Here is a 141,839-nt window from a genome sequence, read left to right as displayed (position 1 = left end):
TTCCACCTTAGCAGCACTCAAAGCGCTTTACAATGGCCTCTCATTCATCCATTCACACACACATTCACACACCTATGGCGGTAGCTGCCATGCAAGGTGCTAACCTGCTCATTGGGAGCAATTTGGGGTTAGGTGTCTTGCTCAAGGACACTTCGACATGTGGACAGTCAGAGCTGGGATTCGAACCACTGACCCTTCGATCATTGAACGACCCACTCTACCAACTGAGCTACAGTCGCCCCACTGCATCAACACATGGAACTATAAAAACATATGTCCTACTGTAAGGCAAGGGAAGGCAAGTTTATTTGTATAGCACATTTCAGCAACAAGCCAATTCAAAGTGCTTTACATGAGACATTAAAAGCACCAAGACAAACTGCAAGAAAGACATAAAAGGTCATATAAAACGAAATGCAAAAAAAAGGAAATTTAAAACAAAATGCAGGAAAAATAAAATACAGGAATAAAAGTTATAGTGCAGTGTATGAATTAATAATTATTTGATTTCATAAAAAGCAGCAGCAAGAAGAAAATTATACGGCGAGAGTGAAAGATCTTTGTCGACATACATGTTGCATTCATTCCGGGGACAGGTTGAGTGTTAAGCTAATGGTAATGGCTTAAACTGCACTTATATAGCGCTTCTCTCACCCCTAAGGGACAAAGTGCTTTACAATGGCCTCTCATTCACCCATTCACACACACACACACACACACACACACACACACACACACGCGCGCACACACACACACACACACACACACACACACACACACACACACACACACACACACACACACACACACACACACGGCGCCAGCAGGCCATACAAGGTGCTAGTCTGCACACTGGGAGCTAATAGACAGGTGCCCCGTGAATAAAAGACAAACAGCTTGAGATGGTATCTCCTCCAGCACCTCCAGAGAGAAAACCTCACCTGGGAGGAGTATCCGCTGAAGAAGGAGTACCAGAAGTGGACCAGGGTGAAGGCGAAGTTCTTGTAGAAGAAGTAGCGGAGGAACTTGCACATGCGGATGTAGGACCAGCGTCCGTGGACCAGCAGGAGGCGCTCCAGGTAGGCGAACTGGGCGAAGGCGTAGTCGCTGGACATCACCGCCTGCATCCCCTCCTGACCGCTGATGCCCACACCGATGTCCGCAGCTGCAGGAGACAGCAGTTACATTACATTACATAACATTATATTACATAACATTATATTACATTAGTCATTTAGCTGACGCTTTTATCCAAAGCGGCTAACAATAATTGCATTTAATGTAGGAAAAGCCAATGTTCTACTACTTGCCAGAACTCACAAGTGCATCTCCTTTCTAAAACAAATGACTAAGAGCATAATCTAGTGAAGGCAAAGTGCAAGAATAGCAATCTAAAATACAATAGGTAGGTACAATAGGGGGGTTAAGTGTTATTCTTTGTAGTTACAGTAGTTACCTCCATGTGTCAATCACTCCAATTACTACGGTACATATAAACCATAAAGTATATATAATGTTGTATTTTTATTTTTACTCTTGATCATGTTGACGTCGTTGGCTCCGTCCCCGATGGACAGGGTGACCGCCTTCTTGTACTTCTTCACCAGGCTGACCACGTTGGCCTTCTGCTTGGGCGTGACGCGGCAGCAGATGACCGCCTCGCACTCGCACGCCATGTCCACGAAGTCCACCTGGCGCATCTCCTTCTCCCAGTCGTCGATGGGCTGGCCGTCCTGGGGGTTGGAGGACGGCGGCCTCTTGCCCAGCCGGCGCAGCCGCAGGCGACGGCGTTTCTTCTTCTTCTCGTACAGGATCTCGTTCTGGGAGGGAACAGGCAGGCCTCAGACATCTCAGTGAAGAGCTAGTCAGTACGTGTAATGAAGCCTCTGTTTGTTTGTGTGTGTGTATTTGTCTGTTGTTTGTCTATGTTTTTGTTGTCTGTCTGTTTTTGTTGTCCGTCTGTCTGTTTTTGTTGTCCGTCTGTCTGTTTTTGTTGTCCGTCTGTCTGTTTTTGTTGTCCGTCTGTCTGTTTTTGTTGTCCGTCTGTCTGTTTTTGTTGTCCGTCTGTCTGTTTTTGTTGTCTGTCTGTCTGTTTTTGTTGTCTGTCTGTCTGTTTTTGTTGTCTGTCTGTCTGTTTTTGTTGTCTGTCTGTTTCTGTTGTCTGTTTTTGTTGTCTGTCTGTCTGCTTGCTTGCTTGCTTGTTTGTCTGTTTGTTTGTCTGTTTTCGTCCGTCCGTCCGTCCGTCCGTGTTTGTGTTTGCTTGCTTGCTTGCTTGCATGCGGAACACTCACCAGCCAGCCTCCAGTGATGATCAGCGCGTTCTTGCCGGGTTCGGGGAAGAAAGGCTCCTGGACCGTCTTCCGGTTGCGGCCGAAACCGGATGTTACGATCCTGCGGTTGGCCTGGCGCGTTCCCAGCTTCACACTGTCACACAGAACAACCATCAGAACCACCAACAGAACCACCATCAGAACCACCAACAGAACCGCCATCAGAACCGCCATCAGAACCGCCATCAGAACCTCCATCAGAACCGCCATCAGAACCGCCAACAGAACCACCAACAGATCCGCCAACAGAACCACCAACAGAACCGCCATCAGAACTGACATCAGAACCACCAACAGAACCCCCATCAGATTGGCCATGAGGGCCAGATGACCCAGGTACACTCATTCACAAACCCTACAAGCTCTGTGAAACTCAAACATGAGTCAAACCTACTTGACATCCTCTCCGTAGTGGATCTGCATGTCATCGGTGAGCAGCTCACAGGAATAGCCGATGTTCTCAGCAGTTTCTACGTGAAGAAAATTATTGGTTTATTATTGAGGACACTATTTTTTTCACCAGTCCAGACGTCATTAAAATCAGCAGTGACGTGGTTAGCAATTCAAGATAAGGTGTTCTCGATCTTTATCAACAGTAAACAAAGTCAAGAGAGCCGATTATAGTTCCCTATTCTATTCATGTATAGTAACAGAGATTATAATTCCAGACTTGTGGCCATGGAGACATACCTTTCTTATCACCCGTCAGGACCCAGATCTTGATGTCTGCCTTGGCCAGCTTGGCGATGGTCTCAGGAACTCCATCTTGCAGCTTGTCCTCAATGGCCGTGGCTCCGATCAGCTGCAGAAGGACACAGACAAACAAGGGCTGGATAATTTTCCGACCAGGAGGGGCGGCTGTAGCTCAGTTGGTAGAGCGAGTCGTTCAGTGATCGAAGGGTCAGTGGTTCGAATCCCAGCTCCGACTGTCCACATGTCGAAGTGTCCTTGAGCAAGACACCTAACCCCAAATTGCTCCCAATGAGCAGGTTAGCACCTTGCATGGCAGCTACCGCCATTGGTGTGTGAATGTGTGTGTGAATGGGTGAATGAGAGGCCATTGTAAAGCGCATTGAGTGCCGCTAAGGTGGAAAAGCGCTATATAAGTGCATTCCATTTATCATTTATTATTCAAGCAGAGTGGATGACGAAAAGGACGAAGGAGCGAAAGAAGGAACACGCTAATTACTGCTGAGTCATGTGATCCTGTCATCGGGAGAAAAGGGTCTCACCATCAGGTTGTTTTCTATCTGTTCATAAACTTGGTCCAGGGCTGCCTCTCGGTCGCCCATGGAGACGCTGGCCTCCTTGTGCTTTCTCTCCCACGACTTGAACTCGGCGTTGCTGATGTCCTTGTAGCACAGGCACAGAGTCCGCAAGGTCTCGTTCGCAAAGACCTACAGCGGAGGGGGGGTTAGGGTTTGGGTCACTACACAAGGAAATACGTACCGTGTGTGTCTGTTTGTAAACGCCAAATAGGGAAACTGTCCCTAGTCCTGTCCGTTCTCTCAGAGTGGACGTCGGTAGCTGACTTACGTCCAGAGAGGTCTGAGTGTCCTCCCTGTATCTGGAGCTGGGGTGAAGACGCTCATAGATGACCGTGTCGGCACCCTTGCAGTACAGACGGATGCGTCCGTCGGGGAACCTCACTGTGGGCGGGAGAGAAGGCGCGGGGTGTTACCCAAAAGCGTGAGCGCCGACGGCGCCAGAGAACAAGGCAGGCACTAGGACCTGACGACGAGAATTCAAGAAACGCCTGGGGGTGAAAAACGGTAGGTTAGAGAAGCACTCACAGATGATGGACATGCGCTTGCGGTCGCTGTTGAAGTCCAGCAGAGCCAGCATCTCGTAGGTGTTGGTCTCCTCCATCTCGCTGATGGTGATGGTGTCCTGGGTGCGGGACAGGAACACGAAGCCGAAGTTCCTGGCGGCGGTCACAAGGGCGCCCTCGTCTGGCGAGGCAGCCTGGTACACCAGCTCATCTGAGGATGTACAGGTGAACCAAATAAAATATGACCTGACATAACTACAACATCTGAGGGTACTTTATAAGTATAAATATATTTCAGTTTGAGAAAATGTATAATGAATAAGTAGACTTTATGAAGATGTCAGGTAATAGTTTTACCAACTTAATAGTGAATTATTAGGTAGACTATGGCTTTTGATTTTTTGTTTTGTTTGTTTAATTCTCATATGTTAATTAAATAATGGTTATTAAGTATCTGTAGTTGACAGACCATCTATTTCTATGGTTGATGTTTTGAGTAAGGGGCAGGCAAAATATGATTTTTGTTCTTCCTGCTCCTTTTCGATCATGAAATATGTAAACTGAGTTGAGTTTTCATCATGATCATCAATTTGTTTTTCTTGTCTGGAGTTTTGCATTAACATGAGTGAAACAAATAAAAATGAATGAATGAATAAATGAATGAATGAATGAATGAATGGAGGAGGAGTCAGGTGGGGGTTCTGGGCGGGGCCTTGCTCACCTTCTTTCTGCTCCACCATGACCGTGTGGCAGAGAGACAGCAGCTTGAAGAACTCCAGTGCCTCCTTGTCCTTCCTGGATTTGATGCAGGACACGAGTGAATGGTCGAAAAACTGGAATTTCCTGTCCGCATACTTGTTCCAGTTGAAGTCGACAGGCTACAAAACAACGATCGACAGAGGAAAACACCTGTCATGCTCGCGTCACGGACCCAAGATCTCGGCCAAGGGCTGATTTGATGTTAGACACGTAGGATTGACAATACAATACAAATTACTCCGAGGACGCTCCGATGAACAGCAAACTTACCCTTCCCCGGTCTAGAGAAACGCCCTCAGCAGTGGTTGGGTTACCTGTCAGACGACAAGGTATCATGTTGTCGTGTCATGAAGTCAGCCCATACACTCTTTAGGTTAAAAGTCTCATACTAGGGAGACACACAGGACTAAGGACATCATTTAGGACACATACTTTCAACAAAACAGCCTATGAGCATTTAAATGGTAAATGGACTGCACTTATATAGAGCTTTTCCACCTTAGCAGCACTCAAAGCGCTTTACAATGGCCTCTCATTCACCCATTCACACACACATTCACACACCAATGGCAGTAGCTGCCATGCAAGGTGCTAACCTGCTCATTGGGAGCAATTTGGGGTTAGGTGTCTTGCTCAAGGACACTTCGACATGTGGACAGTTGGAGCTGGGATTCGAACCACTGACCCTTCGATCACTGAATGACCCGCTCTACCAACTGAGCTACAGCCGCCCCATTTACAACCTAATTTTAAAACTCAGTCCTACCGTAGGTGCGGCCTGCGATGGTACACTTCTTGAAGGCCATGATGTTCTGCGTGAGGGTGCCGGTCTTGTCTGAGAAGATGTACTCGATCTGGCCCAGCTGCTCGTTGAGGGTGGTGGTGCGAGCCTTGGCTGGTGTGTCCTTCTCAGCGTAGTACATCTGCAGGTCCCAGTTGATGAATTTGCTCTGGCCGAGTCGAATCACCTCCACACTGGAACCCCGAGCACAGGCATTTTACTTTATTGAGTTTAATTGAGCAGGGACAGTGCATACCAATCCACAGTGATAGACATGAAGCATGAATAAAAACTGTAAATATGCCAGCATTAACAGGGTTGCTAATTATCAGCGGCAGTCCCTGGGCTAGATGTTAAAGCCTGGTAAAAGACATAATATAGAAAGACATTTTAGAACTAATATAATACAAGTCACAAGGCACAAGTCAACTGAACTGCGCTCTTAAAAATCCATTCAGCCTGGTATAGAATGATGGTGGCTCCCCACTTCACCTCACAAAAAAGTACGATTTCACAAATGTAGTTAATGCTAATGTAAGCTAATACTTTTAAGTACATTTAAGTGTCTTTTAGGTACTTTTAAGTGTCTATGGCTGCGTTGCGAGTTTGCGACAAGCGGCATTCAAAACAGGTCCTCCGTGACGGCGAGTGACAGAAAGGACAACGGTAGGGAGTCGGTCTTTTTCTCCTCACCTGACGTAGAGGGAGATGGGCACCATGGTGTTGAGGACGATGATGTACCCCCAGAAGCTGAGGAAGCCGCGGTACGAGGCGGACTGGGACTTCCCATTGAACAGGTACCAGGCTTTGCTGCCGATCTCCTCGTACCAGAAGGTGTGTCCGATGGCGAGACCGGCCGCTACCAGGATCAGGACCACAAAGATCTGGGGGGGGAGTAGGGTTGGGGTGGGGGGGTTGGGGACAAGGAGATGGAGAGCATAAGGGAGGGAAATCAGTGAGGGATGGTACATACTAGGGCCGTGTCCGAATGTCCATACTATATGCTACGTATTATAATAGTACATACTAGGACTATCATATCAACAGAAGTACAAGGGGACCTTACAGTGTACACCATGTAGTTCATCAGCTCGTCGATCTTCGTCCTTTTGAACCTGGTCTTCCCACCGTTCCTCATAATTTTGGTATCGGCACCTACAACACCAAGTGTTTGATTACTAAACAACAACAACAAACAAAAAACTGTGACTTCATCCCTGCTCCTGGGGAAGTGTATGAATCTCTCCAGAGATGCAAGCAGGGGTGTAGAGGATCATAAACCCAACTAAACTTAGCTTACCCGCCTCTTTAAAATGAGGCTGAGAGTTGACTCAGCTATTCTCTGATCAGCTGTGTTAATCAATGAGGGAAAACAAGGTGGCTAAACTGCACGGGACTTACCACTACACCCCTGGATGCAAGACAATGTTTATTTGAGCTTTCAGTGCAAAGGGGGTGGAATTGGGACAAAACTGACTGTACTGTATACGTATGTACAGTACATACCAGCAAAAGACACAGTACATACCAACAAAGAAACGGTACATACCAGCAAAGACACAGTTGATACCAGCAAAGACACAGTACATACCAGCAAAGACACAGTACTGTACATACCAGCAAAGATACAGAATATACCAGCAAAGGCACGGTACATACCAGCAAAGACACTGTACATACCAGCAAAGACACGGTACATACCAGCAAAGACACGGTACATACCAGCAAAGACACAGTACATACCAGCTAAGACACAGCACATACCAGCAAAGACAGTACATACCAGCAAAGATGACCAGGCCGTGAGACTCATTGGTGTTGCGGATCTTGCAGCCTCTGAGGAGCATGTTGTCCAGGTCCAGGGGGAAGCGGTCCTTCCGCCAGCGCATGGTGCCGGTGAACTTGTCCAGACGGTTGTTGGGTTCTTCACAGATGATGGTGGCTGTGTGCGAGGAAGACATGAAATAATATAACATGCCGTTGCGCTCAGACTGGTGTGTAGTCCCGAAAATTGCAATCAGAATAAGGATGGACAGGGACCGCACTCAAAGAAATGTCGTGTATTTTTATTGACACAAAACGTTTTCGGCCATCCGGCCATCTTCCTATGCACACTGAAGAAGGCAGCACTCAAGACATTTCTTTGAGTGTGGTCCGCGTCTATCTTTATTCTGTGTGTGAGGAAGGGTACGGCGACAGCGGTCAGGTCAGTCTGGACATGCATGTGCCCCAATAACGACCAGGGACTGCTCCCTAACGCTGACATAATGGTTGATTTGTATCTCCAGACGTCATGAAGATGGAACTTATTCTAGTGACTTCCTCAAATCTAAGAGTTATCTAAGGTAGTTATCTAAGAGAGGGCAGCAGAGAACGGTTCCACCCAATCCTCTTCTTCCCTTTTGCTCACAGCGCTCGTCACACACAGTCAGACACGCGTTATTGAAAAGCATATCTGTTCCTCGAGATGTTACATTCGCACGTTTACCGTCAAAACGTGCCAGCTGGCTCTCTTCCTGCAGCCTCTCATCAGTCACTTTCAGGCCGAATTTGAACTTCAGATTGGTTTCCCTGTGAAGCGATAACGGAACATCCGTCAGTTGGGACATGTCAGTTCACACATACACTCGGGCCTAAGGGTAAAACAGACCATGTCGGTTCAGGTCGCTTTTGAAAAAGAGATTCTTTATCTCAATAAGCTTACCTCAGGTCACTTTTGAAAAAGAGATTCTTTATCTCAATAAGCTTACCTGGTTAAATAAAGGTCTAATAAATAATAAATAACATGTAGGGCCTACGTGTACAAGAAAACATGCTTAGAGGAAAGAGCGCAATGACAGTGTTTGATTAAGAAGTGTTTCTTATCTAATCTGAGTCTAAAAGCTGGACTAGATTGATTGTAACAGCACCAGCAACAACCACAGCACCCCCCCCCCTCCCCCTAATGTCCTTTCTCATCTTATCATGGAGCAATTATTAGCACACACATGAAACATGACAGCTCAAACAGAACGGTCGAGGGCAAACAAATTACCATTTAAAATATCTTACCCATCAAGCTCAGCAGTTTCTACATAACAAAGGCTGTTGGGGTTGGAACTTGACAACAACAGAATGTCGGCCTAAATGAAAGTGAACGCAAATAAAACGTTACAATGATGAACTGCATTCGAATGAGTGTTCTGGAGGAGTTGCAGTAATGAGAAGTATGTAAGGATGTACATTGCGCCTGCAAACTGATAAATAGTCTTACCGGGATGAAATCGTTTGTTTTCAGACGAACTACGTCCCCCACGTGAACTTCGCTCCACTTTGACTCTTGAAACCTGGTTTGGAAAACAGACGATATAAGCTTGTGTTGCACTTTGTGACGGACAGGAACCGAGCCTGTGGCGGAGCCCAAATGAGCAACCTTGAACACTTCTTAGTACGGATGTGAACACTTCTTAGTACGGATGTGAACACTTCTTAGTACGGATGTGAACACTTCTTAGTACGGATGTGAACACTTCTTAGTACGGATGTGAACACTTCTTAGTACGGATGTGAACACTTAGTACGGATGTGAACACTTAGTACGGATGTGAACACTTAGTACGGATGTGAACACTTAGTACGGATGTGAACACTTTAGTACAGATGTGAACACTTCTTAGTATGGATGTGAACACTTCTTAGTATGGATGTGTGCGAGGGGAAATTGTTGTGTTACAGCAGACAGGACAACAAAAAGGCACAACCACGGACTAATTTACAGAAGGTAATTAATTTACACTGGCTACTAATTTACATTAGGATGACCCATTATGATAATGACCTGCCATCCTGGAGAACCTCACACTTCCTGTTGTTGATCTCCTTGTCCATCCGATGGCGAGCCTGTGAGAAGGGGAGGGTCAGGAGGAGCGTGAGCACAACATCAGGAAGTTTCACCACTATTAGTAAGTAAGTAAGTAAATAAGTAAATAAGTAAGTAAGTAAGTAAGTAAGTAAGTAAGTAAGTAAGTAAGTAAGTAAGTAAGTAAGTAACTAACTAACTAACTAACTAACTAACTAACTAAATAAATAAATAAGTAAAAGTTTATTTGCATAGCACCCCCCTCAGCACGAATGCACAGAGTGCTTCACATCAGGTGCAGGTAAAAAAAAAAAAGTGCATAGTAAAATAAATAACACAACACAGTAAAATGAGAAAGTATACAACAAGTGGCCAATTTCAAAGGCCCCTATTAATACAATAAAACAAAGAAAGACCCAGCAGGACCTACAAGTATGACATCAGCAGCACGGATCAAACTATTTCGTTATACAGGGCTCATCACCAAACAACCCCAGTGCATCGGAGTTGTTTCATGTGGATCCTACGAGAGAGCACCGTCTGTGGATCGGGTAACGACGCTATGCGAGTGTAAAGTTGCGTTCACGTGGCGTCAGAATAATCTGAAAAATGGGTCGCCGACTGGGAAAAATCCTGTGAATGCCCCCTTAAGTCGGAACAATAACTCAAAGTCATAGAAAATATTTTGCCTACCTGTGACGTCATACACACATGGCGGATGAAAGTGAATGTTTGGTGTGACATAACTGTGTTTGAGAGTGCCGTCTAGTACATTACATTTGGTTGATGGTAAGAGACGTTTTATCGGTTTATTTATGCTTGTATTTACAACTGTTTGTTTTTAAATTGATTTGTACTAGATGTATTTTATTGTATGTATTGTATTTTATTGTATGTATTGTATTTTATTTTACTGTATGTTTGGGGACTGTGGATGCAAATGAGCTAATAGCCAAATCCGGCATATTTACATGTTTGTTCATATATAGAGCTCTCTGTGCATGTAAACTAGTCCATTAATGTGCATTGTCCCAAAGAAATAAACAAATAAACAATAAACAATCAATTCACATATTGCACATCAATCTTTTGCTCACATGTAATTTGTATGGCAAGCCATAGGCTATGGTGTTATGATGTGACATCAGAGCAGCGGGATGCTGCGATTGGCCAGAGCGAACGTGACTCACCAGGTCGTCCACCAGGTCTTTGATGGCGGTGATTCCCAGAACCAGGACCAGCGGCACCAATGTGGTGTACCAAGGCAGCGTGGTGATTTCTGGAATGATCTGATGATTAAAGAGATTTATTTTTTTTAAGATAAGAATGTTCATACAGAAACCATACAACCTATACTTTTATTACAGACCATATCATGTGATGTAACAGTGTGCTGTCTATTTGGATCAGTCAGGGTCTGCTGATCTCTCTTGCAGTGCAGTGTGCAGTGGCCCTGTTGTGTCGTGGCTTTAGACCACTACTTAAATACTATGAAAATATTTTAAACCTGCCGTGTCACATCAGTGGGGTTGAGTCTGACTTCATTTAGACTTGGTTTTATAATCCGTTTTGAACGATCAGATTCAAAGTGGACAGCGCTAAATGCAACGTTTTGTGAAACGTTTCCTCAAACCACATGCCAAGGTGGTCTGGGACGCATTTGACCACATATCTTTAGTAGTCTAAACGCTAATGTGTCCTGATGCGTCCCCGACAAAGACGTAACAGGAAAACTCGTCATCAATAATTTATCTCCTTTTTCATCTTAGCCTGCACTCATTTGCAAGTCGCAAATGACCAATCAAAACATTTGGAATAGTCCTAATATGTAAATTAGTTCTTCAAACATCTGCGGTGAACCGACTGATTTGTTTACATGGAACAGCTGTGCGACACGCACGCAGGCAAAAGTGAGTTACTATGGTTACTATACACAAACACAAGTGGTCAGCTGGACACATTTGGAGACACACGGTAGACACAGGTGTAAACGATGATGTGTCTCGCTGTCCACTCGTGATCTGATCGTCCAAAACGCATTTAAAAACCCTGTCTAAACAGGGTCTTTGAGGCACAGTGGTCATCGTTTAAAAGCATTGTGTGGAGAATCAGTGAGAGATTGAAGCCTGGTTCTGGTGAGCGGTAATAAGTAATAAGAGACTATTGTGTGAAGGCATGGACTTACCTGTAAGATGAGCAAGACCAGGAAGTATAGGTTGGCTACTCTTTTGAACTGCTCAAACAGATTCAGGGGTATGAATGTGAGAGCATTGTACTTGTACGTCTTGATCGCGTTCCCCTAGGGACAAAAACAAGAACGCTGGGGTGAGAACAGCGCGACTCGCAGCTCGAGTTCACTCAAATAGGACGGACATTTCTTGTAATGAGTTTCGTTCTGAGATGCGGGGATGCAGAGGAGTGTGCTGGAATGAATGGTAAATGGACTGCACTTATATAGCGCTTTTCCACCTTAGCGGCACTAAAAGCGCTTTACAATGGCCTCTCATTCACCCATTCACACACACTCAAACACCAATGGCGGTAGCTGCCATGCAAGGTGCTAACCTGCTCATTGGGAGCAATTTGGGGTTAGGTGTCTTGCTCAAGGACACTTCGACATGTGGATAGTCGGAGCTGGGATTCGAACTACTGACCCTTCGATCACTGAACGACCCACTCTTCCAACTGAGCTACAGCCGCCCCACAAACTCCCCACAGGGTGCCCCACACACTGTAGGACGGTACAGGGCAACGCCTGCCAGGCTAATGGAACATGTCAAATATGTGAAAAACAAATTAAATGCTTAAAAAGGACATAAAGCCCAAAATAAGGTTTGTCTGACCCTTAAAGAGTCCAATGCCAAATGGACAACCTGCCCCATGTTCCTTGCACCAAAGTAACTAATAACTAATAGTGCATTGTGTTGCCTCTGCGTATGAAATGCGCTATATAAATAAAGTTTGATTTGATTTGATAATAGTATTCTTATTTCAACCCAGGTCAGGCTTGTAGACAGGGTGGCCACCATCACAGCTTCAGAATGTTTGAGGCAGCTGTTCAGAAGTGATATGCAGTAGTTTCCTTGTCTCACTATTCTTGTCTTATTGCACTAGGTGTGGCTCAACACACTTTCCATGTAGCCTAAGATGTTGGTCAGAGCCTCTCTTCCTCAGTACCCTCTTCCTCCCTCGGTCTCTCTCTCTCTCTCCCTCTTTCTCTCCTCAATACCACCTCCCTCTCTCTCCCTCTCTCTCCTCAATACCCTCTCCCTCCCTCTCTCTCTCCTCAATATCCTCTCCCTCTCTCTCTCCCTCCCTCGGTCTCTCTCTCTCTCCTCAGTACCCTCTCCCTCCCTCCCTCCCTCCCTCTCTCCTCCGTACCCTCCCTCTCCCTCCCTCTCTCCCTCCCTCTCCCCCCCTCCCTTTCTCTCTCTCCCTCCCTCCAGAACTTTCCATGCTGCTGGCCGATGATTATTTGCATAAACCCCAAACACGGACACCCTTCTTCAAGGAGGGGGGGGGGGGGGGGGGGGGGGAGTTGCACGTGTTAACTCAATAGAGATCTTTATCCTGGCTTCGCCACACCCAATCTGCAAAGATGTGGAGGGTCTGGAAATGCAGAATTTGTTTTTTGGCTTTCCAGGGAAAACAAATTCTCGCAGAGAAAATGCCTCTGGACACAATCTGGACAGACCTACAACCAATCAGAGCAACGAGACGTGGGTCAGTCTTCCTATCGTCCTATCAAGCGGTTACAGTCGTTTTAACAAACCCGTCCCATCTTAAATAAACGGTTGTGATTGGCCCGACCAATATCGGGTCGAGTGGGACTCAGTGTGAACGGTCAAACTTCATCTAGACACCACGAGCATGTCAATATGACTTTATGACCGAGCACTAGGCCATAGCCAACATCACAACATCAAACTGCAACTGCCTGCTGGTGCTGGCTTCCTCGCCGATGGTGATCTTGCTAGTGCTAGTGCTAGCTCCGATAGCCTCTGGAGCACTTCTGCATTCGATTGCACCTGCTGGGGTGTCATTTCGAGTGGTAGCTTCTTCATTAGCATTGCCAGTTTTATTTTTTTTTATGAAGTGGTTAATTGTTTTTATAGCTCTTTTCGCTATTGTGAAGAAAAAAAAAAAGTATATATATATATATATTTTTTTTTAGCAGAGTTGGGCTGTCCAATCAGGGGGGGGCAAGTGCCCGCCCTATAAAATCGCCCATGACCTCACGTGATCAGACTGGCCACGCCAGGCTAACAAGTCACAGCAACAAACCCAATTATTTTCTCACCCTTAATGAAGAAGATGACTTATTGAAGCTACCATGGTACATAATGTTCAGTGGCCTTAGGTAGACAAACAGTCTTTGTCCACTTTAAATGTTACAGCAGAGGTTGTGTTAAGTGCATCTAACCAGAGCAGGAGAGGGTGGAGGGGTGTGGCTTCAGCAGGACAAATGGGTTTCAGGGGAGTGGCCAGCAAACAGGTCATCTCCTGTGTCACAGTCTCAACCCTAGCCAGTCAGGCACTCACCTACAACTACCCGGGAGACAGTTTAAAGGTAAATTTAAAGCCTCATTTAGATACTGAATAAGTGTAATTAACAAGATATATGGAAAATGTCATTTTGTCACCATGCTACATGAATTTAATTAAACAAATTAAACAAATTTAATTAATTGTAGCTGTAGAACTTTGAGTTTTGCCCAAGATTCCATGATGTCAATTCAGGTATTCTGAAAATTCCACTAGAATCTTAGTGATTTTGAGTTTACAAAATCAAATTAAAAACGTGACAAACTGTCAACTGGCATTTTATATTGAAAACTGTTGCCTACTGTCACTCATTATGAACATTAGAGTATCACATTACTGAATGTCAATAGCCGTGACCTAAAAGTCCAGTTTTTGTTGTCGTTTGTTTTTAATACCCTGCATTTAGGAAGCAGGGAAAGAGGTAGGAAGCAGAGAAGAAGTCATCGATAGCCATCTGAACTCTGTCCCACAATGCAACGCTCCAGTACAGGTCACCTCACCTGGGGTATCAAGTTACACCTCTCAGCAACTCAACACAGACCTGTCAGTCCCCAGTGCAACGCTGGCGTTGGGGTCACTGCGCTCATTTAACATGGCTGAGCTGTGTCACTGTCACCAGGTCCCATGAATGACTGAGCAGACTGTTAGTCTAGACTAGGCTAGTCTATAACCCCAATCTGTCTAGTCAGATTGGGAGTATAGGGGGAAAAACATCTACATAAACACAACTGATCTTCTTTAAATACTACATACTGTACAGTAGGTCTGTATATAGACAGCGACATTTCAATCTATTTTCCAGTTTCTAATGTGTCACCGTGAGAACTTTGAACCAGGACAGGACTGTTTAAGAATAAGACTGTTTAAGGCTAAACAATCGCATTGGAGGGTACGGTTTCCACCAGAGAACCTCCAGAATAATGTGACTCTTCTACTAGAACCTTTTAGTATAACACAGCTCTTTGTGACGCTGTCAGTAGATATCTGGTTTCGGTTTCTCTCCTGACAAAAGCTCCGCGCCGGCTCCACAGCCCCGCCGACCACAAGGGAGGACTGGACAGGACTGGACTGCTGCTACTTACTGAATACTTGCTCTTCTTAAAACACAGGAAGGCTTTCTTCTGAAACTCGGGCAGGTTGCAGAAGCCCCGGTCATTGGCTTTGACCAACCAGCCGGCCTCTGAAAGCAAGTAGGGAGAGCACGGTCAAACACCAGTACGCTTCACAGAAGTGTTCTGTCAGAATGACAAATCTGCTCTCCTCTTTATGCATTTATTTACTTAACTACTCAATATTCAAGACGTTTTTGTGCATGTGTAGAGAGAAGATAATGAGAGCTACAAGACAAAATGGCCACCTCCAGGAGGGCAACAGAGGAAAATACTGAAATACAACGATCTCAAACTCTGGTTCTGGAGATTAACCGGGTGTGTAGCCCCTCCGGCCAGAGATCCAGTCTAGTCCCGCTCGTTATCTGGGCCGTTTGGCCCCGGATCCGACTCACCGCTGGGCCTGGGCTCCGCCTCCTGATCGGCCCTCGGCGGCCCCTCGTCCGAGCCCGGCTCCAGCTCATCGTCCGTCTCGTCGTCGCTGTAGGGCATGACCTCGTCGTCCGGCCCCAGGGAACCCTGGGAGTCCGCTCGCCTGCGGCTCATGGCGACGCGTCGGGCGGTCACTGAAGGATGGGGGGACAAGGGGGGGGGGGGGGGGGGAAGGATGGAGGGTCGGGGGGGGTGGATGGACAGGAGGGGGAGAGAGGGGAGGATGGATGGATAGGGGGAGAGAGGGAAGGAAGGATGGAGCGGGGAGGAGAGAGGGGAAGATGGATGGACAGGGGGGAGGAGAGAGGGAAGGATGGAGCAGGGGAGGAGAGAGGGAAGGATGGATGGATGAGGAGGAGAGAGGGAAGGGTGGGTGGACAGGGGGGAGGAGAGAGAGAAGGATGGATGGTCAGGGGGAGAGAGGAGAGAGAGACGGAAGGAAGGATGGATGGGGAGAGAGGGAAGGATGGATGGTCAGGGGGAGAGAGGAGAGACGGAAGGAAGGATGGAGGGGGGGAGAGAGGGAAGGATGGATGGTCAGGGGGAGAGAGCAGAATTACGTCAGTTTCATGAGAGGAAGCCAGCTGAGCTGCTTGAGAAAAGATACCACTTTTTTAGCCCAGGTGTAGTAGGCTACAGGCAGCACACAAACAGGGTTTTTCCTGCATAGAGGATTTTTTGGCACCCCCCAAAGAGATTTTAGCCAGAGCCAATGGAAAATCACCAGGGCCAAAATGCTCAAAATTGAGAACAAAAATAGTAATTCAAATCCTCTCCAAATGTGTTTGATAGCTTGTTTCAAGTGCAGCCCATCCCTCTTTCTTGCATTGTCCATGGTTTGGACCACTAGTAATCGAGATCATTAATAGTCAGGTTATCAGTATCTTAAATGTTTTGTCTTCATATCCATTTTGTGTCATGTCGGGAGATTTACCGTGATTGTGAAAAGGGAGCTCAGTCAGAACGACAGTGAAGAATACAGGCCTATATATGCTGGTAGGCTACTCGGCATAAAACAGGTTTCCCCAAAAATTGTGTGCGCATCACTCCCAAAGACACATTCTGAGCCAGGAAAAACCCTGACAAATGAGCAAAAGGAATGAGAATTAATAGCAAGAAACCCAATTTCAAACCCTACTCTCCATTCTACATGACTGGCCTACATCCAGTGTGTAAATAGTTTAGACTACATTGGTTCCACCTGTTCAATAATGATCAGGCCCAACATAATTTAACTCCAGGTGGATTTCCTGTCTCCACACCCCTGCGCTTTCTGGATAAGAGGCAAATATGTGAAGAATGTAGCCACTGTCTTCCTGGTTAGCATCACTAGTACTATCATCATCATCTATTGTTTGGCTCTCTACAGTCACTGGACTACAAGACCACAGCTTCTGCGCGCACGTGCACACACACGCACACACACACGCACACACACACGCACGCACGCACACACACACACCAAACTACACACATCATCGGCATGAGAAATACAAGTCACATTTCTGCCATCATTCAGATTTAAGAAAAGTGATGAAATACTGCACCTGACCTATGAGCTACATCCTTATCAGAAGATCTCCAACTCCGTCACTATAGTCTACTGATAAACAGCAACAGTACTGTGATTGACTACAAAAGCTTAGAAAAATCAAACCAATGGTCAAGCAACAAACATAGTGAGCCTGTCCAGTAGGCCCCTCCCAGTAGGCCTCTTGGCACAACTCTGGCTAGGAGTTAACGCTTGAGGAAGCATGGGAAGCATTAGGCCATTTTATATGATACCATTTACCACAAAACAGGAACAGGAAGGAGTTCAAAAGCCCAAAACATAATGAGGTCATCACGTGGCCAGAATGTATAACATACCTATCTGACATATCTTTTAGAGCACAGCTTAAAACTCACCTCTTTGTCACAGACGATCTATAATTTATGTCCATGTCTTGTGTCTTAAATGTAGTTTCATTTTGTGTCTCTGCAGTCCTTTGTTTTTGTTTGTCTCTTTTTGTACCCGGGCTGCACCCCGGGCTGATGTAACAGTTGGTTGGGGGGCGCATTATAAATAAAAAATAACATAACATAACCTGCTTTAAATAAGCTGACAGATCTCAGCTATGTGAAAAAATAACCACTGGAAAATGGTTGATGACAGATTAAGAGCGGCTCTTGGGAGAGTTGAGCAGCCCCAACCCTAGCTGAAAACACTGTGAGGGGAGGACTCACACACCTCAAAATGTTTCAAAGAAAACTCCTTGGATAGAGACTTAGACATTTTTGTAGCCTAAATGTTTAATTTTCAATGCTCATGGTGAAATACAAGTGCTCAAGTGCTCAAAAAGAAAAAGTGCTGACAAACGTTTCAGTCGTGTGACCATCATCAAGTATTCTTTTTGAGCACTTGAGCACTTGTATTTCACCAAAAAATAATTTAAAATAAAATTAAATATTGAAAAATGTTTCTACATCTCTATCCAAGGAGTTTTCTTCGAAACATTTTGAGGTGTGAGAGTCCTCCCCTACTTTAATCTTTTGATCTTCATTAAGACTAGCGCACCCTCTACCAACGACTCAAAGAAAGACCAAGAAAGGCGCAACAGTCCACCCGTCTTTTTTGTTTATTCCACGTTCACACACACACACACCTACACGAGAGCTACTTGCCGGTGTCACACACCCTTGTTTACTTAAGACAGTCAGAGAGCACTGTAGCTTTACTGAATATAAAAAGCTCCCCCACTTTAATGTTGGACTGATGATAACATTGACTTAGGAATGCTGGAACAGGAACTGAACCAACAGAGGTCTGGCTCTCTCCAGCCTACCAGCACTCACACACCACTGATAAGATTTCACATGGGAATTATTCTTTGATTTTCAATTGGATTTACGGATACCCAGGGATTGGTGTGGAATAGGTTAAGTGGTCTTACAAAACCCCTGCTTGCACCAATTCACCTCTTTTTGAGTAGATGAGAGAACACATGGCCCCCTACAGGGGAGGCGGAAAACTATTCTCATTACATCACTCATGTTCAGAGACGATTGTGTTTAGAGGTGCTTTATCCAGGCATGTGTAGTCGGGAGATAACCCCATGAGGTGTGTGAGTGTGATACAGTAATTATGCTTGGAAAAGCCTAGGACTATTCCGTTTATATGTTTGACACGTGAATGTTGTGTTTTTGGCAGAGCTCTCTCAGTGAGGAATGTGATTCTCCCAGTGTAGATAAGGATGATTTCATCCTGCAGGCCTTCACAATAACAAAGCATCAGGGCGAAGAATCCACTGGGTAATTCAAAGACTGAATGTGAACAACAACTGAAATATCAACAGTGCCCCATTCCAGAGGCGGACTGGCCATCGGGAGCACTGGGAATTTTCCCGGTGGCCTGGCGCGCCAACTGGCCTGGCCCGCGGTGAATGGCCTGCCCCCCCCCGTCAACAAATCGCGCAGCAACCCCCCCCCCATCAGCAAGTCACGCAGCACCCGCCTCCCGTCAACAAGTCGCGCAGGTGTTCTATCTCACCGCGTCGGCTCGGCTCGTGGCCTGACTGGGGCTACATTTTCCGGCAGGAAATATTCACCCAGTCCGGCCCTGACCCATGCACTCTGGGAAAAATCACCTTGGAGGAGGGTGGAGCAAAGGACAATCGGGTACCGTAGCATCCAATAGGCTGACGGTGCCACGCCCGCTACAGAGTGGCTGTTTTGTGTTCAACAGGAACACACACCAAGGTGCTTTTCTAAACTGCTGCTAGGTCGAACGGTCTTTAGCAAACAGGTTTTCCGTGTCTGGCTCGAGGCACTGCCATAGCAACGCGGAAAATAAGTGTGTGTGTGGGGGGGTGGGGTGGGACAGCATTCAGATCACCTTCACGCATACCTGCCTGGCTTGTAACCCGAGCCGGAGGATTCGCAACGGCCTTTCAACGCCATCTCAATTTTTAATATCGCCCCGAACGCGCTCGGGAGGAACGCGACACACGTGTCATCATGGGTCTATTACATGCACATGCTTTTTAGACTGGACGGCATTCATTTCTGCGAACCATATTTCCAGAAAGTATACTTGAGATTTAGCACTGCTCCTTCAATCTTCAGGAAGTCCCCGCCCCATCATTGCCTGTTCCAGTAAACACAACATATTAGCCTTCTGTCACTCCAGTTCTGAGGTCCCTACACAGGCTTCCTGTCTGTCAAATAATTGACTTTAAAATACCGCTGTTGGTTTATAAAGCACTGAATGGTTTAGGGCCAAAATATATTTCTGATCTGCTGCTACGTTATGAACCATCCAGACCTCTCAGGTCGTCTGGCACAGGCCTGCTTTCTGTCCCCAGAGTTCAAACAAAACATGGAGAAGCAGCGTTCAGTTTTTATGCTCCACATATCTGGAACAAACTTCCAGAAAACTGCAGGTCTGCTGCAACTCTCAGTTCTTTGAAATCAAGACTGAAGACTTTTTTTTCTTTTTGCCGCTGCTTTATATTAATTCAAATAATTATTTATTCATACACTACACTGTAACTTTTATTCCTGTATTTTATTTTTCCTGCATTTTGTTTTAAATATCATTTTTTGCATTTCGTTTTATATGACCTTTTATGTGTTTCTTGCACTTTATCATGATGCTTTTAATGTCTCATAAGCACTTTGAATGGCCTTGTTGCTGAAATGTGCTCTACAAATAAACTAGCCTTGCTTCCCATCCAGCCGTCCCAGTAACACCTCCATCAGAGCTCTAGCGCTCACCACATCACAGCAGGACTGCGTGAACCAAGAGACCTGAGACTCTCACACAACCACTGGCTCCACAGGGACAATCAGAAGCCTATTCATTTAGGAAATGTACAGCATGCTTTGAGGAAACTATTAGTACATAATAATAATAATAATAATAATAATAGATTTTATTTATAAAGCACTTTTCATTGTCAGACAATCTCAAAAGTGCTGAACTATTATTTCCATGATATGAAAGAAGAGTACATGCAAATTGTAGTTAAGTTCTCCAGACAGCTAAATGCAAATTATATATTAAAACGGTAATATGGCAGCGGTGAATGATTAGGGCCATGTCTTGAGTAGAAAGTCACCCATGCTCAGTATTTAATATGTATTTCATATTCAACCACAATAAAACCATTACATCAATGAAAAACAACATAAATCCGCTGCTGTAAAGTTAGCTAAGAATCAACCAGACACTGAGATCACACTAATTCCCTTACAAGTCTCATTCAAAATCAAATGGGTTTCAAGGTCAGCCATTTCCATAAGGAAAAGCTATAGGCCTATTTTCCTGAACAGTCAGACTGGCTTCTTTTGCCTGTTTCCTGCGACCGTCAGTGTGTATTATTTGCCACCACGGTGAGCTTCTTCCTCACAAACCCTGTCCAAGTCCACCTCTTAGCCCCAGTCCCTATGTCCACCTGTAACTCTGGGTGAATTGAGGAGGTGGAGAAGTTCCACACAGCCGATTAGAGTGGGCTGTATAGAGCCCTCGTCACACTGGTGTCCTCAAATTACGGGGAAATCTCATAAAACCCATGCAGGTGAACAGAAAGTGGGGAGTTGGGATAAATGGGTTGATTTGGGTTCCCATCATGTAGGTTCACAACTCACAAGACTGTCAACACCGATACTTTTTGTTGCCCAATATTGTACGTTTCAGAGCCTGTGTGTGTGTGTGTGTGTGTGTGTGTGTGTGTGTGTGTGTGTGTGTGTGTGTGTGTGTGTGTGTGTGCGTGTGTGTGCGTGTGTGTGAGAGAGAGAGAGAGAGAGAGAGAGAGAGAGAGAGAGAGAGAGAAGCAGATCAATCACTCCCTCCACCCCAATTCCTCCCCTGGCATTTCTCGAAATCGTGAAGTTAATAAGAGGTGGCCTAAAACCCTAAAAAGTTTAGTAGACTATAAAGGTAAAACTTTGGTCTAAAATGTTGGAAAAAATATGCAGCTATGAACCCAATCAAATAAACACTGTCTAAAAACTATAAAATGAAAATATTGTACCAATCAATACAAAAAAAACATGTTTTTACCATGTGAATGCTTCTATGCCTATAACCTATCGCTTGACACAGAACCGTTGAAATGTAGATATACTTTAGTAGCGAAACGAGGTCGGCTCGCGGTTGTAACGTAGCTAACCACCTGAGTCGCACGGGGCTCGTTCGGTGCGCGAAACCATCAAAGCGTAAATACGAGATATCAAACTCACCAACACTCCAAAATGACAAATGTTCTTTTCTTTATGAAGTCAGCCTCTCTGTACCGATGTATAGGGTTATTGTACCATGATGGTCTTCTCTCTTCTCTTCCTTAGCCTAGCCTACAAACAATTGTATTTTTGTCCCCCTCCTTTACCTGCGTCGACTATAGCCTAATGGCTTCCTGCCTGGAAACTGGAGAAACTGGTTTGACGAGGACTTTTGAAAATAACTCTGAGCTGAAAAACTCAAACCTAGGTTAAAACGCTCAACATGGCAGACGTGTTCACCATCTTCAAAAGCCCCGTTGCTTGCAGAAGGAGAGGTGCTGACCATCACCGGCCAGGTAAAGGTAATAGGTAATTTGCATATTCGTTGAGAAAGACTACACCCGCCAAACTGACGTTGTGGTATGTGCTAAACAGACACCCAAATGCTAACATTGCATAATATGAACCTGTAACTTTGACATGATTATCAAGTCCTCAGATAATTCAACCAAATGGGATGTCTAAAATGTGAGCTAAGAAATAAGAATAGTAGACAGTGGTAAACAATGGACACTTGTATGCCTGCCTACTATTTTTTGTGCAAATGTGAGTGTGATACTCACATGTGATACAGTTCAATTCACATATTTAACTCCGATGTGATCTATTATAACCAAAGAGTATGAAATGCTAAGAGGGGACAGTCACATTGATTCTGCTATGGAACCAATAACCAATAGAACCTTGCGGAAGCAGGAAGAGAATACCAATGGGACCTTGATCCTGTTTGAATTGTACCGTGACCATCACATAATGGTGTTTGTCAATTAAAAACATTTACTCATCTCTGTTAACTCGCAACCTGTGCGCTTGTAGCTCAAGATTCAAGATTAAGCGCCATTTTATTGTCCATGTACAGTATATGGTTCACACATACTAGGAATTTGTCTTGGGTAATATGGCATACGCTGATGGAGACGACATAGGACAGGGTGCAGGACAGGACAGGGCAAAGACATGACAATGCAAATGCAATATATATATATTAAAAAAAACGTGCAAATACAAAATACAGTGAAAACAAAATATAGTGCAATATACAAAATACAATGCAGTGTTCAAAAGGCACATTTTACGTAATATATACAGAATGGAGTGTCCAGTGAGTGTGTGCAGAGTGTAGTGTGATGAGTGATGATTTATGTATACAGGGTGTGCAATGGGTGTGCCTTTGAGGTATGTGGAACAAAAGAGGGTGTGTTAGGGGTGTAGTCAGTGGGGGGAGGGGCGGGGTGGGGTCATGGGGGGACACAAGCCTTGTTAATGAGTGATGGCTGTGGAGAAAGAAGCTGAAACCCGGTGCTGATGGACCGCAGTCTCCTGACAGAGGGGAGTGGTTCAAAGAGACCGTGACCGGGATGGGAGGGGTTGGCCATGATCTTTCTGGCCCCTCAGTGGAGCGGATGATGCGCTGCAGTCGGCCCTCATCCTTGTCTGTTGTGGTGGAGAAGAGGATGGTGATGGAGGAGGTGAGGATGGACTCGATGATGGAGGTGTAGAAGAGAACTATCATTGCCTTTGGCATGTTGAATTTCTTCAGCTGCCTCAGGGAAGTACAACCTCTGCTGTGCTTTTTTGGTGAGGGAGCTGATGTTAGCACTCACTTTTTCATGTTGACACTTGCGTTTACTAAATAATAAATCAGAAATCTGGAATTCCCACTATTATGATCTCAGTCTTCATGAAAATATACAATTAAATCTGCACAAATACTATACAAGTTACTCATTCTAGACTGATACAGCTGCATCCACACAGGTTTACAAAAAGTAAAACTTGACACAAGGTTTTCCCTTTTTTCACTGAATTTAATTTCCACAGAAATTATTTTCATACTGAAATCTATGTTCATACAAATTGACATAGGCCTACCTACACTTCTATTTCATCTATGTTTATACCAGATGTACATCCCAGCTACACTTCTATTTCATCGATGTTCATGTCCATATTTACATACAAGCTACAGTACAACTTGGCTAGACTAGCCATCTTCAGTAATACCCAGGAGCTGTGTCTGGGAGGTAGGATGGGAGAAGCATAGGGCTTCAAGCCTGCTATCATGAAGGGGCAAGAAGTGGAACAGGCCACTCCTTACATACCTGGGAACAATCATTGACAGTAAAATCACCTTTCAGACCAACGCAGTTTACATCTATAAAAAGGCAAGGCAGCATGTCTCTCTTCCTCAGGAAACTGAGGCTCTTCAACCAGCAAACACACCCTGACCAGGGTCTACAGGTCTCTCACTGTGTTCTCACCTTCAACATCGTCTCCTGGTCTGGGAACCTCTCAGTTAGACACAGGGACATGCTGACTCAGGTGGTCAACCAGGCCAGCAAGATCACCAGAGACAATCAACTGCAACTCCAGAACCTGTACAATCGGCCCATAACAAAAAAATCAACCCTATCTACAATGACCCCACCCACCCCATCATTCCAGCTATTGTCATCTGGCAGGAGACTCAAGGTCCCACTAGCCAGGAAGAATGGATACAAGTAATAATTTGTGCCCTCTGCTGTGACCATTCTAAACAAGGACTTACTATAATACAATAAGTCCCCCCCCCCCCTCCCCCAAAGCCCCAGAACACAGAACACTGTATAAATTAATTTTACGTCTGTTTTTTATGCACTTTATATTTATAAGACAAATTTCCATTATATGTCAATTAATGGACAATAAAGTTTTATCTTGCCACAAAGCTACAACAAAGCTACACGAATACAAGTTTGTTATTAATGACTGAGTTTGAGGAATGTTCTGTTTGTCTTCTGGTTTGGCTGAGAGATACAGCAGTTTTCCTTCCGTGGGATGTGATGGATTCTGATGTGTAACAATACTGTAACTACCGTAACCATGTAGATGACTTATTCCTTTCACACACCACACTGTTGTACTCACTCAGAACCTTCATACTACTGGTAAATAACTTCTCCCCCAAGCCATCTGGGTTTATAACTGAGTGGCACTAGCTACTGTACTCTAATAGTTATGACAAATTATTTCAGAACAGTGTTTTTTTTTTTCCACAGCTGATTTGTAGTCTTCATGTTGACCTGACTGGATGAATTCGGCAGCAGATGACAGTCCATAATGGCGGCAAGCTACGCGAGCGCCCTCTTCAGGCGGGTGCCAGAAAGTGTCCCCTCTTAGCATTCCATACTCTTGTTATAATGATACTAGGCTACTACGTCCCCTGGTGGTCGAATGGGAGCACTTTCGTCACTTAGACCTATTAAATTTGAAATATTTAATCACAGCTCGACAAAGCTTCCCTCCAGTCTAACTGCCAAAGGCATCAATAAAGCACAATAATACAATTCAGGAAACGTTATTTCAGGTTTTCATTATTGGCCAATGGTGTCCATGACTGCACTTTGGATACACAACGCACGCGGCAGGGTCGCCATAGGAGAGACTGGTGACGCGAGGCTACGGCCACCACGTTTTGAATACCTGGGACAGCCGGTTGTAGATTCTGTGGGCGGAGATTATACGGGATTTCATATATTTTCCACCCCTTTAACTACGCCAAATTACCTTTTAAACGGCCGCTAAAATGTGTTATGGAGGCTGGAAATGAAAACGAAACACATAAATAGAAGATAACTGCACAGGGAGGGACAAAGAATAAAGTTGAGATAGATAGTTCCTCCTCGCCGTAAACGTATCTTGGGGAATCGCCGGCATACAAAACCAGTTTACCTACCTAGAGGAGAACACCACGTTTCGGTGCAGCTAGTCTAGCACGTGTGTTGTCAACAATGCTTGCTTTCGACTGATTTATATAAATTTCCGCGCGTAGAAGCATGATCACTTTTCGAAAATACATGTAAATTACAAAAACGTGGAGATCGGAGAAAATAAATAACATTTTTGCTTTATTTTTTCCGTCAATTGCCCGTACTTCAACCTGTTAAGTCAGCTGGACATGCAGAGGCGTGTCACTGCGGGCTGGTTTAGCTAAGTTTGAGACACTACCAACATGGATTATAAATTCCCATTGAAGCTTTTTCCACTTTATTTCAACTCAGGCCCACCTAAATCGACATTCCTTCATAATTGTGGAGGCTGGGGTTCGTATGGCCGAGTGATCGACGCAAGCGCCGGTAGTCAACATAAGGTGGGTAACTAGCTAATGCTACTAACGTGACGACAGCAACTTGAATGCCACGATGCCTGCTGCAGGAGCCGACATCGTATAAAAAATATACCGTTATATATTGTGGGTTTATGTGTGTGGATGTTACAAACACTAGTAAAACCCCAGTACCGCGCTCTCTAGATGTTATCTTGCTTCCCAAGAGGCTTATGTAGCTAGCTAAACCCATGTGTTTGTTAGCTAACGAGCTAGTTAGCCGGCACTAGCTAACCAGTTAATGTTAGCTCGCTGATAGCCTACAACATCGTAAGTAGCCTATTTTCTGATCTGTTTGTTTACCGTCATTGTTTGGAGTACCGTGGTGATACTCTTAACACTGTTCTGTAAATGTCAATATCATTCTAGGATGTTCCAAGTCAACCAGCGCACTTCAGCTTTTTAACACAGCATCAAGTGAAGGGAGAGTCATGGCTGCCAGTTGAACCCGTAACGCTGCCCCTGTTTCAACCAAAAAAAGGTAACGTTTGCTGGCTAGTGTTCCCTGTCTACATGTCCTGTCAATCAATCACATGTACAGGGGTCGGAAATAACTTTATTTTTTCTTTTTTTTATCCCAACAGCCAAATGTCTGGTAGATAGGAAATTCTACCTGCCGAACCGGTTTTTACCAGCCAAAAAATATAGCCTACCGCCTTTTTGTGTCGCGTAGACACACCGCACGTTTCATCTGCATAATAACACATTATGGTGATGAATAAAAACAGTGGTTAGAGCAGATTCCTGCTGCCGCAGCTCCATAGAGCAGGTGCAGCTGTAGTCCTGCCCCCCACCGGAAATATCGATGTACAGTAACAAGTACTCAACCCATATCTAAATAATACACTTATACGCTAGCTATGAATGAGCCCTAAACATGCCAGCTGAGCAAGTAGACTTTTATAGTGCTAGCTACCTAGCCCGAATTTTTCTCGATAATTTACTGTGAAACATCAACTGACCAGTTGTAAAAAACAAATTTCACAAAACTGATTATGCTAGCCAGCAATCTGAAATAAACTCTTTGCTGTCACAATACGGTTGATGTTGTGTCATCTCCACCCCAGGCTCGGGGCCGAGGGGCTATCCTTTTACCACCCCGAGCCTGGGTGAGGGGTCACCCGAGTTATATATCCGGGCACACCTCCAGGAGCCATGTCACCGTTTCGTCATCCGAAACCGTCAGGCCAAGCATTCCATTGGGTGTCCGATATATCGGACAGTCCTGGATGACGTGGTCTGAGGTTTGTTCCTTGGCGCCACACTCGCACGCTGCACAGGATACCAAGCCCCATCTGTGCATCGATGAGCGGAAGCGTCCGACACCAGACCAGAGGCGATTAAGCCTCACCCACGCTGGTCTGGGTAAGTCCATCCCAGGAGAGGAAGGACTGGCAGCCGGGATGAAATCACAGAGTCTGGAGGTGTTTGCCTCCCACTCCGCACGCCAGGTGTGGTCCACCCATCCTGCCTCGCTGATGTTAAGATCTCTGCAGGAGATCCCGTGCGGCAGAAACAAAAGGGTGTTTGGACTTGAGAAGTAACTGTACCTAGCAAGCGAGAGATAGTCCCCCAAATCGTTTTACAGCTCTTTTTGTTAATGGTGCACAGTATCATCCAGACCTACTGAGTGCTCCGTTTACAGGAGCTGCGCTCACCACCAAGCGCATCCACTTGTGCTCTCGCTGCGCTGAATGAGCCACCAAGGCTCATTCATTACTCGCGCTCTGTCAAAGCTGATATTTATTGCGAAAAAGTTGTCTAAGGCTAATGTTTTGTTAAGCGCTGAACCATCAATGCTGATATTTTGTCACCTGTCAAAGTGTAGGTGGCTTCCAAAATGTACACGTCACATGAAGAATATACCCGCATTTGGCACTTGGCGGGTGTTAATTTCGAACCCTGTACATGTGTTCACTGAATTGAATCATGTATTCATCCTGACCTTTAAATAGTACAAATAATTTATTTGCCATTTTGTTTTTCTGTCACTGACAACACAATTAAATCCCCTTTCTTATTTAGTTTGTAAATATCTCTCAACTGCGAACACGGATCCATTGGACTTTTCAGATCACGTAAGAACAATTGTCACAGTTCATTCATCACTCGCAACACATACCATGATGGTACAATGCTAACAGATGCTATTGACTTGTGCTTTGTAGATGTCGTACTTCTACCTTCATCACAACCGGGATGCTTTTGGTGCCATGAGCCAAATACTGGAGGAACATCTCCCCTGTGTAAAGGTGATCATTATGCTGTGATTGAGATTTCACTTATGCTGAAATGCTATTTCATTAGCCTTGGCGCATGCCATGTCAACTTTATTTTAATCATATCTTTACCATAGTTGATCCATTTTTATATGTTATTGTTTTAAACTTAGGACGGTGGGTATCACGTGCCTCTCACTAAGAAGTTCACAGAGTCATTGGCGTACCAACAGTAAGAAGTTCCTCTCTACTCTTTACGCTCTCTACTCTTTAAGCTACCCGTCATTTAGTCTGCAATGTTTCACTCTCCCTATGTGTCACACAAGCTCCTAGTGTTGTTTTTCCATTATATAGTCTATAATATTGTAGCTGCTGCTTTGTACTTTTCTTACCCCTGGGATGCTTGGACTGTAATCAGAAATAGGGCTGGGGGAAAAAAAGAAAAAAAAAGAAATAGGGCTGGGTATCGATTCGAATTTCAATTATCGATTCGGATTCACAAGGTTCAGAATCGATTATCTCGATTCGATTCAATATCGATTTGTTTAGTGTTGCTAAAATAGTTTTTTTTTTTTTTTAACCCAGCCCTAATCAGAAAACACCATTCTAACACATTCTCTGTGAATGTTCTAGGTGTGAATACACCCGCCTGTCAGCATCAAGAGAGATGGGATACTACAATCTCCTCTCCGACGTCATGTCTGACATACCTCCTGAACTTCTGGCCAGTCTTCTCCATGAGGAGCTTACTCAACAAGGGGAACTGGAGCAGTTCTCTGAGAAGGCCACAGGGGGCGCTCTATGCTATATTCCCCTCACCGAGTCCAGCACCATCCAGGAAGGCTATTTGTTGTACCCAGGGAAAGCTGGCCTTCTGTCCCTTAGTATCCTTCTTGTTGTGTTATTTGTCATAGCTTTGTACCGGCTTAATGTGAATGAAATTCAAGTCTCACCAAAGTGTTTTGTTTTCCTACTTGATGTCACACAGGAACAATTTGTAGTTTTAACAGACTGATCTATGAGAACGAACTACAAAGTTAGAACAACAGTCAAGTAGGAAAACAACACTTTGGTGAGACTTGAATTTCATTCACATTACCCCCTTGGACATGAGGCGTGCGAAATGTAATATCTACCCCGTTATGGGCGTGACAAGAGATAATAGTCTACTAGGCCAGGTGCACCGATAGACTGCGCTAGTTTAACCTGGTCCTTCTGCAGCCCGGTAGCCAATGGCTCGTTGCCTGGTAGCAGTGCGCTGTTCGGGACTGCTGACCCAGAGTCAGGAAACTTTGCACACACACATGCCTATCGTCACGAGGAACAAATTTACCTCAAAAACCCATAACATCTGGTTCATTAGATATTCCGCCATTTTGAATTTTTTTTGTAACACTTAAAATCCATCTAATTTTAGGAATTTTCACAAATCTGCATACAAATGGTCTAGGGACCAATATCTTAAGTTCTATTTCGGTCAAATAAAAAATAAAAAAAAAAGTAAAAAGGCAGAGCCTCTATGCGCCTATGAAAATTGCAGAGGGTGTGGCCTTTCATATAAAGGTGTATAAATTGGTTGTATAAAATTGTTGGATTGAATGGCATATAACTTTGTATGCATATAATATAACTACAAGTATCTGGAGGCGAACCAACCATTATTGGGCTGGTCAAACAAAATGGGGGCGAAACTTTGGCTGCGTTCCGAATTGCATACTTGCATACTATATAGTATGCTAAAAATTGATGTATGTCCCAATACATAGTGTGTGACATGCAGTATGTCAAAAAATACCAGGATGTTCTCCTACATCTAGTCATATTTTGCAGTATGCAAGCCAGCACACTTTTCTGGCTATTCTGACCCACAATCCTGTGCTCAGTGGAAATGACTTAATGTGTGTGAGTCACGCCGGAGGCGTTTTGATGAATCCCAGCCTTGGACGAATGTTGCTTCATGGACAGAGACAGATGTATGGCTATGCCTGATGGTAACTGGAGAGAGATGAAGCTGATTTGCCACAAGATGGCGCTATAACAAGCTTAAAGGTGACTTAAAATGTAATCGATTGCTGTAGTGCCCCCCATGGCCGAATTGGGTTCATATTGCTTGGATGAGTCAGCCATGGCATGTTCTACAACTTACTAGTTGGACACAATCTCCAGATACAATTTTAATGTCGATATAAGGGATTTTGTGTCAGGCCACCCCCATCGCGCTTTCAATGTATTTTCCGTGACCACGTAGCTCAGACGTGACTATGGCGTGTTTTGTTTGTTGCCTTTGATGCGCTCTTGTGCTTGGCCCCCGTTATTGCTGCTTGCAGCTATACTTTTACTTGTATTAAGAATTACATTTTGATTTTTGTCGGGTATTGAGAATGTTTGATTCTGTTGTTGATTTGGAAGTGCCCACACAGTGGTAACACTCCTTAATACAATTCCTCAGATTTCCATCGAGTAGAGCTTGAATACACGGCAGGATTTCCTCCCAGTATTGACTTAAGCTCCGCCCCCTACTCGTTCCAGTTGAATGACACTATAAGGCAGATCAGCATTGGCACACCACAAGATGAATGTAAGCATTGCTTTAACTTTTTTTTTATTTATTATTTTTTTGTTTATTTTGACGGGACGATGCATTTTGATGAACACAGACACATGCAATGGATGCATTAAAAACATCTATACACGACAGTGTAAAAAAAAAAAAGCCGGATTTAGCACAAGGCTATATTCCATCTGTAGGATGGCCCATTCCCACCACCAAGTTGATTTTAAGCAGTGCTCTACTTTTGCTAACCCTGTCTCTCACTGTCTTCACGGTTGTGTTTGCATCTCTTGACATGTGCTACGCTGTTCTCAAACTGGGATTCCTTCATGCACATTTCTTCCTGTTCACGGCGATTGTGACGCGGTGTTCCCATGTGCGCTGAGCAGCGAGAGAGTGAATCTCACGTCGTGGACATTTGACAAATCTGTAACGTCCGAATGCTGTTTGTTAGTGACGGAGCGGTGTGTTTGTTGTCTCAGCCTACGTCGGCGTGCGCTCAGACTACCAGTGTGGGGTGTGGAAGGTCGGCCAGAACGACCCCTGCACCCTGGAGGTCATCCAGACCACGGAGCCGGCTACCTGTCTGACTACCAGGTGGTCATGCTCTCTCTCTTCCTGCTGCTTGTGTGTTTGTCAAAACAGGATAGTGTTTGTTAAAATGGTATATTTTAACCTTTATAAATGACTAATGTATATATTTTTTTGCAGCCCCCATATCCAAGGAGAACTGCTTGTAGCCAGTGAAAGTGGAGCCGCTCACCTGTGGACAGTAGGAAGTGGGTGAGAGATTTTTAATCGTCCACTTAAAGGATGGATCTTTGTGTATTTGAGACATCATTCTTTGTCGCCTCTTCGCATTTCAACCGAGGAATCTCTGATACTCTTCTCGAAGCAAATCAAACTTTATTTGTATAACGCATTTCATACACAGAGGCAACACAATGCGCTTTACAGCGAGCAGTCCTGAAGGCTTGGAAGTTGAACCGGAGCAACTCATAGTGCATCGGTGCCGTTAGACGCTTAATCAAACGCTCTCTCATCATAGCCTACAGAAATTCAGAAAGGAGCACAGTAACCTCTACTTCAACACGAGGTCTTCGTGGCGCTGGTGTGACTTCTCGGCGCACCCCAGGGTGGTGGTCTACTCTGACCGGACGGGAGCAGAGCTCACAGACATCAGGGTAGGAGGGTCACTCTCACACCAGCTGGAATTGGATCGTTTTTTCATGTCTGATGGAAATGAAGCCTTGCCTTTTAATGCCTATGAAAAACATGCTGGCAACTTGTTTTTTTTCTGCACCCCTCCTCCCCTCTCTCTCTCTCTCTCTCTCTCTCTCCCTCCCCCCCTCTCTCTCTCCCTCCCTCTCTCTCTCCCCTCTCTCTCTCTCCCCCTCTCCCCCCCCTCTCTCTCTTTCTCTCTCCTCTCTCTCTCTCTCACTCTCTCTCTCCCCTCCCCCCTCTCTCTTTCTCTCTCTCTCCTCTCTCTCCCTCTCACTCTCTCTCTCCCCCCCCCCCTCTCTCTCTCTCTCTCTCTCCCCCCCTCTCTCTCTCTCTCTCTCTCTCTCTCTCTCTCTCAGACCCATGAGAGTTCAAGCTACACTCTGTTCCGTATCGGCTCCACCCCCGACTGTAAGAGCGGAGAGAGACTCATCCTGTCCAGATACCTGAGAGACGTCCACAGCTTCCATCACCTCATCACCACGCAGGTAGAGTCCCCTGAGCATCACCTCATCACCACGCAGGTAGAGTCCCCTGAGCATCACCTCATCACCACGCAGGTAGAGTCCCCTGAGCATCACCTCATCACCACGCAGGTAGAGTCCCCTGAGCATCACCTCATCACCACGCAGGTAGAGTCCCCTGAGCATCACCTCATCACCACGCAGGTAGAGTCACCTGAGCAGCCTCCCCCGTCCCTCTTCAGACCCTGTCTCGCGTCTCCAGATACCCGGCGGTGGGCGTTGTTGTGGTTGTTGTGGTTGTTGTTGTTGTTGTGGTTGTTGTGGTTGTTGGTTTTGGTGTGGTTGTTGTTGATGTTGTGGTTGTTGGTGTGGTTGTGGTGTGGTTGTTGTTGGTGTGGTTGTTGTTGTGGTGGTGGTGGGTGGTGGTGTTGTCGGTGGTGTTGACGGTCGTCCGCGCTCGGTTCCGTTTCAGTACTCGGCCTACATCATGGACGAGCGCTTCCCCTGCATTCCCATGATCAAGTGGGATCACATGATGGACGACCCGCCCATGTTTGCCCAGGCCCTGCCAGGCTCCGCCCCCGGGGGAGGGGCCACCAAGCTGGTCCTGGGCTCCCAGCGCTCCCAGCAGCTGACCCTCCTGCAGTATTCAGGTCAGTAATTAGCTTAACTCGTCCCAGGCGCCTCGGGCTACTCACAAACCTGCCAGTGAGAGCGACCGTTGTTTACAGAACCCCTCCGATGCGCACACACCTCGCATGAGCAGTTTAACCCTTTGAATACTGCCGTGTCACTGGAAAATTTGTAAAATAAATAAATAAATCTTTACAAAAAATAAAAAAAACTTTTAATAATCATTAAAAAATATATATTTTTTTTTAATCTTTAAAATTCCAACATTCCAACGCTTCCTGAAAGCTGAGAATATGCACTTTCTAGTAATTTGGGAAAATCCAATTAATATTTGGAATGTTGGCACTGTACTTTCTGTATTAAAGGGTAAAGCCTCTAACAGGATGGGTAGAGGGCCTGGTGTTCGACCATCCCTGGTGTTTCTGTAACCACGGGACGACAGTCTCCTGCTCGAACCCCTTTGCCTTGTCACAAAATCACGCCGTCTGCGGTGTCGCGCGAGTTCGGTGTGAGTGAATCCCCCCCGCTGCTTCTCAGGTGGCAGAGAGCAGGCCTGCTGCACCCGAGGCCCCCCTCTGGCCCTGCTGAGGCCCAAAGACAGCCTTCGCCACCTGCCTTCCCACCTCCCCCACCGCCAGCACGCGGCCAAGGAGAGACTGGCCCTGCCTGCTGCTGGTAAGACCAGTCCTTCACTAAACATACGTTTGTGTTTAACATACAGCTCGCACAACGCTGGGTTCCAGCTCCTATGAGTTAGCGCACCCGAAACGGTCTCAAGAGTAACGTTTCGAGCACCGTGCTCTTCGTCAACGTTACTCTGAGACACTTTCGGGTGAGATAAATGGTAGAAACTGGAACCTAGCGGTGTGCGAGCTGTTTCTTCACCTTCGACTGAGCACCTGCCCTGTCTGGTCGTGGATGTGCGCGTTTCTCTTTACTAGTATATAAAAAACAAAACAAACATTTTAAAAAATTCTCTCTTTCTCTCGTCAGGTCTGACCTGTGTCCCGCAGAGAGGAGATGAGGAGTGTATCTTTGTGTTACAGCTGACCGAAGCCGGGGACATCTTCTACCAGGTGCTGACGCCACAGACCGGAGAGGAGGGGACAATGGCGCCGGCCCAGAACTCCGAGGACACCGGTGAACCGACCCCGGTAGAACACAGGTCCTCGGCCGATACGCCACGGAGAACGTCCAAGGAAATATCAGAGAGCCGGAGCGGAGGAGGAGGAGGCAGCTTGCAGTCGTCCGCGTCTCCCTGTCCCACTGAGGACTCCGAATCTGAGGGGCAGGACACCTCTAGGCCCGAGTTAGAGGTGGTCGTCAACGATAGCCCCGACGAATTACAGTCGGAACTTTCGGACTCTGAGACAATTGTGACACAACAATTAGGAGATGGTGGCAGCAAGAAGACTCCTGTCATTCCAGCGCCTGAACTCCAGTCCGTCAGACGCCCGAGCCCGGCCAGCGTCAGCGATGAAGCTCTCTTCATGTGGAAAAAGTGGCTCCTCAAGCTCGTCCACAAGGGCTGCCACAAGCAGCGCCTCCCACACAGGAAGCGCAAAACAAGCCATGTCCTCACGCTGCCCGGCGAGGACCTTCACAGAGACCCGCTGGAGGAGGACCGGCGACGGGCCCTGAGGACAGAATTCAAGGAGGTGATGAGGAGGGGGGAGGTGCTGGTCCACGGCACCACCTACCAGCCGCCCCTGGAGGCGGTCCCCGTCCCGGAGCTCGTGGAGGCGGCGCGGTGGACGGACGAGCTGAGCCAGAGGCTGACTGCGTCCTGGGGGGGCGGCTGGAAGGGGTGGTGGGACGAGAAGCTGGGCGCCAACCGCGACGAGAAGCTGCGGGCGCTGCGCCGGAAACGCCGCCGCCAGAAGCTGTGGAGGGGGCGTGGCCGCGCCGAGCTCTCCGACAGCTTCACCTCCTCCGTCACCTACCAGTCCGACCTGGACTGCTCGTCGGGCTGGTCCTCCAACACCAGCGCGTTCTCCGACACGGACAGCCAGGGCACGGGCGTCTCCACGTTCAGGGACGACCTTTCGGAACTCGGGACGCCCGGCGCCTCCGCGACCTCCCAGAAGCGCCCGAGGCCGCAGCCAATCAGCAGCTCCGTGCCGTACAGAGACGAGGCCGACGCCACGATGGCGGACATTTGGAGTACGCCGTCTCAGAGGACTCCCAAACGACAGAGTGAGGACTACTTAGGCTCCCTGTTGGGGTCTCAGGAGCCCTCTCCGGGGGGCTTCGGTGAGGGCAGCAGTAGTGCCCCCCTAGTCACCCCCTCCCAGGTGTCCACTCTTCCTTCCTCCCAGAGAAGCCCCTGGGCCGGACCCTCATCCCAGCAGAAGAGGAAGAAGTCTCGTATCGGCTTCTAAGTGACCGATGGAACTAACGAGGTCAAGGGGTCGTCTTTGCCCACAGGTAGTTGGTTTGGTTGAGGAGAAGCGCAGTGACATGGTGTTGTCCTTCTGGTGAGTCAAACTTGGTTTAAAATGCTGTACAGTAAGATACTGATATTGGTACCCTTGTTATTGATTCTTGTCTTTGTTTTTCTTTTCAAATCTGAATGTGGACTTCAGGGCAGTGGATTTACACTAGTGACTAATAGACTGAGACAAAGATTTGAAGCGTGGGCCAAAATACATCATCCCTGGGTGGTGATAAACTCTAAATCCAGGGATGATGATAAACAGTTGAAATGAAGAGGCGTGAGACAGATGCAAAATAGTATTTTTTTTATGATTTTCTCATAGCTGGCAAAAAATAATAAATAAGTTAATATCTACAAAGTACTATTCACAGTTGTTTTTTTTTACATTACAAAATGTACATGTTTTTTACATTTTTTACATTTTATGGCATTTTTTTGGGTGACGCTGCACCATTACGTTATTTCTCACATACAGTCCAAATAGTTAAGTTACTCAACTACAACCTAAATTGGCAAAAGGTTTACAAGATCAAACGGACTCACACAAACACACTTCTCAGAACACCATGCAAACCGACTTTTACAAATCTTCACAGGCCACCAGGCACATACCCGCCCCCCCCCCCCCCCCCCCTGACTCTGTGAGAACACTCACTATACAAAACTGGGCAAAGCACACGCTCTAGGCTGACTCCCCAGAAAACAACAGCCATTGCTTCAGAACAGTCTGTTGTCAACCCTGCCTGTGTTCAACGTGGGGTTTGGAATGTGACAGATCCGAGCATGTACCACCAACTATCCAAAAGGCTACATCTACTATAGTCCAAGAAAAATCTGAGCCTCTTCAGCTGCCAGTGTTGTGCAAATTTGGTACATTTCTGTACGACGTTGACCTTAAAGATACAGTATATTGGCTGTTGGTAAAGTCACACTAGTGTCTCCGCTGTCGCTAAATACAAATTAAGGTAAATATTTTCAGCAGAACCCGACTTGGCATGGCAGCTTCCACAGGAAAGTGGGACGGTTTGGGTTCTAGAAGTTTGGTTGCTTGTGTTTTTGGCAGCGGTAGTGGAGGGGGAAGTACGGCCCCTCGGCGTCGCTGCCCAACGAGCTGCTCAGGCTGTCCTCGCCAGAACTCATGTCCTCACACGAGTCCTCACTGCAGAAACACGGGAGACACCAACCGTTAGTCACATGACGACGGCACTTCCAGATCTCATGATTACACGTCTATTCAAGTTCTCCTAACCGGACGTCACTGTTCAGTCCGTTTTAAAAGGCTGCGGTATATTCTGTAACAGCTGTGTGTGCGTCAGTACAGTGGTTTTATGTGTCATCTTTGTTTTGGAAAAACGGTTGATTGGGACGTGATCACTTGCGCACACCTCTCCTCGTCACGTATTGAGTAACTTGAGTGACAAGACTGGGTCAGGCTACAGCAGGAAGACTAGGCTGGGCTCTGATGTAACACTGTGACGTGGAAGTACTACTCTGGTAACTCCTAAACCCTCAATACAGTACACTGGCTTAGGGGAATTGAAGAGAGAAATGAAACCAGAATTGGAATACAGAAAATTCCTTGTCGAGGCAAGTCGTGAGTTGTGTCATGCGTTAACTGGGGACTTTCCAGGTTGTTTTTTAGGTTGTCACCAAGCAAAGCTTTCACAAAGATTGATTGTTTATTGCTTCTATTTATGGTGTTGATTAATGTATTGACTTTTTTTCTTTTATATAAACGGGGCTACATTGTAAATGAGGGCGTGTCCTCAATTGTTTTCCCGAGTGCTAAATAAAGGGAATGAATGAATGAATGAATTGATACCCCCCCCCCCTATTGTCTACCACATATGAATGCATGTTTAAGCATGTGTGTGTGTACGTCTGGTCTGTTCACCTCTCACTCTCGTCCCAGCCTCCCTCGGGGATGGTGGGCAGCTCGGGGACGCTGTAGTAGCTGGAGTGCAAGTTCTGTGCCGTCCGCCTGGAGACGATCCAAACTAGCTTCTTGTTGTTGGGTTTGCTACATTCAGGAGAGGAGTAGTCTGACAAGCACTGGGCCACTCGGTCCCTCCAGTAGAGAAGCTCGCTGTCAAGGATCTGGAACGAGAGCGCAGCGTTGAATACCCCGTTACATAAGGCGCTAGCTAGGTCAGCAGGGCCCGTTTTGGAATGGATACTAAGGGTGAACTTGAGCCTCGAGCCCCGGAGGTATGCCGCGGCCTTAGACTCGCCTCCATAACTGTGTCACTGAATAAATGTTAACCTCACAGAGAAGGCAACCAAAACATGACCGCCTCAAGTTAAAAGTTTGAATTTCTTTTCCTGTGTGTCAACCCCCCCCCCCCCCCATTTGATAACAGTTGGCGTTGATTGCTGAAAAGAAATGCACTCTATCTGATCCGATGTTTGAAATACTAGTGTTGACTTCCTGCTTATGGCCCAGGGTGTTAACAGTAACAGGACGTTTACCTTGAGGTGCTTCTGGATGCGACGTGCCGTTTCCAGCATGTCTCCTGATTGCATGTCTTTAATCTCATGAGTCAGGAGGGCGAGAGCCAAGACCGACGGCTGAAAGGTAGACACAAAATTAATCAAACTGACTAGCCAAGACAGACGGCTGAAAGGTAGACACAAAATTAATAAAACGGACTATTTGGAGATCTCCAGTCCAGATTAGATCACATACTACGACGCCAGCATCTCGGAAGTAAACTTACTTTGGCTTTTGAGAATGCAATCCGACAAAGACAGGCTTTCAGCTGGGCTTCTAGTTTATCAAGGTTGAGTGGTTCTTTCCTGTTAACAAAATGAAAGAAATGACATTGGACATTTCATTAGACTTTTTGCAAACAGCAGGTAACTGACTGCAGTGTTACGTAAGTGTTAGGTGTTTGTGTGGTTTTATCTCGAATGTTCACTGATGCCCTACTTCCACAGTTACTGCTAGACCAGATAAAGTTCAACTACTTCAGTCCATGGCTGTCTGGTTGGGTTAATTATTTACAAGCCATCTGTAAAGTCAAGTGGCCTCACCGGTCTGAGGTGTGGGAAACGGCAATCTTGTGGTACATGTGTAAAAAGGTCAAGGCAGTGATGGCTTTAGACTGGAAGTTGAGCTTCTCCGATACGATCTTCTCCATGCGACTGAGGTCCGACACTGTGAATTTGCACTGGCTGATTCGGATAAGCTCATTGGTGGAAGACACATTGCACTCCTCCTCGACGACTTTGGCAGCGATGTGGAGGCAGCTGATGCTGATACACGCCAGATGCTTGGGTTGAACCTGGAGTGATGAATCGCGCACACAAAAAGCAAAATGAATGGAAATGCACACTAGGCATACGGGCTTTGTGTTTAACTATAGTCATAAATAAGCAAGGCGATTGTTGCCAGTGCCACCATTAATGATGTGAATAGCTTAACTATGCTGATTCTGGCTGCTGGAAGATGCCTTCGATATAACATCAAGATCGGGCGGTGAGGAGAATTACACCGGAGTAAGAGCGAAGCCTAAGTAACGTGTTACTTGGTCTCTACTCACCCTCATCAAAGCCAAAAATCTATCCAGCAGGTTCACGGCCAGAACGAAGGTTTGGGTGCTGTACCCAAAAAAACTTGTCAGGCTCCATAGATCCTCCACTTTAGCATCCCGACACTTCGCTGAGATCCGGCTGTCATTCTGCACCGAGAAAAGAAAAGGGAACAAAATAAATACTATACAGATACAATAACACAGCACATACAGACTCGTCAACACAACTAATTGCACACTGCCTATTGCACAACCCCCCCCGTAATCATCATAATGGTGTACGTGATATGTGTAAGAGTGAAGCAGCCTCATCAGCATAGTCAAAGTGTAGCCTACATGTGTGCAGTTAAAACGTTGCAGTGTTAGCCTCCGGTTAACTTGCCATCTAGGGCTTTGATGGACAGAGGGGGACAGTTCTCAAAGTGGTTGAACCAGACTGGGAAGAAGCTTGTACTGAGGGTGAAAGTTGTACATGGGTGGGGTCTTAATTCTATGGGCCTGTCTGGCAGCTTGGAGTGTGATACGCTGCCCGACTTCCATGGTTTTCATGGCTCTCTGTGTTAGCCGGATAATCTGGGTTTTCAGCTGTACACGGGTTACCGAACCAGGCCGAGGGGCCATACGGCAGGATGTTCTCAACTACGGCATGGTGGAAGAGGACCAGAACTCCAAAAGACCCTTAGCCTATGAAGGAGGGGTAGCCTTGGTTGGACCTGTAGAGCACTACAGCCATTTTCTACCTGAACCTGAACACTCCATGTCATTTTGTTATGTTCTGGTCATGGATAGCCACTGGTGAGTGGTCTCAATGGATTTGTGGTCAAACACGATCTCCTTTCTAATGGTAAATGGACTGCACTTATATAGCGCTTTTATCCAAAGCGCTTTACAATGGCCTCTCATTCACCCGTTCACACACCAATGGCTGCAGCAAGGTGCTAGCCTGCTCATTGGGAGCAATTTGGGGTTCAGTGTCTTGCTCAAGGACACTTCGACATATGGACAGGAGGAGGCGGGATTCGAACCGCCGACCCTAACGATCATGGGACGACCCGCTCTACCACTGAGTGACAACCGCACCTTTGTTTCCTAAGTTTTGAGGGTGAGGAAGTGTTTGTCACACCACTGGACAAAGTTCAGAATCTCAAGTTTGTTTACAACCGTATCTGATGTGTCAGACAAGACTGTGAGCATCTCCATGCACTCCGTCACAACAGAGGTTAGAGCAATAGGTCTAAAAATCATTGTCCTGTGGACAGGGTTTCTTAGGGACAGGTGTGATGGGTGCCTGTTCCCATTGTTTTGGAGCGATGTAGGAATGTACAGATCTCACAGCGGAGATACCATCTAGACCAGAGAAATCCTAATTGTCTCATTGGCTTTAGCCAGTTAATCTACAACATGAAAATATTTCTTTTTGAGAAATATTTATCTCAAATGTACAATCATAGTGTATTTACTACAATGATTCTCAACTGTCAGTTTTTACAATAATATATTTTTATATTATAGATATATATATAACAATTTTCAATATGTTTTTATATTTTTGGTGTATGAGATCCGATGATCCAAATCTTCCTTACCTTCTGTGTGGTAGATTCGATCAGGCTCAGTCCCGTCTCCTTCGGGAGGTAATGTATCTCTTGTTCATAATTGGCCTTTAGTTCCTTCATCAGTTTGAAGGCCTCCATGATCCGGGTTCTTTAATACCACTGTCAACAACAGCACGGTATTTAGTGTTGGCTAGTAAATGTTACTCCGCCCTACATTCTCAGTGCTTGCCCAGCCCCCTTCGCTCTCAGCTGCGATTCGGTGTCAGATTTCCTGGGTTAACGCCTACTGACTCCAGATCAAAAATCAAGTACTACTGTACAACTAAAATTGCTGGCTATCGAGATTTTAAAAGTTAAAAAATAAAAACTAACCGAGAAAACGTAATTGAATGTGTGTTGTGGTGAATAGCAAAACGTTGTGAAATCTTTGGCTTTAAATCCGGGCAATAATCGTCGACTGCGGGGGAGGGGTGGATGCCTATTTTTTTCCCATTCTTCTCAGCCAGCTGAGCTGAAGTAGGCTAGCCAACTGGGCTAGCCACCAACATCAGTAGATGGCAACGATCGCTTATTTGTAATAGATTGCTACATTCATATGAAATTGATTGATGAATCATACAACTTGTGAAATAAATAAAATTGATCGAGATTATTTTATGTAGTGCTAGCTGGCACTGGCTCGAGCCACAGCTCCTATTGCAAACGAGGGGAGCTGTTGTTGTGAATGTGATTATGTGAAAAGAGCTCAGCTAACGCGTTAGATAGAGAAAAACAAAAGTGTAGGCCTATATATATGCAACGCAATTGTTAATGTCGAGGTACATGCATAAGAAACCAGGAGCAACCCGAAGAAGTAAGAAATTATTTCTCCTCACTGAAATCCCAATCCGTCTTCAGACAAGAAAATAATGCATTTCTCCAACCATGTAGCTCTTATTAATTCACCTCGAACATTTACAATGATATATTACCAGAGTATACGTTTGAGTTTGTGCATCATTACCTGTTATGGTAGGTAGTAGTTATATATACATTTTCTATCGCCTCGAGTGATTCTTCTGTGGTTTCCCTTCGCTTCTGTACTGTATCTTTCCCTTTTTGTTGATGTTGAGCATGTTCACGCCCAGAAAATGACGTCCTGTCTGTGATAGCCAATCACTCAAGGTACTGAACCCCTTTTCTTTAAGGTAAGCGCCCGCCTCCTGTATTGTACTGCGCTGACGGGAGACGGAGGTTACTTTCGAACATACTGGTTTAATGTATTGAGCACATTACTTTTAATACATTTTAATGCTAGTATATTTTGCTTTGATTTAAAACTTGTGATCTAGTATGGGGTCACATAATAAAAGGCTTTACATCTCGCATAATCCATTGCTCTGGAATTAGACAAGTTATGATCGACATGTCTAGGGGCCAATCATGTCTCGCTTTTTAGTCATTTCAAATAGTCCGCCCTAAAGTATACCTGCTGATTGGTCCTTTGCGAAAACCCACTGCTACACGATTGGCTCAAAATATTAACGCTGTTCTATAATTATTTTTGTTAATTATTAGGTATGACTATTGATTAATATATTGATTGATTGAAGGATCACCTATCGTAAGTTTGTTCACAATAATTTACAGCATCAGATCAAATTATCGAGAGGGAAAGTGATATTCCCCTCAATTTCAAAGTCAGCTGTACTAGATAAAACTGGTTAAACTCTAGGAAGTAGGCCCTTGAACCTATCTTATATCTACGAACATTAATATAAAGTGTTAATGTAGTTTGAAATGTTTCTTATGGAATTTCATCTCGCGATTTGACGCTTTGTCATAACATGAAACGTATGACACATTACAAGGGTTCATTCGCAGTACAAAATAGTCCTATCGAATTATAATACACGCACTTCTGAAACTGATATTAATACGAATTACCTAATACATAACAATTGAAAACGATTAATTCAATCATATCTGTATAAACAGTGTACTTTGTTTAACCTGTAGTGATATGTTATTTACACCACTGCTGTCTACCATCAAGATGGGCGGAGCGATACCTTTCTCCGTAGTCCCTTCCTCGGAAGTAGACATATCTGTCTATATTCCGTTCTATTTTTGATATAAATTTGGAAAAAAATTCTCCCCTAAGTAATAACATGGAGACAAAAATGGACGAGTAACTAAGTTCAGAACCCGATTCACCGTTTTGTTTTTCTTACATTTAATGGACCGAATGATTTCCAACTGTGGTTCTCACAGCTTTGCAGGGGAGGTAAGCTAGCATCGTAGCTAGGCTAACTAGCGTCGTGAGCTATCCTGGCTAGGCTATGCTTATTGCTGGGAAATCTAGCTAGCTTGTATAGTCAGCTAGCTGGCTAACGTTACCTTGTTAGTCGACATTATTTTGAATGAATGCCCATTCATGGTAACGTTATAGCATACTAAGTTACTAACAACGTTACATTACTATCGTTAGTTACCATCTTGAAGCGACTAGCTAGGTTAACGTGAACTTGATAACCTGTTTTCTGGGTTGTGCGCTAGATAGCTAACCAGTTGACAAGAAGACGCTAGCTATTAATATTTTTGGCCTTCGGTTTGCGATGTATCTAACATTAACACTAACTAAGTGACTTTAGTTTGCTATGTATTTCTTAACGGAACAATTATCACAGGGGAATGCTAACGAGCGGTAGTGACATTAGCTAAAATGGTTGAGAAAGCGTCTAATTGACCCAACGTTCAATACAAACAGCATACAGCTAGCACTAGCTGTAACATAGCTAAACCTACACTAGCTACATACCTAACTTGCAGCGCTTCCTTATCTGTACTAACGTTATGTAGATAATTGTAAGCTTGTTGAATATTTTCAAGGCAATTCAGCACTTATTAATACAAATAAATGGTGGATGTTGTTAGCTAGTGACTTAATCTTGCGGATCTGGCTCACATTGAAACCTTGTTCATTCATTGCATGTTTTTTGGTCCCTCGAATCCAGGTAGCTGTGTCCAGAGGGGAGGTAGGCGAATCCAGGGGTCGGAATGAAGTTTTCAGAACCCTTGGAAAGCCAAAGGCTGTCTTTTCTTTTGGAAAAGGCAGCCTTTAGGGAAGCTAAGATGTGGAAGGCGTACGTGCCAAAGAAACCATCAACCCAGGTGAGGGTTGTCAATCTCTTTATTGTCCCATAACGGAGATGTGTTAAAATTCATAAAATATTTTTGCATAGTCACAGTTGTGTTGAATTTAAATCATTTTGACCGAGGGAAATTGACATTGAGAATGTATAAGGCGTTGGATATCTGGTTCGGTTAGCTCTTAGTTTCTGTGTCATTAGTTCAGTCTGTATCAGCTCGGCCTGCTCTGGTTCTCAGCACCTGCTCTCTTTGTGTTCGGGGTTTAAGCGAGTTAACAGGATTCCAGAGCAATGCCTGATGTTAATCTCTTGCTCCTCCTACTGACTCACCACGGCACACTTGCATCTATCTGGTTAAATGTACTGTTGCACATAATTAAACTGTGGCTTGTTACGTTCACACAACAATTGCAGGTTACTGTTTAACCTTGGTTATTGAGATATCTGCTACATAAGAGATAAAATCCCCAGTCCCTAGGTCTGTTGCTGTGAACTGGTGTGAAATTGTATTTATTTTATTTTATTAACTGTCTAGTCCTAAAGTTGTTGTTTTTTCATTTCATATACTTTTTTTGTCCCTGTGGGGAAATTTGTTGTGGAGTCAGCAGGTCACAAGACAGACATCACAATCATCCTCAACACATGAATTTAAGTAGACAATGAAGTATTATGTTAGGAGCCTTGAGAAGTATTTTTGGTTGCTTAACAGCAGCACACTGCTAGCAGCTCAGGGCCAAGTCAGGTCAGAAATATTGGCTGGTGTCTGTAGGGTCTGGGGTTACAGGTCTGGTGTCTGTAGGGTGTCGGGTTACAGGTGAGTGGGTCCATAAGGTCAGCTGCGCTGTGACCCTGGCCTGCTATAACCCTGTTACTGATTCACTGGTTCACCTCAAGTCTTGCAAAGGTCCCTAGTAACTTAGGGAAAGCCCCTGCAGTCCAAAAGGCTGGTCTAGCTGAAAATGATGGACATTAAGCCAGTTAGCCTATTTGTTTAATGATCTGCATCCCTAAAGAGGCCTGATATTGTTCCTGTACTTCAAATATCCATATAGTTTTGGACAGTCTCAAATTAGCTGAGTTGATAAACCATTATCTGTTGGCTGTAATAGACTTTTTATTTACACCTGTTGTACATTTATTTTGTCCTTGATTCAATCTGTTGTGATTTAATAAATATTTCAGCAGTAGATGCCTTAAGAAGTTGGGGTCAAACGTGTAGGCAGGGGTGAAAATTTGGCTCACGGTGAGTCACCTGCCAAGGGGACTGTAGATGAAAAAATCTACCGTCCAAGTATATATTTTTTTCAGATAGCCTTCTGAAATCTACCTGCATTTGGCCGGTGGCAGGTGTTAATTTTCAGCCGTGTGTGTAGGCTAGTCAGCCATCTGGAGGAAGGAGTGAGCAGCCACACACACACACACACATTTGGTTTCACTATTATTTATTTATTTTCGATGCATGTGCAAAATACAAAATGTGCATGGTAGGGCAAACGGGTACTGTAGGCTACATGGTAGAACAACAACAAAACAAGGGTTGTAGCTCCGCTTCTCGCTGTCTCAGCGCATCCGTCTGCATTGATTTCCTCTTTCCTAAGAGGAAAAATAACATAAAAACACACCACCATAAATAAATATATATATATATATATATATATATATATATATATATATATATAAAACAAACACAATCAGAAATGTGCCAAAAGTCCCTGCTCCTCAGAAAAGTACTACCCCCCCACCACTAGTCCCCACAGCAGGGACTCTTTTGGGAGTGAATTTAGATTGAGGTACAGTACTAGTTCCTAGTCCCTGGTTCCTGTGGTGGGAAGTGAACGCAGTGAGTTCCTGCACAAGTACCTGGTACCTAGGGAAAGTTCCTACAGTCGAAAAGGCGGGTCTAGTTGAAAATGTAGCCAGTTAGCCCATTTGTTTGTTTAATGATATGAATCCCTAAAAGGCCTGACATTGTTCTTGTACTTCAAATATCCATAATCATTTACTGTTGGTATCAAACCTCCTTTCAAGTTTCTGGAGTGTAGATCAGGGGTGCCTCTGTCCCATATCAGTTAATGTCAGCACCAACACCACCCATGTCACCCTCCCTGGGACTAGCAGCAACCTGGTTCCCAATGTTACCAGGGTTTTTCCTGGCTCAGAATGGGTCTTTGGGGGGTGATGCACACACATTTTTGGGGAAACCCCACTTGCTCCAGCACGCATGCGCGCAATCGTTGCTCCAGCACGCTGTGCGCATGCGTGCTGAAGCAAGTGAGGAAGCTATTTCGTGTCTAAAGATGTTTCTAAAGATCATATTACAGAGGCATGTGAAAAACCACGACAGGCCTACGCTCTATGTAAGCACAACTAGCGATTCATAAAGACAGATTGATGAAAACAACCGTTTCGCGGCAGAAAATAGATTTTTAGAAACTGCATTCTCGGTGCCCCCACCACCGCCATTACATGCATATACTGGCTCGCGCTGGATTTTAAATTTCTTCTACATGCCTCCGAACTACACCAAAGTGATCTCGGTGAGTCAAACGTCTTATAATATGTCGTAAATAAGGTCCAGGTTGTCATAAACAAGCATTGTCCTTTAAGTTACTAATAACCTGTCTATTAATGATCTTGATTACTAGTGGTCCAAACCAGCGACAATGCAAGAAAGAGGGATGGGCTGCACTTGAAACAAGCTATCAAAAACATTAGGAGAGGATTTGAATTGCTATTTTTATTCTCAATTTTGAGCATTTTGGCCCTGGTGATTTTCCTTTGGCTCTGGCTAAAATCTTTTTGGGGGGGCGCCAAAAAATCCTCTATGCAGGAAAAACCCTGGCTACTCTGACCAGACGTGCGTGTGTGTGTTGTGTTTTGTTGTCTACAGGATGCAGAGATCTCCCCTGGCCAGCGTGATGAGGCAGTCTGCTGGCTCACTGACCTGCACAGCAAGCTCCGCCTCTACCCAGAAACCCTCTCCCTGGCCATCAGCATCTTAGACCGGTTTTTAGCCTGCGTTAAGGTGAGCCCCACACAGACGACAACAGCATTCAAAAACTGACGAGACCGTCTGCTGAAGATCACATCTTTAGTCAGTCTCGAGTTGTTTTTTGTTTGCTTTTTCACCCTCTATTTTTCAGGCACTAGTGCTTTTGGATAGAATGTGGTTCCATCTGGTTGGATGGTCTTCACTTTCTATGCGTAGGATGCAGTATTTGCGTATTTTAATGTACAAGGCAGTAACCTTGAAACCGCATACATTCGACTCAGGAAGTGTGATTATTTATTGTTTTATCTGTCGGACAAAATATATCGTTTCTCTTCCTGTATCTGGCTTACTTCCTGTTTTTTCAAAAGTGCCATAGTCCCAGCAGAAAGTAGAGTACACACTGACTGTAGATGCTGTTGGATGAAGATGCCACTCATCCAGACCTACAGGCAGGCCTAATTAAATGACCTAAATGTGAAATGTAGAATAACCAGGTAGAATGAATCCTGGTAGCAATACTGATGGTGACGTCTCCCATGGTGATGAATGTGTCTCCTCCTCAGGCCCGTCCCAAGTACCTGCGCTGCATCGCCATCACCTGCTTCTTCCTGGCCGCCAAGACCAGCGAAGAGGACGAGGTGAGCTTTGACACACGGGCTGTTTACACCGAGGGTGGAGGGGTTTTAGAGACACGCTGGCTGTTTACACCGAGGGTGGAGGGGTTTTAGAGACACACAGGCTGTTTACACCGAGGGTGGAGGGGTTTTAGAGACACGCTGGCTGTTTACACCGAGGGTGGAGGGGTTTTAGAGACACACAGGCTGTTTACACCGAGGGTGGAGGGGTTTTAGAGACACGCTGGCTGTTTACACCGAGGGTGGAGGGGTTTTAGAGACACGCTGGCTGTTTACACCGAGGGTGGAGGGGTTTTAGAGACACACAGGCTGTTTACACCGAGGGTGGAGGGGTTTTAGAGACACGCTGGCTGTTTACACCGAGGGTGGAGGGGTTTTAGAGACACACAGGCTGTTTACACCGAGGGTGGAGGGGTTTTAGAGACACACAGGCTGTTTACACCGACAGGATGGAAGGGTTTAGACACACGAGGATAGCAGTAGAAGAGAAGAAGGCTTTTTTTGTCATACAACGTGGACACTCCAACACACGCGTGCAGTGGACACTCGCATATATTGCGTATTTCCATTTCCACGTCCGGATCATTAAAGCGGAAAAATTGTTTGCACTTTACAAATAGTCCCAAATATATTTTATCAGGTGTGTGAACCAAATGCATATAAGATAAAAATGGAAGATGCTCGCACACTGACATAAAACCAAGGGAATGTCCAACCCGGGGGTTAAGGATGCAAAAATATATATATCAATATTTTAAATCATGGTGCTGTACAAATAATAAGTGCTACCAAAAGGTGGCACATCTGGATCATTACCAGGTTTTCAGAACTCTTCTACTAGCTGGGGTGTATTTCTAGACATTGGGAAGATTAGCCAATAGGCCAGACAGTGTTCTGAGTAGCCTTCAGTGCTGAATAAGTGTAGTTTTACTTGGTGTGTTTGGGTTTCCTGCTGATGCTTGTTTTGCCAAACCTAATCTCAGGTGTGTGCGTGTGTGTGTGTGTGCGTGTGTGTGTGTGTGTGAATGCAGTGTGTGCCGTTGCTCCGCGACCTGGCCAGCACCAGCAGCTGTGGCTGCACCCCGTCTGAGATCCTGAGGATGGAGAAGATTGTTCTGGATAAGCTGAACTGGGACCTGCACGCCGCCACGCCGCTGGAATTCCTCCAAATAGTGAGTTCCTCTCCCACATGAGATAAGATAAGACTTTAATCATCTTTGAATTTTGGACTTGAGAACACAATGTCAAATTGACTCAGCAATGTCTGACCGTCCCCCAAAAAATGCAACGCACGATCGTTGTTTAAGAAACAACTTTTTTATTGATTGAATGTTGTAAATTGCTGTTGTTGTAAAATGTCTATGGTAACTTTTTACTCGTCAAATCAAATCAAACTTTATTTGTGCGCATTTCATACACAGAGGCAACACAATGCGCTTTACAGAGAGCAATGGGAGGGGTGGGCATAGGTCCCACCCCTACAGTTGCCTTACCTGGTTAAATAAAGGTTAAATAAAAAAATAAAAAAACATATTCCAGAGGGAAGCAAAAAAAAAACGGTTTCACCCGGGGGCCAGAAAAAAATGTGCTTTTGTACCAAAGCCTTCCATCACTAAATACACCACAGACAGACTCCTGGTTCAGCATCCCCCCCCCCCCCCCCAGTATGTGACTTGCAGCCTCTCGTTGCCCCCCCCAGTTCCACGCCATGGCGCTGTCCTGCAAGTCCCCGTTCCTGCTGGGGCTCCCAGGCCTCAACCCCTCCCGGCACATGGCCCTGATGACTCAGCAGCTGCACCACTGCCTGGCCGACCACACGCTGCTGCGCCCCCGGGGCTCCATGCTGGCCCTGGCCCTCATCACCCTGGAGCTGGAGACACGCTGTCCTGATTGGCTGCTCCCCACCGTCGAACTGCTCCGGAAAGCGCAGGTGCGTCACACGCGAGCGGAACTGGGTTCAATCCAACGGTTTGAACTCGTCCCCTTGGCATGAACGCCACACTCCTGTGTGCCATCCCACGTAATAAATAATAATAATAATACATTTTATTTGTAACACACTTTTCATTTAAAAAATCTTAAAGTGCTACAGGTTTAAAAGCATAGCATAATAAAACACAACTGAACAAAAATAACAGTTTTAACAGGCAAAGGCCTTTTTAAAAAGGTAGGTTTTTAGGCCTGCATATACCATCCCACATGTTTCTAATCCAGAGGATTCAAGATTGAATGCGATTGATGAGCGACGCAGTTAAACATACATGACATCCTGCTTACCCCACACCGTCTCGTCTGTTGAAACTGACCTGGGTTCGTCTGCGATCGATGATCAACTCTTGTTCTGACTCTGTCTCTCTAGATCGATAGCTCTCAGCTGATTGGCTGTCGAGAGCAGGTGGCGCGTCGCCTGTCCACGTACCAAGCTTCCCTGCCTCCCAACACCCTGTACATCTACCAGCCCCTGCGCCAGAGCCCCGTGGCCTCGCCCCGCCTGCCCCCGGCCTCAGGACCAGCCCAGGAACCTTCCGGCAGGGACGGGGGTCCACTCCGGGCCCCCGGTACCACCAATGCCCTGCTGGCTCCGCCCAAGACCCGCCACCACCACCAGCTCCACCCCCAGCCAGTCAACCTATGCTACAAGCACTCCGCTAAGCGCAAGGTGGACGAAATGGAGGTGGACGAATTCTTCGACGGGATCAAGCGCCTCTATAACGAAGAGTGCATCCAGGATGGGGCAGTTGGGGAGGGGCAGGGGTGCAGCGTCAGGCTGTTCCGACAGGAGGGCAGCATCTCCCCGTGCCCGCCCCTGCAGCCTGTCAGCGCCACCTAGCGGAGAGAAAGAAAACAAGGCCTTCTCTTCGTCTGAGCAGCTGTGAGGAAGAGGAGTGTTCTTCAGTCAGGGGCGTTGTCTCCCTAGACGAGATTGAGCCCCCACCACCCCAAAAAAAAAGTCAAGAAAAAAAGCTGCTACTTCATGACTATTTGTTGAACACTTAAAAGGTTTAAAAAAAAAAATACACAAATGAAAAATGTCCGTCAAAAAAAAAAAAGTAGAATTACTTCTCTTTGTTTGTGGACTACACTCTCTTGACTAATGTAAAAATGTCACGTGTGTCAACTTATCTTTGTCAGCCTCCCTAACCACTTTCTGAGTTTCAATCATTATATATGTAGTTTTCTCGTTTTCCTTCTGCAGTTTTGTTTGGCTCTTTTAGCTGGACTGGTTGACCACCCCTGCAATCGATCCCAGACCAGCGTGTGCAATGTTTTACATTTACAGATGAAGGAATACAAATCATAATATGATATGACCTGATTTTTTCTGTTCAGAAAAATGCTCTGTTTGTTTTTTCGTTTTTAAGTTTTGCAAAAGGCTCTTTCCTGGTCTAGGGTCACAACTACCTCTGCACTGCTGAACACCTAGCGGCGCCAATAAAGACTACAAGTGTCCAGATCTTTTGTTGCCATTGTCCTTTTTATGAGTTACTCTACATAATGTGTATGAATTATTTCAGAATTACACTACAATACTGTATGGGACACAGTCATGTAGGAATATGGTATATAATAATTTATTTAAAGACCCAGGGTTAGAGATGATTTTACTGCTTTCACATATAAATATTTCATTAGCCTGGAATATTTTTATATATATATTTCAAAATATTGATTTTATTGGACTTTCACAATGAAAACGCGGACGTTTAGTTATCTCGAAATCATGGCCGCAATGTAACATTATATTCTGCATGTTTCATCTCATAAACTCAAGAACATGCGGAGTTGCACTGCAGGTATGCAGGTGGAGTTGAATGTTTCGTGGGTGGAGTTAATTAGCCTACTGGGGAAGAAAGGTCTTGCTCACGCCGAACTTTGAGACTTGGGTGTAAAACAAACGACATGGCGACCGATTTTACTCAAGATTCGCTTTTATACTTCATCCAAAGCAACGGCGGAAAGGTGAAAAACTCGGAATTGTTGTTTCATTACAAAGCGTTCGTGCGAGACAACGAGAACAAGACGCACTACAGGGAGCTGTTCAAGAAGTTTGTTAACTCTGTAGCTGTAGTGAAGCAAGAGGAGGGAGTGTCATACGTTGTGCTGAGGAAGAAATTTGGGGGGCAGGCTCGAGACATCTCTGCACCCCGTCCATCAACGACCCTTGGGCTAAAGCCAGAGCAAGCGGCGAGGGAGAAAGAACGTTCCTCGCGAGCTGCGGAAACCCGAAACCAGGAGGGAGCGTGTCGCTATTTGACCGAGAGTCACCTACTAGTGGAGGCGCCGTGCGATACCAACCAAAACACAAAGATTCTGCCCTCGGCTGGGATTCTGAACAATAACAATGAGGAAAAAGTCGTCAGTTTTGAAAAGCCGATCCAAAGTTCGTCTCCGTATGCGCCCGTGCCCGAGCGCGCGCTACCCCAGATATCAAACGTCCACGAGCCGTTGCCTTACAGTACATCAAAGGGTTCAAATGGGAACGTTGAGAGCTTTGAAGCAGCCTGCCCCAACGAACCCGCGACTCTACCAGAACTGAACCCCAAAGCTATATACACCGGTGGCACACATGGCCAACCTAAAGAGACGAACTCTCAGACGAAGCCTTTCCACCCCCCTCCTGATTCCCAACACATACAGGTGTTGGGCGTTGAGGCGGACAGTGTTGAGCTACCCCGCTTTGAACAGGCGGAGTTGCGTGTGCTCGCTGGGCATGGGCAGAGGCTGAGTTTTGGAGCTGATGATGATGGGAGGAGGTCTGTCTCTCCTGCCACCTCTCTGCCATCGCAGACCAGGTTAGAACATGCCGGCAGAATCTCCACCTCGTCCCCATGCATATCCGACAGCCACGCCCCCACACCGCCACCACCTGACCCCGAGCCCGCGTGCAGCGATGGCGGCGTCGCCCACCTTGGGCCGCCACCGCAGGGCGGCCCAGCCATTCACATCCAGCACCCCGAGGAGAGTACGGCTGCCAGCTTGCGTCAGCGCCACAGCCTGTCACTAGAGGCAGACTACTACCCTCCAGCTGGGTACACTGACCCCTGTCACCCGCCCCGCCCGGCAGGCGCCGGGCTGTCCTCCAGCCACAGCTGCCTCCTCCTGTCCTCGGCCGACTCGCCCGAGTGGCCCCACGGCTCCCTGGAGGGCGAGTGGACCAGCGAGGAGGAGCTGCACCACCGACGCCTCTCTGGCGAGCAAGGGGTGAAAGTTCGCGAGATGCTCCGTCGAGCCCAGGAGGCCAAAATGCTCTCGCTCATGCACCGCGCCGAGAGGAAGGTCGCCCCCTGGCACCGCTCCGCGAGTCATCTCCCCGACGACCAGGAACCCTCCCCAGCGTCGCCGTGGCATCGCTCCACCGGCCACCTCAACAACCAGGAGCCCAAGTCGCCGTGGCTTCACTCCGCCGGTCATCTCCGCGACGACCGGGAGTTGTCGTCCGCGGATTCTGACCCGGGGTCTTCGGCGGCGCCAGTGCCGGCGCCGTCGCGACCGCCCGTCCGGCGCCTCCACAGCCGGCTCCGCAGCCGCATGTGCCGCAGCCTGGGGGCGGACCTGGACCGGCCCTTCCCGGAGGACGGCGTCTCCGCCCGCCGCAGCCGGCTCCAGCTGCTCTCGTCCACCCTGAGCATCCCCTATACCTCGTCCACCGGCTCCACCCCCTCGCACAGCCTCAGAGACCTGACCATGTCCACGGCGTCCGGCGGGAGCCGCTCCTCCCCCCAGGGCGGCTACTTCTCCCGGCAGGACCCGGTTCCCCTGGAAACCACGGAGCACGACTGGCTGGTCAAGGGGGCGTCTGGGACGTGGACGGACATCTACTCGCTGTTCAGGGAGGAGCCTAACCTGTTGAACAAGCGTGACTTCATCACCGGCTACACCGTGCTGCATTGGATCGCCAAACACGGCGACCACCGCGTGCTCAACACGCTCTGGTACGGGGTCAGCAAGGCGGGGCTGAAGCTGGACGTGGACGCCAAGACCACCTGTGGCTACACGCCCCTGCACCTGGCGGCCATCCACGGCCACAAGAAGATGATCCGCCTCCTGGTGTACAAGTTCCACGCCAACGTGGCGCTGAGAGACACGAGCGGGAAGAAGCCCTGGCAGTACCTCGGACACGGCGGGCCCAAGGACCTGCTGGTGATGCTCGGGGCGCCGCAGCAGACGGGAGGGGCCGCGGGAGGGGGGGGGGCCACCGCGGCGGTGCCGCGCTCCTCGGACGAGCGTCCGCGCGCCGCGGCCACGGTGAAGAGGTCGACGTCCATCGCGGCCTTCCTGAAGCACCACACCTTGCTGAGGTTACCGGGCCACCACTCGGACTCATTTGTGTAAAGGTCGAGTGACTGGACCCCCCACAGAGCTCAAAGCTAGGCTTTGTGGCCCTGATTGACTTGACCAAATCTAAACAAATAGACCTTTATTATGAACGGTTTAAATGTTTGTCACTTAGTATAAAGGACAAGTCCAAATAGACCAAAAAGACGTGCGTATTTTATCACAGGGCTGTTTATTGAGATTTGAACATATCAAAACATGGCATTTAAGTGTTATTTATTCTTTCAATTGAGTGTATAAATTCAACTCTGATGCAGAAGACATGAGAAGCCTTTATTTGCTCGCTTCCAAAGGGCAGAGAGGTACTCTTTGTTCGCCTTGGCACTAACTGTCTGTGATGTTCTTCCACCGGGGTGCTACCATGTTGTTAGAGAGAAGAAAAGATGTCGCTCAAAGGAATGTCACGCGGTCACGGCTTAGTTTGTGTGGTCACTGGGCTTCACACTAGGTTACCTGCTAACACACTTTTCACAGGACCAGCTCAACCTTTCAAACACATCAAAAGTTCCTTTAATTTTACTGTTCGAAAGCACTCTTTCTGTATCCAGCACCAATGTCTACAAGTGAAACGGCAAACGTGTTTACCCAGCAAGTTAATGGTTAACCTTTTTTGGCTTTGACCTCAAAGTCTCCCTTTTAAGCACAAAATGCTTACGAGGGTTAGAGAGGCATCAAGGTGACTTTAACAATGGCCTGACTGAAGGAGGGAGGGCACCTTTCAGCTGAAGGACCTCTCCGTCCCTGCCTGTCAACCTATGCCTGGTATCTGGAGGGGGGAACAGGAAGGCCTGTTGTTGGACCTGCTGGGCCTCACTCTGAGGCTTGATCAGGCATGTCGGGGGAATCATGTCTTCTGCGTCGCTGTCACGCTGTCGCCGCCGGCCCGGCTGTAGGTGGAGCGGTACACCTGATTGGGGGAAACGAGTTTGACTAGGGCACAGTCGTAATTCCTCCTCTAAATTTAGAACTGTCCAAAGGTCTCTGTCTCAAAGCTTACTCTAACCAAGTGATGTTGCTCTTCTTAAGAACATGTTGGTGCTTGTCACTGGGTGTGTGTGGGCGTTAGTGTTTTGTTTTATTCTGTTGTAGCGTCACTACTGTCAAGTTATGTAATATATGATGCACTTGTTTACACTTTTCTTCTGAATAAAAGCACCTCATTGTAGTGGAATGACTATGTTCTTGTTTTCAAGGATAGTTCTCTAGCCCTAAGACATATCTTCTCGCTCATTAATGGCCAAAAATATGAATGTAACCATCTTATTCTAGCCAATAGTAGGCTACACCAGATGTATGGTAAATGGACAGCACTTATATACCGCTTTTCCACCTTAGCGGCACTCAAAGCGCTTTACAATGGAATGGCCTCTCATTCACCCATTCACGGTAGCTGCCATGTAAGGTGCTAACCTGTTCATTGGGAGCAATTTGGGGTTAGGTGTCTTGCTCAAGGACAGTTCGACATGTGGACAGTCGGAGCTGGGATTCGAACCACTTACCCTTCGATCATTGAACAACCCACTCTACCAACTGAGCTACAGCCGCCCATGTATGGAGGAGGAGGCTGTAGACAGGTGAGAATAAACAGACGACAGGTGGTGACATTCTGCTCAGTTGAGTTCACCCCCCCCTGATGAGATCACGCTCTGGACTCGGGAGTAGTGCCTCCTCCAGGATGTGATAGAAGACACTTCAAATAAGTTACAGAGATAATGGATGAACTAGACCAGGTAAAGCCTGGTTTATGGGCTGGGGTTGGCTTGTTTCTTCTCAGGACTGGTTAGTAGGACGGAACCAGCTAGCCATGCCACTGAAATAGCTGTGAACTGAAGTGACATGAAATCTAACGTCTGATAAATTAAGATAGGTCTTGTCACCTGGACACATCAGCTCCAATGTTTCCAATGCTAATCCAGCACAATAAAACCGTGATAGCCAGTTAGCTCATGAGCTCACAACTAGCAGCAGCTTCCGTAACCTTAACAGTAGCTGTCGGTAGCTAAAGCAGTTACAGTGATGATTCCTGTAACGTTAGCTATTTTGCTGCTGTTGGTTCAACTTCTGTTTCTCGGGCATAAATGGTGGCAAACTCAAAACTCGCATGAGCAGCAAAACAGCTAACATTACAGGAATCATCATAACATTAGTTGCAGCCTGCTCTTCCTACCCCTGTGTTTGTTAATCCAGCAAAATAAGATTATACTTTATAGAAAGGGTACTTATTGTGTAAATCTGTAAAATTTTAAATTTGTAAATTGTTAATTTGCAACTTGTAAATTTGTGCTTTGGAACTGGAATCTTAGTCGTTTTGAACGTGCTTTATAAAGTTTGAGTTGAGTTGAGTTGAGTAATCTTTGTACTATGACACCAAATAAAACTGATTTGAACCGAAGGCTAAAATCACATTTTTCCAGTCCTTATTTTCTCATGCCGTGACTAATATGTGGTTGAATACTGTTCTAATATAGACACAGAGTCTATTATTTAGTAATGTGGAGCGCAGTGATTCAACGTAATATTTGAGTCTGGAGAGAGACTAGCAGGTTTCTTCCTTGGCCAGGAAGGAGCGTCTGAGAATTCACCTTGGGCCCTTTCATAGAGACACTATGCAGAGGCATTTTCGGCCGGATTACTATTGACTTGACTTATGGGAACTGTTTTAACCCTGGACTGAAGGAGAGGTTTGGGCTGGCCAGGACTAGCCAACCTACAGCTGGAGTCAAAGCCCGGGCGGTTAGCAGGCGAGCTAAACCATCCTGTTCAGTGTCTGCATTGATACTGACTAGTGTGTGTTTCTAATGATATTTGGACTGGGAGGAGAAGACTGGAGGTCCCTTAGCCGGAACTACCCAAAACCGAACGTAGCCAAAGACTTGTATTAGGTTGAGATTAGCCAGTGGACCGCCGGAGCAGTATAGACAAAGTACACTTTGAGAAGTACTGTCAACAGTAAACATAGACATAACAAACACCACCACAAAGACAGAAAGTCTCTTTAAAAAAAACACATTTATTTTGTAAAATGAGGATGTTTTCCAATGGTCCTTCCTCCAGCAGTGTCATCTAGCAAATATTGATTAAGAGGACTGGCTGTCAGATACATCTGGGGGGCTATGGATGGTTAGCCCCATTACTGATTAATTCACGTGCCTGTGATCACTATATTAGATCAATATTCTTTGTAAATGCTTTTAAAAGGTGCTCTCAAAAGAGTCATGAAATGATGTTTTTGGGGGTAGGTGTAAAATGGTCAACAAGAAGCCAGAGAATACAGAAAACTTTTTTTTTTTTGGACAGACAATTCTGACAATAAAGTCCACTCATACCACAGCAAGTCCTACTTCTCCTCTCCGTGTTGAACTCGTACTGCAGCGGTTTCTTCAGAGTATTCGTTGACTTCCACAAAATTGATGAGTAACAATTTGTCATCATACACTGCTTTGTAGAGAGAATCCACACCAAACCCGGAGGTCCATCAACATCAGGTGCTCTAAACACATCACCTTGCCTTCTCCAAGAGAAGACATTTTAAACATTTCATATATTTTTAACCGTTTCAAAAAAAATATAAAATGTGTTTTTCTTCATCTAGATATTAAAAATCGTAGGAGGTTAGGGCACCATACGCATATGTACAGCCACATGTTTCTCTTTGTATATAAATAATAGTTCTTGTTGGTGATGACGTGGTCATAGTAGCTTTGTAAGCTATCGTTTCAGAGCTGGGGTTACAAATGTTGGAAGCTAAATCTATGGAAACCTAAACGTGTGAGCGTGCTAGTGTGCTTGTACAGAACATAGGTCCTCATCGACTAAATCATCCTGATGATTCTGTGCAATCAGTAGTCAATCTGCTAAAAAGTGCTAAGCTGTAGTGATAAAAACCGAATGGCAGTAGTAGTCTTTAAAATGGTGTATATGGTGTATAACATATCTTGCATTTGCCTCAAATTAGTCTCAAAGCGTTGATATGCTCGATAATTAAAATATTTCATAGTGTCGTTCACTCAAAACGTTGGACAAATTCATGCTGAGGTGACTTGGAACAGATGTCTGAAGAAGAGTGATACAGGTATAAATAGGCAGAGGAGTGGATCACCAATCATAGTCTGCAGTCTATATAGACTTCACCTCTTCTACTAGACAGTCACTAAGGAGGTGACATCTTCTTCTTCTTCATCGGAGGCTCCTCCCAGTTCATCTACAGCCCGGCAATCGTGAGGAGGAGTCTCATCAAGTACTTCTAATCCCTGTCTGTCAGCAGCGGGGCGGGGTCAGAGTGAGGTCACAGTGGTGGAGCGGCCTGTGTGGGCGTGGCCGGGGATGAGGGCGGGGCTAGAGGGCGTGTCCGTTTGCTGTCCGGGAGGGAGACTCTCAGCCAGCCTGTTCAGTTGCTCCTCCCCCTGGCGTATGAGCTCGTCCAGGTGGCGCTGGCGAATCAGCAGCGCCGGTTTCACGCGGACAAAGTGCTGGTAGTCGCGGAGCTGCGGTTCGCTCAGGTAGCCGCCCAGGATGTCCAGAACCACGCGTTCCCGTCGGTCCAAGTTCTCCTTCAGCTCACGGGCGTCCTCCTGCTGGCTGCACAGCTGCCTCCGCTTCTGCTGCAAGGTCTCCTGGGAAAACAACGCAGAAACAAGGGGGGCCTATGACTACAGACACGTCCCGTGCGTGTGAACGCGGCTCCCTGGCGCCACCCGGTGGTCATAAATGATGAAACAAGTTTCCGCTTGTAATCTCTAACAGAGGATAACATGTCCCAACACGCCCAATCTCCCACAATACCCCTGACACAGACACATCACCAACACTCTCTGTGATTACAGCCGCCCGCACTTTACCAAGGTCGGCATAACAAACCGTCAGGCCCTCCTGTGAAAACTACCAACAACTCCAAATCATAACACAAAGACTCTCTCTTATCACATGATTACCAGTCCTTCTGTACAGCTCACACACCGAGCGGTAGACCTCGTTTGCTGAATGTGTCAGAAACCTGAACTCTGCGCTACTGAGCCCTGGCCAGGGACAGATGACACCCTATACTGTATCTCCAAGATAAGAACACCTGGTTGGGCGATGATCCGAAAGGCATCAGTCTCTGAGGGAGGAAGGAAACATTTGACTGACCTTTTCTGCGCCTAAAATTAACCACACGCTCTCAGGGCTGTCATGACGGGAAAGCTGAGATCTGACATCACACAAACGGGGCTGATTAAGACGCCCAACAGAGACATTATGTGACTAAAACAATAAGTAAGCCTTTTGAGAACTGATGTTTCTCAGGCCTAGTGGCCCATAGGGCAGGAGCCTGTCTCCTGTTTCTGTAGCATGAGGCAGCTTGATGTACAAGTACACCCCCTGGACATGACGTACATGGCTAGTACGTCGTAGGGGGCTAAAACAATGATATGTTAACTGGCCGACAGCATTCACACTCAGCAGATAAGCGGATTCACCAAACACCATCTCCCCTTTTAAGTTGATGAGTGCTACCTGTACATGTTTTTTCTACTATGCTGGTGTGTGTGAGTGAGTGTGTGTGTGTGTGTGTGTGTGTGTGTGTGTGTGTGTGTGTGTGTGAGAGAGTGTGTGTGTGTGTGTGTGTGTGTGTGTGTGTGTGAGCCAGCCTCTCTCACCTACTCCGTTCTCCCTTCACCTGTCTGCGAGGGTGGTGTGTGTGTGTGCGTGTGTGTGAGTGTGTATGTGTGTGTGTGTGTGAGTGTGTGTGTGTGCATGTGTGTGCGTGAGTGTGTGTGTGTGCGTGTGTGCGTGTGAGTGCGTGCCTCACCCTCTCCTCTGCGCTGTCCTCGGTCTCGTCCTGCCGGTCCAGGGCGGAGAGCGCCTTGTCGACGCGCGCCAGACGCCCACACAGGGACAGCAGCAGGTTGACCATCTTGTCCAGGTCACCGATGAACATGCGGTACTTGTCGCGTTCGTTGGGCTTGCAGCGTTCCTGGACCACGGCCTCCATCTGACCCCCCAGGGTCCGGTACCGCCTCTGCTCCTCCCCCAGAACCTCCCTCTCCCCCCGCAGCGCCGCCACGCTCAGCGTCAGCGCCTGCAACAGCTCCACCTAGGGGGCAGGAGGAAAGGAGGCGTCAGCGCAGCGCAGGCCACTTCCACTCACTAGAGGCACAACAACCATGTCTGTGTAGAGCTGTGCTTCTGTCCAACACAGTGGACACAAGTGGTGAATACCCTCAATTAGATTGGTGACCTAATTGAGAAATTATTCTATTAAATGTATGTTTGAAATGTATCTGTTCACTAAATATCATCAAATAATGTTGAAGGAGTTGAGAGACAGAGATGATGATGACGATGATGATGATGCGTTCTGACCTTCCTCTGATTGAGGTCTGCCTCCTCCTCATCGAGGTCCGTTTCCATCCCTTGCTCTGGGCTCTGGGTCTGAGCATGCTCAGTAGAGCTGCCGCCATCTTGTCTCCTGTCAGAGCGCAAACATGAGACACGCCGGTTAAAACTCTGATCAGCCCAACATTAACATACTGATCGGTTACAGCAAATTAAACATTCTAGAACAACGCTTAACAATAGGCAGTAAGAACCAGCAGGTTGAAATGTGTGTGTGATTTATGAATTATTAAATATATAATACTTCTTAGGATAAACATAGTTATTAATCTGCCTCTCCCTCTCTTTCGCACATACAACACACACACACACATACTCGCGCACACACACACACACACACACACACACACACACACACACACACTCACACACACACTCACTCACTCACACACTCACTCACACACTCACTCACACACTCACACACACACACACACACACACACACTCACACACACACTCACACACACACACTTACACACACACACACACACACACACACACACAAACACAGACACAGACACACACACACACACACACACACACACACACACACTCACACAAACTCATGACACAGAGCTAACACAAAGCTCCTCACCACCCTACTATTGGGAATGTGCACAGACTGGTTCCTGTTTGTGACTGGCCTGATTCTGTGGGATGGGAGGAATGCTGAGAGCACATTCCTCAGAAGAGTCAGGCCAAACTCCCTCACACCCCAACTCACCCTGACACACAGCACAACTGTGAAACGGCCTCTTCCATGTACTTCAGGAAGCACACTAGCTTCTCATCACTAAATAAATGGTAGTTCAAAATACACCATCTCTAGACATAACTAACATTCTACAAATCAGCAAAAAATAATAATCTGGTCACGTGTAATATCTACTTGAGTCAGTAGGTGGCAGTGCTGCCCACTGTTGATGATCTGACGTTGGCCAACATGAGTCCAACATGGAGAGCTCTCTCTCACCATTCATCATGTGTCTGTATGTTTGTCTCTGTGTTTATTCTCTCGCAAATATAAAACGTCCATGTAGACAAAACACTCAGGAACCATGGACTTAAAAAGACACATTTCAACATTTCACTCATTTTGCAATCTGAAAATCGTAGAAAATCTTAGTCGACAGTTTTTCACCTTGAAACCCCTAAAAGCCTGTATAAATACCTATGATCAATTATGACAAACCATAAAGCACAGCACTGCGTCTTTATCAATGTCCTCCCAGCAATCCACTGCTGTTATGTTCTGAAGCCAAGAAGAGATTGCATTGTGTTGTGATAACAGAGACCTTAAGCAATATTCCGGCTAATCAGCCTCTACAAAGGCTCTTTGTGTGCCGCTCTGACCTCACATCCAATAGTCAAACCAATCATTCCGTTACGGAGAACAAGAAAACCTACACTTCCTCATTCCCGGTCGGTCTCCACGGTAACCGGACCCTCTCTGCCCCGCCCCCCCCGCTCACCTGTCCTCCAACCAGCTGCATCCCCTGCGTTGCCACGGCGCCCCCCCCTCCGTGGGGAAGGTGTCCTCCATCAGGTCCAGGGTGTTTTTGGCCGTCCAGGTGTCCAGGATGGGGGAGAGAGACCTGTCCATGGAGACCAGCTGCCTGGCCAGTATCTCCACGCGCAGCTCCTCCGCTGACCGCTCCCTCCTGGACAGCAGCCGGTACCCCGGCCCCAGGCTCTCCTCCGGGGCCTCACAGGCCGCAGCGTAGGGGCCTTCCTCTGGGGGTCCGGAGGGGGGCGGGGCGTCAGGCTCCGGGGTTGGACTGGCGATGGGAGGGGCGGGGGAGGGGGGAGGGGGTGCAGCCCGGGGGGAGGGGCCAGACGGTCTCCTCTTTGAGCTCCAGACCTCCGGGCGCTCTGGGCTGAAGGGGTCAAACACGCAGACGGACGGAGGAAGAGAGAGAGACGTCAGGGGGGCTAATGTCAGTCTCTCATCTCTTCTCTCTCTCTATCCTAAATATCCATCCATCCATCCATCCATCCATCCATCCATCATCCATCCATCCATCCATCCATCCATCCATCCATCCATCCATCCATCCATCCATCCATCCATCCATCTATCTATCCATCCATCCATCCATCCATCCATCCATCCATCCATCCATCCATCCATCCATCCATCTACTGTCTGTCTGTCTGTCTGCCTGTCTGTCTGCCTGTCTGTCTGTCTGTCTGCCTGTCTGTCTGTCTGTCTGTCTGTCTGTCTGTCTGTCTGTCTGTCTGTCTGTCTGTCTGTCTGTCTGTCTGCCGGTCTGTCTGTCTGACTACTACGCTGGTGCAGTGTGGGGACGACATACCTGGTGCTGCGCTGTTGCCCACAGTAACGAGTCTCCTCCTCCCTGACCCGCGGTGGGGGCGGAGCCATCAGAGGGGGCGGCGGCGGGGGGAAGTCCTCTATGATGTCCGTCTCCCTGATTGGCGGCGGGGGCGGGGGCGGCGGCGGGGAGGGCGGGGCCGCCGGCTCCCGGAGGAACACCTCGTCGTAGTCGTCCAGCGAGACGGCGGCAGGCGCGGCGTCCCCCTGCAGGGCGGATTCGGAGATTCGCAGCGAGTGCAGGGGAGAGGGCGGTCTGGGGGTTTGGGACGGAGGGGACGCCCGCCCCCAGCCCTGCCCCCCGTGAGGTGGGGGGGTCGCAGGCGGCGTGGCGGTGGCCCCTCCCTCCCTGGGGAAGTCCTTCAGCGTCTCCTCCGACGTGCTGGTGTCGCTGGAGCTCTGTCTGGTCACGCGCCGCAGACCCTCTCGCCCCGGATGCGCCGGGCTGGACACGGACACGCCCCCCCGGGACCCGTCGCCGGGGCCGGGGGCGGGGTCAGCCTGGAGCAGGCAGGGGAAGGCGATGGCGTCCAGGTTGGCCTGACTCAGCCTCTCGCTGGCCTGCCAGTCCGGGGGGGCGGAGCTTCCGGGGGGGGAGAAGGGGCAGGGGAGGCCCACTGAGGCGGCCAGGCCCGAGGCGCTGAGGCGGTCTGCGTTCCTCGGCCTCTCCCTCCGCATCACGGGGGCGTGGCTCGGGGACGGCTCCGCCTGGTTGTGGTTCTGGTTCTGGTTCTGGTCAGGCGGGTAGCGGGTCACACGCTGCTGGGACGCAGACACGGGCCGCTCGGGTCTCTGGCTCCCCGTGGACCTGTGGTACACACACACACACACACACACACACAGACACACACACACACACACACACACGTGAACACACACACACACACACATACGTGAACACACACACACACACACACACACACACACATGAACACACACACACAGAGACACACACAGACAAGAACACATACATGCACACACAGACCCCCCCCCCCCCCCACACACACACACACACACACACACACACACACACACACACACACACACACACACAGTGTGAGCTGCCTATCTAAACACTCTGTCCCCTCAGCGATGCCAGGGAGTTTTTCCTATCAGATGCCAGTGTTTCTGCAGAAGGACAAGCCAGCTTTAAAATAGCCGAGGGCACAAGATTGAGCACTGTCCAACCGGCCAGAGCCACTGACCAATTAAGGAAGGGACCACAACAGTATTGCCTTAAAAGTCAGCTTGTTTTAAGCAAAATTGAGCTCCCATCAAAGCACTTCATGGAAGACATCTGAGGACCAGAGGGTGAGATGAAGGAATTGATCAAGACGAGGATGAGGGGGGGGGGGGGGGGGCTGGAGGGCATGCAGACCTGGTATCAGACGAGGGCATCAGCTCGACCTCTTTGGAGAACACCCCAAACAGCCTCAGGTCACCTGACAGGAAGTCCTGGAACACAAGGTGTGGTAGATGGTTGGTTAGAGAGAGAGGGGGGAGGGGCATCTACAACGCCTCCGGCCACGTTCCCTGGTTCGGCATCGTCCCGGACTCGTCCTGACACTGATACTCTCTGTCGTTTCATAAGCTACAACCCGTAACGTGCTTATATGATCCCATGAACCCAAATCAAAACAACCCTCTTTTTGTTATTGTTGCTCTTAAAAAAAAAAAAAAGACGAGCCAAGTATCCCGGAGACACATAACCGTGCCAACACATGACTGTTTCTCCTATACTGTAGGTTCTCTGTTGTGTAGGTGATTTCGGTTGACAGCTGGGTAACGGCTGTGGTGTGTTTGACGAGCCGGTTGTGACTGCAGAGTGTGCGTCTAGCGGTGAGTACCGCTTGTTCAGTACCGGACAGATCGTACGGACCCTCTACGGACCCTCTACGGACCCTCTATGGACCCTCTATGGACCCTCCGGCTATAACGACCTCGCTGATCTCCACATGGTTATTACTGTTTACCTTCGCCGCAGACCTAAGCCTCAAATACCTTCCTGGTGCGGTCATGGCGTCCGGGGAAGATATCAGAGCTCATGAATCATGGGATTATCTCCTCCTCGCGGTATGCGCTGTGAAAACGTCTGTGAGCGGCGGTCATAAGATCCCCTGAGGTATTTAGTCCTCTCAAACGGCGTGACAGCTCCACGCCGCCCGCACGGAAGACGTGGGACCCCCTGCGGGCGATCGTCCCCTCGTCTGTGGGTTCGGTCTGATGGCATCACCGAGACTCGAACCCACCCTTAACCAGGACCTAGATCCAGTATCTCCCTCATCTCACTGACTAAATACCGAAAACAACACAGACAGTTCTATTTTTCAAAGAGAGGAACTGCTATAGATTCATAGACTATGTTGTGAGGAAGTTGTGGTAGGTGAGACTATACGACTTTAGCCCCCTCACCATGAAGAAGGTTCCGTTCCTCCTTTCTGGCAGTGAGCAACAGGGACCAATGAGACTCGGTGTTTGTGCGAGGGCTCGAATTGTTTGAGGCGGAGATAAATGTCTGTTTTATCCCTCCACAGTCCTTCCTGACTCCTCGAGACGCTCCGTTATCTGTGCGCCCCCCATCCACCCCCCCCGGCGTCTTATCACCCCCATCTGAGAGATCCCTAATTCCAGGCCAGGCTCACTGGCACCACACAGGAAGTCCGAGGGTTCTGGGTATTTCCTGTGGGGCGGCTGGCGACCGGGCGGGGCTAGGCCATCTGTCCCCTCCACGTAGAGCCAAGAGCTCTAGCAGTCTGGGGTCAAAACAACGCCCAAGTCCCCGCCAGTGTCTTTACTGTAAATCAAAAAATGCAATAAAACACTAACAAGCGCGAATTGAGTGTCTGCGACCAGCTAGGCACATGCGAGGCCGGACCCAATTTTTTTGGACCAACCAACCAACCAACCGACAGAGCAACAAACCAACCAACCAACCAACCAACCAACGACAGAGCGAGCTATAGTAGCACCTGTTCGCAGCTAAAAACAATAAAAAGCTAGCACTAGCAAACATGAAATCACTAAGACCGCATCAAGAAAACACTCAATAATCAATCCCCATTATCAGTATAACGTGAACTGGGTGTGTGCTAGTGTGTGTTCATTCCTGTACTGCTTGACAGTAGACCTATGACCAGCTGAAAGAGAGAGAGAGGGAGAGAGAAGAGGAAGGGAGAGAGAAGAGAGAGAGAAGAGAGAGAGAGGGAGAGAGACAAGGAAGGGAGAGAGAAGAGAGAGAGAGAGAGAAGAGGAAGGGAGAGAGAAGAGAGAGAGAGAGAGAAGAGAGAGAGAGAGACAAGGAAGGGAGAGAGAAAAGAGAGAGAGAAGAGGAAGGGAGAGAGAAGAGAGAGAGAGGGAGAGAGAGACAAGGAAGGGAGAGAGAAGAGAGAGAGAGAGAGAGAAGAGGAAGGGAGAGAGAAGAGAGAGAGAGAAGAGAGAGAGAGAGACAAGGAAGGGAGAGAGAAAAGAGAGAGAGAAGAGGAAGGGAGAGAGAGAGAGGGAGAGAGAGAAGAGGAAGGGAGAGAGAGAGAGACAAGAGAGGGAGAGAGAAAAGAGAGATAGAGGGAGAGTAGAGGAAGGGAGAGAAAAAAGAGAGAGAGAGTAGAGGAAGGGAGAGAGAAGAGAGAGAGAGTAGAGGAAGGGAGAGAGAAGAGAGAGAGATAAGAGGAAATGAGAGAAGAAAGAGAGAGAGAGTTACCTGGTCGGGTCTCTCTGTGGACGGAGAGGATCGTGATCTGAAGTGCTGGACGGCTGGTCTCTCCTCAGAGCGCTCCAGCAGGTCCTCCGCAGACGCAGACCTCCCCGCGCCGCGGCCCGGCCCCGCCCTCTCGAAGGCCCCATCGCCCTGATGGGAAAACCCCAGGCTCCGGGGAGGCCCAGAGGCCCGGGTCGAGCCTGGGGCTCGAGTCTCGGCCGGGCCGGGGACCGAAGCTCGGATCGGGGCTGCGTTCTGTCTCAACGGCTCTCCCTCCGGAGCTCCATCTCGGGGCCCGTGGGAGGCGGCGGCGGTGAGGTCAGGGCGGTGCTGGGGCTGGGCGGAGCCTCGTCCCGAGTACAGGAAGCCCTGCAGCCCGGTGGGCAGGGTGGAGCAGAGGCGGTCCCCCCTGGAGAAGCCGTCAGAGAAGGGCTCCTGCAGAGACATCAGGCTGGAGGTGGAGGACAGGCTGCTGGTGTCCGTGGCGGCGGCAGAGGAGGACGCCCCGGGCGCCATGTAGGCGCTGCGCGGTCGACCGGGATGCCCCTCGGGCCTCCAGCCCCTCTTCCTCTCCACGTAGTCGGCCAGGGCATCCTGCTGTAGCTGCCTCAGGTCTGGCCGCGACACGGCGGAGTGCGGCGCCGCGCTCCGACTCGCCGCCAGCTCGAACATCCGTCGCCGGTCCGCCACGCTGGTCTCGGGGAACAGGAAGTGCTGTGCGCCGCCTTTCCTGTGGAGGGCGGAGCTCTCCGCGTCCGACACGCCCACCTCGTGCATGCTGTCGGGCTCGGAGTAGGAGCGCTTCTTTTGCTCGGCGGTGAGGCGCCGGCGGCCACCCACCCGGGAGGGTGGGCCCACGGGGGGCACGCTGGGGAGCTGAGGAGGGTCGACGCCCCTCACCTCGGGGGTCACCAGGTACCTCTCTTTCGGGGTGTGAGGGGAGGTGGTGGGCGGCGCCGGGGATGGCGAGGGGGGCGGGGCGCGGGTTTGGGCTGAAGCTGAGGGCGGGGGCGGGACCGGGACGGCGGGTTTGGGGCCGGTCTTGGGGCCGCGCCTTTCCAGGGAAAGGTGTTTGGCGAATACGGCCGGGGGGTCGGCGAAGGGGGCGGAGCCGGGGGTGGGGCCGGGGGCGGAGCCGAGGTCCCTGCGTCGGAAGGAGGTGGAGCGCAGCACCTTGGACTGGGCGTCTTTCAGGGACTCCCGGTAGGAGCGGTTGTAGGAGGTGTCCTGGATGGAGCCCAGGATGTCCTGAAGCCCCTCCCTCCAGGGAGACTCCTCCCTCCAGGGCGGGGCCAGCTGGTCGCTCTCCTCCCTCAGCTGGAAGGTGCTCCTGCTCCTCTGCAGGGCTGGACCAACTTCCTGGAAGCTCCTGGTAAAGACAGGCCAGTTAACAACAACAGTTAACTAACCCTAACCCTAGAGTTAAAAATGACCAACAGCATTCTGCCTAGTCCTGTGGAAAGCGACTCCGGAAACATGAAACTTCCTTCCTATTTTATTTTATTTTATTTCAAGTTTAAGTTCAAATGACAATGAAATGCACTGAATTTAATTTAATTCATGTTTCCGGAGTCGCTTTCCACAGGACTAGGCAGAATGCTGTTGGTCATTTTTAAATTTTAAATTTTAAATTTTAATATTAAATTAACATTAAAGATAAAAGCAACAAGCAGATAGATGCGTTTTCAGAGAGCAAAAATGATTTCTAGAGCATGTACCTGTTCTGGGTCTGTTCGCTGCTCCCTTGCCGATGTGCCATATGGCCCTCCTGGGCCACCATACCGGATCCATAGGAGCTGGAGCTGAGCGTTTTGTGGGCGCCGGAGCCGTTGCTTCTCTCCAGCATGCTGCGCAGGTCCTCCGCGCCAGAGAGGGCGCTCTTGGCCCGTTCGCGGGGCTGGTTCGACCTGGGCGGGCCCGAGCCGGCGTAGATGGCGCTGTTGCAGCGCTGCTTCACCTGCTCGCGCCGCTCGAAATGGCTGACCTTCTCCAGGACGGACACAACGCTGTGGGCCTTCTGCCCACCCCCCTGGCTGCTGCTGCTGCTGCTGCTGCTGGAGGGGGCGGAGCTTTCGGGACTGGTGCAGCGCTGGACCTCGGCCAGGGCGTTCTCCAGGTGGGTCAGGGGGTGCTCCCTCTGCTGGGGTTGGGGGGCGCAGGTGTCACTGTGGTGTCTGGTCAGGTGGGCGCCGCCCCCTGCTCCTCCTCCTCCTCTGTGTCCCGGGAGCACCTGCCCCTGGGCTGCTCTACCGGGCGTGGCGGCGGGCGGGGCGTGGGCGGGGTGCCTGACCGTGCCCTCCTCCCTGGCCGGTCTCTGGGGGTGCGGGCGCTCGGGGCTGTGGCAGAACCGGGTCTGGACCGGGGTGTAAGGGTCCCTCCGGTCCTGACCCGAGGACTGGGCGGAGCCCGGCCTGTACTCCTGGCCCTGGGCGTGCTCCCGGTAGCCGGGGAACGCGGCCTCCCCCTTCTCCGGGCCCCCCGGCCTCGGGTGAGACCGGTAGTGACCGCACCTGGTCCCGGGGGGGCCGTCGTCGTCGCGGGCCTCCTGGCCCGGGGGTCCGGTCTGGGCGGAGCTAGAGGCGGAGTGGGAGAGGGAGAGGGAGAGGAGAGGGTTGCCGCTTTGGTATCCGTTCTCCACGGCCGGCCCCTCCGCGCCGACCCCCGCCGGCCCCCCACCCTGCCCCCTCTCCTTGGCCAGAGCCGGGTACACGCCGGCGGCGCTGGGGCAGGAGGTGGGCATCTGGGCGTAGTGGGGCTCGGGCAGCGGCACCGGGTAGACCCCCGTGGGCAGCATGAGGCGCCCGGACTGGGAGGCGGTCTGGGGCGGGGGGGGGAAGCCCCCCTGTTTGGGCTTGGTGGTGGGGCTGCTCTCCGGACTCTTCTCTATGACGGTGTGCAGCTGACCTTCGACCCCGAACGAGCTCTTCCCGGATGCCACCGACCCGCTGGAGTGGTGGTAGGCGCCCTTGTGCAGCGCCCTCAGGGAGCGCGCCTGCTCCAGGCTGGACCACGAGTTGGGCCGCTCGTGGTTCCTGATGGCGGCGTAGCTGTCGCTGCGCATGGGTGGAGGCGGCGCCCCCTTCAGGCTCTCGTAGGAGTTGCGGCTGGGGGCCTGGCCCCAGATAGGCCCTACACTGTGGCGCTTAGAGGCGGCGTTGACCCCGCCCACGTTGCTACTACCGCTGCTGCTGCTGCTGCTACTGCTGCTGCCGCGGTAACTGGCCCGGGCCGCCACCGCCGCCCCCCCAGCCCCCCTGGCCTCGCTGTTGCGTAGCAACGCAGCGGAGGCGGAGCTGACCTCGTGCTCCTGGGACATGCCCTGCCGCGGGTCGTAGACCGTGCGGACGTAACGGACATCCGCCTGCTGGATGCTCTCGGCCCCGCCCCCCACGCCGCCGCCACCGGCCCCGCCCCTCTGAGGGACCGTCTCCATGGAGCATGAGCGCTCCTTGCTGAGGGAGGAGGGGGGGGCGGCGGTGAGGTAGTCCGGGATGCTGGAGCTGGTGGAGAACGAGCTGTAGGCGGAGTCTCGTTTGCTGTGCAGGTGGTCGATGCTGCTGGACGACTTGGAGGTGGACAGCTGGTGGCAGGAGCTGTATCCCGGGTGGGGGGGGTCCAGGCTGTCCATGCTCCCCCTGGAGCTGTACTGGTCCGGGCTCTTCCTCAGGTAGCCCGCCTCGTAGCTGGACAGGTCAGTGGTGGACGCGCTGCGCACACAGCAGAGGGACACAATTCCCGATCGGATCAAAATGGCCGCTCTGAATCTTACTTGATATCCCTTGAATGTGGCTGGTGTAACAGCACAATTTCCCCTCAGGGATTAATAAAGTACCTTCCTCCCTAACAATAATAATAATAATAATAATAATAATAACAACAATAATAATAATAATAAATATATATATATACATAATATATATGTAAGGACAGTCAACAAAAACCTGTGAGAGCTGTCACTGCCAGGTGTGGAGAGAATGAGATAATATAACCATCGAGCCAGAGTTATGGCTGTGTTCCGTTCGCTAGGAAACCACTATGGTGCCAAAGACTGCAGTAAAAGCAGAGCGAGCAGGTTGTAAAGGTGACGCTTGACATCTTAGGTTAACGCCAACTTGACAGAAACTCTTTTGAGAGATATCAGGTTGAGGAGAAGACTTGGGAGAGACGGAGGCATATCAAGTAGCAGTGCCATAAACCAACACGAAAGACTGCCGTCTCGTGGGCTGTGATGTCATCTACTGGGGTGTCAAAGTTCAACAATGACATCATCCAAGTCAACCCCCCCGCCCCTACAAAGCCACAACAAAAAGCTGAGGTTAAAAGACCGTAGGGGGGCCTCCCGTCATATGGGCTCCGGTCGCACTCTGGGGTCGATCTATGACTTCCTATCCAATCCTGTGTTTTCTGAGGAGGGACACTTAAATCCTGCCACGATCAGCTTAACGCAGCGGTAGAAAGTGTTGTCAGGCTGTAGCTGGAACACTAGAGTGTGTCTGCTGCCTGCCAGGCCTCCCCTCAGCCCTGGGAGGCTGTGATCGCCCAGGCTGGCCCCGGAGAGGAGAGCTACTGGGCCAGGGGCCAACCGGCCTTGTATGGCCATGTAGGTACAGAGGAGAGAGAGGGGGGAACAGTGTGTGTGTTCATAGTGTTTTTTTGTGAGAGCGTGTGTGTGTGTGTGTGTATGTGGTGGAAGTGAAGATGCAGGGGGCAGTGTGTGTGGTGTGTGTGTGTGTGTGTGTGTGTGTGTGGTGGAAGGGAAGATGCAGGGGGCAGTGTGTGTGTGTGTGTGTGTGTGTGTGTGTGTGTGTGTGTGTGTGTGTGGTGGAAGGGAAGATGCAGGGGGCTGTGCGTGTGTGTGTGTGTGTGTGTGTGTGTGTGTGTGTGTGTGCATGTGTGTGTGTGCATGTGTGTGTGTGCGTGTGCGTGTGGTGGAAGGAAAGATGCAGGAGGCAGTGTGTGTGTGTGTGTGTGTGTCCATGTGTGTGTGTGTAGGCTTCTGTGTGTGTCAGTGTGGGGGAGAAGGGTTTAGTGGGGTGGTGTTGTTATTTCTGCTGCAGTAATTAATGTGCAGACGTCACAGACCTGGGATCAGCACAATCGCTCTCATGGCCAGGCCCCCTTTACCACGGTCAACTAGGCTCCCTCTACCACGGTCACAACTAGGCTCCCTCTACCACGGTCAACTAGGCTCCCTCTACCACGGTCAACTAGACCCCCTCTACCACGGTCAACTAGACCCCCTCTACCACGGTCAACTAGACCCCCTCTACCACGGTCAACTCAATTACTGCTCCAACTCTGAACGCGGGGCTGCGAGGTGCCCCTCTCTCTCTCCCTTTCTCTCTCTCTCTCCCTTCTCTCTCTCTCCCTCTCTCCCTCTCTCTCCCTTTCTCTCTCTCTCTCTTTCTCTCTCTCTCTCCCTCTCTCCCTCTCGCTCTCTCCCTCTCGCTCTCTCCCTCTCACTCTCCCTCTCTCTTTCTCTCTCTTTCTTCTTCTGCCATATCTGCCTCTGTTTCGTCTTCTGTCTCTCTGTGGAGTCCAGGTCAGGGTCAGGGGTCAGACAGCCAAGCTTCAGCCTGAGATTCCACCTCCAGACTCAGATGAACAGAGAGAGAGAGACAGAGAGAGAGAGAGAGAGAGAGAGAGAGACAGAGAGAGAGGGGGGGGGAGAGAGGGGGGGGAGAGAGATGAAGGGGGAGGGAGAGGGAGAGAGAGAGAGAGAGGGGGGGGGGAGGAGAGAGATGAAGGGGGAGGGAGAGGGAGAGAGAGAGAGAGAGGGGGGGGGGGGGGAGGAGAGAGATGAAGGGGGAGGGGGAGGGAGAGGGGGAGGGGGAGGGAGAGGGAGGGAGAGGGAGGAGGAGAGATGAAGGGGGAGGGAGAGTAAGAGAGTGAGAGAGAGACAGGGGGAGGGAGAGAGAGAGAGAGAGAGAGAGGGAGGAGGAGGAGAGATGAAGAGGAAGAGAGAGAGAGAGAGAGAGAGACAGCGGGAAGGAGAGAGAGAGAGAGTTCTTTTGTTCTCTCATCCTCCATTAGGGCTCTACTAACCTGGAGTGGTAGGTCTGGTGCCAGGGGGCCCCCATGCTGCCCTGGGAGATCTGCGTCATGCTGGGCTCCGGCTGGCCCTCGCCCAGCTTGGTGGAGTGCCACGAATGAGGTCGGGACACCGGCTCGCTCCGTCTGCAGGGAGGCAGGGGACGAGGGGGGGTGGGGGGGGGGGGGAACAGGGTTAACGAGGGCATCGTTAACACTGTGACATTCTGCTGTGGAGTAATCACTGGAATGTTACTGCATCAATCACCCCGAGGATTCTGGGTAGTCGAGGGTTCCCTGGGGTAGTTCAGTTGGTTAGTTGGGGGATTTTACTGATCATGTCCAGCACGTCTGCTGGGGAAACAATCAACTATGCCGCTCCTACATGGAATTTTAAATGCTATCGGTTTCATCAGATAAACAACAAACACACTTCTCATTCCAATCTCATACACAAGCTTCGACCTAACTTGCCAAAATTAGTCCCAAACTAGAACGCGGGGAGCGCAGACCTCCGCCCGTGATGCATGTCATCAGCATGTGCTGTGACATGCCGATACTTAGGTGACAAGTACTGTAGATGACAAATGTAAAAAAAATGTACTGGTGGTGCATCAGCTGAGGTTGGCCCAACAGGTGCTCTTCAGCTCTGGACTGCGTTGTACCAGTTTGGTTTAAATCTTTACTAAGTTCAAGTATTTAGTCATTACTAAGCCCTTAGTTGTTACTAGCTAGTTTCAAACTAGTTGTTTATTGAGTCGCTGCGCTCCGCATGCATACATAATAGAGTCCGCCATCCAAGCGGGTGTTCTGAGGGCGTGTCTAAGGGTCAAAATTTGTATCTTTTGTTATCCAAGTTATCCATTCACTGATAGCAATGTTTCTGATGAGTTATTCTCACATTTAATAATTTCTCACATGCTGATTTTGTATTTAGCCTTCAGTTTTTCATTGAACAGTCAGTGCAATAAAATAGCTTACATCCATAACTGAAAATCCTAGCCTGCTAGATATGACAGGACCAACAGTAGTAATCTAGCTAGCTGCGAGTATAACTAGCTAATTCAAAGTTAGCTTTGAATTGTTAGTTTTCTAATTATTTAAATCCTAACACCCACAAAATAGCTGGGTAGCTAGCTAACTGAATCAATTATGCTATAGCTAGACACTACATTGCAAACAACCTGTATGTGCTGGTCTGGTCTACCTGGCAATGTTAAGAAAAGTGAAAAATAATGAGTGGATCTGTCCCTGTGATTTGGATCCGCTCTCAAATTTAACGGGTTCTTCCTTGGTCCGTGCTACACCCCTTGGCCAAGTCTCATGAAAATCGGTCTGGTAGATTTGGCGTAATCCTGCTGAGTAACTAATAGGCTACTGTCCATACACAAGAAGACTTTGATACAACTTTTAAAAGATTTTTAAAAGACTTATCTGACACCCTCTCACATCTAAAGACTTTTAAAAGAGTTTTAAGTCACAGTCTAGGATTCTGCAAATCGCCTTTTGTTGATAATGGTCACGTCATTGAACCACACAATTTGCATAAGACAAGACTAAAGACTTGTGAGAATATCAAACATGTTAGATATTGTCTGAAGGCCAAGACGTGACAAAGACCAGCCAGAATCGAGTTTTAAGACCACCTTACACCGACGACTGTGATCACGGGAGCGCGCAGCAACTCCAGCAAGACTCTTGAGATTTTATTCCCACTTTGGAATTTTGTCTGAGACTTTGAAATCGGGGGGAAAGTCAGTAGGTGTAAAGCCGGCATAACAGACAGACTAACACACGCCACCGATAACATAACCTCCTCCCCCAGACTGTGTTCTGGCCGGAGCAAACAACCCCGTTGAATCGGCTTTGTGCCAAACTGAATGAATCATATCGATATTTCTGAGCGAAAGAATTACCAAGTATATTAATTACAAAGGCTTATAGTGAACAAGCTGGAAGGTTTTAAAATAGGGAGTAAAGCCCAGAGGGGATATCGCTGTAAAAATCACATCTGAATGTAGTTAGTCGCATTAGATCCAATTTTAACGGCTCATCGACTTTCTGACAGGACAACGATGACTCATGGCGCCTGTGAACGCAGCCTCACGGTTCTGGAGGACTAAAAAAAACATGAAGTGGCCGCGTTGTTGAACTCCCACACAAACGGTCTCAGCCCCACAGCTGCCCTGCGCTGTTTTCACAGATCAGCAGACTATAACCTCCACTGTCTATTCTTCGACACACACACACACACACACACACACACACACACACACACACACACACACACATACATATACACAAACACACACACACACACACACACACACACACACACCAGCCAAACAGCAACCAAGCAGTTGGGAAACGTACGAGAACGAACAGCACCGCCAGGCCTTCCTAGTGACTGTAGGCAGGTTTCAGCCTGCCCCCCCCCCCCCCCCCCCAACACACACCACACACACAATTCTAAGCGAAATGGTTCTGAAAATTAACCCTCTTCAAAACAACACACACACACACACACGCACACACACACACACACACACACGTGCGCATTTCTTCATTTCTCAATCCGCCCCGAGCAGCTAGCCCGGTCAGGCCTGGATCTGGGCCTTCAGCCTCCAGCTGTAGACCATCATCAGGCCAACACCCCCCCACCCCTCATCCCCCCCGCTCTCTGGCTCAACCTCCCCTCTCATCACGTCCACTAACGGCCAGAGAGCTCTCCCATAGCCGAGGGGGCCGAGAGGGTCATGAATCACGGCCTGATCCGACAGGAGAGACCTCTGTCTCGACGCTCAGTAGCCTACCTGGGAGGGGTGGGGGGGGGGTCACGACCCCACACACATCCTGAGGGGGAGACACCACTCAACACGCTACGCGCTGGAGACACACCACTCAACACGCTACGCGCCGGAGCTGTCGCTGAGCTCTCAGAAACAACATCTACTCCGCTAGTCTTTCAACTCCCGCATAGTGGACTGGGCCGGTGCCACTGGTCCCGGGTCAGTTGTGCACCATTATCCTCTAATGGGGACGGTTCTGATCAGGGTAGAGCTGGTCCCAGATCTGTACCTAAGGGCTCGTTCTCTCCAGAGGGCAGACGATGAGCCAATCATATTCACGTTCGCCCGCTCAGAACATCTTCTTGCTCCCAAAAACAGAGCACTTAGCGGGGAGCGTAAACAGGAAGAGATGCTATCTGTCTCCTCCAGGAGGGGGATGAGAGGAGCAGCCGTGCCTCGGCTCGCACTACAACACAATCAACGGACACTTCTAGAACATCCCTGCTTTTTTGCTCTCTGAGTAACTGTCCTTCACCATTTACACCAGTACTCTTTCCACTACCCTAACCCTGCATTATTGATGGCAGTAATAACTACAGTAGTAACTGCATTAGTAACTTTATTATTGATGGCAGTAATAACTACAGTAATAACTGCATTAGTAACTGCATTATTGATGGCAGTAATAACTACAGTAATAACTGCATCAGTAACTGCATTATTGATGGCAGTAATAACTACAGTAATAACTGCATCAGTAACTGCATTATTGATGGTAGTAATAACTACAGTAATAACTGCATCAGTAACTGCATTATTGATGGTAGTAATAACTACAGTAGTAACTGCATTAGTAACTTTATTATTGATGGTAGTAATAACTACAGTAATAACTGCATCAGTAACTGCATTATTGATGGCAGTAATAACTACAGTAATAACTGCATCAGTAACTGCATTATTGATGGCAGTAATAACTACAGTAATAACTGCATTAGTAACTGCATTATTGATGGCAGTAATAACTACAGTAATAACTGCATCAGCAACTGCATTATTGATGGTAGTAATAACTACAGTAATAACTGCATCAGCAACTGCATTATTGATGGCAGTAATTACTACAGTAATAACTGCATCATTAACTGCATTATTGATGGTAGTAATAACTACAGTAATAACTGCATCAGTAACTGCATTATTGATGGTAGTAATAACTACAGTAATAACTGCATCAGTAACTGCATTATTAATGGTAGTAATAACCACATCAGTCTGTAAAACCACCTTCATAGCTCTAAAACACATGAAGATATTCAACCTGTGGTTCGACGCCTACGCTTGTCCGGACCCTAGATGGAACCGCAGCGATCGGACCACAGCTCTCTCTCGGTTCCGTGTGGAACCGACTCTCCTCTGACACCCTCTGGACGCGTTACCAGGCAGACCGTAAACCCTGAACACGTAACGACCCCATTCCCCGCGTTACCTGACCGACGGGCCGCGGAACGTTACATCTCTCCCCCCCGCGGCGCGTCGAGAACATGTCCGGGGACCGAGCGCGCGTTACCTGCTGGTGAACCTCAGCACCCTGGAGATGAGCCCCGTGGCCAGGCTGTTGACGGCGCTCTCCGACGGGGACTTGCAGAGCGCGGCGTCGGACCGGCCCGCCTCCCCCTTCTTCTGCTTCCTCCTCAGCTTCCTGCGGTAGAAGGCCCCTATCAGCTCCATGGCGCTCCTGATTGCTCGCCGGTCGCTCTGCTACCCCCTGTGCTACTCTACAGCCGGGCGCTCGGAGCTGGAATGGCGGCCAACGGACTCGGAGCGGCCGGATAGGGACGGCGACGCAGGGTGACCTCGTTAGAGCAGAGCAATTAAGTGTGATTACCTCCCTCACGTAAGATAAAGCGTGAAGTAAACATCCTGGATGCCTTGCTGAGTGCACTGGGCACTGGGAACCAGCGCTTCACACTGAGACCAGCTCTGGGAAGGATGGGAGGGAGGGAGGGAGGGAGGGAGGGAGGGAGGGAGGGAGGGAGGGAGGAAGGGAGGGATGGAATGAGGGAGAGAAACAGGGAGGATCAGAGGGAGGGAGAGACAGATATATAGAGAGAGGGACAGAGAGAAAGAGACAGAGAGAGTGAGAGAGAGAGAGCGAAAGAGACGGAGAGAGTGAGAGAGAAAGATAGAGAGAGAGAGACTGAGAAAGAGATGGAGATAGATAAAGAGACTCTTTATTGAATATCTGCAGTCAGAAATGAATTTGAGCGCCCCGAGGGTAGACAAACACATGATCACGTACTGAACAATGAGCGTTCTCTCTCCCTCCCCCCCCCCCCAATGATATCACTCGCCACGAGAGCCCTGCCCTGCTCACCAGCCCCCCCCCTCCCCACACACCCACGGGCAATTACCCAGACCCGGGGCAGAACTCAGCGGCCCTCTGAGAAGCAACGACTATTATCTGTGATTATTGTGGGTGTGTCATCATTAGGGCGTGTTCCTCTGCCCGGTGTTGACATCTGTCTGCAGGCCTCTGGCCTCCAGCCCCCTGGTCCTGGGTGAAGGTCCTGGTCTACTGCGCGGTAGCATCCTGCTTCAGATATCTGAGGAGAAGCTAGATGATATGATGACAAGGAGCTCGCTCGATCGTCTCGTTGAGAGAGGTCAGGGAAGAATTTTTACAGCTCACTTTTCTGGCCCTGAGAAAAGTGCTTCCCTCTGGAATATGTAGGGGTGGGACCTATGCCCACCCTCCTCCCATTGCTCTCTGTAAAGCGCATTGTGTTGCTTCTGTGTATGAAATGCGCTATATAAATAAAGTTTGATTTGATTTGATGACGTGCTCAGCGCAAAGGCAGTATTTGAAAGAAAACGCAAGCGCACACGCATATGCTAACACACCCACACACACACACACACACAGGGCTCTAGCCATGGGGCTTGGCCTGGCCATAGGAAGCTGACTGAAGACTTAACAAAGACACCGAGGAGTCCTGACACCACATTCAATTCAACCGCCACAAAGGGACGGATTTGCGCGGTGTCCCGTGATCCTTCATAACCCCCCCCGTGGGAGTCGGGACCCTGGAACCTGAAGCCCAGGGGGGCTCAATCTGCCTGGTGGGCCGTCGGGAAAGGAGAGGCGGTCTGCGATGCCGGCCACCTTCCCAGCATCCCTCACTGCTGTCGGGGGCCCCACGGTGTTCGTGGTCCCGGGGACGGCAGACGAGCAGGGCGTGTCTCGCTACGGAAACCTTATCTGTGCTGTGGGAACGCAGGCTGCCTGGAACGATCTTTTGATCAGCGAGGAAACTGAAATTGGAGAGGGGGGTAGACAGAGGGGGTGGGGGGTTGGGGGCGGGGGGAGGGGTGGAGGGAGGGGTGGGAGGGGGTGCAGCCGGACCGGCCAGAGGAACGGTTCATCATGGAGGATGGGGAGGACAGAAGAGTTGGGATGGGGGGGCTAGAGTGTAGTCTGATCTATTAACATCTGGAATTTTTTAGGTGTGTATATGTGTGTGTGTGTGTGTGTGTGTGTGTGTGTGTGTATGGAGGGGGGGGGGGGGGATTCTAAATTGGAACCAGAGGGGTGTCGATGTGACGTAACGCCAAAAGAATGCCGTGACTTAACGGCACAAACATTCTTTTTTTTCCCGCTCGGACACGGGGGTTAAGATCGCAGGGTCAGGGGTCATATTGTCACCCGCACACCGGCCGTGTTAATGAGACCGGCTAATCCTAACCCTGACCAGGCTACTGTCCCTGACCTGGCCTGCTGAGAGAGAGAGAGAGAGAGAGAGAGAGAGAGAGAGAGAGAGAGAGAGAGAGAGAGAGAGAGAGAGAGAGAGAGAGAGAGAGAGAGAGAGAGGGAGGGAGGGAGGGAGAGAGAGAGGGGGGGGGGAGAGAGGGGGGGGAGAGAGAGAGAGAGAGAGAGAGAGAGAGAGAGACACTGAGGAATCGTACTGTACAGACAGATTTGTTTGAAACAACGCGCCAAGGGAGAAACTGTGATACTGTACGTAGGAGACAATGTCGGTCAGGGGGTAGAAAGAGGGATGGAAATACTATTTGGTCCAAATAAAGGACAATTAATGTCAGAGAGAGAGACAGGGAGAGAGAGAGATGGAGAGAGAGAGAGACAGGGAGAGAGAGTTGGAGAGAGACAGGGAGAGAGACAAGAGAGAAATACAGGGAGAGAGAGTTGGAGAGAGAGACAGGGAGACAGGAAGAGAGAGAGACAGGGAGAGAGAGATACAGGGAGAGAGAGAGACAGGGAGAGAGAGAGATGGAGAGAGAGACAGGGAGAGAGAGAGACAGGGAGAGAGAGAGACAGGGAGAGAGAGATGGAGAGAGAGGCAGGGAGAGAGAGAGACAGGGAGAGAGAGACAGGGAGAGAGAAAGACAGGGAGAGAGAGACAGGGAGAGAGAGAGACAGAGAGAGAGAGAGAGAGAGACAGGGAGAGAGAGACAGGGAGAGAGAATCAGAACGAGGGGACAGTGGCGAGGAGGAGAGACGTGTGTGTTCACACTCCTCCTCCCGACTCTTCCACCCAGTCCCCTGGGGGGGGGGGGGGGGGGTCCGATGGCCCACTTCCTGCACTGGGCTGTACCCCGCCCCCCCCCTCCACCCACACACACACACTGATATCGCACTGAAGCCAGGGGGCTGATGGGATACTGGACGCCATAGGGAGGCAGTGACATCTTGGGGCCAACAGGCGACTCAGCTGTTTCTGCTTGGGTAGGACACTAAGACTCTGTTCAAATTGGCCGCCCAAATCTGATTTCTAGCATATCCAGATTGGAACCAGATTACTTTTATAAAGTCTGAACAGCAAAAAGCGATTTTTGCTATCTGGATTTGAGCCTCATTCATATGTGGTTTGAAATGTGATACCAATCGGTTTTATAAAGATGTGTCTCAACCTGGACGCTCCAACCAATCGGATCCATTCAAACTGTCCAGGCAACACACTGTGACGTCACGCTTATGTCGTTACCACAGCAACCAATGCAGATGGGTCAAGAAACACACAAAACCGAACCATGAAACATGTTCACTGTCCACTTGTGATCCGATCGTCTAAAACTCATTTTTTTTGTGTGTGATATTTTTTAGGTCATTTCTGCTTTATTATGATAGGACAGCGTAGGTGACAGACAGGAAAGGTGGGATAGAGAGAGAGAGAGAGGGGAAGACATGCAGCAAAGGGCGTGGGCCGGATTCGAACCCACGCCGCTGCAGAAAGGACTAGCCTTTACATGCTAAGCGCCCCAGCCCGTTGAGCTACACATGAAGACCTGAAAACACCCAGCGGATATAAGCATGTATGTATTACTACTAGGACTAATACTACTACTACTACTTAATTACTACCAGTACAGCCTGTCTGGTTCACGCCATCGCCCCCGCTGTGGGACTGTTTGGCTGGGACGCCCTCCAAGCAGGAAGCACTGCTGATCAATGGTGTTTATCTAACGAGGTGAGGCCTGGACAATAAGGGCCGTGCATTCTGGTGATATCACACGATCACAGAGGGCAACCTGACCACAGATCCAACATGGTTCTCTCTGTTGAATACAGCAGAATAACGTGATTCTGATTGAAAAGCATTTTTGCAATTCGTTTGATAGGATGATCAATGTGCAAGGATTTTAACTTCCTTAGTCCTTACACACCTTAGCCCAGCTTGTGTGGGAAGGCGCTACTCTGTGTGTGTGTGTGTGTGTGTGTGTGTGTGTGTGTGTGTGTGTGTGTGTGTGTGTGTGTGTGTGTGTTTGTTTGTGTGTGTGCGTGTGCTACTCGACCTCTCTCTGAACTGCACATCAGAGCCAGCGTGTGTGTGTGTGTGTGTGTGCGTGTGTGCATTTTCCTGCTCGTGTGTGTGCGTGTGTGCATGCGTGCATTTTCCAATCATATGTGCATGCGTGTGTGTATTGTCTGTGTACATTTTAATGCCCGTGTGTGCGTGTATGTATGTGTGTGTGTGTGTGTGTGTGTGTGTGTGTGTGTGTGTGTGTGTGTGTGCGTGTGTGTGTGTGTGCATGTGTCTGCCCACCGTTGGCATCCTGCAACGCTGTCTTCACAATAGAACTGTGACTGAAGGTGTTTTTACAGGCCGCTCCTCACGCCAAGGCGTTCAAAAACAGCGCTGTGTTTACGGACGACAGCCGAGGGGTTCGGCCGTCGAATCGTTCTGTTAGCTTTTAACATTCCTCAGAACGGGAACGGTCTCCTCTCCGCATCATGTGACATTCCCCTCGGTCCGGGCCCTTATTAGGATGAAACCAGCCCGCCGCTCCAGAACTGGGCCAGCTTTATTTAGAGTCCGTTTCTCCTGGAGCACTCTGGGTCTTTAATGCACAGAACACTCGAAAAGAGGAACTAATGAGGAGAGTGGAAACAAACGGGGAAGAGAGAGAGTGGCGCACGGTCGGCCAGCTCTTGGTGAGAGGAGGAGGATGAGGAGGAGGAGGAGGAGGAGGATGCTGGAATGTTCTCTGCAGAGATGTGTGTAGCGCGCAGTGTGTGGTTCCCAAGCCACACCCACGCCACCGGTACCGCGCCCGTGGTCACACCTGTGGACCTGGCTACCTGAGCCCAAGCCTGGGTCTTAGACGAGCAGGCTGAGGTAGTGTTGTGTCGCGCACAGGTCACAGCAGGGTCGGCGAGGTCAGGGGGTCAAACAGCAGGACACCCCCCCCTCCCCATCCTCTGGCCTCGCTGCTCAGGAAGGAAGGATACCGCGGCAACGGTCCCCACGACGACCGACACCTGGCAACTGTAAACCTGTCACTGACACGGCTTCCTGTGTAAACACGCCGCCCCCCCCCCCTCTCGTTTCCTTTGTTACTCCGCCATGACACACGGGGAAGAGGAAGCGGTCCTCACAATGGCTCAGGAACATCTCTGGGATCTCATCTCTTCCTGTACGGGAGAGGGAAACGCTGACTGACACCGCCGAGATGTAAATATAGTCCTGCCCCCTCTCTGCCCCCTCTCAGCCCCCTCTCTGCCCCCTCTCTGACCCCTCTACCTGCTCCCGCTGGGCTCGCACGCCCACGCGGGGTGCGACGCACAAACACCCCTGGTGACTCATAGCCAGGCGGTGGAGACGAGGAGCTCCACGCCCGCCAGACAACAACATGGTTTACTCACTCGCAGGTAGACTAGAAAAACAACACGCTGGGACAGGCCTACTGCACGTAGTTGGACACACACACACACACACACACACACACACACACACACACACACACACACACACACACACACACACACACACGCAGAGTGAGGCCAAGCTCAGACCGCACCTGTTCTTGATGCGTAGTTTGACTCCTCCGGGGCAGGGCCGGCCGTCTCTGGAGGGGGCGTGGCCGGAGGGGGGTGGGGGCGGGGGGGTGGGCTCGCCACAGCAGAGGCCTGGACAACACTCCCTGGAGACACACACACACACACACACACACACACACACACACACACAAACAAACACACACAGAGTGGTAAGGCACATGAGGCAGCAGTACAGTCGGCTTGGCGTCGAATCGTACGTTTCATCCTTCAGAGAATAAGTGCTGTCGCGCTCGCAGGCTACTCCACATGGAACCTTCCGGTACTACTACAGTAGAAACATTACTACAGTAGAAACATTACTGCAGTAGAAACATTACTACAGTAGAAATATTACTACAGTAGAAACATTACTATAGAAGAAACATTACTACAGTAGACATATTACTACAATAGAAACATTACTACAGTAGACATATTACTACAGTAGACATATTACTACAGTAGAAACATTACTACAGTAGAAACATGACTACAGTAGACATATTACTACAGTAGAAACATTACTACAGTAGAAACATTACTACAGTAGACATATTACTACAGTAGAAACATGACTACAGTAGAAACATTACTACAGTAGACATATTACTACAGTAGAAACATTACTACAGTAGAAACATTACTACAGTAGACATGTTACTACAGTAGAAACATTACTACAGTAGAAACATGACTACAGTAGACATATTACTACAGTAGAAACATGACTACAGTAGAAACATTACTACAGTAGACATATTACTACAGTAGAAACATGACTACAGTAGTAGAAACATTACTACAGTAGAAACATTACTACAGTAGAAACACCCACCGGTTTCCCAGCAATAGCTTTGCGGGGTCAGCGTGCAGTTGCCTCTCTTACAGGTAGAATCTGTGTGTGTGTGTGTGTGTGTGTGTGTGTGTGTGTGTGTGTGTGTGTGTGTGTGTGCGGTGGTGTGGCGCGTCACCGTGGCCACGTATGGTGAGTGTTTGACGAAGGTGGTTCTGAAGCTACTCTCCAGACAACAAAAGGATCAGTCTTTCTGTTCTCTGTGTTCCAGGTTTGGAAACCAATCACTGTGTTGACACTCCAGTCACGGCGGTGTGGGAAAATGAAGGAACACCGTTTGGCGCGATGACAACTGGCACGGGAGAAACGCCAGTAAACACACACACACACACACACACACACACACACACACACACACACACACACACACACACTCTGCTTCGCTGGTGTTATCAGCAGTTAGAAGGAAACACAGCGTTGATAATGTGAAGAGAAATGTCTCCACAATCTAATCTTTCTCATCTCGACATGATCTCATGCCGGGAGGATGCCCCCCCCCCCCCCCCCCCCGCCCAATGGCCTCGGAAAGCAATAATGTATGTGTGTGTGTAGGGGGGGGGGGGGTGTGGGTGTGTGTCTGTCTGTGTGTGTGTGTGTGTGTGTGTGTCCGAGTTGTCTGTGGGAGGGAACGGTAGTACTTTTCCATCTGAGCAGTGTCAGGGTCCAACAGCGAGACAGACATGATAATCCACTCAGCAGTCTTAGTCGAAGACACAGCAGATACGACGGCTCGGACTTCGATCACCTCGTCATTCACAGACCGCCGCCGCCGCCTAGCGAGCCATGACACCTTTAAATCGATCACCCCGCCCTCACATACTGCAATATTACATCACCAGGGTTAGATAAGCTTCGTCTAGCTCCAGGGTAGGCCTTCTTCTCGGGCTCGTTCTAAAGCCGCGTAGAGACGCTAGTTTTACAATGCTCCAAAATCACGGTCACGAAACAATAAAATTTCAAAAACTACATTAAAACCTCTTAATATTATATGTGAATTATATGGGCTCTGGAACATAAAATTGGAATTGGAATCCATAGGAACTGGCTTTGCATTGATTTGATTGGCCACTTAAAAATTTGAAATATTTCAGCCACTGATCTCAGCATAATCCACTGAGTAGCTTTAATATAATATACCGGTTTCAAGGATACTGTGTTTATTAAAACATAAATCTGGTGTCCTCAACACAGATCAACTAAAAGCCCCATTATAAGATGCGGTCTTGAGTAACAATAACTAATGTAAGCCCAAGCCTATGGCTCTTCTCTATGGCCCTGGGCTGTGGTGATGCTATGAGCAATAATAAGCAGCTTCATGCACTAGCTACCGTAAATCAACCTGCTCAAAGATCACTTGGAGAGCACTCCACATTTGGCCAGTCACACTGCAGACACATGAGTTAAAATACAATAAATAAATACTGAATTTGAGGAGAAATTACTTAATACTAGTGAAATTATCTGTTCATGCAGCAAGATAATTTTACTCGATAAGAAATCTTAAAATAATCTGGTTCAAGTCTAGAAATAAGTACTCCAAGAATGAGAACCCAAACTAGTAAATAATTAAATAAATAAAAGAAGATAATAAATCTCATATTTCCAAATCTAAGATTTTATATCTTGGCAGCCACAGAATAATTTGCAGTGCATTCCCAAATTTAATCAACTTATATAATAATAATAATAATAATAATAATAACAATAACAATAACAATAATATTACTATAATATTACCCTCACCCTCACCTCCACCCTCACACCTCACTCTCAAAACACCTCCCTCCACCCTCACCCTCGCAACACCCCCACCCCACCTTCACCCTCACCCTCGCAACACCTCACCCTCACAACACCTCACCCCACCTTCACCCTCGCAACAGCCCCCCCCCACTCTCACCCTCACAACACCCACCCCCCCCCACCCCAGAACACAGCTTTTCACCCCTCTCCTCACATGGGCGATGACATCATAATCTGGCCTAACTAATCATTGAGCATCACGCTTGAAAAATGACATCACAGTCTGCGTGAACCTGTCTGTATAGGAAGATATACACCAACAAAAGAAAAGATTAAAATAACGGCTTTTCTTTGTTCCTCTACTGTTAGTCTGTCTGCCATGACCTGGCATATTAACATGACTGTAATTAGAGCTCGAACAATGAGTTTTGAGAATGGGGGGTGTGATGTGACCCCTTTAACCTCTACCCAGACACCCCCGCTAACATTCCACACATCCCAACCCTGACTACAGGCCGTGTTTGGTGGTCTCCACGGTGACGGAGCGACGCAGACCGCCAGGCGTGACGTCACCCCGTTCCCAGCATGCACCTGACATCATGGGGTAGTTACAGGATGGAGGCATTCTGGGATGTTACCTTTAATCTCATGAACCCCATGGTGATTTCTGGAGCTATGTGTACAGAGCCACATTCCTGTAGCAATTACGCCTTTATGCATCTCAGAACAGGCTAATGATGTTGTTTTTCTGTCAGTACTTAACATAACTCGTTAACAATGCTTCAAACAGAGGAATGAATGAAATGTCTTTTTACTGTGTTGTTTATGTAATCTGTTTTTTTAAATGTCTTTCTTACTGTTTTTATCCGAAACTTAACATCTTGCCCAGGGACAGCAGTTGAAAACTTGCTACTCAGCTAACACTGGCACATTTACTATGAGGGCTCATTTACTAAAATATTCCTAAAATTGTTGATTGGTGTGCATTGTCCCTGGAAAAAAGAAACTGAATGAATAAAGTAAGGGATCTGTCTCGGACAGAAACGCTGCCGCGCGCCTCGAAGTTTCATTAGAACGTACACACGAGTGTGCAAGTAGTCCCCGTCACGCAGAGCAACGACGGAACACTAACCAGATGACGTAAACCATGCCAACAACGCAGGGGTGTGTGTTTGGTCCCTTCTTATTACGTGGGGACGTTCGGACCGAACCGCTGTCCGTTTGACACGTTCGAGGCCTGGAAGGACAGAGGGTGAATAATCGCTGGACGATGAGATGAATGAAACATGATGTTCCCAGCATGCACCTGACATCATGGGGTAGTTAAAAGCGATGGTCCAGCAGGAATGCAGTGTGAACTCATTAATTAACCTCACACACACACACACATACACACACACACACACACACACGCACACACATGCACACACACGCACGTGTCAAGTGTATGAAAAAGTGCTTTAAAACTCAAACCAGATTGACTCGTTAGAGGAATGCCGCGACTAGAGAAACCATTATTGCTCTGTTGCCTTCCTTTCGCAAGAAAAGCCATCCGGGATTAAATGGGCAAACATCGTTTCTCTGAGAAGGTTTTGGTGAGAGGAAAATAAAACAGACAAAGCAAACATCTCCTGTCATCCCTGCTCAGTGTGTGTGTGTGTGTGTGTGTGTGTCTGCCCACCCTTCAGGGGACCTCAGCAGCCAATCGTAGGCCGTGCAGGGAGAGCTAAGCCGTTGCCAAGGAGACGGCATTGTGACGCCCCTGTAACAATTTCCACCAGAGAATCGCATTCTAGAAATGTCTCTCTCCATGGCCTGACTCCTGACAACAGCCCCCGTGAGAGAGGGGGAATTAAGAAAGAGAGAGAGAGAAACAGAGAGAAAAGACGGGAGAGAAAGAACATAAATGTTCTCTCGAAACAAATCCTCCAGACGTTCCGTTCAGCTGATGTCTGTTAATTCGACGGGGTGTTTGACAGGGCTAAGGGAACGTCTGTTGCCCCTGGACAGGATAATATGAGGGCTCTGGCTAAGTGTTATTTACCTGAATACTTGCCCTGGTCACCAGCAGGGAGGCTGTCATTACAGAGAGAGAGAGAGAGAGAGAGAGAGAGAGAGAGAGAGTGCGTCAGAGAGAGAGAGACAAAGAGAGAGAAAGAGGGAGGGAGGGAGAGGGAGGGAGGGAGAGAGAGGGAGGGAGAGAGAAAGAGGGAGGGAGAGAGAAGGCAGAAACAATTACCAGAGACTGTGGAGACTGTGACAGGCCGAAGCACTCAAACAAACAAGCTCTCAGACAGAAAGGCAAACGTTGTGCACATTCCTGGCGAGAGCATTGAGAACTGATATATCAATACTCCCTCTGCTACGCCTCGTTAGAATCACCTGCCTGACATCGCTGTAGAGATTGTTGACTCGCTGGTGGTAATTCTATGCCACCGGTCTCCACGCCTGCTGATCCGTGGCATGATAGCAGGTGTGTGTGTGTGTGTCTGTGCTCACGCTTGTGCGTGTGTGTGTGGGTTTCTGTGTCTGTCGTGCGAGTGTTTGTGTGTGTGATTGTGTGCCTGTGTGTGTGTACTGTATGTGTGTGTGTACACACGTGTGTGTGTGTGTGTGTGTGTTAAGACAAGTGGAAAGAGATCACACTCTAACACCACTTGAACACATTCTGGATGCATGACTCAGCAGCCTATCATTCTCTCCTGTTACCTCCCTCCCTCTGTCTCCTCTCCCTCTCTCCCTCCCTCCCTCCCTCCCTCCCTCCCTCCCTCCCTCCCTCCCTCCCTCCCTCCCTCCATCTCCTCTCCCTGTCTCTCCATCCCTCTCTTTTCCATAGCTCTCTCCCTCCCTCCCTCCCTCTCTCTATCCCTCTCTTTTCCATAGCTCTCTCCCTCCCTCCCTCTCTCTCTCCCTCCCTTCCTCCCTCCCTCCCTCTCTTCCTCCCTCCCTCCCTCCCTCCCTCTCTATCCCTCTCTTTTCCATAGCTCCCTCCCTTCCTCTCTCTCCCTCCCTCCCTCCCTCCCTATGTCCCTCCCTCCCTCCCTCCCTCTGTCTCCTCTGCCTCTCTCCCTCCCTCTCTCCATCTCCTCTCACTGTCTCTCCATCCCTCTCTCTCCCTCCCTCCCTTCCTCTCTTCCTCCCTCTCTCCATCCCTCTCTTTTCCATAGCTCCCTCCCTTCCTCTCTCTCTCCCTCCCTCTCTCCCTCCCTGTCATGGTGACTCCTCCCCTCCTCTCCCCTGCGGGCCAATCAGCTGATCACTAACATTCAGCATAGGAACAGCAGTAGAAGTAGTTACTTTAGTACATGAACACAAATCTACAACTAACTGTGTGACTCCTACGGACTCTGGAGACAGATAGGGGGGGGGGGGGGTGTATGAAGTGGGAGTGAAGGGAATGGAAGGGAGAGCCATTTTCCCTTCTCCTCCTCAATCCTCCCTCTAGCCCACCCTGCTCGCTCGCGGCCCGAGGGCCCTCTTAAGGGGGGGTCCACAGTAGAGAGCGCGTCTACCCCCCCCCCCCCCCCCCGGACCACACATTCACCAGCGATTAGGTCTAAACCCGGGGGGGCTTAAGCCAGACTGGTGTAAATGAACAGCGGTAGACGGGATGAGGCCTTTGGCCCAGGACCAGCTACCCCCCCCCCCCCCAGCTCCCCTGGACCCAGCCCCCTCCCCAGTCCCCTGGACCCAGCCCCCCCCCCAGACCCCTGGCTGAGACCGTGTGGTGTGTCCGGCAACAACAACAACAACAACAACGGCGCTCTCTCGCGTCTCCCTCCCCGCCTCCCTCGTCCCTCGTCCGACCTGGCGGCCTCTTCAGCCCCGGGGGGGCCGAGCGTCTGCTCCCACCAGGGGAGAGGGGGGAGGGGGGGCATGTCCGATAAAGGCTACCCCCCTGCCGCTCTGTGAGGGGATGACAGGCTAGGATCTGAAGAATGCGTGGCGGCGGGCGTGTTAACTGGAAGAACGAGAGTGCGAGCGCCGCGCCGACTAGGCCCCGCCCCCATCTTCCGAGGCGCCTGCTTATTTCCATGTGGATAAAGACATTCCGAGGTAAACAAAACAAATGCAAAGGTGACCCCACCAACACCCCCCCCCCCCCACGCACACACACACACAAACACACACAACAAGCGAGCTGCTTACCTTACTAAGAAGGGAATTTAAACGGATCGGGTATCAATCGACAGGTAAGGTCCTCATGAGCCCTCGCGGTCCAAGCCTCCCGGCGCTGGAGTCAAAACAACACAGTTCCCTCTCCCCTCTCTCTGGAAACCCCTGTTCCAGACGCCCGACGCGCACACACACACTCACATCCACACACACATACCTGCCGCACGTAGAGAAGGCTGCTGCTCTTTACTCTCTCCTCAAACAAAAGCAGCGAGAGCTTTCGGCATGTAGCAGAGCCACTCGCGCGCACACACACACACACACACACACACACACACACACACACACACACACACACACACACACACACACACAGGCACTTAGCAGCCACTGGAGAGGAGTTCAAATTACTTCCCTCCTCTCGGCCAATCAGACTAGCCTCGGGTCTGAATGGACCCTATGGGGGTGATGTCACAGAGCAGGTTACACTTGTCCTGGCTCTGGGGGGGGGGGGGGAGTGGGAGGGGTTAGGGAGAGAATGAACGCAAGCAGGGGTGGAGAGTCAGGGGAGGGGGGGAGGGAGGGGAGAGGCAGAAAGGAGGCAGGATGGGGCAGGAGAGTGAGTCGTCTCCTTACCTTGGCCTTGCTATGGGCATCTCGTGACTCACAATACAGGCCGTCGCTCCCGACGCCGCGCGTGAGCGGGAGAGAGACAGAGAGGGTTTGAGTGAGAGGGGGATGGAGGAAGAGAGAGTCCTTTTTTTTTGTCCTCTTTTTTTTTTCAGTCGCCGAGCAGAAAAGGGTGTTTTGGAGAGGAGGGGGGGGGGGGGGGGTTCTCAGATGAAAGAGCGTCAGGATGCGCAGGTGTCGGGGTGAGCCAGGTGGACGGTGTCTCGGTCACACGTCGCTTCTGTTGTTTACCTGAGGAGGGAGGAGGGAGGGGGGAGACACCGAGGGGGAGGGCACACCTGTCCTCTCTCCCACCATGCACCTGGCCCCTCCAACGTCTTCATGTCAAACCGTCCATCTGCTCCGCCCCGATTAACAATGGAAACGCAAGCGGAGATGAGAGGGGAGGAGGAGGAGAGGAGGAGGAGAGGAGGAGGAGGAGAGGAAGGGTGTTCTGGTACCATATCCTGATCTGCAGGAAGGAACCATAGCCCTTGATCCGGAAGGGGGAGGTACACAGACCAGCAGACAGGCTGACAGACCAACAGACAGGCTGACAGACCAGAAGACATTCTGACTCACAGACCAACAGACATTCTGGACCACATCATCATGGCCATGTCTCCCTTCTCTATCCCCGGATCTGGGGCATGAGCAGGGCTGGAAGTCAACTTGCATTAGAGTCAAATGTTGATTTATTGGATTCTAGAAGCTACAGGTTGTTGCTCACGCTACAGCAGCCAGAGAGCTCACTGAGGAATGCTGTCAACACACAGACCAACAGACAGACTGACTCACAGACCGACAGACAGACTGACTCACAGACCAACAGACACACTGACACACAGACCAACAGACAGACTGACACACAGACCGACAGACAAGCTGAAACACAGACTGACAGACAGACTGACAGAGATACCTCCACAACTACAGTTAATCTCATCTTCCTGTCTTCCTGAGAGGAAAGGACAGACAGACCAACAGACAGACAGACCAACAGACAGCACACAGGCCTTGTTAAAAGTGGTTTGGCCCACTGTGTGTGTATTCTGAGCAGACAACTCCGCTCCTGAACTCTAGCCTATGAAATGTGTGCAGCCAGAGAAACGTACAGGTCTCATCAAACCTTAAACAAGTGTCACGCTGTCTGTTCAGGCATTATTTACCGTATGAGTGGTTACTCAAGCACAAGACCAAAGCTACCTCATAAACTGCTTTGTTGCCTTCTGAAGTCCATCTACAAACATTACAGAATACAATAGGTCATCACTTGGTGTTTGGATGGGCACAGCAGTTACATAGAACACTAGAAATGGTGCTCAGAGAGCACAGACCTCCACCCCTGAATGCATTTCGTGGATCTGTGTGCACCAAAATTGAACGGGTTCTAAATTGGCCCATGCTACACACCTCCAGCGAGTTTCATGAAAAGCGGTCTAGTAGTTTTCGCGTAATCCTTGTCCAAAAAATTAATGGAGGTGAGTGGCCGGCCCGGCCGTGTTTGGGGGGGCGCTCGTGGACCCGCCCTGGGATTCGGATCCACTCCAGAATTATTATGGGTCATTAGTTGACCCATGCTACACTCCTCCGCTGAGTTTCATGAAAATCGGTCTAGTAGTTTTTGTGTAATCCTGCTGACAGACATATGTATATTAAAAAATTAATTATTATATTATTTTTTATTGTATTGTTTAAATCTGTTCTCATTGTGTTTACACAATTTATGTTTTTATCCATCTCTCTTTATATAAAGCACTATGTGCTACATTGATGTGTATGAATGGTGCTATAGAAATAAAATTGCATTGACACCGACGTTCGTATGGAGACGCGCCACCGAAAACATGATCCGCCCACGTTACCTCTCGCCTGTCGTGGGGGCGGAGCTAATTAACCTTCCAACACTAAATGGATGAGGGCGTGTCTGCTGTGTGTGAAGAGCGCTTCACAAGGTGTCCGTGTACTCGCTCACCACCACAACAGGTAGAATAGAAACAGGTAGAATAGAAACAGGTAGAATAGAAACAGCTAGAATAGAAACAGGTAGAATAGAAACAGCTAGAATAGAAACAGGTAGAATAGAAACAGGTAGAATAGAAACAGGTAGAATAGAACAGGTAGAATAGAAACAGATAGAATAGAAACAGCTAGAATAGAAACAGCTAGAATAGAAACAGATAGAATAAAAACAGGTAGAATAGAAACAGCTAGAATAGAAACAGCTAGAATAGAAACAGCTAGAATAGAACAGGTGATAAATATGCAGTGGGGCTTGGCTCCCAAGCGCAGTCTTACAAGGCAGTGTTAAAAATTGACAGCATTCCTCAGTGAGCTCTCTGGCTGCTGTAGCGTGAGCAACAACCTGTAGCTTCTAGAATCCAATAAATCAACATTTGACTCTAATGCAAGTTGACTTCCAGCCCTGCTCATGCCCCAGATCCGGGGATAGAGAAGGGAGACATGGCCGTGATGATGTGGTCCAGAATGCTCTCACTTCTGGCTCTCTTTCCGACATCTCCTTCTATCAAAGGTCAATCCCACTCCAACCCATAGTGCCGCTGGAGGGTCAAAGTTCAACGTGATGAAACAGAGAGCCAGACAGAAAGCGAGAGAGAGAGAGAGAGAGAGAGAGAGAGAGAGAGAGAGAGAGAGAGAGAGACAGAGAGAGAGACAGAGAGAGACAGACAGACAGAGAGAGAGAGACAGAGAGAGCACGAGAGAGAGAGAGAGAGAGACAGAGAGAGCACGTGAGAGAGAGAGAGAGAGAGAGAGAGAGAGAGAGAGAGAGAGAGCATTAACTGTAATGAACACAGCACCATGTCTACGTCACACGAGGCCAAAAAGCCAAAGTGCGACACCCTCATCCTCAGCTCAGCTCAGGACCTTATCTAACGTCTGTCCAGACAGAGACAGAACACAGCAGTAGCCCCGCCCCCGACCTGGTCTAACGTCTGTCCAGACAGAGCACAGCAGTAGCCCCGCCCCCCGACCTGGTCTAACGTCTGTCCAGACAGAACACAGCAGTAGCCCCGCCCTGGACCTGGTCTAACGTCTGTCCAGACAGAGACAGAACACAGCAGTAGTCCCGCCCCCGACCTGGTCTAACGGCTGAGACCGTACGCATCACCGCTGGCTGACCTCAGCCACGGCGCAGCGAGCGCGCGCGGGGGGGGGGGGCGCGACCCCTCTCCTATGGTCAGATCTCAGATCTACATCCACTACGTTACAGACGAGGGTAGGAGACCCCGCGGCGCACGTACCTGTCTGGGTTCACCTCCATCCTCGGATCAGAACTACCTCGCTGTTACTTCCTGCTTACGAAGGGCTCGGCCAATCAGAACCGTGACTAGGTCCGTTGAGGGACTCCATGGTTGATCTCATACATCCATACTGGGTTCCCTCAGGGCAGTTCCTCACAGTCAAGCCACACCGGCTAGTTTTCCCCGGCGTAGGGATATGTACAGTTTAGTTGTAGTATGCACAGAGCCTTCCACTATCTAACCTACAGCATGTCCCCTTGTATCCCTCCACCCCCCCCGCCTCCTCTTCCCAGAATGCCATGCGTGTCTGAAGTCCTGTGTTGCGCAACTCCTTCAGCGTCTTGTGGCTCCGGCGGCAGTAGGTAGCCAGGTGGACAGTGACAGACCGCATGCTGTATTGTACTGTATGTGTGTGTGTGTGTGTGTGTGTGTGTGTGGCTCTAGTGCCAGCTGTTTGCCAACGCAGCCCCAGTGCTACCTGAACCCTCTTGGACGAATCCTACTGCCCGGGAGGAGCTGTTTGTTCAGGTTTCAGCAGAGTCAACACGCTGAGGACCTACGGCAGCCACACACACACACACACACACACTTACACACACACACGCGCGCACGCACACACACACACACGTTCGCTGGTCGCTCTCCATCCCGCCTCACTCAAGACACACCTGGACTCTGGACCTGGATGCAAATGAGCATCCTCTCTGTCTCTGAGGCTCCTCCCCCTCCCTCCCTCTCTCCCTCCCTCCCTCCCTTCCTTCCTTCCCTCCCTCCCTACCTACCCTCCCTCCCTCCCTCCCTCCCTCCCTACCCTCCCTCTCTCCCTCCCTCCCTCCCTCCCTCCCTCCCTCCCTACCCTCCCTCTCTCCCTCCCTCCCTCCCTCCCTCCCTCCCTCCCTCCCTCCCTCCCTCCCTTCCTCCTTCCTTCCCTCCCTCCCTCCCTCCCTACCCTCCCTCCCTCCCTCCCTCTCTCCCTCCCTCCCTCCCTCCCTCCCTCCCTCCCTCCCTTCCTCCTTCCCTCCCTCCCTCCCTCCCTCCCTCCCTCCCTCCCTCCCTCCCTCCCTCCCTCCCTCCCTCCCTCCCTTCCTCCTTCCCTACCTCCCTCCCTCCCTTCCTCTCTTGCTCCCTCAAAAGAGCATTGTCTCTGTCTCTAAGGCTGCTCCTCCCTCTCTCTCCCTCCCTCGCTCCCTCCCTTCCTTGCTCCCTCCCTCCTTCCCTACCTCCTTCCTCCCTCTCCCTCCCTCCCTCTCTCCTTGCCTCCCTTTCCCCTCCTCACCTCCCTCACTCCTTCCAGGGCTGCCCCCCCCACCGAGTTAGAGGAGGAGTCAGTAACCTGGCCCTCCCCCCCCCTCTCACCCATGGCTGGACCGAAGGGTGAGGGGTCTTTATGGTGAACTGGCCAAGCAGGCAGGCAGGAAGGCAGACAGGTGAACCTGAGCCCCGGCCCCCACCTCAGTGTCCCGGCCCCCGCCTCACTGCCCCGGCCCCCGCCTCAGTGCCCCGGCCCCCACCTCAGTGTCCCGGCCCCCGCCTCAGTGCCCCGGCCCCCGCCTCAGTGCCCCGGCCCCCGCCTCAGTGCCCCGGCCCCCGCCTCAGTGCCCCGGCCCCCGCCTCAGAGCCCCGGCCCCCGCCTCAGAGCCCCGGCCCGCGCCTCAGAGCCCCGGCCCCCACCTCAGAGCCCCGGCCCCCACCTCAGAGCCCCGGCCCCCACCTCAGAGCCCCGGCCCCCGCCTCAGAGCCCCGGCCCCCGCCTCAGAGCCCCGGGCCCCGCCTCAGAGCCCCGGGCCCCGCCTCAGTGTCCAACAAAGCCAGGTGTGGGACAATGGCTGCCATTATGGGCTTTTATTAGCCCAAAGAAAAGCCGTGGCTGTGTGCGTCCAGGTTGAATGGCCAAACAAGAGCCTCTCTGTGGTCAGGGGGGTGAAGTATTAATATCTTTGGGCTCATACACACACACACACACACACACACGCAGGTGAGAAACATGTACGCGCGCCCACACACACACACATACTCGCAGGTGAGAAACATGTACGCACGCCCACACACACATGCGCATACAATACACACACACACTACACACACACACACACACACACACACACACACACACACAAATAATCACAAATAATAACTAGAATACTAGACTGCCATAACATGGGATACAGTACGAACTAGAAAGCTACACCACTACCTGGCTGACAGAACAAAACACTCACCCCCCTCTCATCCTCTCTCTCTTTCTCTCTCTCATCCTCTCTCTCCCTTCCTCCTCTCTCTCACCCTCTCATCCTCTCTCTCTTTCTCTCTCTCCCTTCCTCCTCTCTCACCCTCTCTCTCTGTATCTCTCTCCCTTCCTCCTCTCTCTCACCCTCTCATCCTCTCTCTCTTTCTCTCTCTCCCTTCCTCCTCTCTCTCACCCTCTCATCCTCTCTTTCTCTCTCTCTCTCCCTTCCTCCTCTCTCTCACCCTCTCATCCTCTCTCTCTTTCTCTCTCTCCCTTCCTCCTCTCTCTCACCCTCTCATCCTCTCTCTTTCTCTCTCTCCCTTCCTCCTCTCTCTCATCCTCTCTCTTTCTCTCTCTCCCTTCCTCCTCTCTCTCATCCTCTCATCCTCTCTCTTTCTCTCTCTCCCTTCCTCCTCTCTTATCCTCTCTCTCTTTCTCTCTCTCCCTTCCTCCTCTCTCTCACCCTCTCTCTTTCTCTCTCTCCCTTCCTCCTCTCTCTCACCCTCTCATCCTCTCTCTTTCTCTCTCTCCCTTCCTCCTCTCTTATCCTCTCTCTCTTTCTCTCTCTCCCTTCCACTGCTCTCTCACCCTCTCATCCTCTCTCTCCCTTCCTCCTCTCTCTCACCCTTTCATCCTCTCTCTTTCTCTCTCTCCCTTCCTCCTCTCTCTCATCCTCTCATCCTCTCTCTTTCTCTCTCTCCCTTCCTCCTCTCTCTCACCCTTTCATCCTCTCTCTTTCTCTCTCTCCCTTCCTCCCCGCTCTCCTACAACAATACATTGCTCTCCCTGCCGTAACTCCCCCCCCCGGGGGTCATTGTGGGTCGTTTATGACAGCTATCGGCCGGTAATAGCCATATTCACCGGCTGCCTAGACACCTCTGTCCTCAGATGAGCCCTGTCCTCCCATAGTGAGCTCCCTCTAGAGGCCACTCCGACACAGCGCTGGCCCGGACCCAAACGTCCCCTCGGCACGGAAGAGAAAGAGATTGTGAGGAAATCCCAACACCCACGGCGAACGCTGTGTATCCTGCACGGCCGTACGATCCCAACACCTGGTCCCTGTCTCCTGGGACAGCACAGGACGTCATCGACCGGGGACATTACTGCTAATCGCTTCGGATAAAAGTGTCTGAAAAGTGTCTGCTAAATGACTGATGCACTGTGATTAATGTAATGTGAGTAGACTGATGCTGGCTATCGGGTTCAGTTTAAATTAAATTAAAACTCCCACATTCAATTCATAAATGGAATTTTAACACCGCACTGACAGAATTTAAATTTGAACTGAATTCCAACTGACCCCCCCCGGCTGTGCTGCCCGGCAACTTGCGACTGACCCCCCCCTATCGCCGCCCTCGGCCTGCAGTCTGATAAGGCAAGGGGCATGCTGGGAGTTGACCCCTGGGCGGGGACACCGCGCTCCGAGCATCGGCCACCTGCTCTGCTATCTACGAGCGCCGAGGTGTGACCACGCCCCCGCCGCACACAAACTCCACCCCCGGAGGTCTCAGAGCGGGGAGAGATGGACCGTCCTACGCAGTCATTCCTCCAATCAGACGAGGCCTCGGACAGAAGAGAGAATGTCTGCACAGTGTGTAGCTCCCACAGTGAGTTTGAATAAATAGGGCACAACGTTTTCAGCCAAAATTGCCTTTTTCAGGTGACAGAAACTGGTAGTGCTGATGCTTATTTGAATAGCAGCTGTCAATTACAGCCAAGCAATGAAACAGACAGAGAGACAGAGAGACAGAGAGACAGAGAGACAGACAGACAGACAGACAGACAGACAGACAGACAGACAGACAGACAGACAGACAGACAGACAGACAGACAGACAGACAGAAAATAGAGTCAGAGTCAAACAGAGAGTCAGGGAGGACAGACAGACAGACAGACAGACAGACAGACAGGAGAGAAGGACAGAGGGACAATGCCAGCCAGTAGTCTCTGGTGTGTGTGTGTGTGTGTGTGTGTGTGTGTGTGTGTGTGTGTGTGTGTGTGTGCGTACCTGCGTACGGTGAGCCGAAGGGTCTTGTAGGACCCTTTGACCAGGGAGATGGCCTCTTGTCTGAAACCGCTCAGCTCCACCTCATTGATGACCACCACCTGGTCTCCCACCAGTAGAGGGTGCTCTAACAGGTCTGCCTTCCCACCTTCCTCAACCTGGGAACAGGACACACACACACACACACACACACGCACACATGCACACACACACACACACACACACACACACACACACACACACACACACACACACACACACACACACACACACACACAGCAGAACATATACGCTTCATTAATACCTCATTTAGCCGAACAAAAGACAGAACAATAGGGGGGGAAATACTAATATTATTGTTCAGTCCCTGCGGGAATCGACGCTGCGGCGGCCCTGATGTTGCATTCCCCAGGCGCCACCGACCGATCCACACAGAGCGCTCAGCCACGCTAGCCCCGCCCACGCCCGGCAGGGTGACAGCAGGTCCCCGGGGATCCTTGGGAGGTCAAGGTCCCAGACACAGCTCCCTCTCTCTCTCTCTCCTTATCCCTCTCCCTCTCTCTCTCCCTTCTTCTCTCTCCCTCTCTCTCTCTCTCTCCTTCTCTCTCTCTCCCTCTCTCTATCCCCCTCTCCTCTCTCTCTCTCTCCCTCTCCTTCTCTCTCTCTCCCTCTCCTTCTCTCTCTCTTTCTCCTTCTCTCTCCCTCTCTCTCTCTCCCCCTCTCTCTCTCTCCTTCTCTCTCCCTCTTTCCTTCTCCCTCACTCTCTCTCCTTCTCTCTCTCCTTCTCTCTCTCCCTCCCTCCCTCCCTCTCTCTCTCTCCCTCTCTCTCCCTCCCTCTCTCTCTCTCGCTCCAGCTAACTCAGTGTTAGATTAGCGGGCGGCGAGCGTGATGCATTCTCCAGTGGCACGCCGGTACCTCGGCGCGGGGAGTGTGGCGGAGACGTGTCAGCCCTCGTTATGGCCGGCTGCTCCTGGGGTCGCTGACAGGAAGCGCATGCTTCGGAGGAAGGGGGGGGGGGGTAACGTTGAACCCATTCCCCAGGGAAACGTGGACATTACTGTGCACCGGACAGCCATGGCCAATGGCCTCGTCCGTCTACTACTGCGTTGCTGTCCTCCGCCATGAAGACTTCGTCTCACATGGAGACACCGTGCAAGACCCGCCTCAGAAAGAGGTTTATAAACGCTATTTTGTTCTGCTTTAAGAGAGCAAACAGCCATACCGGATCCTTTTGATTTGTCCTTCCTTGACAAAGGCCTCCTCAAACAATGTTGGCGCATTCAATCCTCAGCGAACAAACTTGACTAGACTGCTTGAGTCTGAAACGGCTCTGGGGACGAATACAAAACGGGACATATTTGGACCAATCAGAAAAGCAAGCGTAGCGCTTTAACGCTGTTTAACGCTGTTTAACGCTGTTGTATCACTGCGGTTGTATTACCGCTGAGAAAACACAGAGGAAAGATTCGCTTAACTTGGTGTCGAAAGGGCCTGAAAAAGGAGTCTTTCATTAAAGATGTGCTGCCAACACTCTGACAATGAGCCTATTAATATGGACTTGGGCTAAAAGACTAATTCTCTTGACCTCCCCCTGACCGCCACTTCCACAAGCCAAAGGTCACGGCGACAGGATCTCCAAGTGATAAACCACTGGAAGCAATCCGCAGCTTTTCAGAGACAGCCCCACGAAAGAACGCAGAACGAAAGAAAAAAGATGAAAATCAGTATTCTGTCAACATACAGTGTTGTTTGCCTTTGCTATCTATTTTTCCTCTCTCTCTTCTTCTGCTGCTTTTCAGACTAGCCGAGCTCTCGCAAATACGTTGCTGACATTCCTCCTTTCTCTCTCTCATTCTCTCTACCTCTCTCTCTCCCTTTCTCTCTCCCTCTCTCTCTCTCATTCTCCCTCCCTCTGTCTCTTTCTCTCTCTTTTGGACCGGCGCCAGAACCCTGGGCTACATTCCGGATAGCCCTCTTCCCCCGCTGTAGAAGAGCGAGTGTTGGGGGCCGGGGGCCAGTGGGCTGGAGGCCCGTGAGGCTGGAGGGGGGGGGCAGGGGGGGGGCGGTGTAGGCCTGTTGCCTTATCGTGTTTGGATCCTCTCCTCCGGCTCAGCCCAGAATGACCATCTTTGGCAGGACCAGCCGGACCGGGTCCGGGAGCTACAGGCTGAGTACGCCGCGGCCGCTGGGCCGTACGGTACCATCTGGCGCCGCCCGGAGCCCCTGAAGCCCCGATCCATCTCTCCCCGTCCCATGGCTCTCGTCTGGGTGTCGGAGGTCGACCCAGAGTGGTGCTCTGGCCTGGACCCCCTGCACCTCTGACCAGTCATTCCTCCAGTCAGGATGGGCTCAGACAGAGACAGAGACTGGCTAGTCTCTGCTAGTGGGGCAGGAAAGCAGGCGGGGAGAGGGGTAGGTAGGATGGGGGAGGGGTAGGTAGGCTGGGGGAGGGGTAGACAGGGAGAGGGGTAGACAGGGAGAGGGGTAGGTAGGCTAGGAGAGGGGTAGGTAGGCTAGGAGAGGGGTAGCAGACAGGGAGAGGGGTAGGTAGGCTGGTAGAGGGGTAAGTAGGATGGTAGACGGGTAGGTAGGCTGGGGGAGGGGTAGACAGGCAGGTAGAGGGGTAAGTAGGATGGTAGACGGGTAGGTAGGCTGGGGGAGGGGTAGGTAGGGTGGTAGAGGGGTAGGTAGGCTGGTAGAGGGGTAGTAGACAGGGAGAGGGGTAGGTAGGGTGGGGGAGGGGTAGGCAGGCTGGGGTAGGTATGTAGGCCTCCCTGCGTTTGATCCAGCAGAGCGACTTAAGGAGGTGACACAGCCACCTTAACACAGCACAGCCACCTTAACACAGTCACCTTAACACAGCCACCTTAACACAGCACAGCCACCTTAACACAGCACAGCCACATTAACACAGCACAGCCACATTAACACAGCACAGCTTCACCTCAACACCTCAGCAGATTACCTCTCCATCATGACAGCACCCAAACGTACTGCTGAGCACCCCGGTCCACTTAACACCCTGTTAAATCACACTGCCTTATTATCACGCTCCCCCCAACCCACAACCCCTTGAGAGAAATCCGTCTTTGCAAGTGTCTAACAACTCTCTTTCTAGTTTTCATTCTTGAATATATATCATACAAGCTCCTAGGACCTTAACGTAATCCATCAAAGCTTCTGCGACCTTCTCATAGCGGTTCTGAAGGACGGGATCTATCACTGACAGTAAAAATGATTCAGTCCCCCCCTCTATATGACAGGGGTGAGGAAGCCAGTCAGTACGTTGTGTTTGTGCTATATGGGCCAGGCTGTTTGGACTCTGCTCTGCCCAGGAGGACGGAGACATTTCTCAGTGAATAAAATCCCCAAATAAGGCAGCAGCTGCAGCGCGTCTCAGCCTCTCTCTCCTCTCTGCCTGGCGCTTCAGCTGATGTTCATTACCCATTCAGCGAAGACGTGTAGTTTTGTAGAGCGAACAGCGTTGGATAGAAAAATACCTTTTTATGATTACATACCCTTGAGGTTGTGGATGCTTTCAAACTCATCCAAGACTCATACTTTTTTTATGATTCAATCACCCAACTAAGAAGAAACCATACTTTAAGTCTTCATCCAGCTCCTAAACCTTAGTCTGTTGGCGGGAGATATTCCCAAAGTGCGGGAACTCCCCGTAACTCACCGATGTTGCAAACAATCTCACTCCCAAAACAATGAGCGTCTCTCTCCCAAACGAGCGCTCCCTGTCATGGACGAACAACGTTCCCTATCAGAGCAGAGCGTCAGTCCTGAGGAAGATCAAGGATGTCAGAGCATGCGAGGGTTCTAGAACAAGGTTGGTTCTAGAACAGAATTCATTATTCACATGTTCTACTACGGAATGGCCAGTATAAGCTACTGTACACTGGGCCTGCTTGACCAGACCAGACCATGTATGACCAGACTAGGCCAATCATGACACAGCAGGTTAGTAAACGTCCTTCAGCCCGAGTGAGCAAAGAGCTTTGCCAGGGAAACAGCCCGGTTGAATGGACCCGTTTGGGGTGAGGTCATGAATTCTTGTTGATTAGGTCATGAAACCTTCTTTGAACAAGACTAGTTTTTATATAGGTCTTTCCATGGATGAAAGAATATGATTGTGAATGGTAGCAGAATGAGCTGTGGTTTCCTCTTGAGGGTGTGTTTACTTAGTGAGGAGGGTCATAAACAAAACATCAGTCAATGAGACAATCACAACAGGTTCCAACGCATCTATTTTGATCTACTGTACATTAGATTCGACACAGTGTAGCAGTCTATAGTGATAAAAACCTGAGTCACATATTAATCATAATGTGAAATAGCCATTCACTATAACTACAGCCAGGCAACGTATAGTATACCAACGGCCAGTAGATTCTGCCTGGATTGGTCATTCACAATCTCTATGAAATAACATTCTAACACAACATTATCTCCTCCAACCACCGTAGTAGCGTATTAGTTGACACTTTCACTAACTTCAAAGTTTTGACAGCTGTCTTTTGGGAGGAGCTATAGCGTTGTGATGAACCAATTTTGGAAGGGAATGGGGAAGTGAACCGTAGCAGGTTGAACACCTGATACTTTACCTTCGAGATTATCAACGCTTCTCCGTGCTCGAGGCCACCTTTGAGCGTGAAACCCCAGGGAGCCCCACCCTGGAGGCCAGCCTCCACAAACACCGACTTTCCTCTCTGGATGGCTGTACTGTAGCTGCATGGACTGCTATCCATAATCGACTAGACGAGGGGAGAGGGTGGACCGGGTGGTAGTCCTATTCAGTCCATCAGCAACAGCGAAGGAAAAATGGAGACCAGAGATTTTTCACAAGTATCTCCCTTTTCCTTTTCTTCTTAAAAACCGCACATAGTACCAAGAAAGGAATGTCCACACCTAACCGATAAATCATTTCCCCGCATTACTGAAGAGATCGGCGAATGAACCATGGTTTGCAAGCAAATTGCATTCTGTACCACAGTCATCACATCAAAAAGTGATACAATAAAAAAAAAATCTAAGTTCCAGAAATTGAATATTAGCCTACATAAATTACACAAACACAAATGTATTTGATGGAGAAAAAAAACTTGTATAGTTTTACTTTTAATCGTTTGTCAGTCCTTTCCCTCATCCGACTTCATTTTACCATCACAATAGAATTTGCTACAATCCACTGGGTCGGGAGAAAAGAGAGCGCTCTTGCCTCGCTACGAGCTGGCTGCAGCGAGATTAGGTCAATATGCCCTGTCACAAAAAGTTTTGCGCACCAGACTTCGGCACTTATTTTGCCTACTTTACCTAAACATTCAAAGCGGATTTCCCAACAGCCTTTGAAGATGTAGCCCGCGTCTTCTACAGAAAATCATGCGAGTCGCATCGGCTTCATCTCGCTCCCTTGATGCGATTTTAACTTCCCTCAGTCAGTCCCATGGATGCAAAACTTTGGTCTCCCCCTCCTCGCGCAGTCTAGTCCTCTCACAGTCAATGGATGAAGCGGTGCGTAATGCGCATGTGCGCACCGCGAGTGAGTCAGTGCACTGCCCGCTTCTTTAAAAGTCAAACCATTGTCGAGAGCCGTGCAGAAACCAAATGACATACCTGCCTTTGTTTATTCGACACCATGACAGTCTCTTTTCCTTCTAATGGCACACTTTCGGTGTGGTACAAAGCACTGCATCCCACTGTTGTTGATTACTTCATCCAAACCCCAGTGCTACAGGGAGTGGGGCCGCTGTTTATATCATTGACTTCCGTATGACTACATCCAGCTTCTTTTATGTCCTTCTGTGGGAGTGTAAAGATACCTGTCAAGGGGTGGCAGCTATAAAGGGAATCATGTGACACCCGACTCTTTTCTAACTTACTGATGAGAAAGTGTTGTGATATTGTGTTTTCAGCCAAGGGGCATTCTTGTCATATTGAGGTCAAGCTTGTGAGATGACTGCCAAACTGTAAACCAGTATGCCAAGTAGGCTACTGAGTAGGCCTAAGTTACTGGGCTTCCCAAATCACCATTTTACTACCTAATTTTAAGACAGAGAGTAAATATGGGCCCAACGCGACTACAATATGCAGTTTTTTGTTCTGGTGTCACTCTGGAAGTATACTGCACAGTATTCTCTATCCTACAATGTGAGGTCGTATATGACTATAACCCAAACAGTCAAGCTTTCAAGTGAGAAGGGGACAGGATTGTTTGATTGATTGATTAAGACTGTTCGGCCGAAGCCCTTGGCATGGCTAGTTTCACCAGGGCAAGGTTTGCCCCCCTCACCCGTCTCAGACGGATGCTAATTGAAGGTGTCAGTAGTTGATGATGCCCTGTGACAATCAACAACCTCCCTCATCCACTCATTGCAAATGAAAGGCCACAGCTCTGGAGCCAGTCTTATCTGTCTCTCAATGGTAATGCTCTGTGATGAAGATGACAAGGAAGAGGATGTTGACAATGATAAGGACATGATAAGATTTCCATCACAGGCGGTTAAGATGTGTACTATGTCTAATACATGCATAATAATATGTTTAGTCGGTCATATAGTGCACAGATAACTATGGAGCAGAGAGTATTTGAAGGAGGATGACAGATTATCGTTTTGACGTGGTGATGATGAGTTCTCACTAGCCCATGAGGCCGTGCAGACGATATACCGGCCCGTGAACAGAGATGATGAGATCATGTGATTCCCTGGTCAGGAATGTGTCGTGACTACAAGGTGCTAGGTTCATAAGTAGAAGAGTCACTCCATCGACTAAACATTTTGTTCAACTGTGACCCGTGTGCTTTATGCTATTGCTATTCAATAAAGGAACACGTCCACTTTTGGGTAGATTATCTTATTTGCCATCTTCCCCAGAGACAGATAAGAATCTACTGTACATATCCTTCTCATCTCTTTGAGTGCAGTAGGAAGCATTGAGAGTCATTAGAGCCATTAGCCTAGCTTAGCCGCAATCACTGGAAGTGGCTTGGCACCAAAGACATATTACCGAACAGGCCTACCGGGCCCAGGTCCAAGAGCTCAGGGGGCCCTTTCTTGTTGCATAGTCAAAGGGCTTAGTTATTCATGTCAATAACAAGTCACAAGAAAGAAACTATCATGTTACTTTTTAAATGAGTGTTTATCTGTAGTAGGCCTTCTTTAGAGGGGCTGAGTACTCAATGCAATATGGGGCCTTCAACTGTTTTGGGGCCATAGTTGAGAAATCCAAAACGCAAGTCCTCTCCACTAGGTCCCTCAAGTCAAAACCGAACTGGGAAAAGCTGCTTATATTATGAGATCTCTCTAGTTATCTTCAAATTGGATTTGGATGCCGTCTCATTGGGCGAATTCAAAAAAGCGATAAATTAAATGGGTGGGGGGGCCCTTTACGTGTCTGTGCCCAGGGGCCCGTCATGTCATAATCTGTCTATGCTTGGCACCAGTTAGCCTAGAGGCTCTAACAGGTCTCCAACTGCACACACAGAGAAGAGAAGGGTATATATTTTCTTATCTGACCCAGGGGAAGATGGCCAATAAAATAATTTCCCCAAAAGGTGGCGTGTTCCTTTATGAGGGGTGGAGGGTAGGAAGCAATCAATCAAAGAGAGCCCATGTACGAGATTACTTTTTATTAGATTCTGAGGTCCTGTGGTAAAAGAGAAAGAATGTTTTCACAGTTAGAACAGACATTTATTTTCCTGTCTTAACTGTAGTAGTGGAGTGGAGTGAATTTGAGTCAGGTTTTGATTTCTTTTCAAGTCCAAGGACAGAAATATACACCAGGCTACATAAGAATGACCCCTACAGATTCCATGTTTAAACAATGGGCATATGGAGGATTCATTCTCAATGGGCATTTGGAGGAGCAATGTGCATCCCTGTGACTAAATGAGAGCCAATCAACAATGAGTCTCAGATGCTTCCTACATCTGCTTCTCGTCGAAGCATGTCAAGGATTGAAACCGTTAAACCATTTAAATGATCTTTTAGAAATTAGATTTGTGCATTGTCCCTTCTGGGGAGATATGTCTCCAGAAGGTGGCAGTGTTGAAACATAGACAGATATTTAGATGTTATTTATATTAACATGACTGACAGACATAATGACCAAACCATCAGCAGGGAAAGTGTATGTTTACTTGTTGTGGATAGTCCCTCAGAGTCAATTATATTGAATGCATATCTTTGGAACCTTAACAATACTACACTGACACAAAACAATGTGATTTATGCATCACAACAAATAAATGAGTGTTAACTATTAGCTCCAAATATTCATATAGGCTAGAATAATTTGATTTTATCAAGATAAAATCAAATGGTCCCATTGCACTCGTTTATACGATCTTACTGTAAATCTTCCAACTTCCTACTTCTTAACATCAACGCCAACTCTTGCAAAGGATAATAAATATTGACAACAGCCCTTATACCGTTACTGTGTGCAAACAGCTCTTTGTGTGCCATGGAAAGATTTGTGAATTATAATTGTACAGCCCAGTGACATTTCAGAGGCAGTGAGTGATTGATCACAGCACTACCCTACTGGAGAGCTCTCAAACATCAGCGGGACAGCCTTTCCCGGAGCAGTGCATTCTGGGAGTGTGGTTTCATTTCTCAGAAACACTGACAGGTCTCTTATCTCTGATCAGATTCAACCATTTTAAACAGAAGTTTTAGATGGTTCTAAATGATGCTGTCTGGCATTGCACACCACTGGAATTGAAACCATACAACCGAATGAATTCTTGGATAGTGATTCTGTTGTTTCTAATTCTGTGTCCTGGATTCTTTCCCTTTCCACGCTGATCCAGCCTTTTATAGACTGCCTGTCCCCACTGAAGGTCAGCGGTAGCCATAGCAATATCACAGTATGAGGAGTGGTATGTTTTATTAATAGTCCTCCTCAGAGCCTGGCTACAGGATGGCACAGCGCTTAGGCAATGAGAGACAATAACTCACCTTCATATGAAGAATGAATTCCCAAAAGAATGGTCACACACGCACGCACGCACACACACAAACACGCGCGCACACACACACACACACACACACACACACACACACACACACTTCCTAATAAAACTAGAAAAAGGGTTAAAGCCAGGGTTAAAGCCAGGGTCAAGCATGGCCATATCCCCTGGATGTTATGAGCTGGTATTGGGGTTTGCTCAAGGGCCTTGCTCAAGGTCATAATGGTATAGGCAAGCCCTCCAAGGACACCTGGGAGAGGTGTTATACAAATACAATTTTACTTACTAACTTACACCTCACCTTGTCAAGTGGTCAGGCCTGGTCTCTGATGCTTTAACTATTGGGCCAACGGAAACCCCTGTTCTCACAGTCCCACAAGTCTGTTCTTACAAGTGAGAGTCCCATCCAGAATTTTACACTGATAAGGATGGATAAGAATCAGGTGTTACCTCCAAAAACATTCTTGCAATAATTCAACCTCAAGTATGACAGTGTGAACTGGACAGTAATGCACAGTATTTGGGTTTTTAAACCAGGCCAAGGCAATAGGTCACTGAACTGACATGAACGTCAGAGAGAGAAAGAGATCTTTGATCACATGGAGTGTGCCTGGGTATGCTGGCCCTGATCTGGGATCTGTAAACACCATCACTAGTCTGTCCCTCTAGCTAAAATCAAGTTATTCTCCGCTTTGATTCTCCAGTCAGGGGGAGGGGGGGGGGGGTGGCGCAACCCTAGGTTTAGCAGTTAGAAATCAGACTTTACCATACATGTACCCCGACCCCCTCCGACTGCAGCTGGAATTAATCATTTATAGGACTGGCAGTGCTCCTAGTACACACCACTCAAGTGTCAACAGAATTTATCCAGGCTGCAGAGCCCTTCAAAAACAGGAATCTCCTTCCTCTCTGACAGAGCTATGTGGATGTCGACTTGATAATGGAAACAATAACTATAATAAAAAGTCATTTTTGGACGGAGTTTTGACTAAGCTTTTTTGTGTGTGTACAGATTTAAGACCAGAGATTGTTCTTTTTCTCCCTGAGGCTGGAGAGTGAAATGAAAACCATACACTGGGAATATGAAGTCTTAAGGCAGAGAATGTCCTGAATTACTTCTCTCTTCACAGGCTAACAGAGAGTATAGCAATATACCAGTGAAATGAACGATTCCAGTATTGTACAGATATACATACTATTGATACATATAGTTTGTAATAGTGATGCAGAAAATAAAAGGATAAAACAGTTAGTGACAAGTGGCCAGGTGATATTACATTAAATCAATGCATGACAACATATACCTAATATTAGATTCACTTCATCCAAATTTAAAAAAATGAATGTCCAGCATGGGGTTCCTGTAAAATAACTTTATTTATACAATATACAAACAAGTCTGCTCCATCTGGACAACATTCAAGAGTAGCATAGTTAAACATTGCATAAGATATTGCATAAGATATTGAGTTTAAGGAGAACATTAGATCAAGCAAAACAAATTCAAACCTCAAACATTGTTAACTATGATTCAATTTCATCAAAGTAAAAACAATAACGAGTTCAAGCATTTCTAAATGAGCAACAGCAACATTTTTGATGAAGGAACTTTAAACCAGTGACAAAACAAAGTAACAAAACAAAGTTCAAAAAAGTGAAAGCATTTAAAAATAACAGAAGACATTTTTGATGAACGAACTTTAAAGCAACGATAAACCAAAGTGAAAAAAATTAGCTCTTATGGAAAAATAACCAATCACACACCATGGTTTCAGCAATTGTGATACAATAAAATTTTAAATACCTGATTAACATTTCCCCTATGAAACAGTGATTATTGTCATGATTATTGCTATATTGTTATATAAAAAGTGAACTATGTGCATTAGCAGATTGCTATAGAGGACAATATTCAAGCTCCATACTGTACTGACATCGAACACCTCCACTAGCATTAAACCATAGAGGTGCAAATTGCATAATTGTATTTTTACTAAACAACACATTTTCACGGAAGACTGATTAGGGACTGCTTCTCTCTTGAAAATTCCATTTCTCTTTTCCTTAAAGGGTGCATCGATTTAACCACCCATCTTTTTTCTTCTTTTTTTACAAGGAAATAAAACACAGCATGGTGAAAACTCCATCTAACCTCCAACTAAAATGCTATTTTTTCAACAACTATTGATAACGAGCACGCGCTTAAGTGGGGAAAGGAGAGAACTGAACATTCATAGGAAGCCCCACCACTCATGGAGGCGGACGTCTTCACCGTGACCCGTGTCCAGGTGGCGATTCCTGCATTCCTCCCAGCGCTGGACCCTGCCTTCCTCCACCAGGACGAACTTCCACTCCGCCTGGCTCTCAGCGGGGAGGCTGACCGCGCCGGCCCAGAACCCGTCCAGGGAGCGCTCCAGCGGGACGAAGCTCTCCCAGTTCCCCAGCTCCTGCCGGTTCCCCGTCACAGCCAGGGTCTGGCGGGGGGAGGGGGTGAGGTAGTGCACCCAGAAGCTCACGCGGACGGTCTGGGGGAGGGGCCGCACGGCCAACGCCACCTCGCCGCCCTGGTCTCCGGTGGCGGCGGCGCCCGGATCCTCCTCGGCACGGTCCGCGTCTTTCGCCGTGACGTCTCTGAGGTCCTGCTGATCGTTGGCGGGGCGGGGCTCACTCTCAGAGAGGGCAATCCAGGACCAGTTGTTCAACCTCAACCAGGGGAGGTCTCTGATGTTGCAGTCGGCGGTTCCTACGCTCATCCATTCGTTGTGATCCATTGTGGCCTCCATGATGTTTATCTCCGTCTTCTCGTAGCTCTCCTGCACCTCTTTAATTATCAATAACTTATCAACACTCTCGCCTTTCATCTCAGAAATCTCAATGGGATTTTTAACCTCAGTTGGCTCCATCAATTGATCAATCATCCTGGTAATTTGAGCCTCCGTTTGGTCAGTCTGTGGATCAATCCCGTTGCTATCTCCAGCCTCCAACAGCTCACCCGGTTGATCATTCAATCCGGTAATTCTATCCTCAAATGTCACCTCATCCGACGGATCAATCAGATTGCCATCGTTAGCCTTGCTATCGGTCAACTGGTCGGTCAGATTGCTGATGATATCCTCCATGAGCTCGTTCAGCTGATCAATCACACCGTGATGAAGAGAGTCCTGGCCTTCATCCTCCTTCAGAGATTCTTGTTGTTCTTTCAGTTGTGATTGGTCAACCGGTGGACCAATCATCGCCTCAGTCCAGTTCTCCGCCTGCCAACTAGTGCCTGGGTCAACAACATAGTCCTTCTCCGGCTGGCACACGTCTGATACTTTGTAGTATTCAACGTATCCCGCAGATGGGGAGTGGTCACTGTCAGCCTGTGGTAAGGAGGCGCCGAGATCCTTCACGATTGCGCCAGTGTCGGTCTCAAAGGTCGTCTCATTGGTCGACACCGCACGACCGCTAATCTCCACTTCCTGCTCCTCGAACGCCTGATCAGGCTGAGGTTCTTCGAGGTCAGTGTCGCCCAGCACCACCCTGGGGTGTTCCAACCCTTCCTGAAGATCTTCATTATCGGCGTGCGGGTGGTTACTCTCAGGCTCCTCCCCCTCAGCGCCCTCGAGGCGACGCTCGTCAGCGAGTCCGACCTCCTCCGGTCTCTGCTCGGTTTGGCTGTGCGCCTCCGTACCAGTCAGACGTCCAGTTTCATCGATCTTGCCACGGAGGAAATGGCGACTGACTGGCTCCTCCTGGTCGGTCAGGTGCTCCGAGGTTTCACTGCGGTTCTCGGGCGGAGAACCTGGATGACACTCTTCAACGGCTAGCCAATCTGCGTCCGACTCTTCTGCAGAGAGATCACTATTCTCACTGGTTCCTGAGACGTCTTCCTGGGGTCCCTCACTCTTGCTACCCAGCATCTCCGGGAGACCCTCATCGCTCGCTTCTGGAAGTGGACAAATGACAAATTTACAAAGCCAAGATACACAGAAAAAAATTGTTATAACTGAATATATTCCCCTGGATCAGCATATTACATTTTCCTCTGATTTCACTAATATTTCTCATATCTTTTGTGTGATTTGCTCTTGCGCCAAATAAAGGTTTGAGGGAGAATCAATTACTGACTCCAATTACCGTAATCGACGCAGCAATTATCGATGCGGCAATTTCACTCGTGGGCAATGGAATGTCGCTTCGCATATCAAGGCGACCTGCACACGTGTGCTCAGGGTTAACTGCCTAGCTAGGCCTATACGTGCATTTCACAATGTGCTCTCCTCTGTAGTAACCTACCGCAGAAAGCACAATCAGAGCACAATCCCCTGGCGCGGGGCTGACTATGCGAAATTGTACAGCATACTAAATTCGCTGAAATGTTGATTTACCTGTTGACTCCTCACAGGACGCGATCTCCTCCTCCTCCTCTTCCTCTTCTGGCGTTACCCCAGGCGGGCTTACTGCGTCTTTCTCTGTTATATCGTCATCACTAGGCTTTCTTCGACCTCTCACGGTTCTGTAAATGATAAATACAGTCCATACGCCTAGCATGGCAGTTATAGCCAAAGCCAACGCCGGACCATACCGTCCAACCATACCGAACAATGTAGTTAAATCAACACCTCTTTCAAGGGCAACTGTTTTACTGTTCTTGATAGCCATTGTATGTTGCAATGACACTTGTCTGAATCGAAATAGGACAATCAGATCTGACGGTCCGCGTGCTGTTTCCTCCTCTGACTCGCGCTCGTTCGAAATGACCCCTTGTTGCGGCGCAGCGCTGCATCAGGTGAGCTATCTGCCAATTGAATTGGCTGATTCAGTCAGATTCAATCACATGGGTCTTTTATTCACGCCTAAAGATAAAAATGAATAAACTAGATGAATTACTGTGGTTCAAACTAAACCAGGCAATTGGCAACATTATATCAATGATCAAATCAAATAATCAGTAGCCTACTTTCCTACTGATCGTGTATCATCCACATTAATATTTGTATTTAGCCAATCGCACCTACACGAGCAGCCTTGGGTTGCAGGGATATCTCTTCGATCATGGACACAACAGTGACCGTGAAACCAGAGCTGAAGTAAGCCTATCTAGGGACATCAATTCGAGATACAATGTAAATAATATAGTTTAGTTGGTATGGATGACAATTCTTCCATAATTCTTCTAAAGGACACATGAACAGCTTGGTGATGCACGTTAATATTTCTTTGACGTTTGAGCAATTCGTTGATTATTAAAAATGGGGTTGTACTCCCATCTAGTGGAAAAAGTTGATAACTGAGCTAAGGAGTTCACATAAGTAGCCTAGCCTCAAAGATAGGACCTATAGGACCTCTACTCTGATACACGATAAGTATATGAACTTTCCCTTGGATTTAATAATATAGTCTACAGATCAGGTCAAATATATGAGGCATAGATCTTGTAAGCAACGTTTTTGTAATACACAGCTTGTCCTTTGTTTCGAGCTGATGTTATTGATTTGCATTGGACAGGTTGCACAGAACGCGAGAGTACACAAGTAATCGAGGTAGAGTGGAAAGGAGTAGGGCGTGTTCTCCGTGTTCAGTGTGTAAAGGAATAGGGCGTGTTCTCCGTGTTCAGTGTGTAAACACTCCGAGGTCCCACCAGTCAGCTGACAAGCAGCTTGCAAAACAGCAAGAAGAGCCAGGGCAGCACTCCAGCGATGAAGCCGTGTTGTGTTTACAGTCTTGGAGCGATTTCCATCCTATTTTTGATAACGGGCATTTCTTTAGTGTTATCACATGTATTCCAAAACATCTTGCACTCGATGATTAAGAAGGTAAGTAGGTGGCTAGGTTAACTAACGTTAGCCTTAGCTAGCTAGCTAGCTAGCTAGCTAGCTAGCTAGCTGGCTGTCAGTCCAATAGGGTTTATCAGCGGTTGGCATCCAACGTGGCTCGCTAGCTAGAATCTCCTCATAAAATGTAACGTTATGTCTAGCTAACGTTAGCTAACGTAGTGTACGGGCAGTTAACACGACGTTGTGTAACGTTAGTTGCAGTGGGTAGCCACTGACATGTCTTTGGGCTGTCCAGGGACGCCTTCCAAGGTACCGGGCGTCCCATGGGGATAGCTAGTGCTAGGTTGCGTAGCATTCATTCAGTGTGTAGCTAAAGTCGATAGTAATAGAAGTCAGCTCCTAGCTAGCAGTCTTTCATCTACCGTGATCCTTGATCAGGTATGGCTGGGTATCATGTGAGCTTGGGGAAACACTGCAGTGTCATCCTGTTGATCTACCGCGAACTTGTCTATCTACAGCAGAAGTGCCCAATACGTCGATCGCGATCGACCAGTAGATCTCAGAGGTTATGCTGGTAGATCTCTATGTTGGTAGATCTCTATGCTGGTAGATCTCCAGCCATTCAAAAGAAAAGCCATTAAAAGGCGACTTGATGATGCGTGTTGAAGTTGCGTGTGCAGAGATAAGCAGTCTCATCACCTCTCTTTTTGTCCAAATGAGCAACTTTTTCCTCCTGCTACTTTGTAGATTACAAGGGTGACCTGCAGTTTAGCTGAGCGTTTTAATGATTTAATCATGTATGGGCTGATTTCATCATTGTTTAGTCTTGTATGTGTAGCTGACAGCTGATAGTAGCCCAGCAAAATCAATCAGAAACTCAAAAAAGCCCGAATTCTGCAACCCTGACTGATCCATTCAGTGCAAGTCAGCAGAGTGTATTGTGCTGTGATTGAGTCATGTAAGCAGGCTAAAGACACTCTGTTCTGACCACTAGTTGATTGTTACCTGTTAAGATTGTGCAAGGCATATATACAACAAAGTAAACGTTCCACTTCCAGTGTGAAGTAATTGGTAGCTTGATTAATAATTGATAATAATTGATTTTGAAACAGTAGCCGTATGTTGTTATTTCGGTTGTATGTTATTATTTTTGTGTGTGGCGACACACCAAATATGGCAAATATCCAGTTGTCACTCCCTCCCTCCCTCCGTCGGGTTGTTGACCTGCAGTTCTATGTTGCTACCACAAGAGGCAGTATTTTTTTGTGCATGGCTGTAGGCCAGCGCACCTAGAATAGCGTTTGACCGGTTATCACTCCCTCCCTACCTGCATTTCTCTGTTGGCACCACAAGAGGTGTTAATTAATGTTATGTTATTTATTTTTTCTTTTAAGATATGACTTTAATGACACATGAATTAAAACCTAGCCAATGTTAAGTGACAAGTGACAGAAGGGCGGGGGTTCCGGGGGTGTGAGGCGGGGGCCCGCCGGGGGGCGGGGTTTGGGTGGTAGATCTTGATGAGTTGGTCATTTTAAAAGTAGCTCACCGCCCAAAAAGTGTGGGCATCCCTGATCTACAGTAACGCAGTTCTGTACAGTGACCCACTGCACCTTGTCCTGCAGGAGATTGTTTTGAGAAATGGCTCCAAGGCGTTTGAAGCGTGGGAGAACCCCCCTCCGCCAGTCTACATGCAGTTCTACTTCTTCAATCTGACCAATCCCCTTGAGGTGCTGGATGGAGCAAAGCCTGCTGTAGTGGAGATTGGACCCTATACTTACAGGTGAGATGTGCAGAATGAAGACGAAATACTATTCGTCACTAAAGTTAGATTGTTCTTGTCTGGCCCAATGGCATCAAAAACACAGCAGAACTCCCTCACCTGACAATCCAGACAGACTCAAGCAAACGCTAAAGTAATTTAAAGGATTTCAAATAGTATTTGGACCCAGGTCTGGATTGAAATCATAAATGTCAGTCCAATCTGTTACATTTGTCATCGGAGTCCATTCTGATCTCAACCCTTTCAGATAACTAGCCTGACTTCGCCAGACCCAATCCTCAAAAATGCGAAAGGTCTTGAAATGCTCAGTTCATTTTCGATGTACAAGACCAAAATGGCTCTGGACTGGATGGCCTCCCCAATTATGCTGGAGTTGTGGGGGTATCAGGTGGCATCTCCCATCCATGCTTAGTTATATGATTCACTTAAATATATTAGAGATTACAGGGATAGCTAACACATAATGGCCTTCATTACATTACATTACATTACAGTCATTTAGCAGACGCTTTTATCCAAAGCGACTAACAACAATTGCATTTAGGATTGCATATAGGAAAAGCCAATGTACTACTACTTGCCAGAACTCACAAGTGCATCTTCTTCCTAAAACAAGTGACTAAGTAGGCACAAGTGACCATGTAGGCAACTTTTCTGTAACTATTTGTGCACTCTACTGTTAGTCATGTCTCTCTTATGGAGTATTTAGCCCATGTTTACTGCTCTGTATATGCTCTTAGCCAATAGACAAACATTTTCCAGGAGCGTTGCTCGTCTCGTTGAGAGAGGTCAGGGAAGAATTTTTACAGCTCACTTTTCTGACCCCCGGGTGAAACTGTTTTTTTGCTTCCCTCTGGAATATGTGGGGGTGACATCTCATTCCTGTTTGTCTTAATGGAACATTTCCCAACCATGACTCTCTCTGCACAATGTTCAGTGTTGTAATTTGGCCGTGTATATTGTGTTGTTGTGATATATTATGTATTATTTATTATTAACTGTCGCATAATCCCATATGGGATGGGCCACTTTGGGTGGCACGACACACAAATACAAATTCATTCATTCAATCATTCATTCATTCATGCATGCATGCATGCATGCATGCCTCTCCTTACGTGACCAACCATCCCAATATGTTTTCTTGCTCAGGGAGTTTCGTCCAATGGAGGAAGTAACCTTTCTGGACAATGGAACTAAAGTATCTGCCGTTAACACAAAGACCTACATATTTGAGATCAACATGTCTAGAGGTCCAGAGAGTGACTTAATCAGGACTGTCAACATCCCAGCTATGGTAGGCTGCAAGGAAGCTCCTGCTTTTATGTGTTGAAAAAGCTAAGCATCTGTTTTACACACACATACACACAATCAGTGCATCTTAGCGGTAGCCTAAGTAGTGTGACTTTTGAAAGAGGATTTGTGTCCAGTGCATGAAGTGAGGCCTTACCGAGGGAGCTCTGAGTCATCTCTCTGTGTTTATTCCCAGACTGTGATGGAGATGTTCAAGGACCAGGCGATCATGGCTGGGATCATCTCTGCATATATGACGTCCAGCAACGAAGGCCTGTTCACCACACACACCGTGAGAGAACTACTCTGGGGCTACCAGGACGGACTGCTCAAGGCTCTCAAACTTTTGAAGCCTGATTTAGATGACATGTTTGGCCTCTTCTACAAGGTTTGCTTCAATTCTCATAACAATATATGTGCTTTGTTCTGGACTGTTTTAAATGAGTGTCCTATTTTGCTTTGACATCAGAGAGACGTTGTTTTGACGTGGTTGTGTTTTGTGTTTCAGACTAATGCAACTGATGACGGGAAGTATGTGTTCCTGACCGGTCAACAGGATTACAGAGACTTCTCCAGAGTGGAGGAGTGGAAAGGTCAAAGGTAAAGCCTGTGAAACTATCCTGCTTAATGATGGAAACTTAGCTTATGCATATTACTGATTAATAATTATTCAAAAGAGAGATTATTTTACTGTAGTTTATGGTCCTTAAATAAAGAGGATGTCAGACGAGAACGTTAATCCAGGTTTATTGCTTTTCATGCAAGGTAGTACAGCAGGGTTGTTCAATAATGACAACTGAACTTCACATCCGTTTATCCACTTTTAAGACGTGGGATTCACATTCCACTAGTCACAATAAGGTTCGGCCAGCAGGCCTTCATCTTTCATTGGTCAGTCTTATCAGTACAACTTGTAATTGGCCATCCTAGTTAGCTCCCATCTTGGGAAGGTTAGGCCTGGTCACATAAATCATAAAATGCTGCAGTGATCTGGCACAATCACCATGGTGCAATGTTTCTCAACTCGACCTTTCCACATACTAGCCTATGCGGAGTCAAGGCATACACAGCAGAGGAACACCAGAGGAAAACCACATCACTATCTACTATAACTATAATCCCAATCTAAAGTACAGTATTATGACCTGATCGTCATATGATCAGCTTTTCTGATGCCAGCTCTCTTACTGTGCTACATAATATGTGATCTGAAAAGTGAATACAGAGCTGTTTCGGGATGCAAATTGTGAATTTGATGGTGCCGAAAGAAATGGATCATAGACAATTACAGCAGCACTGGGTCTGGGTCGGGCGTTTTGAGGAGGAAGAGGAAGGAGACATTACATTACATTACATTACAGTCATTTAGCAGATGCTTTTATCCAAAGCGACTAACAATAATTGCATTTAATGTAGAAAGAGCCAATGTACTACTACTTGCCAGAACTCACAAGTGCATCTTCTCTCTAAAACAAGTGACTAAGAGCATAATCTAGTGCTGAAGGCAAAGTGCAAGAATAGCAATCTAAAGTACAGTGCAATATAATATAATACAATAAAATACAATAAGTGCTTAGGCGGGAGGATTGTTGTAGTACTTCTTGAAGAGATGAGTTTTGAGCCTGCGACGAAAGATGGGCAGCGACTCTGCTGTCCTGACATCAGTGGGCAGTTCATTCCACCACTGCGGGTCCAGGACAGAGAAGAGCTGTGACTGTGTCGATCGACCGCAGGTGCCTCGGAGTGACGCAAATGACAAATACATGAGGTTTCTGGACCATAATTATTTCAAACTTCTTAAAAATATATCTTAAAAATCATGTGTCTGAAATCCAAACAGCACAATGCTTGAGTAGGCATTGGCATGTTTATTCGGCATCACCCGGGGCTTGAACTCACAACCAGACACCAAGTGATATCATGTTCTTGTTGAGCCAAGTGAGAAGCTGGCAGTTTGACCTAAAATATGTATAAATGTTACAGCTAGATGTTTACACCATAGGAATCCTGTACGAACATTAGTAGACCTACATACTTCGATGGGAATGAGTTGTGGGACTCTGGAATGAGCAGGGATTCACTGATTGACTGAATTGATTGGATTGAACACTTAGGATTTTTGGAAAAGGCTCACTTACGTGTGGCAGCTTTGGAGACACGCCCTGGGATTTTAAATGGGTTTGGGGTGTCAATTGACCAAAAATGTGGGAGGAGTAGAGTTTGATAGGTTTTACAGTTTTTGAGAAAAACAGAGTGTTGGACTTCATCATTCCTGCCATCTTAAAGCATATGGAAGTTTCTGCTCACTCGGGCCTACAGGGTGGTGGTGGTTGCAAAGTGATAGCATACGGCTGAATTATTATGCTTTTTTAAAGTTTTAAACTTAAACTGTTGCTGTAGCGCCACCATCAGGACTACTAAGCGCATTGTGTTGCCTCTGGGTATGAAATGCGCTATACAAATAAAGCTTTGATTGATTCATTGATTGATTGATTGGCCCCACAATTCCAGTTGAGTAAGCAAGCAAAGTTTGGTGATTTTTCATGCATGGGAAGTCAGACTTCCTAGTAAGAAGAGGACGATTCAGATTCAGAATATTGTGAAATGCAAGAGGGACCTTCAGCTGAGCTGCCCTGCCCCTAACAAACAGCTTTCTGGATTGAATTAAACAGAGGGTCTTTGTGTCCATGTTCAGCTGATGTGTTGATTGTCTGTGTCCTTTCCCGGCAGCTCTCTGACATGGTGGACCAGCGATCGCTGCAACATGATCAACGGTACCAACGGCGCCTCCTTTCACCCAATCATCTCCAAGAACGAGACGCTGTACATGTTCTCGTCTGACCTCTGCAGGTGGGCGTCCTGACCCCCCTCCAACACTTCCTCCAACGCACGACCTCTAACCCCCAGCTGCTTTTCATTTAGCTTGCTTAGCACACTGTGTGGGTGTCAGTCTTGATGATTCTGCTGGTTCTGTTTCCCCATAGCGTGCTAAATGGTGTATTACCCAAGTGTAGGGAAGTAAGTTTTTGCCCTGAGGTAGAATAACTATTTTGACTGTTCTGGTCTGAATTCTATTACTCATGTCTGATTTTCTATTACTCATGTCTGATTTCAACAGGGTATTGGCTTGACCCTCTGCTTGCATAGCCAGTGTGATTCCCAGTGGCTCTCTTATTATCCAACCGAACAATGACCGTCTAAGTATTTCTTATAGTGTTATTTCAGGTCTGGATCTGGGATTAAGGACACAGATTTTAACCAGACTGTCTGGCATTATGCAGTTGGATTGAGGTCAGCGCTGAAGCTCATGGCAGCCAACGTGGGGGCTCAGGCGGTTTGTTGGCACGTTGCTGAATCAGGGAATCATAAAGAGGGAAACGTGTCCATCTTTGAGCTGTGTCATGGTCAGTGTCCATCAGTCGGTCATGTGACCTGAGAGGCGGGGAGCTGGGGGATCTTTACCCTACACTGAATCCCAATCAGAATCAGAATTATTTTATTGCCATTTGTACTTGACATACAGGACAGGACAGGACAGGACACAATCAGTGCATTTGGTACAAAAGAGACAGTGCAGTAGTCAGTAATGTGTAAACTTGCAGGGGGCAGGGGGGAGAGTGGAAGTCTACTGTCTGTGTATCACTTAGACGTGGCTGTTAAAGCTCCAATATGTAGTGTTTTCATCACAAAGAGTAAATATCTCTATATTGCTATGATAAATCAAGAGGGATCAGTGTGAACACTGCATCGTTTACCCCTGCGTTACCCAGCAAGCTCCTAGTGCTGAAGTTAGTCCATGGGGCGGCTGTGGCTCAGGAGGTCGAGCGGATCGTCCGGTGACCTCAGGGTCGGCGGTTCGAATCCCGGCTCCTCCTGCCCACTTGTCGAAGTGTCCTCGGGCAAAGACACTGAACCCCCAAATTGCTCCCAATGAGCAGGCTTGCACCTTGCATGGCAGCTGCCACCATTGGTGTGTGAATGAGACATATAAGTGCAGTCCCTTCACCATTAGGGCTGGGTTAAAAAAAATCGATTAATTAATTCTGAATCAAATGAATCCCAAAATCGACCTTTTTAATGAATTAATGAATAAATGAAGGAATGAATAGTTATACATTAGTTCATTCAATGATTCATTCATTCATTTATTCATTTTTGGAAATCAGTATCGATACCTAGCCCTAGTATTGATGTGTTGCATAACTTGGCAGTCATATAATTAAGGTTACAGCTAAAAAACCGAATCGATATTGAATCGAATCGAATTGTGATAATCGATTCTGAATCTTGTGAATCGGAAAATTGAATTGATTCTTGAAATTGGAATCGATCCCCAGCCCTCCTCACCATGTTTGAACTGTAGCTTTAAACGGTGCGTTTCCCACCGGCAGGTCTCTGTACGCGCTCTATGAGGAGGACGTGAGCGTGATGGGCGTCCCTGGTTACCGGTTCGTGCCACCCGGCCTGGTGTTTGCCAACCTGACGGTGAACCCGGACAACGCCGGCTTCTGCGTGCCGGCCGGGAACTGCCTGGGCTCCGGCCTACTCAACGTCAGCACCTGCAAGCAGGGTGAGCTCTGAAAACACGCCGCCGTAGCCTCCGTCAACTCGGCTCTACTGAGCGTGTGCAAGGAAGGCCTCTTGGCTGAAACATGTAGGCATGTTCATCATGAACTAGCACAAGAATAAAGACTTTTTAATTTTGTACCAGAAGAGCTGCCTTAGTTTTTTAAAATTTGATATAGCACATTTCATGCGACAAGCACAGACTCAATGTGCTTCAAGAATAAAAAGACATTATACATGATTAACAATTAATTTAATTTAATTAACATTAAAATAAGAATGTATTACAAATATAAAATAATGTAAGATGACATAAAACGTGATAATAAAATAATTACAGTACAGAGACAATAAGAGTATAAAACAAACGTAGAGGTTAAAAGCCGTGACGTGGGTCGGCCATTTTGAAATACTTCTGTTAACCCTGTACCTTTCACGTGTGGAGGCTCTTTCTTTGTTCATCTCATTGGCTTCCTGTTCCTGTCGGTTGACCCTGGTCTGTCGGGCAGCAGTGTTATGACGATATATATATGTCTCTCGTTTCACCTGTAGGAGCTCCGATTATCATGTCGTCACCACATTTCTACCAGGCTGATGAGAAGTTTGCAGACGACATCATTGGGATGAAGCCTAACAAGGAAGAACATGAGACCACCATTGATGTTCACCCGGTACGACCCCTTCACTCTGACCACAGCCTGGTAGTACCCTAATAGTACCACTGGGGGGGGCTGTTAACATAATATAACAGCTCAGACACTACAGTGTACCATTTCATAACGTGGCTGTTGTGTAAGATTGCTTCTAGAAGCAGGCTAGCTAACATAGCTACAGTAGCAAGTAACTAAACCAAACCAGAGGCTCAGGTCAGGGAGCATGCTGGGACTCAATCTCTCTCTCTCTCTCTCTCTCTCTCTCATTCATTCATAACCTTTTTTTTTAGGCTTGAAAATACATTGACACACTCTCTCACTCACTCACTCACTCACTCACTCACTAGAGAGTGTGTCCTAGAAACCTCCCATCAGGTCATGTTTTGCAAGCGCACCCCCCCCAAAAAAAAAAAAAAAAAAGTGTGCGGGTGCATTAGGGCAATAAAAAAATGTACAATTATTTAGACAATTGTTAATCGGATGGAGCCCCTAAAGGGACACGTAGAAAGACAAAAAATCTCGCAGCCCCCCCAATTTTGTTTTTCTCCGTAATCCCTTTTGGGGCTCTGTATAATTGCAATTATTTCTGAGACAATTGATCATATAGCAGTTCTAAGAGCCTAAGGCCCGTGGTGTGTGAGTCCCAGTACAGTACAGTACAGTAAAGCTGCAGACTAAGCAGCACGAGGCCCAAAGCTCCTCCCTGATACGCAGGTTGATGAAGCCGTAGCTGCAGCATTGCTGGGCGCACAGACACAATAAAGATGAGCTGGAAACCCTTATCATGTGTCGCTGGCCTGGGTTAAGACTGAGAACAACCCTACTGTAAACAGGGTTACTGCCCCAGTGAAAAAAGTATGGTCAGAGACGGTCAATTCGCACCTGTGATCTCAACACAGAGCTTGATACCTAGCTGGGAATATCATGTGTTTATTTATTAGGGTTAGGGGGAAGTGATGAGGTACTGGTGTAGCCCATATTTTAGGGAGACAAGGTTCTACAGACTATTATCCCCATTCCTGGGCATTTTACTTGAATGGAAACAAAATTGTTTTCAAAAGCCATGTTTACAGATGTCGATTCCACACCCGTTGTTGCTGAGCAGTTCTATTAAGCCGTAGTTGTGGTTTCTTTTCTCAGCTCACAGGTCTGGTGCTGCAGGCAGCCAAGCGACTTCAGGTGAACGTGTTTGTGGAGAAAATCAGCACATTCAGGTAAATGCCCCCCCCCCCCTGGAAAGTACCGGACCATTTCATGAAACTATGTGGAGGGGTGTAGCGTGGGTCAAGGAAGAACCCCTTCAATTTTGGAGCGGATCCAAATCACGGGGAGGATCCATGAATTAAAACAAAACGTTGAGCAAAGATTACGCAAAAACTACCTGACCAATTGGCCAAGGAAGAAGCCAAATCACGGGGTGGATCCACAAATTAAAACCGTTTTGAGAGCCTGGAGTGCAGAAAGAAGCAAAAAGATTACAGCTGAACTATCGGTAGCCTTAAGATGCAGAAGACAACTTCTTCTCAGTTATCTTGTGTTCATTGGGTCTACCTGTTATTCACAGTTGAAAAACCAGATGTGTGGCATTTGAAGGGAAGTACGACCCAGATATTCGTCTTTTGAACCCTGGGACTTGGCTCTGGATGAAAAAGGCAGTGCGTCACAAAAAAGACAAAGATTCACGCACACAATGCAGAGGTGAACAATGTGTGTGGGAACCCTTTTCTTTTTGGATCTGGATCTGATGGGGATTTGATTCTCTGCACCACCGAGAGGGAAAAGCAAGTGGTGCGCGTATGGTCTCCTACTGACCAGAGGCAATGCGTCACCTCAACACCGAATGACCCCTGACCCCTCAACTTGTCCCGTAAGGGTCACATGCTTTGTGGTTAATTCCTTGAGGTCAGCCATGACCAGAGACTTACCCAGTTATTATTATTAATAATAATAATAATAATAACAATAACAATAATAATTAATTTTATTTATATAGCACACTTTAAAATGCAGGACAAATCTCAAGGTGCTTCACAGAGTGCAGTAAAAACAACAAAACATAAAGGGCAATAACTGGATAAACATTTTTAACATAATAGGATTATTGACAAATATGAAAATGAAAATAACTAGTATTTAATGACTAGAGCAAACTATAGTATTCTAACTAGGATCTAGGATTTAAAAACCTATAAAATCATTTCTACAGGAGCAGCTTATGGAACAGGTGCGTTTTTAGACTGGATTTAAAAGCAGTGACCAGTTGACCCCTATTCCCCTACCTCCAATGCACACGTAGATCTGAGGGAACCATGAGTAGAAGCAGATGCTCCTTGGCCTATTTCAGACCGTTTCTTTGGCCATCCTCCTCCTTGACCAGGGTCCATGGGTCCATCCATGGCCAGAGAAGTACTCACCCTAAAAAAGCCCATTACAATGATGCTCATTTCACACAGCCAATCCTCACTCTAGTTGTCCTGAGCGCTATAGTACAATAATAATGAGCTTTGGTCTGTGACTAAATTTTGGACAGTCAGAGCTCGTTGGTGCTTGACCCGTCATTGTGTGTCATGTGCTCTGAGTGGATAAAAATACCCTGGATTTATCAACATTGGCATGCGTTTATCTAATAGGATGTAGCCAACCTTGTTTAATTGGCTTCAGGTTACCATGACCAGGAAACTCCCCTTAATTTCCTGTTAGTTTACGTCAGATAAGAGCCCTTTCAAGCCATGGTTATATCGGCGTTACCGCCTCCCCATCCTGTTTTCTGTGCGTTCACTACAAGTGCACATGTTTGTTTGCGGTATCTTCTCAATCTTATTTGACATTCCTCATGACTGTTGATTATTCTAAACTATGTTAGTGGGTAAAACATTGTTGTTTACACCAAAGCCGCGCTCCCATGTGGTAACTACATCCTGATTTGGTTGTCCTGTACCCTGAGCCCATGTCCCTCAGTAACAGTCCCCCTTATTCTCTTCTTACAGACAAACTGGACAAGTCAGGACACTGGTGTTTCCTGTGCTCTTCCTTAACGAGGTGTGAGAGTTTGCGATTCCACTCAACACTGAGCTGAACTGCTTTAATGCTGGGCTAGAAAATCAAAACATGTACCCCTGGATTAGCCTGGACCTCCAGTCTTACTGTATCTCCCGTTTCTCTACTTGCATCTAGGCTTTGGGGTGCTTAGAATACTGATGAATATTCTAGAAGTTCAGGGTGTCGTCTGCCTACCTCCCACAGAGCGTGCTCATTGATGAGGAGTCTGCCAAGAAGGTGCGGGCGGTTGTAACTATGGGCAACGTGGTGGTTAACATTCCGTTCATGCTGATTGGCTTGGGCATCCTCCTGGGGGCGGTCTTCATGGTGCTGATGTGTCAGCAGCGAGTCCCGGAGGTGAGACTCACGTCATCCGGACTTTTTCCAAACTCAAACCTTCACAGACGTCAGATAGAAAGCATGTTGCTCAGGACTTTCACTGACAAAAGAAACAGAACCTGTTTCCTGTGGTTGGGAGAAGCAGATAGTAATGGTGCGTTCGTTTGTGGTCGGACGTGGCAAGTCGCAAGTGGCAAAATACCTACCTCCAACCTGTGTGCATTCGAGCTATAGCGAATGATATGATGATGATATGATATGATATTGACATCAGCCGGCAATTGGGGGCTGAGAAACATATCCGAATTTGCGACGAGGAAGTGCGAGTTCAGGCGGCGTTTTATTTAATCTTTCCTAGTAGCAAGTCGCAATTTGCCACCTCCCAGTTATAAAAGAACGCACCATAATACTGTGTCCTTTCTTCACAATTTTACACTATTTGAAGACGCGCTGTGTTTTGTGTAAACTAACAGCGGACATGGTTTCTGTGTGTCTCTCCTCAGGGTACTCCTGACGAACGCAAGCCATTGCTCGGGTCATCTTAGCTCCACAGGAAGTGGAACCTTGAGCAGGATGCACCTAAAACGCACGCGTGCACTTTCCCTCCACTTCACACAGCAGCTGCTTGCCCATAGCCTAACCACTCCCCAGTTGGACTGACATGACTGACATTCATAAAAGCCAAAAGAGCTGTGCGCACATCCAACCTGAGTAGGTCAGGTGCTGGATCTCAGAGTACATGCGTTTGGAGAGAGGAGAGATCCACACACTGATATCTCCTGGTTCACTTTATTGGAAAAAAGCAGCAGGAAGTTGCCTGATGAAGACCTAAGGGTTGAAACATTGCTTTTTTCCAATAAAGTGAACCAGGAGATATCAGTGTGCGGATCTCTCCTCTCTCCAAACGACTGACATGCACGACGGCTTTATTTGGCTACATCAGAAGGATGTGGTCAGAAGCTGTCCTAGTGACGTACGACTGAGACTGGTCTGACGTTCACGCTACCTCACAACGCCTCCTATTACATCACAGTTCTCATTTGACATGTCATCAGTCTAACTTTCCAACTGACACTTTTCAAATATGTTTTTGGAAGCAGACCCAATTTTTACGAGTTTAGTGTGATGTCAAATCAGTCAGGATTTTTTTTTTAATTCACATGGAAATCAATGATAGGGTTAGGCTAACCCTAACCCTGATTAATTGAAAGTGGGGGCGGTTGAAATTGTAAACTGCCAGCATCAGGTCTGACTGTCTGATATTGTCTTGAAATGAATCAAAAGGTGTGTTGCCATTACCACTAGAAATGCGCAAAACCCAAAAACGGCAATGGAAACACCTACTGTACATTTCGAAAAACCTCTCAAGTGTCAATAAAAAAAATACGCTCTCATGAGTTGGTTTTTCAGACGTGTCGATATAGAAGTATATCGCAAAAGTGTAATGGAAACGCACCTAAAGAGAAATCCACCTTTGTTCCACTGTGGTAATACCAGGGAAGTTGCCGGGAAGTTACTTAATCAGCCCCAGGTACATCACTTTTTGAAATATTTTTATATACGGGTTGGCTGAGGGATGATCCGAGTGAGGGAAATGATTTGAGGTTTGATTTTAAGGATTTTTGACCTCTATGAAAGTGTGGATTCATATGTGTGTTTGCTGTGCAGAAGGAAAAATAAGGTGATTCTGTTGTGTTAACCGCAAGAGGTCATTTATCGATTTCTCTCATGAGGACAAGTGTAGACCCGTTTCCTGAGCCCGTCCAGTTACTGAGTGAGGTTTGCATCACTGAGAGTGGCCGTGTGACGTTTATTAAGAGGTCGGTTGGTTAATCACAGCTTCCAGAATCGTATCTACTGTACTGATTTGTTAACCTTCTGCACTCCAAAAAGGATTTTAGTTTTATCGTTCATTCGCTTTTTCATACAATTCATTTTAGTTTTTTTTCCCTGTGTTTCCTGTGTTCTCTCAGTGTAGTTGTAGTAGAAGCTGCCAGAATCCTCGTTCACCTCATGTTGTTTCAAACAAAACCACTATATTTTATGAAGACAGAGACATCCCTACAGTACATTATGTTCATCCACATTTCAGCTAAATGCTCCCAGTGTTGTTCAGCTGCACTGTTAATCCCTGTGAGAGGTTCCCTCCCACTCTGTGAGAGACAGGACTTGGAAGTAGACGGGGAAAAGCAAAAAGAAACTTCCAGATTATTGTGGGGGCTGTATAATTTACAATATGTCTCCACATCTCATATATTTACAAATAAACAGGCTCCATTGCCAACAGACACTCAACATACCAATAAACTCTGTCCTTCTTACTTGTTTCTCTCATGCCTGTATTTCTTTCATCCAACATTGCTGATCAGATTAACATAATTTAGCAGATACTTTTATCCAAAGCGACGTCGATTAAATGCATGCATGTAGGTAGTCAGTGTACTACTACTCGCCAACTCACAAGTGCATCTCCCCTCTAAAGCATGATCTAGAGCTAAAGCTAAAGTACAAGAATAGCAAAATATAAATACAATAGGTGCTTAAGTGAGGGGGGATCCTAGTAGAACTTCTCGAGCAGTGTTAATTTCGTTGACGAGAACTATGACGAAAACTATTCGTCAACGACATTTTTTGGGTTATCGTCACGAGACGATAACTAAATAAAAATGAATGTATGATGACAAAAACTATGACTATATCTATTCACATTTTCGTCAACAAATAAAAACTAGACTAAAATGGTTATGGAGGGACGTATGGGAAAAGTTCAAATCAGAATGTCGAGGTTCGGGATGTGCGCAGTTGGATCATGGATGTATTAATAGAACGAGTTGGATGCAACCTACAGGCAGCCTGTTGTGTGTAGCCTACATTTGAATAGTACCGTTGCTACACCGGCCGGCGGGAAGTCAACTAACAGCATACGACTGCGCCTGAACTGTTCAGTAAATTACCACAGTTCAGAAATGTCTTTGTCAACGTTCGCACACACCGGGAGAAAGAGGAGAGCAGACATCTAGATAAACTTCATATTTGATGCAAAGGAAAACAAAACCATTTGTAAACCGTGTGGGGTGAAAATTACTGGCAAAAATACAACAAACTTAAAGCGACATTTGGAGAACAGTCATCCCGAAATTCACGAGAAGGTAAGCACCCCCCACCCCCGGCTAACGTTACTGTATTAGCTAAACCCAAGCTGGTGTGTTTCTGAAATACTTCAAATACAATACAAGCTAAAAGAAACCAGTGTTTCACATAGGTTTGTGGCGGGGGAGAACTGAAGTGTCTGATCATTGCAACGCTAACGTTAGTGGCTAGCTAATGTTAGGCACAGGTTAGCTAGCAACAAGTGGGGCTATGCTTGTGGCGGCTGGCGGGGGTATCTAGCGTTAGCTAGTCTGGGTAAGCTAGCTAAGCAACTACTGCTGCTGTCTAATGTTATACTGTAGCTAGATGGATAAGACACGAACAGTTAGCTACCTGGCGCCGCCATAGCCCCTCTCCTCCGGTGTGACGTTAGCTAGCCTGTGCCTGATGTTAGCTAGCCTGACTAGCCAACTAGTGCTGACATGATAATGTTATAGCTTGCTATATCAGGCACAAACACAGTTAGCATCAGACTGGGGGAGAGGAATGCTTCATTATGAAACTGTCTGACAGAAGCAGCCACGCTTCTGTCAGTCTGCCCCAGGGCAGCTGTAGCTATGTATCTTACCACCACCGGTATGACTGTGTCTGAATGAATACTGGACTCTGTAAAGCGCTCTGGGTTTCATGAAGGGCGCTATATAAATTCAACTTCATTGATTGATTGAACTAAGCCTGTTAAATTTGAGTTGTCTAAATCTATGGTAGATTTTGTCGACTAAAATCGTAATGATATTTAGTCAACTAAAACTAGACTAAAACTAAAACAAGTCAGATGACTAAAATATTACTAAAACTAAATGGCATTTTAGTCAAAAGACTATGACTAAAACAAAATCCTAATTTGCTGTCAAAATTAACACTGTTCTCGAGGTGAATTTTGAGCCTGGGGCTAAAGATGGGCAGTGACTCTGCTGTCCTGATGTCAGGTGTCATCCATATATATTATGTACCTCAAGTGTAGGGAATTGTGATACGCAGTGTATATCATTACAACAGCAGTAGTATAGTGTTTATCATTACTACAGAAGTAGTATAGTGTATATCATTACCAAAGACATATTACGAACGAACGGGCCTACCAGGCCCAGGGGCCCAAGAGCTCAGGGGGCCCTTGTGGCATAGTCAAAAGGGCTTAGTCATTCAGGTCAATAAGTCACAAGAAAGAAATTATCATGATACTTTTTAAATGAGTGTTTATCTGTAGTACTTTAGAGGGGCTGAGTTCTCCATGCAATATGGGGCCTTCAACTGTTTTGGGTCCATAGTTGAGAAATCCAAAAAGCAAGTCCTCCCCACTAGGTCCCTCGAGTCAAAACCGAGCTGTGTAAAGCTGCTTTTATTGTGAGATTTCTCTATTTATCTTCAAATTGGATTTGGATGCCGTCTCATTGGGCAAATTCAAAAATTTGATAAATGAAATGGGTGGACGGGCCCTTTACGTGTGCCCAGGGGCCCATCATGTCATAATCTGTCTATGCCCATGCTTCTCTCAGAGAGAGAGAAGGAGAGAGATATAGAGAGAGATGGAGAGAGAGAGAAAGAGAGAGAGGAGAGAGAGATGGAGAGAGAGAGAGGGAGAGATGGAATAAACAGATTGATGTAGAGAGAGAGATGTAGAGAGAGATAAAGAGAGATAGATAGAGAGGGGGGGGAGTGAGATGGAATAAACAGAGATTGATGTAGAGAGAGATAAGGAGAGAGATATAGAGAGATGGAGAGAGAGTGAGAGAGGAGAGATAGATATAGAGAGAGATAGAGAGAGAGGGAGAGATGGAATAAACAGAGAGATTGATGTAGAGAGAGATGGAGAGAGAGATGGAGAGAGAGAGGGAGAGATGGAATAAACAGAGAGATTGATGAGAGAGAGAGAGAGCCTTGTCCATAGCTCTCCGGCATTCCCGTGTTCCATTAAAAATTACTTTGTTGCTTGTTGAAGGAATTGGCCTTGAGGTGAGGCTAGCTCCAATTTCCAGACATTTCTGTTTAAGAGTTGAAGATCGAAAAACTGCAAACATTTCTCCTACGAAAAGCAAAGAATGGGGAATGCTGAAGATAAAATGTCACCTTGAAATCTAATTGAAAACTCACATGTTAAGGATATTAATTAATTAGACGAGCATATCGAAAGAGGATGTTTTGGGATAGGCCTATGTTTTCGAAACGGTCATGTGGACAGACTTGCCCTACTCTTACCCGCAGTATCCGGTGCCACTCGGAGTGACCACTGCAGCTGGCCACGGGCTTCAGAGTATTCCATCTCCACAGCAGAGAACGCTTGACCCGGTGGTCCATTCCCCCGGTACCGACGACGACACCTGTACGGACCAGCAGGTCAATCAACAGTCAATCTCATATAGGTTTATCTGATTCAGCTCATCATCTTCTACTGTCAGTAGCAGATACCCCCTCCCTCACCTCCTATTGTGGTGAAAATGATTGACTTCTGTGTTCTTCGGAAGATAGGCTTTTCCCAGATAGCAAGCGGATCTGTGCCATATATGGGCCGGAACTAAGCCACAAGGGCCAGATCTGGCCTGTATATGACCCAGATCCGCTTGCTATCTGGGTTGAATGTCAACGTTCTTAAAGTAATAGTAAAGTTTATTAAAATAAAAGACCGCTCGCTACACAATCTTCTCGAGTGTGTCAGATCGAAACAGCCCCAAGACAAGGTAGCCTACTAGTGATAGTTTATATAGGCATTCGAGTCTGGATGAACTATGATCTGTTCAGGTAGATAGTTTGACTGGAAAAACTCCAGATGTACCATTGTTTTATTGTTCCATCGGACACACTTCCGCATAATCTTACAAAAGAACATAAATGAGGAACCGGTCTCCCCAGCTCGGGTGGAGGACCTAGGTTAGTCAAGAGTCATCTCACAACAAAGGTTAAGCAATTTCAACATTAATCTGGTTGTATTGTAATCTGGTGATGGATGGATGGATGGATGGATGGATGGATGGATGGATGGATGTTAGAATGTATGTATGTATGTATGTATGTATGTGTGTGTGTGTGTGTGTGTGTGTGTGTGTGTGTGTGTGTGTGTGTGTGTGTGTATGTGTGTGTGTGTGTGTGTGTGTGTGTGTGTGTGTGTGTGTGTGTGTGTGTGTGTGTGTGTATGTATGTATGTATGTATACATGTATGTGTGTGTGTGTGTGTGTGTGTGTGTGTGTGTGTGTGTGTGTGTGTGTGTGTGTGTGTGTGTGTGTGTGTGTGTGTGTATGTATGTATGTATGTATGTATGTATGCATACATGTATGTGTGTATGTGTGTGTGTGTGTGTATGGCTGTAGTACTTTTTTTGTTTGTTTGTCAAATGTGTTGCATATGTGAGCTGTGACCAATTTCAGCATTGCTGACAATAAAAGTTATATCGTATCGTATCGTATTCTTAATGCTGATTTACATTGTAACACTCAATCATGAGTTGATCAATAAAATCCATCACATCTAGGTTAGAAACGGCATTGTGAGCCTCCTCCCCTACCTGGATGGTGCAGAGCAGGGTCTGCTGGGAGCTCGTGCTGGGCTGTGGTCGTGAGAAGGCCGGGTTCCGGGGGTGGAAGTGAAAGTGTTGGCGCACGCCCTTATACTGCCTATCAGTAGATAAGGCTATCAGGGAGCGCTTGAAGAGTACCCTGGCTATTCGGGGAGACTTCACGTATCTGGCTGCTCTAGACACACACACACACACACATTCCTGTTGTGGATCAAATGTGAATAAAAGTGTTAGTCAGTGTTGTGCTGGAGCAAACTAAAAAGCAGGCCAAATGTACTTCATTTACACATCAAAACTGTACTGAAGATGTTGTACGGAAGGAACTCATGTTTACATTACATCTGACTTTTTCGGCAGACTAATTTACTCAAGTCCCAAAGTGTCTTAGGTGCCAGCTGAAATGCTATACTGCTGCACTGCCTGTCTCTGTGGTGCATCAACATGATGGTGAATGATTGATGATGGCGGTGCCCTCGTTCACCACTCCAGCTGCTGTGATGTGTGCCACGTGCTTGGCATGCCAGAACGCCAGCGTGGAGAAAGCCTTTTGCCCTCTCCGCCACACGCAGAACATTTGCACCATGAATGTGCAAGGACTCGAGTCGTCTACTTCAAGTCCCTCTAGCAACAAATAAGAAAACAATCCATAATCCATTATTTAGCAGGCCATCCGCCTAATCTGAGAGCATTCTTGAACACACAGTCACACACAATGGGTTGTTGTTCTAATCGCAAGATTGTTTACAACCTACTGTATGCAAACTGGGCCTGCAGGTGTAACTGAGTGAAACGTTAAGAGTAGCTGGTGAAACTCACTCCTCAAAGGAACGCTGACAGTTCCTCCAAGAGGGACGTCCCTACCTGTCAGCACGTCCCCCTCACAAGTGGGACGTCCCTACCTGTCAGTCACTCGTCCCCCTCACAAGTTGGAGAGCTTGTCGAACGCGGGTTCGAATACCACCCTAGGCGAGCCCTTAACATGGGCGAACTGTCAAACACAACGCAGAAAGAGTACAATGGTTACACAGACATGGCCCGTGGGACGCCTATCACTTGTCTCGACTTAGTAGCTTTTGTCAACAGCACACATTTTAACTAGTTTCTACAGGGATGGAACGCTGCAGTAAAAGCTTTTTAATCGTTGTGTTTCTCTCAGCAACCAAGTTTAGTTGTACAAAAAAGAATCTGTAGGCAGTAAAAGCTCGCCAGGGGTCCCCAGCTGTCCTGGCCAGTGTAAAAGATTGATATCCTGTTTAAACACAGTCGGGATGCAGTCAGTTGCTACTGCAGAGGAGCACCTGTCAACATGGACCTTGGACTAGAGGAGGAAGGAAATGGATCCCATGGAGCCTTGCGCACCATAAATCACTTCTAAGTATCTTCCATTCCAGCTTTAAAATGTTCCCTCACATGTTTTTGAGATTATTTACAGTGTGCTTTTATGTTTTAAGGGATCTTGGACAGCCTTGGGAACAATGTCCGTCGTGATTTTAATATCCTGTTCCCACCCTCTTCGTTTTGGTGTCTTCTCGTCCAGATTACTGTTCATGAGATAATTACTGGTGGTGAAATGATTTGTCACCAATCCAGGCAATTAAGAAAATATGTGAATTGGGTTAACTTGATCATTTCCATCATCAAGTTCCTTGTTTTTCTTTCACTGATACAGTAGATCTGTAATCTGTCTGGTCTTGATGTCCTGACAACTCACCAGAACACAGGGGAGCTCACATGTCCCTTTTGTAAATGTTATTGCTGGAGGCTCACCCTCTTCTCTCCTTCTCTCTTGGGCACATCTTCTGGAGAGGAGCCCTATCAGCCATTGCTACATCAGACGTTATGGGAAGTGAACAATGTTAAGTCGTGGGAAGACACTGGAAAATGTGTTCACACCGAGCTCACGGGACACCTCCTGGAGCATGAGCTCACACCGGGCAGTAACTCAGCCGAGGGTCATTGACACGTGACAACCCACACTTGCTGCAGAATGTGTGCCAGTTGTGGATCCATTTGAGAGAGGCCAGAGTTGTTGGGATGCCAGGGATCAGGTTGGGTTACCAGAGGCACACCGGCCACATGGACCAAGCCAGGACGGAACGTGAAAGGGTGGAATCCAGCCATGGCTTGAGAAATTAGACAACATGGCTTGGGCTTCGGTTCGACTGCAATTGAATATTGCTCAGAGCAGTAGGGATGCTAAGCTAGTGCAAGAACACTACTAGTAAGACACCAGTAAGTTGGATATCATCAAGAAGGCCCACTCTGCAAGAGATGGATATTATTTATTGTGATGTAGTGTGTAACACAGTAAGATATAGATCTTTATTTTGAGATTGGAAATGGATTGTACAGTTTGTTGATAGGCTGCTGGTAAACTGTGCAACATGCTCATTAATCATGTCAGAACCCTGGACATGCAATATGTTCATAGATTAATCCTATGTACTGTCTATAGCCTGCAGTACTTACTGTTCTGTGCACTGTACCCCATTATGTTGTTATTGTTGTTATTGTTATTGTTATAGAATTACGTATCACCATCTTGATAACATTCCATTGTTCAAGGTTTGGACAGAGACGTCCAGTAGGTCATAAGTCAGTGATAACCCGATCTAAAAGCAGAATCACACATGGCCTGTAACAATGGTCCGTCTCGAGATCGGGAACTGTGATAGCTACTCAGCCAAGCCTGCACTAAGGTCAGTGGAGGAAAGTTAACAAAGCTTGAACAACCATCTATGCTTATTAACCCAAATGAAGTATCTTAAGATACTCTCGCCGTATTATTTCACTCAGTGTTCTCTTACCAGCACGGAACCTTCTGGCACTCCGTTAATGATCAATCACTATAGCAGGTGTGCTCCGTCTCATGCTGACCAGGTAAACAAGTCCTGTGTCCCAAGCCGCCCCTCTGTTTTGGAAACACGAGGAAGTGAGGTCATTTTCACCAGTAGTCGCCAGATTGGAGACATAGAGATCCAGGAAGTACACTGAGGGGCTAGTACTTCTTGATCAACCCCTGCTCTACTCACAGTGCATTCCAGATCGTAATGAATTTGACAGGTGTGTGCCATGTGCCAACAGCTTCAACGTTCCCGCTGATTGGCATTTAAGAATCAATATTGTCTGCGTCTGTACCGTACAGAGACCTTCGCTGCGGGTGTTGTGTGTAGAGTGTGAGGCTCGCCTTGGAAGATCTGAGGAGAGGAGGGACATGTCAGGTCAAGAGATGTTGCAGGAAGCCTCGGGCGTCCCCTTTTGAGAGAAGAGCTGGACCTTGCACCTCCCAAACAACGAGTGCTGCCACTGTAAAGACCCCCAATAAAGACTTTGTTTCTATTGTCAATTAGCTTTCCAGACACTATCCGCTCTCGCTCCAGTTAGCTCAGTGTTTATCCTTATCTGAGACCATTTGGACATGGTACACCTCCTGAGCACCCTTCTCTTCCATGTACACTGATGGAGTTTGCACTCTGATTCATAAAACACATTGGTCTCCTCGGGGTTAGAAGTAGATAGTCTCGTTGAGAGAGGTCAGGGAAGAATTTTTACAGCTCATTTTTCTGGCCCCAGGGTGAAATTGTTTTTGTGCTTCCCTCTGGAATATGTAGGAGTGGGACCTATGCCCACCCCCACCCCCCACCCATTGCTCTCTATAAAGCGCATTGTCTTGCCTCTGTGTATGAAATGCGCTATATAAATAAAGTTTGATTTGATTTAGCCTGAGCAGAGAGAAAATGGACCAGGAGCCAAAATTCACAAAGGGGGCCAGTGAGACCAGAAGACCCTATTTGGCAGGCAGTTAAAACAACCCTTCTTTCCAAATGCAACAACTCCTCTGAATCAGCGATTAAATTATATCTGGTGAACAAAACTCTCCTTCAGTGAACATAAGCATATAACTGTCTGAATATTACTATGAGATAATGCATGGGATTGTTAGGTTAAGGTTTGAAATTCACTTCACCCTGTCAGAACGCTGTGATGAATTCTCTGCTAGATTGCTGCGTGCTTGCTAACCTCAGTGCCACCAAATTAGAGGCACTTATCTGACATTCGACTTGCCACACATTCGACCACTCCCAGAACTACAGGGTCTTATCTGACTTTGGACTAACCACACATTACCACTCACGGAACTAGCATCTGTACTTTTAGAGACACCGTAAAGAAGTGAAAAGCACATGCTCTACAATGACATTCAGTAGGTGTGTATTGTCTGTTTACCCAACACTTGAAACACTGACCAACCGTTCTTCATAAATGTAGCCTACATTCATTATAAAATGTGCATCATTAACAACAACAAATATAAATGAATCTGTAATAACAGTGTAATAATGTAATAGTCATTTCTTGTTTCAGATATGTAGGATGTAGGCTACCCTTCTCCATTTTCCTCTGAAAGTGACTTGTTTTCTGACAGGAGTCAGCTTGACTCTGGCCACAGAAGGGGAATGTGAGGTCTCAGGGCGTGGCTGTCTGATGGAAGTCCTACTGTGTGGTAAATACAGCCCACCCGCCCGTGTAACACCCTAGTAGGCTATCCAGGTTTATGGTTCACACTGTTGATCTATGGAAGGTCCGTCAGAACCCTCAACAAGAGAGGACTGTGGATGTGTCAAATTCATTCAAGTGAATAGTAGCCTATACAGTTTGGTGGTGTTACATTTACATTTTAGTGATTTAGCAGATGCTTTTATCCAGTAGTATGTGTGACTCACAATAAATAGCCTACATTTGTGTTAGTGCAAATGAAGCCTACGTTGTAAAATGTTGTATTTGAATAGGGGTGAACTTTTTTATAACTTGTATAAGCTAGCTACCCCATGATTCTGAGTGGATGTGTGTGACTCACATCCATGGTGTGACTCAAAACACATTTCCTTAGACTAGTTGTCCTCGAACAGTCGCGTGTTTTGTCTCCAGTCCAAAGAGAACTCACACCTGCTCCTGACAATGTTTATCCATTATCTCTATTTTTTATATAAATAAGGATGGGCTAAGTTAGACATTTCAAGATGTTTGAATTCCTTCCTCTGTTGTCTGTAAAACGGTTAGAAGCTGTAGCCTAGCAACAACATAGCCTAATAAATGCCTTTGGTTCATGCTCTAGGCTCGACTGATCATGCTCACCAGATCCTATGGTGCATTTTGTGTCGTATAATCAGAGTAGTGCTACCCGCCTTGGTCTACTGTTCACACATGGGCTCATCAGAAACTCAACATTGCAACTGCGCAGTCCTTGGAAGCGGAAATAGTGAGACACGAGTGTTACCACCGAACATCGGCCGTGGAGTTGTAACCAATCAACAGACGGAGCGTATTCATGCGACCTCCAGTCGGCTATATATTCAGTGGGCTACAACGTGACTATTACAACTCCGCCACCACAAACTTCTTGGGGCCTTTCTCAAACAGTTTTTGTAGTTCATTTGCCTATTAATTTGAAGCTGGTGAAATGAACTTCATCTTTTTGCAATTTGGCAACTTAGTTTCCCAATGAAGTAACCGTTATTTCCTTGCACTTTACTCTAGCCTAAACTGATCAAACGTTGAACTCGCCAAGTTCCTCAAGCGATTGGAAACTAGCAAGAAAAAAAAGGGAAGATCAAGGACTAAGGTTTTTCTTGAAACCCAACTCGTTTCATTTGCAGGCTAAACGTCTGCACCCTAAAGAGACTTCAGGAATCTACGTTCCATCCCTCGCGTGTTCAGTTGTCGGTTGTCTGGGAAGCACGAGCACCATGACGCGGAGATCCTGTGCAATATATGCTGTCGGGATTATCTGCGCGCACCTGCTGATTGTTGGGATTGCTTTACTTGTCGCTCAAGTATTTGAAACGTTAATCCATAACCGCTTAAAAAGGGTAAGTTGAATTAAAAGTATCCTAACATGAATGCAAAACTTTTTGTTGCCTTTAAGATCGTAGCATAAGGACATCTCCTTAAACGTAATAATTAATACCATATGCCCTCTCTCATAAACATAGCCTACAGAGGTAGAACTGTAGCCTAAATGATGGGGATTAGACTGAGCAGACCTAGTCATTTTGGAGTAGACACCGGTCTCTATAAAGGCATGTGTCCCTGTTCTCCAACGACCTGCATACGGCAGAAAGTGAACGCGCTCTCCGAGGATGTTGATTCTTCAGATAGCCTATTGGTCGGAGGGAGGGCAGATTACCTCCGCCCCCGCGACAGCGTAGGTGTAATGTTTTCGATGGCGTGTGCTTATTTATTGGTTGATTAATTTGATTAAGTAATTGATTAATTAATACATTTAGGCTATTTATTTATTTATTTATTAATTAGCAGGATTACGCAAAAAGTACCAGACCGATTTTCATGAAACTTGGCGGAGGGGTGTAGCATGGGCCAATTTAGAAGAACCCATTTAATTTTGGAGCGGATCAACCGCGCCGGGCATTCACCTCCATTCATTTTTTGGACTTAGGCTCAGGAGCGAAAAATTCCCCCTTTGAAACGGCCATATCTCGACATGGGAAGGTCACAGAGTCACAGGGTTTGGACTGGTATAAAGCTCTCGATCTAACGAATGCAGCAATACCAAACATGTCCAGCTCGCACACACGTGCACGAAATGCATTTTATGGGTGAAGGTCTGTCAACCATGTCATATTTCGAGCATCATTCACACAACAGACCAGCAGTCCACTCCTCAACAGCTGCTGTTCATAGCAGTGAGAGAAGCCTGTTATCCTTTGAAAGCGTCTCTGTTTTGCATTGAGAGCGTTGATTAACGGTGATGCCTGCAACAATGATGTAATTGTGCTTTATCCAGCAGCTGTTTCTAAAAGCTAATCTGCTCTACTGAATAGAAAGGTATTTGTGAAGCATGCATGCATTTACTTTACATTCAGAAAAACCTGAAATGACAGGCACACAGTTGGTGATCAGTGATGGAAATTACAATTGTAGTTTTCAGGGCTCTAACCAAAAGTACAGATGCATTGATGGTGATGGACCACCAAGAACAGGCTTGAGTCCTACGCTGACATTTCCATTCAACCTCACTCATGCCCCTGCCTATGGGAAACCTCGGTTATGAGATGTTATTTGATATGTCTGTTCTACCAGTGCTGCCAGTGCTACCCTGTCGTTAGCCTTTTAGTGGACGCTCTTATCCATACTTACTCTTTGGAGTTAATTTCCCTGACTGAGGAAGCTCTGTTCTCCAGCCCTGTTTAATGACAGGTTATAGATGTATCCTCTAGCTAGCATGACTCTGTCATATCCAAAGCGCTGAAAAACAGTGGCGAACTCCCTTAAAACATCCATCATCTCATACAGTAACAGGTTTATTAGTCAACTGCAAGGTATTCCTTTTGCTCTCCTCGGTTCTAAGAGCACTTGACCCAAGTATCCACTTTTGTTTCATAACATATACGACCTCAGCCGATTCTCAGAACTCAGAACCCCGCGGTCAAAATATTTACAATTCCGTTTTCTCCACATGTCATTATGGGAGGGGCCTCACACTGGGATGAAAGAGACAAGAGTTCCACAGCTAAGAATAACATTGCAGGCTGGGTTATACGTTATATGAGGTTGTGAAGCCCTGCCCAAAATTAGGCCCTCGCCCAACGCACGCTGTGAGGGAACAACACACACACAGCAGCAGGGTTCTGAAGCTGCCGTTGATCGAAACAAGATGCAGAGTTTCCTGGAATGTGGTGCAATTCGTTCCATCTGTCAGGAGGGGGAGTCCCCACTGAGGTGTGCCCCCCCCAGCCCTCCTCACTGGTGGGGTTCGGGGGAGGGGGGGGGGTGGCGGACGGCAGAGAACTGTGTTCGGCATGTGACATACTGTGTGTGTGTGGAGTGGAGGGGATGTACTGTATACTGTGTGTGGAGTGGAGGGGATGTACTGTATACTGTGTGTGTGTGGAGTGGAGGGGATGTACTGTATACTGTGTGTGTGTGTGGAGGGGATGTACTGTATACTGTGTGTGTGTGGAGGGGATGTACTGTATGATGTAAAAAGAGGTTTTACGCAGCTTTCGTGCTCTTCTTCCACCTCCCTCCTCCCTTGCTTGCTGATCTCAGAAGCAGCCATGCCTGTATCTACATACATTACATTACAGTGATTTAGCAGACGCTTTTATCCAAAGCGACTAACAATAATTGCATTTAGCGTAGGAAAAGCCAATGTACTACTACTTGCCAGAGCTCACAAGTGCATCCTCTTTCTGAAACAAGTGACTAAGAGCATAATCTAGTGCTGAAGGCAAAGTGCAAGAATAGCAATCTAAAATACATTAGGTGCTTAAGAGGGAGGATCGTCATTGTACTACATCTTGAAGAGATGCGTTTTGAGCCTGCGGCGAAAGATGGGCAGCCTGCTGTCCTGACGTCAGTGGGTCAGTTCGTTCCACCACTACGGGGCCAGGACAGAGAAGAGCCGTGACCGTGTCGATCGAGGGGGCCTTGGAGTGACGGGGCAACCAGCATCTACTGGTTGCTCTGTCAACCAGTAGATGCCATTAGTCCATTAGTCGTTCAGACACACTCGTCATCTAATCACAGATCGAACACGTTCAGGGTCACCAACCAGTGAGGGGGGGTGTTCGTTGTTAGTAAACGGTATAATAATAGCCCCAGCGGCGGGGATCCTGGTGGGGTCAGGGGGGACATGTCCCCCCCAATATTTGAGATCATTAAAATTGTCCCACCCAATATTTAGATTGGGGTAGTGGCATTCAAATGACCATACAGCCGCATAGGAAGATGTCTCTCCCAAAAAATACTCTTGCAAAATTTCAATGTAAATGTCCCCCCCAAAGTTGGATACAGATCCCCTCCACTGAATAGCCCCTGTATATACTGTAATAGCCCCTATTAGACCCATACCAGATCTTTATGTGTGTGGGTGTGTAGGGGAGTTAGTCATTAGGAGTTCAGGGACCTAATCCTCCCTGAGTTCTCGGCTCATGCGATATATTCGGTAGCGGGAAGGACGTGTTCCAGGCAACCGATAATCACAAAGGGCTCTTTTGCAACATCGAACCTTTGCAACTTTAAAGGCTATCTGTCGTACGGCAGGCTGGCTTGTCATTGTTCTTGTTTGATAAATGAGCCAGTGTCTCTATTGAGGTCAGTGAGTGCATGGAGGGGCGGAGTGTGGGTTGTTTGTTTTCCTAACCTAAATACGCCACCTTGTTTATTACCAGTGTAAGCGAGTGAAACGTAAGTAGTGAGTCAGTAGTCAGTAGTGAGTCAGTAGTGAGTAGTGAGTCAGTAGTGAGTAGTGAGTCAGTAGTGAGTAGTGAGTCAGTAGTGAGTAGTGAGTCAGTAGTAAGTAGTGAGTCAGTAGTCAGTAGTGAGTCAGTAGTGAGTCAGTAGTGAGTAGTGAGTCAGTAGTGAGTAGTGAGTCAGTAGTGAGTAGTGAGTCAGTAGTGAGTAGTGAGTCAGTAGTGAGTAGCTGGTGAAACTCACTCCTTAAAGGATGCTGACGACCCCTCCAAGGGGACGTCCCTGTTGGAGCAACTGTCGCCTCCCAAGCGGGTGACCAGGGTTCTAATCCCGCCTCCCAAGCGGGTGACCAAGGTTCTAATCCCGCCTCCCAAGCGGGTGACCAAGGTTCTAATCCCGCCTCCCAAGCGGGTGACCAGAGTTCTAATCCCGCCTCCCAAGCGGGTGACCAGGGTTCTAATCCCGCCTCCCAAACAGGTGACCAGGGTTCTAATCCCGCCTCCCAAATGGGTGACCAAGGTTCTAATCCCGCCTCCCAAACGGATTACCAGGGTTCTAATCCCGCCTCCCAAGCGGGTGACCAGGGTTCTAATCCCGCCTCCCAAGCGGGTGACCAGGGTTCTAATCCCGCCTCCCAACATGTGACCAGGGCTCTAATCCCGCCTACCAAGCGGGTGACCAGGGTTCTAATCCTGCCTCCCAAAGTGACCAGGGTTCTAATCCCGCCCTGGACATGCCGTAACAGATGGGTAACACCAGGTCGCCACTTTTTTCCAGCAAACAATGTTGGTCTCACAACAATAATAGATGTATTACTGGTAGGTCTCATCTTATCATTTGCTTGATACAGTAAGGGCACTTATTACTGCAGGCTCCTCTGGTTTATGCACTGCTTCAGAGACCCTGTTCCACCTTCTCCCAACTTGAGGTCAGAGTCCAGTATGCGCTCCTTTGAAATGTATCGCAATCCAAATATTTTTACGTTTGGCCTGGCTTGGACATCAGCATTCCCCTGGCGCTTGTTTTCACTGCTCCCACGGAGGACTATGTGCAAGTCATGCCAAACACCTTAAAATATTCGGATTGCGATACATTTCACTGGAGAGAACACTGAGACTGGTACGATTACATCCTGTGCTTTCCGTCTCGGAAAAGCACATTCATCCTAGCTTTTCCAACGTGTTTACGTATGCCCCATTGACTCCCATTGTAACCCAGTGAGAGCCTGCATAAAAAATGCAGCTAGCTCAATACTGGAACAATCAGCGATTATGTTCTCTGTGTCTCGTTCATGGTAGACAGACCACAAATAGGGCCTAAGGTCCAAAATAGCATACTACCCCTTTAATATTGATAGTTGATTCTGGAATAATAATAATAATAACTTGCATTACATTGCCTCATTATGAGTTGAAATGGTTCCTACCACATAGAGATTAACAAGGCCATGTCATTGAGGGGCTGTTTACATTCATGACCTCATGCCAATTTACACACACACACACACACACACACACACACACACACACACACACACTCTATCCCTCTCCGTCTCTCCCCCTCTCTCTCTCTCTCTCTCTCTCTCTCTCTCTCTCTCTCTATCTCGTTCTCTCTTGCCCTTGTGTCATTAGGGTCAGGCCACTCATTCACAGCTCCTAGTGCGAGCTAATACCATAGAGATCCCCCCAGCAGTGGGGTGTTGTGGTGAACTAAGCCTCTTTCACACTGGCAGACTTATTAGGTAACTGCGCTGAAGGGCTCGGCCCACAGTCTGCTGGTATGTGGGTCATTTGAGCAACAGGGTCACCACGCAGCGACCCTGTAAACGGAATGGCGAGGGGTGACCCTTGTCTTGTGTGTGAAAAGGGAGGTTTTCTGTAGCAGCAGGATCAGCACACGAACAGCTCTGACCTCTAGCAGTCCATACAAATCAAATCAAACTTTATTTATATAGTGCATGTCATACACAACACACTTCACGGAAAGAAAAATGGGGAGAATATATGCATATGTCTACTGATCCTACCCTTAATTTTCCATGGGGAAGCAAAAAAACAGTTCACCCATTACTTGTGTTTTATGTTTTTGTGTGTGTTTGGACTGAAATAAACTCCATGTAGCTCAGAGCAAACAATAATTACCAGCAGTTCATGTTACCACACAGCCTATAAGTATGTTCAGGTACCATGCAGAGAGTAGGCATCGTACACAGATGTAGGTCTACGCTCTCCCTCCATCCAAGATGGCAGCCACATTGTCCTCAGCTATCCAGTTCAACTTATCATTGAGGAATGAGGAGAAGGGGGTCCAGTGAACCCTCACAACAATCCCCCACCACCTCCCCCAACCTCAGATCTCGCCCCCCTCCCCCCTCACTCGAACTCAGATCCCCTGGCTCCCGGGTGTCTTTGTCTGGCACTGTGATTATTAACGTTGGGGGGGGGT

At 47.8% G+C, this 141,839-nt stretch overlaps 9 protein-coding genes across 10 annotated transcripts in view; 5 read left to right on the top strand and 4 right to left on the bottom strand.

Annotated features, from left to right (window-relative positions):
- The window catches only part of atp8b1 (ATPase phospholipid transporting 8B1), a gene marked incomplete at both ends in the record, with an annotated part of 18,242 nt that extends 2,563 nt beyond the window's left edge, over window positions 1-15,679 (bottom strand). The window contains 22 exons of the mRNA XM_084442259.1: window positions 942-1,165; window positions 1,535-1,820; window positions 2,292-2,424; window positions 2,725-2,800; window positions 3,021-3,132; window positions 3,563-3,727; window positions 3,867-3,979; window positions 4,124-4,312; window positions 4,823-4,979; window positions 5,131-5,174; window positions 5,627-5,835; window positions 6,335-6,525; window positions 6,708-6,796; window positions 7,425-7,583; window positions 8,130-8,212; window positions 8,693-8,763; window positions 8,895-8,967; window positions 9,459-9,520; window positions 10,670-10,768; window positions 11,665-11,778; window positions 15,107-15,204; window positions 15,529-15,679. Of these exons, the coding sequence (XP_084298385.1) occupies window positions 942-1,165; window positions 1,535-1,820; window positions 2,292-2,424; window positions 2,725-2,800; window positions 3,021-3,132; window positions 3,563-3,727; window positions 3,867-3,979; window positions 4,124-4,312; window positions 4,823-4,979; window positions 5,131-5,174; window positions 5,627-5,835; window positions 6,335-6,525; window positions 6,708-6,796; window positions 7,425-7,583; window positions 8,130-8,212; window positions 8,693-8,763; window positions 8,895-8,967; window positions 9,459-9,520; window positions 10,670-10,768; window positions 11,665-11,778; window positions 15,107-15,204; window positions 15,529-15,679 (2,898 nt within the window). The remainder of the gene's footprint in view (window positions 1-941; window positions 1,166-1,534; window positions 1,821-2,291; window positions 2,425-2,724; window positions 2,801-3,020; window positions 3,133-3,562; window positions 3,728-3,866; window positions 3,980-4,123; window positions 4,313-4,822; window positions 4,980-5,130; window positions 5,175-5,626; window positions 5,836-6,334; window positions 6,526-6,707; window positions 6,797-7,424; window positions 7,584-8,129; window positions 8,213-8,692; window positions 8,764-8,894; window positions 8,968-9,458; window positions 9,521-10,669; window positions 10,769-11,664; window positions 11,779-15,106; window positions 15,205-15,528) is intronic.
- A 10,111-nt stretch (window positions 15,680-25,790) lies between these two features.
- On the top strand, window positions 25,791-36,084 carry taf1c (TATA-box binding protein associated factor, RNA polymerase I subunit C). The gene is made up of 13 exons (XM_084442522.1): window positions 25,791-25,955; window positions 26,340-26,451; window positions 27,996-28,048; window positions 28,139-28,222; window positions 28,363-28,421; window positions 28,823-29,041; window positions 31,203-31,337; window positions 31,452-31,523; window positions 31,789-31,924; window positions 32,321-32,449; window positions 32,898-33,078; window positions 33,596-33,733; window positions 34,052-36,084. The coding sequence occupies exons 1-13, from the start codon at window positions 25,818-25,820 to the stop codon at window positions 35,437-35,439; spliced, it is 2,844 nt and encodes a 947-aa protein (XP_084298648.1). The 5' UTR covers window positions 25,791-25,817; the 3' UTR covers window positions 35,440-36,084.
- Window positions 36,085-36,145: 61 nt separating this feature from the next.
- On the bottom strand, window positions 36,146-41,655 carry ccng2 (cyclin G2). Its single transcript, XM_084442410.1, has 8 exons — window positions 41,588-41,655; window positions 40,615-40,743; window positions 39,038-39,175; window positions 38,529-38,779; window positions 38,213-38,291; window positions 37,965-38,063; window positions 37,390-37,592; window positions 36,146-36,654 (listed from the first exon to the last, which is right to left on the bottom strand). Exons 2-8 carry the CDS (start codon window positions 40,720-40,722, stop codon window positions 36,528-36,530), a joined length of 1,005 nt encoding a protein of 334 aa, XP_084298536.1. The 5' UTR covers window positions 40,723-40,743; window positions 41,588-41,655; the 3' UTR covers window positions 36,146-36,527.
- Window positions 41,656-42,652: 997 nt separating this feature from the next.
- Window positions 42,653-50,796, top strand: ccni (cyclin I). Of its 2 annotated transcripts, XM_084441944.1 has the most exons (7): window positions 42,653-42,850; window positions 43,581-43,737; window positions 46,606-46,740; window positions 47,271-47,345; window positions 48,374-48,514; window positions 49,042-49,272; window positions 49,702-50,796. In XM_084441944.1, exons 2-7 carry the CDS (start codon window positions 43,624-43,626, stop codon window positions 50,170-50,172), a joined length of 1,167 nt encoding a protein of 388 aa, XP_084298070.1. In that variant the 5' UTR covers window positions 42,653-42,850; window positions 43,581-43,623; the 3' UTR covers window positions 50,173-50,796. The 2 variants fall into 2 exon arrangements, with proteins under 2 accessions (XP_084298070.1, XP_084298071.1); XM_084441945.1 differs by lacking the exons at window positions 42,653-42,850; window positions 43,581-43,737; window positions 46,606-46,740 and adding an exon at window positions 47,060-47,156.
- A 441-nt stretch (window positions 50,797-51,237) lies between these two features.
- On the top strand, window positions 51,238-54,843 carry sowahb (sosondowah ankyrin repeat domain family member B). Its single transcript, XM_084441749.1, has one exon. It carries the CDS (start codon window positions 51,243-51,245, stop codon window positions 53,673-53,675), a length of 2,433 nt encoding a protein of 810 aa, XP_084297875.1. The 5' UTR covers window positions 51,238-51,242; the 3' UTR covers window positions 53,676-54,843.
- shroom3 (shroom family member 3) lies at window positions 54,523-101,864 on the bottom strand (the record flags this gene model as incomplete). Its single annotated transcript, XM_084442521.1, has 13 exons — window positions 54,523-54,585; window positions 57,968-58,291; window positions 59,467-59,751; window positions 60,021-60,126; window positions 61,525-61,856; window positions 62,439-63,192; window positions 63,763-63,839; window positions 66,082-67,447; window positions 67,797-69,785; window positions 72,124-72,255; window positions 82,215-82,337; window positions 97,113-97,267; window positions 101,721-101,864. The coding sequence occupies 13 exons, from the start codon at window positions 101,862-101,864 to the stop codon at window positions 54,523-54,525; spliced, it is 5,850 nt and encodes a 1,949-aa protein (XP_084298647.1).
- Window positions 101,865-107,445: 5,581 nt separating this feature from the next.
- stbd1 (starch binding domain 1) lies at window positions 107,446-110,811 on the bottom strand. The gene is made up of 2 exons (XM_084442258.1): window positions 110,458-110,811; window positions 107,446-110,015 (listed from the first exon to the last, which is right to left on the bottom strand). The coding sequence occupies exons 1-2, from the start codon at window positions 110,729-110,731 to the stop codon at window positions 108,319-108,321; spliced, it is 1,971 nt and encodes a 656-aa protein (XP_084298384.1). The 5' UTR covers window positions 110,732-110,811; the 3' UTR covers window positions 107,446-108,318.
- Window positions 110,812-111,757: 946 nt separating this feature from the next.
- On the top strand, window positions 111,758-125,718 carry scarb2c (scavenger receptor class B, member 2c). The gene is made up of 12 exons (XM_084441806.1): window positions 111,758-111,885; window positions 113,472-113,629; window positions 114,782-114,926; window positions 115,119-115,310; window positions 115,431-115,522; window positions 117,653-117,772; window positions 119,314-119,492; window positions 120,041-120,159; window positions 121,282-121,355; window positions 123,129-123,180; window positions 123,385-123,537; window positions 124,023-125,718. Exons 1-12 carry the CDS (start codon window positions 111,769-111,771, stop codon window positions 124,062-124,064), a joined length of 1,443 nt encoding a protein of 480 aa, XP_084297932.1. The 5' UTR covers window positions 111,758-111,768; the 3' UTR covers window positions 124,065-125,718.
- A 9,830-nt stretch (window positions 125,719-135,548) lies between these two features.
- The window catches only part of LOC311311962 (lysosome membrane protein 2-like), a 24,476-nt gene continuing 18,185 nt past the window's right edge, over window positions 135,549-141,839 (top strand). The window contains exon 1 of the mRNA XM_084441789.1: window positions 135,549-136,048. Coding sequence (XP_084297915.1) covers window positions 135,926-136,048 — 123 coding nt within the window. The 5' untranslated portion in view covers window positions 135,549-135,925. The remainder of the gene's footprint in view (window positions 136,049-141,839) is intronic.

Source organism: Borostomias antarcticus (assembly GCF_949987555.1).
Source record: "Borostomias antarcticus genome assembly, chromosome: 8".
Lineage (NCBI taxonomy): Eukaryota > Metazoa > Chordata > Actinopteri > Stomiiformes > Stomiidae > Borostomias > Borostomias antarcticus.
The sequence above is the reverse complement of the archived record's forward strand: the minus strand, read 5'-3'. Positions and strand labels throughout refer to the sequence as shown.

Excerpts from the sequence above, each read along its gene's own strand:
- scarb2c (XM_084441806.1), top strand. The coding sequence starts at position 111,769 with ATGAAGCCGTGTTGTGTTTACAGTCTTGGAGCGATTTCCATCCTATTT. Across the intron at positions 114,927-115,118 it reads CTGTCAACATCCCAGCTATG|ACTGTGATGGAGATGTTCAA; the intron begins GTAGGCTGCAAG and ends GTTTATTCCCAG. Across the intron at positions 120,160-121,281 it reads CCACCATTGATGTTCACCCG|CTCACAGGTCTGGTGCTGCA; the intron begins GTACGACCCCTT and ends TTCTTTTCTCAG.
- ccng2 (XM_084442410.1), bottom strand. The coding sequence starts at position 40,722 with ATGGAGGCCTTCAAACTGATGAAGGAACTAAAGGCCAATTATGAACAA. Across the intron at positions 38,780-39,037 it reads GATTTTTGGCTTTGATGAGG|GTTCAACCCAAGCATCTGGC; the intron begins GTGAGTAGAGAC and ends TCATCACTCCAG. Across the intron at positions 37,593-37,964 it reads GCATCCAGAAGCACCTCAAG|ATCCTTGACAGCGAGCTTCT; the intron begins GTAAACGTCCTG and ends CTCTCGTTCCAG.
- taf1c (XM_084442522.1), top strand. The coding sequence starts at position 25,818 with ATGGATTATAAATTCCCATTGAAGCTTTTTCCACTTTATTTCAACTCA. Across the intron at positions 28,223-28,362 it reads AACATCTCCCCTGTGTAAAG|GACGGTGGGTATCACGTGCC; the intron begins GTGATCATTATG and ends TTTTAAACTTAG. Across the intron at positions 29,042-31,202 it reads ATCCAGGAAGGCTATTTGTT|CGGTGTGTTTGTTGTCTCAG; the intron begins GTACCCAGGGAA and ends TTAGTGACGGAG.
- stbd1 (XM_084442258.1), bottom strand. The coding sequence starts at position 110,731 with ATGGCTATCAAGAACAGTAAAACAGTTGCCCTTGAAAGAGGTGTTGAT. Across the intron at positions 110,016-110,457 it reads GTCCTGTGAGGAGTCAACAG|AAGCGAGCGATGAGGGTCTC; the intron begins GTAAATCAACAT and ends GTCCACTTCCAG.
- sowahb (XM_084441749.1), top strand. The coding sequence starts at position 51,243 with ATGGCGACCGATTTTACTCAAGATTCGCTTTTATACTTCATCCAAAGC.
- ccni (XM_084441944.1), top strand. The coding sequence starts at position 43,624 with ATGAAGTTTTCAGAACCCTTGGAAAGCCAAAGGCTGTCTTTTCTTTTG. Across the intron at positions 43,738-46,605 it reads CAAAGAAACCATCAACCCAG|GATGCAGAGATCTCCCCTGG; the intron begins GTGAGGGTTGTC and ends TGTTGTCTACAG. Across the intron at positions 49,273-49,701 it reads AACTGCTCCGGAAAGCGCAG|ATCGATAGCTCTCAGCTGAT; the intron begins GTGCGTCACACG and ends CTGTCTCTCTAG.